Genomic DNA, 144179 nt, shown 5'->3' on the forward strand with positions numbered 1-144179 from the left:
GTGGGTCAGTATTTGTCACCACGGAGGCTAAGGCTGAGCTAAGACTGCGACTTCAAGAGAGGAGAATAGCTGGTGGGCTGGCTCCACCTGTGGTCCCACTCGGACTGGATACTCAGCTGGGGTTTTGGACTGGGGAATTACTACTAACCCTGCAGGCTGCCTTGCACCACCTTACACATAGCCTTTGGCAGCTTGACAAAGCAGTCTGTGGATGCATCCCTGCTGGTTGCCATAGAGAAAGGAGTGGCAGAAAATGAAACATGCAGATCATCCAATAATGACCAGGCTCCTGAGGGGGCCCTGGACCATGATCATCCCAGCACCATGCATGGTAGCCAAAAGGTGGAAGCAGCCCAAGTGTCTATCCATAGATGAATGGATGATGAAAATGTGGTATATGCATGCAATAGAATATTACTCAATCTTAAAAAAAAAAAAGAAAAACTTGCCATTTGCAACAACATGGATAAACCTGGAGCACAGTATGCCAAGTAAAATAAGCCAGTCACAGAAGGACAAATATTGCATAATTCTCCTTCAATGAGGTAGCTAAAATAGTCAAACTCATAAGAGCAGAGAGTACAATAGTAGCTGCCAGGGGTTAGGGGTTGGGGTGGGGGAAATTGGGAGCCATTGTTCAGTGTGAATACAGTCTCAGTTATGCTGAAAGGATGAGTTACAGAGATCTGCTCTACAACATAGTACCTATAGTTAACAATATGGTATTTTATTAATAAGGTAGCTCTCATGTTATGTTCTTAACACACACACGGAGACACAGGAACCTTTGTGACATGTTGGATATGTCTATTACCTTGAGTGTGGTGATGGAATCTTGGGTGTCTGCATATGTCTAAGTCATAAAATTGTACGCATGAAATATGTGCAGTTCTCTGTATAGCAATTACACCTCAATAAAGCTGTTAAAAAAAAGGAGGCTAGCTGATCAAATCAATGTGGAAGTGAGAAAGACATGGGAACTTCCACGGCTAATTGCATATTCATGAGTGCCCCTTAACTACAATCTGGGTAGATGTGGATGAGACTGTAACAACAGTAAAAAGATGTGCTGTTTCCCAGGGCTGCCCAGTTGATCATAAAGCTTTGCTGCTGAGAGTTGGAAGAAATAAAAGATGTATCCTATGTAGAATACTGGAAATTGTACACAAAATTTTCTAAAAGAAAAGATGGCATTCGACAGAGAAACCACAAAATGTCTTAACATTCAAAAATGATCAAGGAGATTTTTCATCTCTGAAAAGACATGATTTAACTTTCCCTAATTGACAGTGAACTTTCTTCTCCAAACTTAATAACAAATAAAAGGATTATAATGCAAAAAATATTTTACCAAATAGCTCTAGTTGTATTATTGTTGAAGATATCTATTTCATTCTGTTTAACTTGATCTCTAAATTTGATGTAGTTTACTTCTGTCAGGAAGATTCTGTATCTTCTAAGCACATCTTCCATATCCTTTTATATAAAAATGGACATGATTTGCTATAAAGAGAAGCCCAAAGCCACATGCAGATGTTGCCATCCCAAAGATATTTATGTGACAGGCATGAGTTCTAGAGAAAGGCACGCACCTCAAGCTCAGGTGACTTGCCTGGAGTCATCCTGCTTTTTCTAGGACTGGCAGAAATAGAGCCCATCCTGTTCAGTCCTCCCTGTGTGAATCCTCTACTCTCCTTCAGTATGACTCACAGGCTCTGGGAACACATCCCGAATTGCAGTATTGGGGCCTGGGTAGCTGCAAAATTCCGTGGCTCAAGAATGAATTGCAACTAATGAGGAAAGGTGTCAACACAGCTGGGAAAGGGGTGAACTGAGGACAGACAAAACAGGCAAAAACATCCTCTTGCCTGAAAAATGAAGCACAAGAAAATCAGGGGAAGTAATGTTTGATTGCATCCATTGCTCGGAGAGAAAACAGCAAAACAATTTAATTTTGATTTCTTCTGGAGTCTTCTAACTAGGCATTTCCAGAGAAAAATAAATTGCTGATAAAAGTCACGGGGCCTTGGGTAAATCCGGAAAGCAAGAAGTCTGGGGAAGATGTGATTACTCTGACAGCAGAGATGAGAGATTTCAAAGTCCCCTGTGCGTCCAGGTTGACTAATTACTGATTTTGGATGGAGGTAGTTTGATTTGTTATATTTAGAGGATATTTGGAAACCATGAGAATTTTAATAAGATACCTCATGCACGTGCAGTATTGCTGTGGTCCAATCACTTTGAAATTGTTTGGACGTATTTCGAAGAGACAACGAAGGAAAAACTAGACGTTAATTTCTAAATATGTGAAATACTGTCTTTAGAACAGTGATTCTCAGACTTTAGTCATCCAGGCATCATTTTCCTGATTTTTGCCAAATCCCAGAACCTGCTTGCTCTCAGCCATTTAATATTTTCTTAAAATTGTCTCATTTTACATTTTTACTTTAAAACAAACTTTGTATCAGTCACATAAATGCCCTAAACAGAAAGTAAAGGTAAAAATAAGTACAATGGAAAATGTAACCTTATTTAATGTGTGTGAAATACTGGTGTAGCAGAAAGCTCTGAGCCTGTTCTTGGTTAAGAAGAACTTTGTTAAAACCAAAGACAGTGTAGCAAATGTTAGAGAATCTGACAGCTACCAAGGTTCTAAACTGAGCCTTGGTCTTCTTGGTTTTATCAGAAGGATTGTAAGGGAATTGGAAAAGGAGCCACAGCTTCTCTCTTACTGTCTGAATCAACATTCACTGTTGCTATGGACTAGCAGCGTTTCCTACTCTACCCTACACTTTAGAAAACATTGCTTTAGAACTGAGAAGACATTTGCCTTGTTGCTCCAGAAAAAAACAGGGGAGAACCAATGGATGGACACTCGAAAAGGCACACAAGAAAAGGCACACTAGAGGTGAGCCTGAGTAAGCCATTCCTGGAGCAGCAGTAACCACTGAGAGGAAGAGGCAGCCTCAGAAAGTCATGAGTGGGTGGGGTAGGGGATGGGGAGATGTTGGTCAAAGGGTACGAAGTTCCAGTCGGACAGGATGAAAAATGTTCTGGAAATCTATCCTATGGCATGGTGACCAGAGTTAATAATAATGTATTGTGTTCTTGAAAATTGCCAGGAAAGGGCCAGGCATGGTGGCTCACGCCTGTAATCCCAGTCCCTTGGGAAGCTGAGGCGGGCAGATTACTTGAGCTAAGGAGTTTGAGACCAGCCTGGCCAACGTGGTGAAACCTCATCTCATCTAAAAATACAAAAAATTAGCCAGGCATGGTGCTCATGCCTGTAGTTCCAGCTACTCAGGAGGCTGAGGCAGGAGAATTGCTTGAACCCGGGAGGTGGAGGTTGCAGTAAGCCAAGGCCAGACCACTGCACTCCAGCCTGGGCAACAGAGTGAGACTAGGTCTCAAAAAACAAAAAAATTGCTAAGAGAGCAGCTCTTAAATGTTCTCACAACAACAATAACAAATGGTAAGTATACGAGGTGATGGATATGTTAATTAACCTGACTTTGCCATTTCACAATGTATAACTATATTGAAACATCACATTGCCCACTTCATCAACAACACCTTAATTAAACATTTTATCAAAATGAAACAAAATAATGAGAGTCCAAAATAGGCAAATCCATGGATCCTGAAAGTAGATGAATACTGGTTGTCAGGGGCTGGTGGGGAAGGAGGAGTGACTGCTATTGAGAATAAGGTTTCTCCTTGGGGCTGATGGAATGTTCTGGAACAGGAAAGCAGTCGTGATTGCATGACCTCCCTATGACTGTACTAAAAAATCACTGAATTGTATACATTAAATTGGTGAGTTTTAAGGCATGTGGATTATATCTCAATTAAAAAGTAACAAGAGCTCTGTACTAAGATATTTGTGCTACTCTGTCAGAAAGAGTCAGAGTGGTGACTTCTCCTTTGCCTTCTGAGTGAAGATTCCAGACATAACACATCTACCAGGGACTACAGAATTCTTAAGTTGGCCTCTTTATCAAGCTGTGCATCATTAACCAGTTCTTCATATTCTTTTCTTTCGTAACACCACACTCTTCTGCTTCTTTGCCTGAGAAACTTTCCCCAATGAGCTTTTTCCCAGTGTAGTCCAGTGATTAAGAGCACACGCTCAGACTTTTCTCTTCAAATCCTGGCTATGCGACTTCCTACCTGTGTGGCCTCACATAGTACCTAAGCTGCCTTAGCTTCTTCCCCTGGAAAATGGGGATAAAGAATAATAACTCACTCAGAGGCTTTGCAGAGAAGTGATGACATGACATGTGGCTTTGTTGGAACTGTGCTCACCTCTAGCACTCACACAATTAGGGATCATTATTACTGGGGTTTCTGTTCAACCTCCTGAATTCCTTTATTAACTCTCCTTTCTTCTCATTCACTTGTTTTCCATAAGTAGACTTCTTTATTCCAAAAAACTGTATTGCTTCTCAGATTGGCTTATGAATCAGTGTCTCTAGATCCTTCCTTACTCCTGAATCCCCTTATGTTTCCAAACCTCTACTGGTTATGTATTTCCCATACGGTATCTCAAATTCAACCCATAAGAAATAAAATTTATTGTCTGTTTTGATGATCCCCATCTGTTCTTTTCTGCCTTTTTAGAGCTAATGTGTATTAAGCAGAATACCAGCCCCTGGTATTCATAAGTGATACTAGAGATGTGACACTTCATGAATTATTGCATTTCATCTTCCCCATTCTATCTGCTATTATTTTTCTTATTTTATATCTAAGAAGTGGAGGATCAGAGAGGTTAGTTAATAACTTGCCCAAGAACAATCAGGTGGGAAAAGGTGGTTCTAGGATTTGAATTCAGGTTCATCCAGTTCAAAAGCTCATTTTCCTTATGACTCTACCACACTATCTTCCAGCCCTTGGTGACTTGCAGAATTTTTGACTCAGTCTCCCAAATTAAATACATCAGCTTTCTTTGATTTCCCCACTTTCTCAGCACTACATTCTATCTATCACCAACCTGTCAATTCTACCTTGGAAAATATTCTTTAAGTCTCTTCCTTCCTCCCTATTTCCTGCCTCTTCCTTAGGATACTGGTTGATTTTAATTGCCTCGGAGCTCCCATCCAATCCTCAATTGTGCTATTGCAAAGATAACTTGAAAATTCCAAATCTGATTGCATCATCACCCTGCTTAAGAGCGATCAAAAATATTCTTGATTGATTAGATAAAACCCCAAATCCTCAACGGCACAAAAGGTTCTTCAAATAACTATGGTTAATCTTTCTGGCCTCACCCCCCACATCCCTGCTCTTTCTCCTCTCCTCGTCCTGCTTATACATTCTTACTATTGTGGAAAACTAGAATCACTCAATTGAAGTAATCCTTTGATCATATTAAGAATTGTTTCTTCATTTAACAAGCACTTATTGTATTTTTAAAAGTAATCTAGTATTACATGCACACACACACACACAGGAATATATGGAAAAATTGGTAGAATCATCATGGTATTGTGCCAATGTCCATTTCCTGGTTTTGATAATGTGCTATAGTTGTATAAGTAGTTATGAGTGGGCAAAGCTGGATGAAGCATATACTGACCCTCTCTGTACTATTTTTTGTAACATTTTATAAATCAAAGTTATTGAAAATTTTAAAAAATGCTATGTGTGTTTTCTATCTAGGAAGCAGATTAAGAAAAATCATAGCCATATAATTGCTACACATTATATGAATACATTATTGCATTATACGAGTCCTCTAGCTTGCTCTTTGGGCCTGCTAGAGGGACATAATGGATTTCTCCTTGAAAAGGAGAACAAAGCCCTTCCTGGCAGCAGAACAGAGTCTGCACTTTTAAATCAGATAGACCTAAGTTGAATTCCAACTCTGCTGGTTATTTATTTATTTATTTATTTATTTATTTATTTATTTATTTATTTTTTGAGACAGTCTCGCTCTGTCACCCAGCCTGGAGTGCAGTGGCACGATCTCTGCTCACTGCATGCTCCGCCTCCGGGGTTCAAGCCATTCTCCTGCCTCAGCTTCCCAAGGAGCTGGGATTACAGGTGCCTGCCACCACGCCCGGCTAATTTTTTGTATTTTTAGTAGAGACAGGGTTTCACCATGTTAGCCAGGATGGTCTCGATCTTCTGACCTCGTGATCCACCCGCCTTGGCCTCCCAAAGTGCTGGGATTACAGGCGTGAGCCACTGTGCCCAGCCCCAACTCTGCTGTTTATAAGCTAAATTGACTTGGGTGAATCTTTAACCCTGAACTTCAGTTTTATCATAATTATAATAAATATGATAATATGACTTACTTCCTATGAGTTTGGGGGATATTTAAACAAGATAATGTATGTAAGCAAGCTAATATATTTTTAAAAGACAAAATGTGAAGTGCTCAGCACGTAGTAAGCACCCTTGACTTCTCTTTTCCTCTCACAGCCACCTAGGCAAATCTTGTTGCCTCTACCTGTAAAATGAATCTGGAATCCTACTTCTCATCACTTCTTAAAGGGTTTCTAGCTTCTGTTCCGAATACCTGACATCTAATCTGAACCCAGCAGCTGGAATAATCCTTTCAACATGTAAATCGAAACAAGTTATTCCTCAGCTCAGAATCCTCCAGTGGTTTGCCATCCTCTCAGAGTATGAAAGCAAAGCCTTTGAAATGACCCCACAGCTCTCCTTGTCCCTTCTCACTTGCATTCCTGACACACCTTTCAGTCTTTGCCCTACTATCTCCCCTCACTCACTCAGCCCAGTGCAGGCTCCGAAACTAGAACCTGTACACCAGCATTTCACTTGCCTGGATTGTTCCTCCCCCAGATATCTACAGAGCTGTTTTGCTTTTGCTTTTAAGCCAATGCTCAAAAGTCTTTCTCAATAAGGCCTTCTGTAACCATTTTATTTGCATTTGCAATCTCCATCACTTCCCCCATTCTTGTTTCCCATACCACTCACCAATTATTAACATGCTACATAATTTATTTATTGTCTGTCTCCCCCTACAGAAATGCAAGTTCCACGAGAGCAAGCCATTTTGTCCGTTTTATTCACCACTATGTCCACTGTGTAGAATAATGCCTGACACGTCGTTGGCCCTCAGTAAAATCTTCCAAATGAATGCATAAATGAATTACAGCAGAGTGAGTGACATAAGAAAAGCCACAGATGTGTGGAAGAGCAGGATCCATTCAGGAAACTGAAAGATCAGTGTGATCTGTGTCAATTGCATGTATGGGAAAGGAAAGGAAAACGATGGAGTTGAAGACAAGACCAGCCACACAGACCTTTGACAAGTGCCACTGCACAGGGCTTCTTGCTCACAAGGGTCTTTTTCTTGGTTTAACAGTTTTTCTTGGTTGACACTTGAAATTCTTAAGCATTTTTGAACAGGGGGCCCTGTATTTTATTCTGCACTGGGCCTGAAAATTATGCAGCCAGTTTGGGTTGGAAAAGTAGGAAATATTCAAAAAGACCTTGTATGCTGTGTTAAGGAATGACAAGGCCACATTTAATACCTTGGGAAGGTGAGCCTCGCAGCAGTTTGGAAGAATGGGGAAGCTGGGAGTATCTCCCCAGTTCATCTCTGCCTAGCCATCCCACTCCTCCTTTAAGACCCACTCAGAGCCGGGCGTGGTGGCTCACACCTGTAATCCAAGCACTTTGGGAGGCTGAGGCAGGTGGATCATGAGGTCAGGAGATCGAGACCATCCTGGCCCACATGGTGAAACCCCGTCTCTACTAAAAATACAAAAATTAGCTGGGTCAGGTGGCATTTGCCTGTAATCCTGGCTAAACGGGAGGCTGAGGTAGGAGAATTGCTTGAACCAGGGAGTCAGAGATTGCAGTGAGCCTAGATTACGCCACTGCATTCCAGCCTGGTGACAGAGCGAGACTATGTTTAAAAAAAAAAAAAACAAAAAAAAAAACCCACTAAAATGTTGTCTCCCTCTGAAGCCCTCCCAGCCACCTCTAGGTACAGCTAACACTGCCTCCCCTGGATAAACCTCTGACATTGTCTCCACATACTACTCTTAAATCTCTTATGCTATTTCAGGCATTATACTAAAATTATTTGCAAATGTATTTATTTGCCTGTTTTAAACCAGGAATTTCTCAAAGTAATGTCTTACTTAGCTTGGAAGAGTGTTGTGTTTAGTGCAGTAGCTGGCACATAGCACAGACTCAGTGAGTTTGATGAGTGAATGAATACATGAAAGAATGACTGTTAAATGAGTATATAACATATCAAAGTGGACTTGCAAACCCACTTTTATTTCAGGCCCGTTTGTTGATGAAGTGACATGTATTAGTCCGTTTTCAGGCTGATGATAAAGACATACCCAAGACTGGGCAATGTACAAAAGAAAGGAGTTTAATGGACTTACAGTTCCACCTGACCAGGAAAGCCTCACAGTCCTGGCAGAAGGCAAGGAGGATCAAATCACGTCCTACATGGATGGCAGCAGGGAAAGAGAGAGCTCGTGCAGGGAAACTTCCCCTTATAGAATCATCAGGTCTCATGAGACTTCTTCACTATCACGAAAACAGCACGGGACCTGCCCCCATGATTCAATTACCTCCCACCAGGCCCCTCCCACAACACGTGGGAATTCAAGATGAGATTTGGGTGGGGACACAGCCAAACCATATCATGACACATGCTCAAATTTCCCCCATTGTTGATAGGAGGAGGAGAAAGAGAAAGAAGAGGCAGCAGGGACTCACTCAATCTTCTCATTTGCCTTCGTCCACCTTCACCTCCCCCTATCCCTTCCCGGCAGACATCAGGGTCTTCTATAGGCCATTCCTTTATTTCCTTACCTCTCACTCTCTCTTCTTTGTACTCGTGGTTCTCTTCTGCTACCTTCACTCCACTAACAGTCACCCCCAGGCCAATGAATCTGTTGAACACTCAGTCCTCATCCTATTTACCTTTCTAGCATGATTTGCCATTGCTAAGAACTCCCACCTTTTATACCACTATTATCCTAGGAATTTCATTACACAGCACTCTCTTGGTTTTCCACTCACCTCTGTGAATGCTTCCTTCCTAATCTCTTTGCAGGTTAGTCCTGTCCTATTCACTTATTCAATGTTTGAGTTCACAACATTCCACTTTAGGCTCTCTCTTTTGAAAACTGTATACTCTCTTCCTAATCCATCTCATCCACTGCAAGGCCTCAATGACTACCTATACTGATATGACTTCCAGATGTATAACTTTAACTCAGATTCCTCCTCTGAGCTCCAAATTACAAATACCAACACCATCTTGACATTGTCTCTTGGATGTCCCAAAGAAACTTAAACTCATTGTGTTCCAAACCATGCATGCTATCTTCTCTCACCAAGCATGTCTACTCACTAGGCAACTCACACTCCAGACATTTTCATCTCCTCAGCACAGAATGTTCTTGCCTTTCCCCTTTGCCCAGCAAAACCCCCCTCACTGTCTAGCACTCATCTCCATTGCCAGTTCCACAGGGAAACTTTTCTTAAGTTTCCAAATGAGTCAAATTCCCCATTATGTCATATAACTTTTTTCATGGCACCTACCACAATCATTATGTCATGTTTCTGCAATTATTTAACAAAGAGCTGAACCCCAGCGCCTGTTCCAGTAAACCAGAAGGCCCAAAAAGACAGGGGTTACATTGTTTATTTCATCTTTATATCACCTGACCTACTGCAGTACCTGGAAAATAGTAAGTGCCCAATAAATATCTGTTGTTTCCATTCTAGTAATAAAAATAATTATAACTACAACTTACTGAGCACCAGACATTGAACTATGACTGATAGTCATTGTCCCATTTCATCTTTAAAATATGCTTTGAGAATCAACGTACAGAAATCAGTAGTCAATTCTGTATCCTAATAACTTTGTGTACACTGACGACATTCAAGCTGAGAGCCAAATCAAGAATGCAATCCCATTTACAATAGCCACAAAAAATAATATACCTGGGAATACCTCTAACCAAGGACATAAAAGATCTCTACAAGAAGAACCACAAAGAACTGCTTAAATAAATTATAAGTGACAGGGCCAGGCATGGTGGCTCACCCCTGTAATCCAAGCATGTTGGGAGGCTGAGGCGGGCAGATCATGAGGTCAGGAGATCGAGACCATCCTGGCTAACATGGTGAAAATCCGTCTCTACTACAAATACAGAAAAATTAGGCAGGCATGGTGGCGGGCACCTGCAGTCCCAGCTACTTGGGAGGCTGAGGCAGGAGAATAGTGTGAACCCAGGAGGCAGAGAGCTGAGATTGCACCACCGCACTCCAGCCTGGGTGACAGAGCGAGACTCTGTCTCAAAAAAAAAAAAAAAAAAATTACAAGTGACACAAATAAATGGAAAAGTATTTCATGCTCATGGATTGGAAGAATCAGTATCACAAAAATGTCCATATTGCCTAAAGCAATCTACAAATTCAAACTACTCCTATCAAACTATCCCTATTCCTATCAAACTATCAATATTATTTTTCAATTTAAATTTAACTTGGTACCAAAAAAGAGTTTGAATAGCCAAAGCAATTCTAAGCAAAAAGAACAATGCCAGAGGCATCATATTACCCAACTTCAAACTATACTATAAGGCAATAGTAACCAAAACAGCATGGTACTGATACAAAAACAAATACATAAACCAGTGGAATGGAATAGAGAACCTAGAAATAAAGCTTCACTCATAGAGCCACCTAATTTTCGACAAAGTTGACAAAAAATAAGCGATGGGGAAAGGACTCTCTATTCAATAAATGGTGCTGGGATAGCTATATGCAGAAGAATAAAACAACCTCTACCTTTCTCCATATATAAAAACTCAAGAAGGATTAAAGATTTAAATGTAAGACCTCCCTTAAACTAGCAGAATCCTAGAAGAAAACCTAGGCAACACCATTCTGGACATCAGCCTTGGAAAATAATTTATAACTAAGTCCTCAAAAGCAATTTCAACAAAAACAAAAATTGACAAATAGAACTTAATTAAACTAAAGAGCTTCTGCACAACAAAGGAAACTATCAACAGAGTAAACAGACAACCTACAGAATTGTAGAAATATTCATGAACTATGAATCTAACAGAGGTCTAATATCTAGAATCTATTAGGAATTTAAACAATTTAATAAGCGAAAACCAAATAACCCCATTTAAAATGGGCAAAGGATATGAGCAGATACTTCTCAAAAGAAGACATACATGCAGCAACAAACATGTGAAATAATTTTCATCATCACTAATCATCATAGAAATGCAAATAAAAAGCATAATGAGACACTATCTCACACCAGTCAGAATGGCTATTATTTAAAAATAAAAAAACAGCAGATGTTGGTGACGCTTCAGAGAAAAGGGAATGTTTACACACTGTTAGTGGGAATGTAAATTAATTCAACCACTGTGGAAAGCACTTTGGAAATTCCTCAAAGACTTTAGAACCACCATTTCACTAGCAATCCCATTACTTGGTATATATCCAAGAGGAAACAAATCATTATACCAAAATGACACACACACTCACATTTTCATGGCAGCCCTGTTCACAATAACAAAGACAAAGAATCAACCTAGGTTCCCATCAACATGGAATTGAATGAAGAAAATGGTACATATACGCCATGTAATACTACACAGCCATTAAAAATAATGAAATCAGGTCCTTTGCAGCAACATGGCTGAAGCTAGAAGCCATTATCTTAAGCAAATTAACACAGGAAGAGAAAACCAAATACCCCATGTTCTCACTTATAAGTGGGAGCTAAACATCAGATATTCATGAATATAAAGATGGCAACAGTAGACACCGGGGCTACTAGATGGGGGAGAGAGAGAAGGGGGCAAGGGTTGAACAACTAACTATGGGTACTATGCTTAGTAACTGGGTGATGGGATCGTTCATAACCCAAACCTCAGCATCAGATAATATACCCAGGTAACAAACCTGCACATGTACCTTCTGATTCTAAAATAAAAGTTGAAAAAGAAAAATAAATTTTAAAATAGATGCTTTGAGTTCCCATCACTGTGTTTATATAGATGTATATACACGTACTTACTTGTATGAATATTGTTATTACACAATATGTATATATCTAATATATATTATATTTCAAATTATATGTATACACACACACATATATAACATATATATATATATATATGGCTTTAAAAACGAAGAAATTTAAACTCAGCAAAGTTAAGTACTATCCAAGTGTACTCATACTAGGACTTGAACCCTGACTCCAGTACATTTTTTCCAGTATAGGTCTTCTAAATCTGACTCTCCAGTATCCTTTCTCCACCCATATTCCTTATAGAAAAGATACTGTGGAAATGTGCAAATATTTTCCCAGCATTATCAACTTAATAATTTACACATTTACATTAGACTATTTTGCATGACATAGACACATATGTGTTTTGATCACACATGTAGTATAGAGAGAATTTTAAAAATGTGGCCCATCTCTCCATCAAAATGACTGTCATCTCTGGAACTGACATTGGTCAAGGACCACAGGGTTACCACTGCCCACTTGGAGATAAAATTTTACTATGGAAAAGAAGACTCAAAACTCACCATTTCCATTGCAATGGTCTGTGTCCAACCTCTTGATCCCCTCCAAACAGTTGTCCTCACTTGGAGAAGAGTCGACGTCACAAAAGATACTTCCATGCAGCCAAGATTTGGAGGTACTGAGGTTGAAGAGAGAAGAAAAGGGATGACGGATTCTCTTTTTCTTTCTAAATATCCTAGAGAGAAATGAAAGCATGGTGAACAATTAATAATAGTTACCTTTAGTTCAAAAGTGTGATTTCCACAACCCAAGTCTCAAAATTCTACTGTGTGCCAGGTCCTTGGCTCAATGTCAAGAGAACTGAGATAAAAGACAAAACTTTGTGTGTAAGAAGTTCACAATGTATTATGGGAGAAAGAAAAAAAATAATGCACATATAGGTAATGCTTTCCTACAGTTTATTCTGTGCCAGGCATCTTTCTTAGTGCTTTACATAGATTAACTCACATTATCTTCAGTACAACTCTGTGAAACAGATACTGTTATTATCCCATTTTTCTGATCAGGAAACTTAGGCACAAATAGGTTAAGTCACTTGGTTGAGGTCATGTAGCTAGTAAGGGACATAGTTGGGATGCAAACCCAGAGAGTCTGCCTCCATGGTCTTTGCTTTTGATCGCTATGCTATATAGGAGATACGTGCTCTGAAAGGATTACCTAGAGGCTGCTCTGAGGGCACCAGGAGTGGCAGTGCTAATTGATAATCAAGGGAGTTTTTCTGGGAGAAATGAGCTGTAAGCTGCATGAGATGATCTGACCTGTTCATCGAGGAACGAGTAGGTGTGATTAGGTCATGCCAAGAAATGAAACTGGACAGGTAAAAGGAAGGCAGGTAATGATGGACTTCCCATATGATACAAGGGAGTTGGAATTTAGTGTTGGAACAAAGGGAGACCTCTAAAGCATGGCTACAGGGAACACAGTAGTGATGACATAATTCGGTTTGCATTTCCAAAATTGTCAGTAACAGAGGGTGGCTCAGAGGTGCAAGATTGAGGGCAGAGGGGCTGATCGAAGTGCACAGGGGAGTCACTGTTGCATATCTTCCTGTGATGTGTCAAGCCCTGTGCTGAGCACAGGGTGCTCACTATACTGGTGAAAAGTAGTGAGGGCCTGAACCAAAGCTAGGTAATGCAAGGTCGAGTGGGACAGCTTTCCCATCACATGCAAGGAGGGCATGGAACAGTTTTCCCATCACAAAATTCTGCTCTTCAGCTACAGCTGCTACCAGAAGATGCATTTTGAATTGTGCTTTCCCTTGGTGGTTAGGATGAATTACAACAAGCCTTGTGCATTCTTTATCCTGATGGTTCTCAACCAGGTTGATTTTTGGCTGCAGGGAACATCTGGTAGGTTTCGGAGACATTTTGTTAATGTTACACCAGGGAAGGAGTGCTCCTGGCAGATGGTGAGAAGAGGCTAGAGATGTCATTAAACATCCTACAGTGCACAGGGCAGTTGCCCACAACAAATAATTATCTGGTGCAAAATGTGAATAGTGCTACTGTTGAGAAAATCTACTTTATTTGAACTCTCTCTGTCATTGGTTCCAGGAATGGCAAGTTGAGAAAAATGGTAGAGTTCATGACAATGGAACACATTCTTGTGAAAATGAATGAAATTTGAAAGATTCTTGTAGGTTCTAAGATGAGATCATTTAAATGGAATAAACAGCAATTAGAAATTTTTATTCATTTATTCTTACATTCATTAATTCACTAAACAAAACTTTATTGAGTACCTATTATGGGATGGGCACTCATCAAATATGAGAACAAAAAGTATGGATGAAACATCTTTAACATCAAGAATATCTATATAATGTGGGCTAGAGTTAAAAGTGGTGTTGCAAAACTGATTCTTGAAAGTCAGACCATCTGAGCTGGAATCCTATTTCCACCTAATAGCCCTGTGAGCTTGAGAAAATTACTTAATCTCTCTGAACTTATGTTTCACCTTTGTGAAATGGGAATGGCAGTAATAAAATCTATGTCATAAGATTCCAGAGCAGGAGCTGGGAATCAAATGGTAGTATATATACAAACCAGTTGAGATAGTCCCTAGCACACAGAAAGCAATCAATACTTTATTATATTTTTAGTAATAAACATTGGCAGTTATGCAAGGCGAAATGAGAAGAAAGAAAATGGAGTAAAACTTCCCTGAAGGGGGGTGCCTAACTAATGTAAGGAAACCACCTTGCAGTGGCCTGGCCTGGAGAATGTACTGGAAGGTGGCTAATGCAGGAGGCATCAGAATGCTAAGGTAATCATTGCAGAAATCTAAACAGGAGGTGATGGTGGCCTGAATGAAGAAAATAGCTATGGGAACAAAGACAAGAGGAACAATTCAAAATAATTTTAGGAAGTAGATTCATTTGGTCTTCATGTTTGTCATGGAAACAATAAACTTCTTACCAAATACACCTTACCTGGACACACAACTGAACTACATCTTCTGCTCCTTTGCCATTAGGTGTGGTCATGAGTCTAAGGTCTCCCCAGTGGAATGTGAGCAGAAGTGATCTGTGTCATTTATGGCTTGGAGCCTTGGGGAAAGTAGGTGTTCCTTCAACTCACATTCTTTCTACACTTGTACCAGTTGGTTCCAGGCAATTCCACCATGCCACAGCCTCTATAAGGCTTGCATGGTTAGCAGATGCATATGATGAAAGAAATCTGGGTCTCCAAGTCTCTGCTTCAAGTTGGGTCACCAGTTAAGCTAGAACACTCATGCTGGACAATTACATGAGCAAGAAATAAAATCTGGGCCCAGCGCAGTGGCTTACACCTGTAATCCCAGCACTTTGGGAGTTGGAGGTGGGCAGATCATAAGGTCAGGAGATCGAGACTATCCTGGCCAACATGATGAAACCCTGTCTCTACAAAAAATACAAAAATTATCTGGGCATGGTGGTGGGTGCCTGTAATCCCAGCTACTTGGGAGGCTGAGGCAGAAGAATCGCTTGAACCAGGGAGTCGGAGGTTGCAGTGAGCCGAGATCATGCCACTGTACTCCAGCCTGGCAACAGAGCAAGACTCCATCTCAAAAAAAAAAAAAAAAAAAGACATAAAAAAAGAAGTAAAATCTGCTTTCATTTGAAACATTACATATTTAGATCTATGGTTACTACCTACAACATCTTATCCTTACCACCTGACTAAACGGGATGTATCAATAAAAATGTCAAGTCTAGAGAGACTCACAGCAGAGGATAAATGGTGCTTCTTTTCATTGAAATAGAAATCATGTGAGAAACATTTTAAAAGAAAGGTGACCTAATCTATGTTGGACACACTGGGTTTCAGATGCCTCCCTCCCTCATCAACAAGGGTAGATTGTATTTCCCTGACCCTTATTCCAACTTGCCCATATAAGTTGAATTGACCAGTGAGATGGTAGCAGAATGATGCACACAGAGGCTTGAAATGTACCTGCTCTTGGGGTATGTCCCCTTGCATTTGTGTAATTGCAATGGAAAGAACATTTTTCTGTAGTCAAATGATCTCAAGGGAATGACCTATATGATGCACACTGATTCCAACTGAAGCCAACCTCAACCTTGTTCAGACTAAACCAACCTACTGCAACTAACTTCCAACATACGTTTTATATCATTGTTTTATATCATTAAGATTTGACAGTTATTTGTTACACAGCCTTATTGTGTCAATAGCTGACTGATTCAGTCAGCATATGGGTGGTTTTGAAGCAAAAGAAAATGAGTGTGATTATCCAAATGTACCTATCCAAAGTGAACTCATCCATCTTCTTTCCTCAAACATGCCCGTCCTTTCTTTCTGATCTTGATAAATGGTCCTACCATACATCTAGTTGACAGAACCAGAGTCCTAAGATTCATGCAAGTGTTCTTCCTTTGCTGGACCTCCCACATCTTTGGATGACCAAGATTCCACCCCTTTACCATTCTTTTTATCTATCTCCCCACCCTTATTCTTTCATCATTGCTACCACAACTTGCTTTTAATCCATAGATACCTTGCCTTCATTTTTCCCATTGTACTCACTCTCTACTGACATAGTCACACACATCCAACCACCCATCCTTTCCATAGCAGTCATTATTATCTTTCTAAGAATACATCTGATAATTTATTAATGACCCCTCTTCATCTATAGAGTACTGCTGAAACTCCTTAGCCTGAAACTTAACCCCTTTCATCCAGCCCCTGCTCCTGTGATCAGTCTTCTTTCTTACAAAACACCCCTTCCCACCCTAAGCTTATTCCTACCAAACTATTTGCTATTCTCCAAGTTTTACCAGGGTCTCTCAGAATGCCACGCCTGTGCCATCTTTCCAGAAGTCCTCTTTCCTATTTTTATTTTAACTAACATCCTACATTTTTCAAGACTTAAATCAGCCATCACCACCTCTAGTGAGCTTATTTTTACCAATTCCCCAAGTAAAATGTATCTCCTTTCTTTTATCCCTTCACTGCACCCTGACAGGTTTCTATCCTTGCACCCGTATTACTTCATCGCTCTCATTTGTTTTCATGTTGGCTATGCCCATTCCCTCTTACCCTTTGTATTTCCACAGTCTGGAACAATAGTGGGATCCTTATAAAAGATAGTTGGGTGAATAAATGAATGAGAGAACAATTAATGGATGGATTGGACTTCAGATTTCTTTCTGTAATATGCTCTACTTACCTAACTAAGTTCTCTTTGTAGATAACACTGGTCTGTGTTGGGTTCAGAGTTATGTTGCCATCTTTGTCGCACAGGAAGCTGTCTTCGGTCCAAATATAGTAGCCATTGGTGAGGAGTCTGGGACTTCGGCGACAGATATAGTGGGAGCCTGTCAGGGGATCTATGGAGCTGCATTCAAAAGAATGGCCACCATCCAGGGAATCACAGGTAAAACTAAGAAGGAAAAGGGAAAGCCCTTTAAATATCTATTCAGTACATCCAGTCCCACATCAACCATGTCTCATCACTGTGAAGGAAAATAACATCTTTGCATCCATGACTGTCAATTACTTCTGCAACCATTAGGAATGTCACTCTTAACCTTCTGGGCTTCATCTCCTCACCTGTGACAGCATTGAACTACAGATCCTTTAGTGCTTCTTTCTGTTTTAAACCTTGGTAAAAACATGATGGCTAATCACTTTCCTCACCATACGATGAACCTACGTTTGATGTTAGTCTATTATTTTTTTTGGATGGGATGTCGGAAGCTCAAAATCCCCTCTTCTCCCTTATTTTGAATACCCCTCCAGTTGCCAGATCTTTAATCTTGTCACTGTAATAGAGACATTATAAGTATGTAGCCACCGGAAACATATGAGGTACAGGGTGAACATGCAGTCAAAAGGATCATTTTTGACCTGTGCAAATTTCCCTCCAGGTTGGCTGCACGAATGGGCACACGGTTACCTTCCCTGATTTGGTATCCAGGGAAGCCTCATAATTCCTTGAGCAAACCTATATGTGTCTTAGTTTTAAAAACCAATCACATTGAGATGGGATTGGTGGTGTGTGCCTATAGTCCCAGCTACTCGGAAGGCTAAGGCAGGAGGATCCCTTTAGCCCAGGAAATTTGAAGCTGCAGTATGCTATTCATGCCTGTGAATAGCCACTGCACTCCAGCCTGGGCACCATACCAAAGACCCTGTATCTAAAGGAAGGAGGAAAAGAGAGAGAAAGAAAGAGGGAGAGAAAGAAGGGAAGAAAGGAAGAAACGAATAAGGGAAGGAAGGGAGGAAGGAAGGAAGGAAGGAAGGAAGGAAGGAAGGAAGGAAGGAAGGAAGGAAGGAAGGAATCACATGGCCCTATAATTGACAGGCAACCAAATTATTATGAAAATGTTTCATAAATGTAAAATTTCTTGAGATGAGGTTTGGTGGAAGCCTGGTGACAATAGTAATAGAGCCATATTGGATAAAAGAGTATGTTATGTGTTATTTCTTCAAAACTGCTTAGTTTTTCCCCCTCTCTTCTCCCATAAAAATTATTTTTCTTTGTCCTAAACCTCAATTAATCTCACTGTGATTTTTGTGTATGTATGTCCGCCTCAGTAATTATTTTATACATTACTGGAGGGCAGATATTGTGAGCCTAAAAAATGTTCAGTATGTAAATAAACTCAATGCCAGTTACTGAATGAAATCACCTGACAGGCTATGGAAATCTGGTAAAACCTATGAAAATATATACTGTCTGAATGTATCTGAGTTCTTGGGGTGGTTTTGTGTCAATCGATTAACAGCACTGATAGTACAATAGCTCTCATGTGCTCTTACCTTGATGCTTTCAATAATTTTTACATATTATGTATTCCACTTAATTGCATAAATTGGGGCCATATGCTTCCAGAAAATTACAGATTCTAAGAATCAGAAGGAGTTTTGATGGTCATGTCTGCAGCCCCACCAAATTTCCCATCTGCCGTATTTCTGACAAACATTGTGCCTCTCTGCGTGCACATCTTCAGTAACAAGGACCCCACACTTACTAAGCACCCCCACAACCCTTCACTGAACAAATACGGGCTGTAGCATAGTAGACAAGACAGGGGATTTGAAGTCAATCCCCCTCTAAGCCCATAATTCCAACTCTGTCATTGCTTAGGTGAGTAACCTTAATCCAGTCACTTAGCCTCTTAGACTCTTTCCTTATATGAAAAACAAGAAAAAAAATCTTTCTTATCAGGTTATCTTAATAATTACATAACAAAATAAATGGTCTGTGCTTAGCACCTAGTATGGGCTTAATAAATGTTCACTTCCTCCCTTCTTTTCTTTCCCTTCCTTTTCCATTCCCTCTATCTCCCATTTGAGATCTATTCAGCTATTTAAAGAGAGTTTTCATGTCCTCCCTGGGTCCTTGCTTCTCCATATTAAAAGTCCTCCAGTTCATTTAAGTCATCTTTATATGACATGATGTAGTTTTGATCCCTTAGCTATTATAGTTTGATGACTTTTCTCTGAGTATTCTCCACTTTTTAGAGTTCCTCTTAAATATCATGCCAACCGTAGAACCTAGCCCTTTAGGTGTGTCTGCCCAAGAGATATAAGGACTATCACCTCCCTCATTATAGAATCCATGTCTTTAGCAATGAAGCTTAAGTCACATTAGCTTGATTCTTTTTTTTCCCCCTCCAGTTACCAACATATTATCACACTATTAAATAGACTATCAAGTCTACGGCCACACCACCCTGAATGCACCTGATCTCATCTAAATAAACTATCAATTTCTAGTCTTTTTCCTGTATATTTAGAGGTACCTTTCCTCTCTTAGACTTTGGGACCAATTTTATATTACAAAATCAGTATGTAATTCAGACTTTGCAGATAGAGCTAGGTTCATATCCTTGGTTTCAATCCTGGCTCTACCTCTTGCTAATTATTCTCTCCAAGGCTTAGTATTTTTTTTTTTTTTTTTTAACAAATGTGAATCTGTGCAGTAGAGATTGCCCAAAATAAACTTCATAGATTTCTGTAAATATTTAATGTCATAATTTAATGGAGGTTGTTAATGTCTATGCTTTCCATTGCCTAAGGGTGGTAAGCTAAATATGTTGCCTACTATTTGAATGACTATTCATTTTGTGCTGTTAGAATTTTGAGGGATTCTCATTATTTTCACAATACTTTTAATATATTTACATGATGTCATACAAATATGTTATCCCTGGAATCTATATGTTCTCAATCCAAATCATTGATAAAAATATTGAATAGTATGGGTAGAAATCTGAGACTTTGGAAACATCAAAAGGGACTATTTCCAGACATGCACTTTAACAGAACATTTTGGTTCTTGTTATCCCTATTAATAAATACGAAAATGGAGGCTCCAGTAGGTTAAGTGCATTGTTCAATAACTCAGGGCTTACAAGTGGGAGAGGCAAGGTAAAAATCTAGATCTTTTTTCTCCTATTCCAGTGCTCTTTCTTCTACAGCCTTTTGCCTCTGTGAAAATTAATGGGGCAACTATATGGTGCTGGACACTTAGGAGGTTTCAGAGTTCTGGACCTGTATTTCTGTCTGCACTCCAATTTCCAAGGTTTCAACATTCAACAGTTATCAACTGCAGCCTCCCTAATCCCCCGGCATCTTTCCTTTATAATGCCCCTACCTTTACCTATCCTCTCTTGATTGTAAACAAAATGAAGACACTCTTCCAACACCTGGATTATAGTTTAAAAAAAGGACCCTTCTGAACAATACCAAACCTTTAGAGCAGATAACAAAATTATCTCTAGATCTTGACTCTTGCTTCATTCTGCTCCAATAAACTTAGTAGCTGATTTGTTTTTAGCAGGTCCTTTCCAATTGGTTTCTACAGTCCAATCCCACAGCAAAGCCCAGCAACGTGCCTAACTGCCCAAAGACAAAGCCTTTTCTTTTCTTGTGAGGTTACTGACTAGGCCTTAGAAGAACCTAAATCGTACCTCCTAGGATAGGACAAAGACTGGTTGGTGAAAGGACAAGTATCATTAGGACCATTAAAAAATGTTAGATAATTACACACTGATAGATTACAAAATGTCTCTCATCCTTCTACACATCTGCCTCATGCTCTACTGAATTTCTGATATTTTTACATTTAAAAGCTTATATACAATGAATATAAGTACTCAGTCTAGTAATAAAATACTATTTCAAATTAATGTGAGTTATTGAACATTTAGCATGACCTGGCCCCCTACTTTTTGCCCTTTATCTACTCTTCACAAACCTCTAAAAGCTAAGTATCATGATTATCTTCATCATATAGCAGGAAAAAATGATTTACAAAAGCAGCAAATTACTTGGATATTTTACATAGCTAGTAAGTGGCAGAGCTATGGTATGAACCCTAGTCTATCTGACTCTAAACCATGGATCCTTTCCACATATGCCTCTGTTCACATTGATTCATTTGGTAGCATCAGGAGGCCTACAATTTACAAGAAGGAGCCGGTCCTAAAATGAATGTATGATCTCTTTATGCTCTAGGCACATTTCACCATGCTAGGGGAAACGTCAGCTGATGTCTGTATAAGGAATAAGAGACACTCAGTGAGTCATTGAAAAAAGAAAGAAAAAAGACTCCCTTGTAGTACTTCAACAAAATGGTAGACTGCCCATGTTTTGGTAGAGCATAAAATTCAGCCATTGGTATAGAATTTTGTTGCTTTTATAAAATAAGGTAGGAAAGCATATTTAAAAAGACATCAGTTTGAGAAAAAGTAACCATTCATCAGTATTCAATAGTTTCACCACTCACCAGAGAAACAATTCACAACTGCCTATATGTTGACACTAATATACATGATATGTGATTATAATATATATATTCATTATTCTATTAGGCAAGTTTTCATTTAGTATGTACATGGCACTGAAAATAAATAGCCTTTCAAAACTAGATGATAGCTAAAATAATAATTTCAAACCAATAATACAACAAAGTAAGACATACAGGAATAATAATAATTATTATTATTACTATTTTGAGATGGAGTCTCGCTCTGTCACCCAGGCTGGAGTGCAGTGGTGCAGTCTTGGCTCACTGCAACCTCTGCCTCCCCGGTTCAAGCGATTCTCCCACCCCAGCCTCTGGAGTAGCTGGTATTACAGGCACACGAACACCAGGCTAATTTTTGTATTTTTAGTGGAGACAAGGTTTCACCATGTTTTATCCAGGCTGGTCTCAAATCCTGACCTCAAGTGATCCACCCACCTCGGCCTCCCAAAGTACTGGGATTACAGGCATGAGCCACCATGCCCAGAGAAGAATGATTTTTTTTTTTTTTTAAGACAAGTCTTGCTCTATCGCCCAGGCTGGAGTGCAGTGGCACGATCTCGGCTCACTGCAAACTCTGCCTCCTGGGTTCACGTCATTCTAACACCTCAGCCTTCCGAATAGCTGGGCGCCTGCCACCATGCTGTGCTGATTTTAATTTAATTTAATTTAATTTAATTTGTATTTTTAGTAGGGACGGGGTTTTACTGTGTTAGCCAGGATGGTCTCGATCTCCTGACCTTGTGATCTTTCCGCCTAGGCCTCCCAAAGTGCTGGAATTACAGGCGTGAGCCACCACGCCTGGCCAGAATTCTTATTTCTTAAAAGAAGCTCCATAACATACCTTGGGAAAATGCACGTGGGAGACAGTTCTCCAGCACATTCTCTTTCCAACCTGGAAGAACCTGCATAAACAAATGAGAGAGAAGTAGAATGTATCATAACTGATCAACAGTTACATATGTTGATACATGTATCAATATGTAAAATTGCAAACAGTGGAGGCATGTAAGACGATGGGAATAGCTGACGTCCCAGCTTCAGCTGGAAGACTCCAATTAGTACAGACACCCTTATCACCAGGACTCTGCTGGAAGCAAGATAAACTAGAGGCTTCTATCTTCTGTTCCCGCTCCCACATAACTCTCTAGAAGTTCCAGGCACCGTGGCTCACGCCTGTAAGCCCAGCACTTTGGGAGGCCGAGGAGGGCAGATCACGAGGTCAGGAGATTGAGACCATCCTGGCTAACACGGTGAAACCCCGTCTCTACTAAAACACACAAAAAATTAGCCGGGTGTGGTGGCGGGCGCCTGTAGTCCCAGCTACTTGGGAGGCTGAGGCAGGAGAATGGCGTAAACCCAGGAGGCAGAGCTTGCAGTGAGCTGAGATCCGGCCACTGCATTCCAGGCTGGGCGACAGAGCGAGACTCTGTCTCAAAGAAAAAAAAAGAAAAAAAAACGTTCCTTAGTGCAGGATGAGGCAATAATAAATCATTAGCATCAAACTGAGCTCATGAAAGGATGGGAAAAAAAGTCTTGTGTGAAGCAGGAGAAAACCCAAATCAGTTACCCAATGTGTTGGCTATTGAAGCTACTCAGTAAACTGAAGAATTCTATCATTGTTCTAGACTCTCTCTCTTTAGTGCATATTAAGACACTTCTACTGTAAAATAATGAGCAGAAGACATTAGTGGGGAAGAAATAAGGTTTTGTTTTGTTTTATATAAAATTTTCCAATGTATAAAGACTGTGAGTATTCTTAATTATAGAAACATCATCCATTCGTTCATTCCAGTTTAACCAAAGGCATGGCAACAGACTTTACTTGGGGAAAGTTGGAGTTGATTAATATTCTAAACTCTAAAGCAGAATTTTATCGTGTGCAGAGATGGTGTCAATAGTCCTAACAGACAAGCTTAGTGAAATTTGATTCCATTACGGACAATTAGTATCTAGGACAAAGAAAGGAATTTAGACTTTCAGATTGGGCTGGTTGATTTGTAAGGAGAAAACTGTGGGTGTGTGAGGGAGAGTTAGAAGTGAGGTTTTGGGAGAAAATAACAAGAGGAAGGAAGAAACTTGAAACTACTACCGTTTTAACAGCGCCCTTATTTTCTGCAAGTAGCTATCAAAATCATTCAGCATTTTTTATACACAAACAGTTTTGCATCTTAATAGTAGCTGATAAACAATCTCCTTTCACATTTATGCACAGGCATCTAAAAAAAACGTTTTTTTTTTTTTTTTTCCTACTAGAAGGAAAAATACCACATTTCTTTCAAGGAAAAAAATGAAGTCAAAATCATTGCCAAAGTGAACACTGGCATTTAAGAAGCACAAGCTACTGACAGATGGTTAATGGTCTGAGTATCAGCAAAATCAAAGCAAGGAAATTGCTAAAAGGAGTCTAATCGTTCAAAAGATAATTGCGTATCACAGTTCTTCTACATTTACTTGCTACTGGTGTTGACATCAGTTGAGATATTCGGTACATCTTGGGAAGGCCGCTTGCTCAAACTTCACAGATTCTCTGCAAAAGACGTTAAAAAAAGGTGGACTATATATTAAAAATAGAAAAATTATGCCAAAACAGATGGCAACTACTAATTGCACTAGTCAGATTTGTTTATTGAAATAATACAGAGATACAGAATTGAAGGTAGGAGACCAGATTGAAGACACAACTTCTCTAAAGTTGTGTCTGCCTCTATGACTTTGAACATTTTCCATTTCCTCACTCAGTGCATCTCAATAACCTTTTTCTGTAAATAAGAACCACACTTTATTTGGAAAATCTAGACTTAAAAAGGTTGATTTGTAATTCAAAGACAATAATGGAAGTGAGGTATGTGATTAAGAAATATTAATAAAATGACTGGTTCTAACAGTAATTTAGCCCCCAAAACAAACTTACTTGTATTTTAATCATCTGACACAAATCAACTTCATTATCAAGTTTCAAACGGTGCTTGGAGATTGGTGTCTGTCTTTTGCCCAACAATTTGAACCATTGGCAGGTAGTCACAGAGAGTGTTTTTTAATAGCTTTTATCAGCCTGGACATTCCTAAACAGCATAAGTAACATTGCACTAAAGTTAGCATACCACTGGGAAGATTTTAGAACTCAGTTCCCATGAAGACATAATTTAATTTCTCAATTACAAATTAAAAACATATCAAAGAATGCAAATTATGCAAACTTTGATCATTTACAGTTCATCAAATAGAACCAACTTCTGTTGACTATGAAACTTTGTATATAGTATCACTATCCTAATCACTTTATAAGGTAGAACTAAATTCTTTTCTGATTCACCACCCATGGCCACATTTTGTAATGTGAGAACTAGTAATGGATTGTTTTTGTAGCTGTAATACAATCAATCAAACCAGGCTAATTCTATAGCTTCAAGTTGAATATTTCAATAAATATATACAAACTCTATTAGGAAACTATAAACCTGGTTTATAGAGACCTTCAAAGATGTCAGGAGAACTTTCTGGCCTTCCTTGGAAGATCTCTAAATCAAAGCACACATTTACAAATTTCATTTGTTTGGGATATAAAATAATCCCAATGTAATGTAATATATTAGTATGTCACTTGTTCTTTTCATTTTTGATCAATATTGTATGGATATGCCCAGCCCAAATTACCTTATTTTAGTGTTCCCCAAGTATTAAGCTTAATTTTAAGCCTGTAAATCCTGCAGCAGAAAGCAAGGTCTTATTGCTCTATCTTACAAGTGCTTAGAGGAATCTACAGGCAGTACACTGACATTCAATAGAAAATTAGTAACAGTAGAAAAAAAAACCCTTCAGTTATAGATCTAAAACTTTTCAAGAAACAGAATCTGCCAGTTTCATCAAAGCAACACATCTATTCCGAAAAATAATGTGTGCATACGTGTTCCTTCCAAAGGAGTTCCCAGCCTCTTCTTCCAATTGACAAAGGACAAAATTATTACTGAAATACGAAGCTTCCTGTGGTTGACAGTGGAAAATTTGAGGACTGAGCAGTTCCTCAGCTGAAAAAAAGTCTGAATGTCAACAGGTGCAAAAGTCTTTTAATAAAGGGAATCCCACCCTACCTTCTTCTCACAGATGCCCACACACATTGCCGTGCACAGGTGTTTGCAGAGAAGTTTTGTCTTCAGCAGCCTCTTCTTCTCTGGTCTGTTTCCTGGTATAAATGAGCGTATAGTTCTTGGGAAAGTCAGTCTTACAACCTCTCTTGTTTTCTTTTGAAAACAGCCTGCGTAACCAGAGACAAAGAAGCAGAATGAGGTCACACTTCCTGTTGGGTTCACATCAGTGGCATTCACACTGAGGAGTGTGGTGAAGATTTCACAGAGTTTCCTGGGCCAGCAGCAGGGAATGTGCAGCCCGTGTGTCAGGCCAGCTGGTTACAACCTGGTCACTGGAGGGGTGGTTTGCTGAGCTAACTTGTCACCTTTCGCTGCAAGAACATGAGAAAGACTTTCAGTCTCACTTCTTGCTCATCATCTGGCCACATTCAGTTATCAGCAGTGCAGAGTAGTGATCTTTGTCCAAATCACTTAAATGTATTGAGGATAATGCACTGATGCTATTAAATTCAGAATACTACTAAATAGCAAGAGCTTGATCTTATGAAAATTTCTGTAGAGGCAGTAAATTTATCTAATGAAGGTTGGACTTTACAAAAAAACTGTATAGATGGCATTTTACATTTACATTATAGTAGAGCTCAAAGACTTGATGATGTTTGTGGGTTCATACACATCTGTACTATTGTAAGTGATAAAAGAAATGTACATTCAAATATACATTCCAGCAACATTGAGGTACTACTGCATAGTGGAAAGAGTGTGGGTTTGGGGTCACATAGAGATTCAACCTGTCTACCACCTTAGCTGTGTGACCTCAGATTTGTGACTTACCCCTCTGAGTTGCAGTTTTCTCAATTATAAGCATAAAAATATACATGTCACATGATAGCTTGAAGAATTCAATGAAATAAAAGAAATGAGAAATAATTGAGTCCTCAGCAGAGATATGCAAGACGTATTCGTTATTTGTTTTCTGCAAATCAAGTTCTCTTCTGAGGCACCAGTTGGTCAGGTTGGCAGAAAAGTTAATCTCATCCTTTCTTATGGTTCCCTTTCCCCCTGAGGTTCTGCCACATGGCAGGATCTTCTGTAGAACATGTTCTAGGCAGAGGAAGCTGTCAGGAGGAGGACCCATCTAATTTCAAAGTTCTCTGTCTCTGGAACTTCATGTCTAATCTCCATCCCTTGAGTGTGGACTGAGGCTGCTGACGTGCTCCTTGTAAATAGAGTAAGGCAAAGGTGCTGGGTTTCCACTACCATGATGAGGCTTCTGTCTTGTTGGACTCTATTACTTTCTTGGCTTGCCCGCTTCGATGAAGCAAGATGCCATGGTGGAGAAGCCCATGTAGCAAGGAATCAAGAGTTGTCTCAAAAGCCAGTAAGGGTCTGATGCTCCATCCAACAGCCAGGAATCCAGCCAAGAACCAAGTGTGTGAGCTTGGAAGTGGATCCTTCTCCAGGTGAGCCTCAGGCTGAGGTCAGCACCATCTAATGCTTGATTGGAACTGAGAAAGACCCAGAAGCAGACAACCCAGGCTAGCCCTGCCCAGATCTGTGGCCCACACAAACTGGGAGGTGACAAATGGTGTTTCAAGCCACCACGTTTTGAGGTAATTTGTTACACAGCAATGGCTAGCAGATGTATAGTCCTAACACAGGTCACTTTCTGAGCTGCCTGTCATTGCTGACTCTCTGCTGCTTTAGTGACTCCTGTAGAATATAGTCACATTTACTCAAGGCTACTTCTGGTCACATCTGCCCAGATTTACCAGACAGCTACTCTGCTCTACAGCTGTCTGGTGTTCTCTTTATTGGAATTCACAGTTCTCTTCTTCTTCTCCTTTTCCTGTTTCTCTTATCCCTCATCCTCCCGCTTCCAGCCTTGATTTATCTCTTCTAGATGAGGGAGGAAAATCTTTCTGACTTATTCGAGACCGTCTGCTCTTCCTGTGCCCACAAATCCACTTCTCCAAAGAGTTCACATCAGAAAGACTTTGGTCTACATTTTTTTTTAAAGATCTGGCAAATATTAGAACCTTATTATTAATGATCATAATAATTGCTAACTTTAAGGAGTGCTTACTATGTACCAGGCACTGCTCTAAGGCCTTTCCACATATCAATACATTAATTGTTATATCAATTCCATGGGAGACGCTCTATTATTATTCTCATTTTACAGAAGAGCAAACTGAGTTTAGAGAGTTGCCCAAATTCACATAGCCAGTACGTGATAAGTAAGTAGAGCTAGGATTCAAACCCTGGTGAGATGGCTCCTGAGTTTGCATTCTTAACCTGTAAGTGATAATGATCATAGCCAACGTGTGTCAGCATTTCCTACAAACCAGACACTGCACTAAACACTGTACATATGTAATCTTGTCTCAACCTCACACAGCCCTAGAAAATAAGTGCAATTATTATTCACATGCAGGACAGAGGTTTATAGAGTTTGCATAAATCTTTCAAAATTGCCAAGGGCCAGAACTAAATTCCAACCCTATGGCTTCCCTCTCAATCATCTCTCTTGAGGCCCACTCATCTTGTTGTTTCTCAAACACTAGACATGGGTCTACGTTAAGATCTTTGAGGTTAGCGTTCCCTCACCCTAAGGGTCATAGGGCTTTCTTCCTCCCCTCCCTCAGCTCTTTGCTCCACTGCCTTGCTTCTAATTAAGTTGCCCTCCACACCACTCCCTAGTCTCTTCCTGTTTTATTCTTCTCCTTAGCACTTTTTACCAAGGAATATGTCACTCAATTCATTCCTTGTAATAAGAAACATACTCCTCAGCCAGAACATAAGCCTTAAAAGAGCAAAGAACATTGCCATTTTTCTTCATTTTAATAGCCCAAGTATCAAGAATAGTGCTTCCCATATAGTAGGTTATCAATTAATGTTTGTAGAAGTAACAAATAAATTAATTACATCCAGGTAGACTTGCCTCCAGAACTTTTATTCTGTATGTTATAAATCAATGTTTCTAAAAGCATGTTCCACAGAATATTCAATCCTCCACTATTAATGGAGGTGATGCGTGTGGATGGGGAAAAGATTAGTGGTAAATTTAGGTACTACAACAAGTCCTAGAAAACATAGGTCTCTGTAATGGAGGTCACTATAGAAACTTTAAATGATATTCGGACTTGCTACTATACACAGGAAACATGGTCTCACCATCTGTCAAAATTATTTGCCTTGAGAATGCTTTAGTCACATAACATCTCCCAAGACCCAGGTTCCAGAGCTGTATATTGCAAACTTTCATGTGCTACAAATCACAGAGGATCTTACAGAAGTAAGGGAATTGGAGATAGTGTTTCGTATCAGCTCCCAGGTAAAGTCAAAACTGTTAGTCCGTAAGATACTCTTTGACAGGCAGGATGCTAAAGAACTCATGTTACAAAATGCTGACATCAACTGACAAACTTGACAAATTTGATTTTAGCATACCACAAGCAATGAACAAACATGCCTGCATGCTTGCTTAAATCTCGTGTACTCATGATCTCTCTTCCTACCCAAGCCTCATCCTGCTCTGGAACTCTGTGTCCTATTAGATGACAACATCTTCCACCCAATCACTCATGCCAGAAAACTGGGAGAAATCGTGACTCCTCTCCATGTAGCTTTTGAATACGGACTTGAAATTGTGACTCCTCTTCATGTAGCTCTTAGACTTATCATCTAAGTCTCCATCTCCACTATCTGTTCTGGGGTTCCAGTGACATCAAATCAGTATGCATAAGCCATATAATAATAGCTATCAATAAGGTACATTACATAATGAAAAATATGAACCGGGAAATGTATGTGTGTGTGTGTGTGTGTGTGTGTGTGTGTGTGTATTGTACCTGTTGCCTGGACTTCTGTGCCAACATGCCAAGGTCACTTGGCCTCTCTCCAATACATTCCCCAAGCCATGGCCAGAGTGACTTTTCCAATAGAATATCTGATCATGTCACTCCCCTGATTAAATCCATCAATGTCTGCTCCTCTCTCCTGTCAAGTTCTAAATCCTCTTCATGGCCTGCCAGGCCTGGTAGGGTCTGGTGCCGACTATTTTTCAACCTTACTGTTCCCTCAACAGGCCCCATCTGTCTTTTTAGAATTCAACTGTACTGGCTTCCTTTCAGCTTCCCTAGCTTTGCTCCATCTCAGGCCCTTGGAATGTGCTATTTTCTTCACCTCCCATCTCTTTCTGAAAGAGCTTTTTCTTTGAGCAGCCTCTCTGACCCTCCCAGACTAGGTTATGGATCCCATAGTTGTCTGCACATTCCTTTCAGAGGATGCACCACAGTTGCAATTAATAAGCAAAGTTTCTGTCCATGTTGGTTCCTTCTGCTACACTGTGAGTTCTCAGAAAGTAAGGAGAATGCTTTTCTAGTTTGCTATCACAGTTTCTATGATTAGCATAGTAGGCACTTAATAATATGTGAATAAGATTTTTTATCATCTAAGTCTGGCTGGGTTCTCTGCCACACATAACACAGAAGGGCCAGAAGGAGAGATATGGGCCAAAGCCTGGACAGGCTAATAATCTGGAAGGAGTTGGAAGCTAGCAATTCTTATCATAATAGTTATGCCATAGTAAAAATCAACTCCCAAGTCTTAGTGGCATACAGCAGTAAGCTTTTATTTTCCCACTTGATGGCTTTGTAATATGTTAACTTGGCTAACTGAAACTACATTTCCCAGAATTCCCTTTTTGTATGCTCCTGGTTAAGATAGGCCCTAAAAGCAACTCGTGCAAGATTTGGAAGATGAAAGTGGAGCTGAAACTGTGTGTATTTTTGGAAGGTCCCCGCAAGTTAGACTTTGCAACAGCTCATGCACGTTTTCACAGACCTGCTGGCTTGATGCATGGACTCGGCCCAAAGCTCCAGTTCCTGGAGATCAATTGCTTCCATTTCACAAGTCCTGGTAGAGGAGAGGGTGTGGCTCTACAGAAAGAATACCAGCTTCTGTTTAGAGCATACCCGGCAATGAGGGTGGAGTCTCAGAGACAGGAAAAGGCCTATATGGCTTTTGGTGATAGACAGATGCGTGTTCCAGATGGTTCTTTGTGGATTCCAGTTTTCCCAGCTCTCCTCTGCTTCCTGTCCATCTTTTGATACTGACCAACTGTCTTGTGATTTCAGGCTCAGCACCCCACCTAAGAAACAGCCAAACTGAGCTCGCTTACCAGTGTCCATAATTGTACAAGGTTCAATCTCTATTTTACACAATTGCAATTCTGCATCATTCCTAGTAGTTCTGCTTCTCTACTCAAATCTAACACATCTTCTTCTTATTATTATTATTATTACAATTGTTATTATTATCTTTTGAGTCAGAGTCTTACTCTGTCACCCAGGCTGGAGTACAGTGGCACAATCTCGGCTCACTGCAGCCTTCGCATCCTAGATTCAAGCGATTCTCCTGCCTCAGCCTCCCGAGTAGCTGGGATTACAAGCACCCATCACCAGCTAATTTTTGTATCTTTTAGTACAGACGGGGTTTCACCATGTTGGCCAGGCTGGTCTCTAACTCCTGACCTCAGGTGATCCACCTGCCTCAGCCTCCCAAAATGCTGGGATTACGGACATAGGCCACTGTGCCTTGCCGAATCTAACACATTTTGACCTGTGTTAACTGCAAGTTGGCTGAAGCTTTGCTCCTTGTGCCATCATTCCTGGAGGCAGTACCTCTTGTGAGGGACTTCCCTTTCTTGCGGCAGAGGGAAGAGAACAGGAGAGCTGTCAGAAACACATAATGGCTTTTAAAGCTTTTCAGAGCTGACATCTGAAAGTTCTACCCATATTTCCTTGGTCAAAGCATATTGCATGGTCAAGTTCAATGCCATCAGGATAGGGAAGTACACACCTCCAGGGGGAAGCACTGTAAGTCATAGGGCAATGGGTAGATGTATATAGCAGAAGCACATGGGGGGCGGGGGGTGGGGTGGAAAGGAAGAACTGGGAATTGTTGTAGAATTTACTATAGCCCTCCATGTTGGTCACGCATATTTACATTCCTCCTTTTTACTTTAAAAAAAAAAAAAAAAAAACTGTATTCAGCTAGGCACGGTGGCTCATGCCTATAATCCCAGCATTTTGGGAGGCCGAGGTAGGTGGATCACTTAAGCTCAGGAGTTCAAGACCAGCTTGGGCAACATGAAGAAACCTTGTCCCTACAAAAAAAAAATAGCCAGGTGTGATGGCTTAAGCCTGTGGTCCCAACTACTCAGGAGGCTGAGGCAGTAGGATCATTTGAGCAAGGGAGGCGGAGGTGGCAGTGAGCCAAGATCGTGTACCCTAGTCTGGGCAATAGAGAGAGACTCTGTCTCAAAAGAAAAAAAAAAAAAAAAAAAAAAAGAAAAGGAGATGCTGTTTTCACTTCATCTTTCCAGAGAACACGCCAAAATCTTATTTAATCATGACAACAGACTTCCAGTCCAGAATCTCATAATAATCTCTACATTGATGTGGTTTCTCTTGATACAAAGACTTCTAAAACATCTTAGCCTATATGTCCAACATTCAATACCAGAACAGAGATGGAATAACTTCCACCAAAACTTATCCTATTTAGCAAGAGAGTAACGGAGCTATTCTGAAATGGAATGATCAGTTGTTACAAAAGCCTTGTACACTGTGAATAGGGAATGTTCCTTGATACAGCTCTGATTCTGTTCCTCAGGGGTAGTAGCTCAGGCAATTGGGGCTCTTGTTTCTACCCTCTGGAAAGTAAAAGTATTCCTTTTCCATTACTCTCCTTGGCCACCTCTGAAGATTAGAGAATATGCCTTTCTTGGGGGCTGAGCAACTTTCTCAGCTTACTTTCTGCTTGTAGAAATTAGCAAACAGAAAGGTAACTTTGAAACCTTTAGTTGTCATAATCTCATTGATACCAAGCTGCTACCTCTGTGATTGTACATTCTATTAAGAACATATCGACAACTTTTCATGCATTTGATTCCAGTCAGCTTCTTGTGTCAATATTCATGCTTATAACTGTTTTGAGACATACCTACCTCTTTTTTATTTTATTTTATTTTATTTATTTATTTATTTTTTTAAGATGGAGTCTTGCTCTGTTGCCAGGCTGGAGTGCATGGGCACGATCTCAGCTCACTGCAACCTCTGCCTCCCGGGTTCAAGCAATTCCCCTGCCTCAACCTCCCAAGTAGCTGGGAAGGTGTGCACCACCACGCCCAGCTAATGTTTTGTATTTTAGTAGAGATAGTGTTTCACACCATGTTGGGCAGGATAGTCTCAATCTCCTGACCTCATGATCCACCTGCTTGGCCTGCCAAAGTGCTGGGATTACAGGTGTCAGCCACCACACCCGATCCAGCTCTTTGTTTTTAACTGCTAGAACTTTGAGCTTATTGGACAACCTGTTGCTTAGGCATCTGTCCTGTGTCGGGTGAATAATTCATGGGCACGTCTTTGAAGAACTTTCAAACTATTTGGCTTTATGAGAAAAAGATTATGTTGGTGGTATGAGTTGTGATGAGATTGTGAGATCACAGTGCCATTAAGGAATTATGTTACCTACAGGTAATATGGGGGTAGGGATGGGGATTATATATATGAGTATTTAGAGAATATGAGAATAATTAAATTACAAGTGATGTACTAAGAAAGAACATAGAAATCAGAAAAGTGGCAAACCAGGCTAAATTTGCATTTTCTAAAACTGACTCACCTCAATTCCGTTGTAATAACACTGGAATAGTTCATGTCCAAATAATGATAGAACAATGAGATTTCTGAGGTTTTGTCCTGCTTTTTAGAATCTACAATTTCTACATCGTTAAATTCATTGTAGTACTTTCATTTTAGATGATAAGTACTTTAGATTTGATTTTCTTATAATTGATGTTCTCAAATTTCCTTTGGTCACAAATATTTACATTCCTCCCTTTTACTTTAAAAAATGTTGTGTTTGGCAGGGTGCGGTGGCTCATGCCTGTAACCCCAGCACTTTGGGAGGCTGAGACAGGCAGATGATTTGCTGCTAATGTGTCTTTTTAGAATTTATAGAATATTTCCTGCAACCAGAATTCTGTCTCTCAAAAATGCTATAGGTATATCCCTACTGTTTGCTCAGGGTTCATTTTCAATTGCAGCAATTTCTTTCTTTCTTTTTTCTTTCTTTCTTTTTTTTTTTTTTTGAGAGAGAGAGACAGAGATAGGGAGAGACAGATTATGAAATGAGGGTGCAGAGGAGCCACATTAAGAGAGACTGATTAGCTAGTGGAAATTTTTCAATAAAGTCTTAATAAGAGCTTACATTCTGGGCAGCAAGAACAGTGTCTTATTCATCTTTGTAATTTCCAGCAGCAAACACAGGGCTTGACACAGCACGTCCTCAGCAAATGTGTGTTTTCACGGAATCATAGTAAAACTGGGACTATTCTTAGAGATTACGATAATTAGTATATGGGTCCCTGAAAATGATGAGAAAGGAACATTAGGAAGCACCTGCCAATTGTATATTGATTATAATCTGCAAAACATAATTTCTAATTTAATCTTCATTACAACTCTGCAAAGTAGGTTTAAATTTTTAATTTACATGTGAGGAAGAGCAAATCAGAGAAGTATCTAGCCCCCAAACAAACTGGTAATGTGTCAGGTCTAACATACAATTCTTGGCTTCATTCCAGATCCCTGGATCTTATACAGTTTATTATTTTAAGTTGTTATTTTAAAAACAATAGCAAAAAGCAAGTTAATGGATTGACTTCCTTCAAATCTACAGTCTCCTATTGTCTTGAAGACATCATAGTTATAAAAAAAATAGGAGAGAAAAGAAAGAAAACTAAAGGGTGTTTCTCCTCATCCTGGTGAAACTGGCTCAGTAGAATGTTTTGCAAAATACAAAAGAGGAAGTAATCCGATACTCAACCACAAGGGTGTGTTGCCTCAACACTTTTACTAAGGCAAACCACGAGCTATGCAATGCTTGCGCTGATAAATTATCTGCCCCTTCCCTGCTCACTCTCCCTCCTGCAGAAGGGGAATTATTTCATTTGAATGTCCACAATTACCTTGGAGATATTGTCATTGTTTTCTGGTCCTGGCCAGGAGGCCAGACATTTAGACAAATTCTGAGTGACCAGTTAGAGCCCAAATGCTGACCCTGTGCATTCTTCCGCACTAACACTTACAGTGTATCCAAGTTATCTGTTAGCATGTTTGTCTACATTTCTACATTGTTAAATTGTTAAATGTCTTAACAATGATCAGGAATTAAGCTTATCCCTTATGCTCCCTGAAACTAGTGCTGTGTGCTTGGCACATCACAGATGTTCAATACGTGTATGTGGAAAAGAAATGGAAGTAGAATATTTTCATTTGTCAGTCCTTGAATTGAAACTATAAAGCATTAATAATTATAAAGTCTGCATAGAACTCTTATTTGGAGCTTACTTATCCTTCAAAGCATATTTTGAATGTCTCTTCTTTTATGCTGTCTTTCTTGATTTGTCGAGTCAGAATGACCATATTCTAATAGTATCTTTATTTCAAACTGATTTATATTTAGCTTCATATTGTGTTTAGTTGTTTCTGTATCCATGTCTGCATCATGACAAGTCACCTCTGAGTGGGTATCTAGTTTTATTTTTCTTCCTGTTCCCTTACTCTACATCCCCCAGTCTCTAGCATTAGGAGAGAATTCAAAAAGTTTGTTGAGTGCTATGAACTGAATGTGTGTGTTTCCCTCTCCCCCAAATTAATATTGAAGCCCTAATCCCCAATGCGATGGTACTTGGAAGCGGGCCTTTGGTAAGTAACTATGTAATGAAGGTTGAGCCTTCATGAATGAGAGTAGTCCCTTAGAAGAAACATTAGAGAGATGATTTCTGTCTGTCATGTGAGGACACAGTGAGAAGGCAGCCAAGTGCAAACCAGGAAGAATCCCAGGCACCAAATCAATTGGCATCTTGATCTTGGACTTCCCAGCCTCTAGAACTGTTAGCAATAGATTTCTGTTGCTTAAGCTACCCAGTCTATGGTATTTTTTAAATAGCAGCACAAACTAAGACATTAAGTGATTAAACAAATACATTAATGACGAATGAATGGATGTAAATAAATGAATATTGCATGCATGCATGTATGCTGTCTGCCATTTTTCAGGATGCCACTTAATTGCTGCTAGCTCTGTTCTCAACGAAAAGAATGATCACTAACAGAGTAAAAATATTCACTATTTGGTGACTATTAATTTGTGTAGTTGCTGTGTTCTGTTGCTCAGCCTCTCCTACCCCAGTTTTAACAATCTGCAGAAATAGGGATTGGACATTGTAGAGACTATCTCTAAAATCAAACACCTACAGAATTAGGAATGTGAGTGTTAGGTCAATCTCTCACTAGATTTGGCTCTCATTTGGCTTGGTTTTCTAACTTTGCAAGCCAGGAAGAGAATTCTCAGCTTTGTTGAATGGCTGTAAATTGTGATTTGGAGTTACAGTTATGTTTAATATTAGTTATTTTGTTGTCCAAATTACAATCTCTTTCTTTTAAGCAACAGCACTCAAATTTTGCATTAAAGAACCCACTCATTCCAATCGCTTAGTCCGTGAGGTTTAGACCAGTCTTCACCCTTTCCTGCCTGATTAGGAATAGGAATCCAGTTTAAGCCAAATCAGTACAAGTCATCCCCATGGCCACCATGCTTGGTTCAGGTTTAGGCACCTAACTTTATTTAGGCCAGTGAGAGAAAGAATTCTAGGATTTGTTTTTATGGTCACCAGGATGCTGTGATATCTTAAGCTATTGGGGATCCCCAGAATCAAGCCAAACCTTAGGAAGTGGTGTGAAAGATGTTATAATTTTTCACTAAATCAAACTGATGTAGAAGGCAGATTTATCCCTTATCTTCTATTAATTTCCCAAACTGAAAAATTCCCTTTATGCTTATACCTGTTTTCATAAAATTTTCTGTTACATGCTACAAAAAGAATCCTCACACACTGCGGGTCTGAATTTTTCATGTACGTATAATTGTTTTGGGTAGCTTACTGAAAATGCAGATTTCCAGTCCCCAAACCTAAGATATAAATCAGGGCCCAGGAACTTTCATTTTATCAAACAGCGTTGCATTTTAACAGACCATCTTGTTAAAACGGGGTCCCTGAGCTGTATGCACATCTCTATAATGCAGATAATTGGCAGACTAAAGCTTGAGAAATACAGATATAGTTAATGCAAGAGACACTAGTAAACAACGATAAAAATCAGGGGTGGTGCAAAGTATCACATAGCAGTGGGAAGCAGAGATCATCCTTTGTCCTAAATCGGAAATGTGAAAATCCTTTGAGGTATCACGAGAGGATTCCATATTCAATGTACTTGTACTAATAAAATCTTCACTAATTTCTCATGATTATTTCTTCGTGCTTTATGTGTCATGACCAGATATCTCAGTTTGTCTGGAACTGTCTGGGTCCACCTGTCATTCTGGTGTAATTATTAATAGCACTTCCTTCCATTCTCAAAAGTGTTCAGGGTTGGATGATAAATTTTATGTTCACTCTCTTGCTTCATGGTAATCTGCACACACACAAAAGAGTTATTTGCCTCTCTTGCTGCATTTGCTGAAATAGATATACATATTTTTTCTATTTTATGACCCTTAGTAGCAGAGACTTTGATATCTTAGAATCATTACTGCCAAGCCTAAAAGTTTTAAAAATCTCAGAAATCCATGTGGCTCTGAGTAACGTGTAAACTGAGTAACACATAAACTTGCATATATACATATACATATCAAAGTAATATATATTACTTGAATATTATGTACTTTGTACATAAATTAATAAATATGTATTATTTACTTTAATAACATTATGTTTCTTTATTTATACGTGTATATAAATATGTTTAAAGTAATCTGGAACACCCTGTCATCCTTGGAGTTGGCTCATTCTAAGAAAGTGGAATATAAACTTATGAATCACAGTGAGGAATACATTAGAGAGGTGAAAAAAATGCTGTGGGAACATTGGGAGAGATGACATCTCTGCCAGTTCATACATGGCCTAGAGCTCCTATTGCCAGGGATTAATTCTGGAATAACTATAACTTCTGTTCAGTTGATAAAGGGATATGGTGACAGAAAAGATAAGTGAGCTCTTTGGCAGGTGAGGAAAATTATGTCAGTGCTATTTTCAAAGATTTTTATGCACCTGGAACGAAGAGATTTGACGGAGGTTATCTATCACAGCCGTTTAAGTTTCTGCTAAACTAACCTAAAAGAAAAGAAAACAAAACAAAACAAAAAAAACCTTGAATTGCTTTGATTTTCTTTAATAATGCTAATTATAAATATTAAGTAAACATACAAAAAGTAACTTTCTTGTGTTTTATTTGTAATCAAGAAGTATCTGGTATTTAGTGGTAACTTTTTTTCTACTTTAAAATAGGTAAACATTTGTTAAATATTCCAGGAGACATTATGGTTCCATATTCATATTTTTAATGTTGGAGGAATTTAGTTCAGTGATTTCTGCCTAACAACTGTTGTTTCAAGATAATTTGCCCACTGCTTGTTTGGTTCTGCTCAAACACAGCTGTAAGTTCTTTCTTTCTATATTTGGAGATGGAGTGACTGATGGCTGGGCATCAACCATCTGGATGAGGGTGTGTTGGGTGGAAGAGAGGAGAAGGGACAGAGCAATGTATAGCTTCACTACATGGCCGGGAAGTCAGTACTAGAATTTTGTATATCCTGTATGCCTACTCTGATCCTGACCTTTGACTCTGTGTGGTTAAAAGAGGAAATGACATCCTACATGAAATTTTTGTCAGTTTTATCAGGCTTGAGATAAGTCTAAAAGACTCCCTTTTAGAGTCAGTATTATGTTCACACCCTCTCCACTTTCTGAAATTAAATTCATAAATAACATAACCAAGCTATATATATATACTTAAAAACCAATATGACAATGATAATATAAAAAACTAATTTTATGAAAATAATTCATAAGAAATCATATATATATTTCAATACATAACGTTCAGCCTTGTCTCACAGAGATATATAATGAAGTAGTGACATGCTTGTATCTAAATTTAGATTTTCCTAAATGTAACAGCCATGCAACCAGACTGACATAGGTGCGTTCTATCAGTGCCTCAAATACTATGAATAATTAGCCATTGGTGGCATGATATTTTAAAATGAGATAGACTCCTGGTAATGTTCAGAAAAAAAGGTCAGTGTTCCCTTACGCTACATAGTTGCTTCTTTCCTGGAAATTTTTAATGTATATTAAAACCTTTCAAAAATACTTACATGTGAAAACTTATATGTGAAATGCAGTTTTAGGTACAGACAATTATAAACAGATTTTTCACCTACATGAATGTCTGGAAGAACATCCAGAAGTCATGCATGACCTGGGGCAATTCTTCAAGGTATGGAACTGCACTGTAAATTTCAGGATGCCTAGTAGCCCTGGTTCCTTCCCACAAAATAGTAGCAGCGCCCGACCCCAATTCTGAGACAACTAAAATACCTTCCTCCATTTCCAAAGTGCCCCCTAGGGGATGGTATTAACTCCACACAGGATTACTAAGCCTATTCAATCCACTGAAACCAGGAATCATTTATATAAGACCTCATTTTAATTTGTTTCTTTCAAGTGTCATTATTGGAAGACTCATCGTCAAGTTCCAATTAAAATGGAACAATCATCTTTTCAGGGTGGATTCTCAAATAGTTGGGAGAATGGACAGAATCTGTGTTATTCTTTATGTATGTATTTTATTTAAATTGCAAACAACCTCAAATTTTTAGTGGTGTATAATAATAGATATTTATTAGTTCTCACTTACTAGCTTGTGATTCAGCAGGGGTTCTGCCAGAGTTCAGAAAGATTTAACTCTAGGCTGACCATTAGAAACTTGAATACTGGTACTGCCACAGATGCAGAAGAAAAGTTTCCTTATTTTGAACATCATTAGCAACAAAGTCATCGGTAAGAGAGTTTTACTTGAGACTAGAACTTTAGCTGCAAGGGAGACTGGAAACATAAGTTTCTGATATTTTCATCTTATTTAGTGGGAGGTTGATTCTGCATCCAAGATACATAAGGTTGGATGTATCATTTAGTTTGGGTAGGATTATGCTGTGTAACAAACAATCCAGTCCCCAAATCTCCATAACTTAAAATAATAAATATTTATTTTTTCCTTATACAACACAGTAGTTGTAGATTATCAGTGAGGCCTTGGTTCATCATAATCTGTCTAGAAGCTGGTAGACAGTTTTAGACAGATGGTAGAGCAGCTATCATCTCAAACACTGCTTTACACTGTGCCAGAGACAGAAAGTTTGGTGAGCCGGCGTTAAAAATTACCAACTGGTCATGACAACTCTCACTTGTAATTACATTTTATCAGCCAAAGCAAATCAAATAGCCATGCATAATTCTAAGGAGGGTAGAAAGTATAATCCTGTCATGTCCTAAGGAAGATGCTACAAGTATTTGGTGTTCTGAACTAACGACAACCATGATGAGAAATTTCTCAAACATGGAAAGAGAGTTGAGATGCCGGGCAACCAAATAACAAGACAACAAATATCCACTAGAGACTGTCTTATTTATACCTTTTCTATGTATCACCATGCTCAGTCTAGCTCAGTAGCTATTAGTGATATAGTAGGTGCTAAATGATTGTTTGTTGAATAAAAAAAAATGATTGTTTAATTTACCAAATCTTACTATAACTGAAGTTTAAAGAGAGTTACTTTGCTATTTTAACTCCACACTGTGAAGCAAGATAAATATAAGTGTCATTTGTATGCAATGTTGCACTTGAAAGCCAGAGTGGTACAGTGGAAAGCAAGAGAAAAAACATGTTTCATCTCAGTATTATTTTCAATGTGTTCACTTATTGGTTTCTCCCCACAGCGGGGATACTGTCTCCTATGCTTAGTAGAGTTTGGGAGGGTAGGTATTCAATAAAAGCAGTTCTGCCATCATTAGCTGTGTGGTCCTGGGGAAGTGATATCAATGTAGCCATAGGTTAAGGTTATTCAGCTGTGCCTCAGCGCGAGCGCACAGGCACACACACATCTTAGTAATACGCGTCTTTGTATTGTAAAGATCTCCAAGACTGGAAAGCAATACAATTGTAATACAGTTGTACAATTGTGATTGTCAGGTGACATATTTACAGCCTAGTGTCTATCACAAAGTATCCATTCAAGGGAGGTTTATTGATTTTGTAGCAGTAACCATACTCTGTTCTTGATGTGGAATGGGGTGGATATCTAAGAAAGCATGCAGTGCATTTGAAAAAGTTTGCCAAGGGTCCTGGGTAGAGGGGTTTGCGGGACGTGGTTCCCAACGAATCAAGAATAACAAGCAATGCCCTTCGTCCTCAAATCTCAAAGGTCAAACACTTCACAACTACCAATAGGTACCAAGAGCTCGCGTTCTTTCCTCCACTTACCACAGCCCCGCCCGCTAGCGGTCCATCAACTACCGCAAAGCCCCGCCTCCCACGGCGGCCCGCCAATCTGCTGCCCGGTCCGGGCCCAACCCTCGCGAGTCACGTGACAAGGCCAGGCCCGCTTCCGGCACGTCGCGGGCGGCTGACGTCGCCGGGGCCCGGCGTCGCGTCAGGGCTGGCCGGCGGCGGAGGCGGTGGCGGCGGCGATGGCAGCGGACCCTGAGCGAGCTTGAGGGCTCGGACCCAGCTCCCTCCCGCGAAACCTTGGGCCGATCCGGCGCTGCGGCCCCAGCTCGCTCCGCTCCTGCTCCCTCCCCGGCCGCTGCCTGGGCGGAGGCAGAGGGAGAGGCCCGGGCTGGCCGCCCTGCTCGTACCCCAGCTCGGCCCCGGACGGCCCGGCTGCTGTGCAGAGAGGAGGCCGAGTCGGTAAGAGGCGGCGGCGGCTGAGCCGGGAGGCCGCCTGGCCACCGCCGGGCCGCCCGGGACGCCCCCATTCTGGTGTCTCTCTCTCCGGCCCGCTCCCCTCCCGCCTCCCTCCCCGTAACTCGCGGGCCCTATTGTCTGGGCGCCGCCGCTCCCCCTTCCCCTCCCTTCCTTACCCCCCTGCCGAGGGCCGGATGGCTGTCAAACCTGGAGGCTTCTCCAGCTCCCTGCCAGCCCGGTCTCAGCCTTTCCTGCCTGTCTCTTGCCACCCCCTCTCTGGCCTCACCTCCTCACCTTTTTTGGCCTGGCGGTCATTCTCTGACCATTGCTTTACGTTATCCGTCTCTATGTCTTCTTGCTCATTTCTTCTTCTCTCTCACTTGTCATCTCTGAAAACTTCCACTGTCCTATTTCTTGCCATTCTTTGCTCCTTTCCTTTCTGTTTTTACTCCTCTCCGTGCTCTCTGCCTTCTTTTTGCTTCAAGTTTTACTCCCAGTAGACTGTCTTACTTTATAAAAGTTCCTTAATTCAAGTCCCTCTTCATCCTTCCCTCTTCAAACCTAAGACAAAGGAAAATCTTGTTTTTTTCTGGTACTTTACCCCTAAGTGTCAATGGGGGATTATACTTATTCAATCCATCGCTTAATTATGGGCTGTAAGTTTGATCCTAGAAGATGTTAGTGTACCTTTACTACCTCTTACTGAATTCTTCCTGTGACAGCAGAAAAGGTTGATTCGATTTCTACACATTTAAGTAACTGCCTTACATGTTGCACACTGACAAGACCTCTGTTAGAAATATTCATACATTTGTTCTTTTGCACCACCTACACCCTGGGCAAGCTCCCTGTTAACTTTTTAATGCTTTAATATGTGCTTATGCCATAGCAGGCGGATACCCACTCTCCCCCTCCAACCATGAGTATTTAAGTTCGCATATTTTCATGGCCTGTATTGATGCTATTTTTTCCCTTATCTATCAGGCTCTTTCCAAGAGAAAAGAGGGAGCAGTTGAAATTTTATATTTGCTGTTCTGTTTTGTCTATTTTGAATTGTGACAAAACCATGATAAAAAATGACAAGTGTGTGTGTTTCTTTTTTCGTTTTAAACTCTAGGGAACATAGTCATTAGTGATTTCTAATATTGAAGGACATTTTAGGGATCTCTCCTTGCCCCTGATAACAATCAATTTACATTTCTAATTATGAGTTATATGTTTTGATTAGGTTATCTCAAAATTTATTCATATTCCTCATATACCCATTAGTGAAAGAGAGGCCATCTCAAATGTGCTCTGTGGCCAGTGTGGCCCAAAATATAGTACTTTGCATGTGAACGACCTAGGGATACATAGGTACTCCTTTGCAGTTTTTGTTCTAGCATTACAACCACTTTTATTATCAATGTGGACACTGTCTATATTGAAATATAGTAGAAATACTCAGAGTTAACAAAAGCATGTTATTATTGCTTGTTGAATGTGAAGTATAAGAAAGCAGTCTCTTTTGTAGCACTATATGTTAAATTAAAATTATTGAATTATGTGCTGCCAAGGTGGGAGATCATGAGTAATGAAAAATCCTAATCCCAAGAGGAATTAGTGGTATCTTTACTGGCAGAGGATTGTGCCTACTGTTTCCTCCATCTTTGTGTGCTGTAGGGCCTTATCTAGTGTTTTGTATTATGAGGCACTCAACAAATATTTGTTGAAATTAAAAAATTGATTTTGTTCTCAAGAATTTCAGTAGTCGTATTCCAGAACATTCAGCTGTCTTAATTTTTCAAAGGCAGGAAAGCATTTTCAGCTGTCCCCGTGGAGAATTTTCTTGGGTATCTTCAAGCTAAAATATAAAGCATTTTTAGCTATTAACAATTTTTCACAGTCTATTTATTCATTCTTTTTAGATAGTTATGTTTTCTTTGTTCTTTTTCTTAAGTCATTATCAAGATTGCCTGCAGATTGCACAGAACTTTATGTAGAGATGTTGGTAATACTCCTTCAAATTTCTTAACAATTTGGCAAGTATTTTATATTCCCATGTATTGTTTTAGAAATTCTGTTTAAATTTAATTTTACCTGTTCCCTTATACTCTACTTCCTATGCATTTTCTGCATCGGAATCTAACTTTTTTCTTTCTCTTGAGGTAGTGAAAAGAGAATACTGAAGAATAGGATCTCAAGATGAGTAAAAAGCCCCCAAATCGCCCTGGAATCACTTTTGAGATTGGTGCTCGTTTGGAGGCACTGGACTACTTACAAAAATGGTATGGAAAATATAGAACTTTCATCTAAATATCACAATATCTGTAGCCTTACATATGTTAATTAAGACAGTAAATTCCATTGATGGTAGCAGAAACATCAGTGTATTGACATTTTGATTACACATATACGTTGTTTTTTAGTTTTCCTACTCTTTAGGCTTTTTCGGTTTAGCATTTAAAAACTATGTTTAGTCAACTGACTAAATTATTTAGTACAATCATTTTTGGTGTTTGAGAAATGAAAATAATTGTCTAGAGTGTGAGGTTCATGTAGACCTCATATATACCTCACATGAGCTATATTGGTGGAAGTAGAGAGAGGAGTAATCCAGAGAACCAACTTCTCAAGTTTTGGATACATTTTGATTTAAATCGGTATTTTTGGTATGTCAGTGGTAGTCTTTCAAACTACAGAGTATATTAATGGTTAGCATAGCATTTTTTCGTAGTGAACACTTTCAAAAATGTCTCCACTATTTGGTATCTCACCTAAAACCAAAATCACACTTAACCTCCTATTTTCCCTGGAGGGCTGTAACCTAAAGGCAGGTTGTTGCTGTCTCCAGTGCACAATAGGCTGTCCTTTCAGAACTATGTGTCTCCCCCTGTTCTGGCCATCGTGGTAAGTGGTAAATGTAAACACCTCCCAACATAGCCTTTATACAGTGGTTAGGAAAAATTAATGAATTGGTGTAAAACTACCATCTGGAAAGGACAGAAGGAGAAGCTACACGCAGGGGTCCCTGGGCCAGAGTAGGAATGAGGAGGGTTCTCCTTTCTCCTAAGGAGCGTGTTCCTCATTTGGGTTAAGTGGCCCCTCATTCTGCTGTCTTGGCAGATGTCTTTTTGTTGCCATTCGCAGGCTCCTAACCTGAGAGGGGCATTAGAGGAGTTCCGCTTCTGGGAGGAATGCTGCCTTTGTTCCTCTTTGCGAGCTCTGGTTTATCTGGTCTTGGAGTTTCCCAGACTTTTTGATATTTTCTCTCATTTAAAACCATAGTGGGCATTTTGTAGATTTACTTTTGATTGATTTGTATTAAGTCAACTTCCTGAGTTGGCGATGGCAGGCAGAGAAATCTTGTTTAGTCATGATATTTGACTACATGTATAGACCAGACTAGAGTTTCTCTCTCTTACCATCTGGCATTAGAGCTTGGCACATATCTCTGACCCCAGCGTAATGACCTATTGTTTTGAGCTCCGCTTTAGGACAGTTTGAAGCTACAATTTGAGATAGGGAGGTTAATTGATACTATCTCTAGGTGAAGAATGTACATGGTAGTTCTCAGGAGGGGTTTGGGAAGCACCTGGGAAACGAGGCAGTAGCATCTCTCCTACTAGTGACGATCAAAATGTCTCCAGACATTGCCACATGACAACTGGAATGAGGGTGGGTGGCGGTAAAAATGATTGAGAAACTCAACATTAGAACATACAACAAACAATGCTAGTTGAGGCAGCACTTGGCTATCTTGGTTCTCATTTGACCAAGACAAGCTTTTTACTCCAAAGGCATACTACTGAATCTCTGTGTGATACAAGGGTATAAGAAATAATACTTGTTACTTCTTTGATGTTACTCTTAAGTGATTTGTTTATTTTTTAAGTTACGGGCTTTGTGACTTAGTTAATTCATATTAATATATTAGGCTTCCCAACTAACAGTGTTGCAGTTGAACTAGCTTCCAGTTTTGGAGAAACACATAGTTTATTCTGTCAGTAATGTTCAGGGTTATTAATATAACTTTGATATTAGTGAGAAATTTTCTTTTGGTAGTAAAATGTTTCCTTACTTAGGAGCTGTTAAATTTATGATCCAGTAGTTTAAAAGACTACAAAAAAGAACTTTTGAAACCATGCTTGAATGTACTTTTAGAGTATTCTGTGCTTTTAGAATACTTGGAATTTCAGAGAACAAATGAAAGTTGTATCTTCTTGCCACAAAATTCATATGTGCTTATTTGAGTAGTGCCATGCAAATGTACTCACTGATGGCGTTTAGATTTAATTTTAATAACCCTGGTAATAATAGTTCTCTTTAATGGAAATAAGTGTTCGCCTGAATAATCACATATCACTGAAACTTGTTACCAGCTTTGTTTTTATAAGCTGATTTATATAAAGATTTTGGCATTCTGTTTCAGGTGGCTCCTTAATTAGAAAAGGATTAAGAATATTATATGTATGTGTTCTAGGTAATTTACAAAAATATTTTTCTTATTGTTATTTTGCTTATTAATGTCAGTAGTTTCAAGAACTAGTTAGGCTTAGCTGCCCCTTAAATTTAGTATTAGGTGGTGTGCTATTGGACGAACTATTTAATTACTAAGATGTATTGAATTTTATATGGGACACAAAAGTTCTATGAGATTAGTGCTCTTAACAGATCTTATTTATAAATGGGATAATAAACAATTCTTCATATTATTACATTTATAAATGACCATTTTACATTTCATGGAAATTCTATAAATTTTTGCATTAATATTAAGTACAATTATAGGATTATTTGATTGACGAGAAACTGACATTCTTGTGAGAAGCAAAATATTATAGTTAATCATTGAAAATATACCGAAATTCTTTTCTCTTCTCCCACTCTTCTCTCTTTCCCTTCTTTCATATTCTATTTTTTGCATCCATATTGAATGCTTAGTCTTCCAAATTTATTCAATTCTTTTTGAAAAGTATTGAGTCATCTTTGAGATAAATGTAGTTTGAACTATTATAGGCATTGGATAGGGAGGAGCAGGAATGTAAATCTTGCTTACTGTCTCTATACTCAAAACATTTACAATAAGCAGTATATTACTGAGAAACTAACTTATCGCATGTTGATAAATTACCTTTTGAAGAGAAGTGCAAAAGGAAAGTGGTGCAAGTGAAGAACCTAAAATGCCTATTAAAGGCTTTTCTTGCTTTTTTTTTTTTGAGACAGTGTCTTACTCTGTCACCCAGGCTGGAGTGCAGTGGCATGATCTTGGCTCACTACAACCTCTACCTCCTGGGCTCAAGCTATCCCCTCACCTCAGCCTCTTGAGTAACTGGAACTACAGGCGTGCACCACAAGTCTGGGCTAATTAATTGCCCAGGCTGGTGTGAAATTCCTGGCCTCAAATGATCCTCCCACCTCAGCCTCCCAAAGTGCACTCCTGGCTGGTTTCTCATATATAAAAAAGGAAAATAGTTTCTGGTATGTGTCTAGACATAAAAGGATAAATTCTAAATTTAGTAGGTGGAAATAATCTGAAGTTAAGCTCTCACTTTTAGCTTTGGTGTAGATTTGATTTAACAGGAAGACTCAATCTGTGTTTCCAGGAAAAGTATGTTATTATTGCTTGAACAAACTGTATCACATAATTCTTAAAGATCAGAAAGACAACATTGTACCTTTTTAAGTAGTGATTTATTTATTTTTATTTTATTTTATTTTATTTATTTTTTTGAGATAGAGTCTCGCTCTTTCGCCAGTCTGGAATTCAGTGGCGCGATCTCGGCTCACTGCAACCTCTGCTCGCTGCAACCTCCACCTCCCAGGTTCAAGCGATTCCCCTGCCTCAGCCTCCCGAGTAGCTGGGACTACAGGCGCGCACCACCATGCCCAACTAATTTTTTTTTGTATTTTTAGTAGAGATGGGGTTTTACCATGTTGACCAGGATGATCTCCATCTCTTTACCTTGTGATCTGCCTACCTCAGCCTCCCAAAGTGCTGGGATTACAGGCATGTGCCACCATGCTGGGCCTTAAGTGGTGATTTATTTTTATTTTCAGAGTAACTTTACAGCTACATAAGAACACTCATTGGTGGTTTATTTATCAGTACTAATGAATGCAGGCCCTGAGAAGCCATCAAGAGGTCACTCATCTTAGTCCCAGTATTTGCTTTTTGATAATTGGATCTCTCCTACACCCACCAAACATAACTCCTGAGTGGTGTGAGCTGTTTTAATTGTTTAAAATATTATAGCTTTACAATATTTTAAAAACATTTTAACTTTTTCAGTCATCTGCATAAAGACTTTGACATGCTAATGTTTACAGCTATAACAGTCAACTATTTTTTATCTTATTTTCATCATGTTTTTCACAACAAACTCTGTGCATCCAAACCTTGATATTCGGTTTTATAATTTCTGGGAGGTAGTAACATCATAAGAATAAAAATGAGTATAGGTGTGTTGATACAGAAGTATATTTGGGGAAGGAGAAAGTTGAGAGTTGAAGTTATATTGGAGACACTGTAAGCGGGTTGTTTAAATTTAGACTGTTACTTATTAATCCTATAAATATGGGTAAGTCCTTTAACTTGGTTTTCTTAGCAGTAAAATGGAAGCAACGTTACTGGCTTTTATTTAGAGATTGGTTTTTAAGGTTCAAATAAAATTATATATTACTTTAAATTCTACAGATTGTTACATAATCGTAAAGCATTGAGGTAAATGCCAGGGGAGAGGGAGAATAGAAAAGTAAATCTTTGGGGATCTGAAGAGTTAAGTGATTGAGTTTTTAAATGTAGCTTTAGTTGACAGGAGAGTGACTTGGAACCATAGAAGGCAAAACATGTCATTGCAACAAGCTGATGACGTTTTTTTCTTTTTCCTTTTTTTTTTTTTTGAGACAGGGTCTTACTGTCGCCCAGGCTGCAGTGCTGTCATGAGATCATGGCTTGCCGCAGCCTGCAGCCTTTACCTCCTGAGGCTCAAGCCATCCTCCTGCTTCAGACTCCCAAGTAGTTGGGATTACAGGCATATGCCATAGTAACCTGCTGATTTTCTTTTTCTTTCTTTTTTTTTTTTTTTGTAGAGAAAGGTGTCTCTCTATGTTGACCAGGCTGGTCTCGAACTCATGGGCTCAAGCAGTTCTTCCATCTGTCTTGTCCTTCCAAAGTTGTAGACAGTCTTTTTGCAGTGATAATAAAATCCTCATGTTTCCACAGTTTTATAAAGTTTGCTTGCAAATATTAAAGTATCTAATCATTCTGAATATTGTTTAGTAAGAAAAGTGATAAAATCACACTGGTATTGACTACTGATTTAACTCCTGTTTTCTGATTGAAATTAAAATAGTTATTCTACAGTAAGCGATTGTTACGAAAACACAAGAGATTAAATAACATGCTCTGGTGTTAATCTTAAAATAAATTTGAAATGTAGAGTCAATTTAAAACATTCAGATGAGTTATGCTCCTGGGACTCTTTTGGAATATTTCTATTTAATTCTCTTCTAAATCTAAAGAAAAGGAAATATGAAAGATTAAAAATTGTGGAGATAACTCCAAGTATCAGAGTTTAATAGAACAGTATAAATTTGAATTGGCAAATGCTGTTTTCACACATTTGGAGTTTTTTGAACTGTGTGGAACATTTGCAAATGTGAGTTTTTAAGATGTTCGTGAACAGAATTTTAATAGTATAGGAGAATTAAGGAAATTTGCATTATAGCAAGTACAAATACTTGTTAATTTAAATAAAAGTACACATTTTCTGAATAAAAAGTTACTTTTTTTCTAATTAGATTTAACTGTTCAAAGGAAAACACTACTAGACAAAGTTGTGTCATCTATATTTAAAGTAGGAGAATGGTCCTAAAATGTAACACGTAGATCAAATACAGTATTGTAGGAACACTAGGTGAATACTTCAAAAATAGAGGTTCTTTTGCTAATATAAAATGCATGCAATTTTTGTCTTTTTGTAATTTGGGATTCTTTCCATTTGTCTATACATGGAAAGTAATGATTATTTTGAGTCATTACCTTTGAAAACCAATGCCAGCCATAGACTCAGAAAAAACATGCAGTTGTATGTATACACCAAAATAAATGAATTATATACTGTGGTCATAAGTTCATAGAAAACTTACACATGCCCTCCAGCTTAAGGACTCTTCTTGCAGACAATTCAATTGAAATCTGTAAGTTTTGTTTAAAAAGTCTGAGATAATTTACATTTAGTCACAAATTTTGAATCTTAAGATTAAAGTGAATCATCCAGTTTAATTATCAAGCAGGTCTGTACCAGTACACAAACATTTTACTTCTATTTTAAAATTTCCACAAAAGAAAGCCCCATAAATTCCTCTGAACAATGCTAAATATAAGAAAGCTTCCCTGTACCCCTCCACAAATGTGAAAAGCATGATTAGAAATAGGGATAGAGAAGACATATTTATTTGAACACACACCTGGTTTCAGATAGTTCCTGCTCTAGTGTTCTTTTTTTTATGTTAATTCATTGTTTATAGAACTTTTTCTGATTTATAAGCTTCTTCTGCTTATCCTAGTTTTTTTGAAAAACAAAAGTGTTGGAAAAAATAATAAACTGGGAGTCATAAAATATGGGTTTTAAGTGCTATTTTGCCATGAGCTAGTGATTTTGGAGAGGTATTTCTCTGCTTTAATGACCTTAAAATGAAAGTCTTACATTTTAGATGATCTTTCAGGTGCCATTGAATTCCAAACTCAATTTCTTTTTATTGATTTTCACCTATTCAGGAATGACAGATTTTTTTTTTTTTTTAATCACACTTTTAGATGGGTAAATAACACAAACTTGAGGCAGAGGTAAGACAGTCAAAAAGTCATAGGTAGTTCAAAACTGCTTGCCAGCAGTTTTGAACTACCTATGGAGAGGAGAAAATGAGAAAAATGTAGAAAACTGAACATAATTTGGAAAAAAAATGTAGAGGTTTGAGCTATTTGGGGTATAACTATATTGGGCATGAAACCTTTTGGCTCCCAATATAGTGATCTCTCCACTACAACCCATTGTCTCACATAGATTTCCTAAAGCTTTGAGCCCCAGTTAACTCAATGGGCTCAGTGTTCATGGACCACCGTAGTTTCTGACCGATTGTAGTGGTAAGTGTATGTCTGGCATCTAGAAGGGCCCTGAAAGTCCGGCAAGCCTATGTCACTGTTTTTCATTGGAATTAGAGGGCTTGAGCAAGGTAGGTACATTTCAAGTTTATCCGTCCTAGAGAGCTTTCCTCCCAAGTTTACTTTAGAATCAAACCTCCAACCTGATGATTTCTTAGCCTCCTTCATACATTTATAATGAGGGTAAAGTCCAGGAATCGCAGGCTTACTATGCTGTGCTTTATGTGTGTGTGATCATATAGTGGTAAGGGTTGGAACAAGAGAAAAGACCATTTTATTTGCTTTTCTGACATTTGGTTGAAGTCCAGCCATCACATATCACACACATCCAGCTCCCTATTTGTTACATCATTCCTGCCGAATGTATGTGTTATAAGATTTCACCCTGTCACGTCACATTAGATAATGGTTTAGTTTTTAGTTGGGGGCTGATTAAAGCCACTAGCTGGGAAACAGTTTATCTTTTGTGGTAGTTAACTCTACTAAAAAGAATGTTTTGCAATTCTAGTTTTGCTGAGTAGACAGAAATGGCATCTGCAGATGCTTATGTTTTTAATTTTGGTTTTAAGTGATTTAGGCTGAGGGAGAAAGTACTAGTTTTAATTTTAAGTTTTGAATATCAGTAGTACAATTTTTAAAAGAAATTAACGGAGTATTGAAAAGGCAGCTTAGTTCTGCTGTTCTTCATTAAGGTCCCAGTTTTTTAGTATTTTTACTGTAACTGTGTATTTTAAAGAAGTGTTGACCACTCCCTATCATTTCTTGCTACAGATCATTAGTCAGCACATAAGAATATACTTCTTATTAAATTAGAAATTGGTATGCAACTATTATGTTATTTCAGTAATTATAATTACCTCAACTTTGAGAGGATTGTTGCAGTAAAGTTGAAGGAAGAATATAGATATTTACTTAATATTCAGAATATCTTGAAAGTCTGTTTTCTTATTGCCAAAAAAGTTACCATCAATTAGAAATAAACGTATTTCTGGTACATCATGATTAGCGAGGGTACTGAAGTATAAACTACTTATATGAAATGGTGTATCTACAAGGCCTTAACATAGTAACTTACTCATAAAAGGTACCCAACAAAGTTTATTGAATTTTGTTGGGTTTAAAAAAGGATGAATGAACACAAAAGTTTTGGGATATCTTGAAATAACCTAGTTATCATTGCAGAAAATTATGGCAAATGCATTGTGACTTTTGGATTGAAAACTAAACATAAGATTTTATTTGTTAACCTAGTTTAGCAAATTTATTTCAATTTATTTTTAGAGTCACTTTTTGTTTTCCTTTGTTCTGTAACGTATCACATCCTAGATTTTTTAAAATTTATGAGTTTCAAACGTGATGAAAGTTAAGCTACTTTGTTTACTCCAATTATTTAATTTTAATAATGTGATGTTTCATACTGAGTCATAGTTGAGATGTAGTACCCTTTTGTTTTGAGAAATTTTAATAAAATAGAAGAGCGTTTTATCTTTGCTTAGTAATTTTATGCATGGAGGATACTTATTTTGTACAATTATTTTCCATACTCTTTGGTCTAACAAAACCAACTTTAGGCATGTTGCTTGTATATGAGAGATTAAAATTAAAATTTTAAGAAAAAATAAATAGATAAAATACCTTGATTTTTATATTGTTTTATCTGTTTTTAATTGGTAAGCACCCCCTATATTGAAGCACTGCCATAAATGTAATAAGAACTGAAAATCATCAATTGCAAGATGCAGAATCTGTAATGATTGAATGCATAGTCTTCATGGACAGGAATACCTCAGTTCAAGGATCCACCTGTTTTAACATGAGCAAGTTAATGAATCTTTCAGAGCCTCCATGACCTCCCTTTAAAAACTGGTAACAGTATTAGTACTTCATTTAAAGGGTTCTTTGAGGATTTAAGCAAAGTAATGCATGTTATATGCCGCATGGTAGGCACTTAAACATTAGTTTTAATCATAACAGTAACATGAACATTCATTATTTTAAGAAGGTGTAGTCAAATGCAGGAGGAATCAATGTAAATTCATCAGACTTTAATCAGTAGGCATATAAACAAATATAACTATCTGTAGTAAAGTGTTTTTAAAGTGCTAAATGTTAAGAAATACAACTGGGTGATTGCAACCTGCTAGATTTTGAGTTTCGCTAGCACAATTAAGTAACAATAGTTGTAACTTGAAAAAACTGTATGAAGTGCATAAACTTTGAGTCCAATACTCATGACAGAAAGATCATGTTTTAGTGGAGTAGGAAAGAAATTCTCTGTGGTCTAATGGATGCTTGTCGTGGGAGAAGGTAGTGAGTACAAAGGATATGGTACAGGTGTTTTGATTTGGTTAGAACTGACAATGTGAGTGAATATAGGCATGGCAGGATTCAGGTGTGCTGGGTGGGGGTTGGGAGGAGAGAGGAACAGGAACTTAAATACAGTGATCTGAAGTGAAACATTAATTTGCAAAGTACTGTCACAAGGTTCTAAAAGAGAAGACATAGCTAATTCTGTTCTTCTCTTTGTTGTAAAAGTTGTGGACAAGTAGGAAGCAGGGTGAACTGTCAGCTCATGCCGTATGTGTATTATGGGGATCAATAGGTATGAAAAGACCTGAGAAATAATATGATGAGGTTCTTACACTTCAGTGTTGGAGAAGATACGATTTTGACCTATAAGCTGTCATCTGAATGATTTGAAATTTTAGACTATTTTGTATTAACATTGCATTGTGGAATATTGAGTTTGAATTAATCAAGAGAGTCTTGTTTTCAGTTTATTGTTTTTAAAATATGAAACAAATGAACATGCAGTATCTGAAAGTGCTGAATTTAAAATACTGTAATTGTACTAGGTGATATCATTGCTGCAGTTATAATCAATGGGTGAATGAGAAAATATTTTTGAAAATTATAAAGCTTAATGTAAATTTAAAGTGCTTTCAGGAAACTAAAAATTTTAAAGGGTAACTAGGATACAAGAATATTTTGTTTGCTTTGGGTTACATTCTGTGTTAATTTTTGTTATTTGGCAAATAATCCTCTTACTAATAATTAGATGTAAGACAGCTCTTACCCTTCTATTTTCTAGTTCTTCTAATATTTTAGTCATTTTTTATGACTACCATAGTTATAGATGAAGTTCTTACTCACAAAACTATTTTGAATTATTAATCCTAAATCCCTAGGATTCTGCTAATATTTTAGGTATATTTAAGTCATATTTTAGGTGTATTTCATACATACTATCCTTTAAAACATAAAGAAGTACTTTGTCAAAGAGAGCATCCTTGTTCAGATACTCTTGTATGCTGGCATGTCTTTATTATACTGCTATCATTATGTTGAATTGTGTTAACTACTTGATTCTTTTTCTTTGTTGAATAAATGAAATGAATGAGGAACTGTCAATTTCTAAATTTACATGAATTAGACATACTATTGGCTTATCCATATAAACAAGAAAATGACTACTTAAAATGCATAATTGGAATAACTTATTGAGGCAGTTTATAAAAAGATGTTGCCATTTTGATTGATATGGTGCTTATTCAAATGATTAGTTAAATCCTAAATCTTTTCGTGAATTCTCATGGTCTTTAGGGCATTTGACAGCATATTCTGGCCCTGCTCGGTGGATTGCAACCTGTCGTTGAGGTAGTTATCAACTCTATTTTGACTTAAGTTCAGGAGATTCTAGGTTGTATCAGTTAATTTCCCTTGTCATTTTCTCATGGTTGACTTTTTTTTTTTATCAATACAGATAAAAATCTAGATATATATTTCAAATTAGAGGATAAATCAGAATGAATTCCTTAAATGCAAATGATGTTTAGTTGTATTAATGTTCCTACGTTGAATGCAAAGAATTTTTTAAAATTAATCCATCAGATTATATTTCTGGCATAGCTGCATGCCCACCATTGCTTCCCTCTTTTATCCTAGGATAATGAAGCTCTGACAGTTTGAGTTAATAAATGATCTTGCCTTCCAAAAGTTTCTGGTTTTGTAAATGTGGACCACTTTGAAAATCTAATTAACTTGGGAATTCTCACCTCAAAAGAATACCCATACACATCTACACCAAGCACATAACATTTTGCAGACAGCCTCAGGGAATTCAGTCTCCTGATCTAGTGGGTGAGTCCAGACCTGCCCCTGTAAAACAGTTAACAATGTGAGCCAGAATAAGAATTCACTGGTAATAATTCCCATTTTAGGTTTCTGTAAAATATGCGAAAATAAGTTTTAAGCAAAACATATTTATGTTTTGATAACACTTAAGAGTTGATACAATGGGGAACTGATACTGTATGTTTACAGTATAGCTAACCTCTTTGGTCAGTTTCTGTTCTTACGAGATTATGGTGTCAGCCCAGAATCTGTAGATACTGCCACTCTCTGAAGAGTCTTGTACAAGTGGGAGTCATAGTGTTAAAATGACAACATATCAGATAATGCAATAAAATGCTATAGGAGTTTAGAGAAGGTGAAAAACATTTTATTCTTGGTGATGGCTTTGCTCTACTCTAGTTATGGCTGCAGTTTGACCTTGCCATTAGAGGACAGTAATTCAAAAGGGTCCCACACTAATTCAGAAAGGGTCTCAAGAAATCAGTTGAGATTAGAATTGAGTATGTGAAAATTCTGTTAAATTCAGCAAGAATCATTTTAAAGTCTTCTCTATTTTGGAATGCTCTTCATTTCCATTAAGCCAAATAAACAAGAGAGTCCATTTTAGAGTGAATTATTTTTCTTGTTAAGTTTTCTGAGGGTAAACTCTTTCCTGGGATTCAAGTATACAAGACATGTGAGAGAGCAAGGTAGACTCAGCAGTGGAGGTGATTATTTTCTGCACAAGTAGATAACATTTAAACAATGCATGAATTTTTAAGTGGAATCAGGAAGGTACATAGCAGAAATTGTATGGTATATTGCAGTAATATACAAAGGCTAAGAGAGCTCTATGTAGAATTTTGGCACTGAGAAATCCTACTTTTAGTGAAGTTGCCTTCTCTCCGTCTCTTTCGGTTGAACCCTTGAGAGATGCCAGCTATGGTTGTTTCTTTTCTCTTTCTCTCTAATCATTGTTACCGATGTCTTATCTCTGACTCTTTAAACTCTGAAACTTCAGTCTTCCACTTCTTGAATCTTTTCCCAAATTACTCATAAATGTCTGGGATCAGGCCTGATCACTATTCTTTAATTTAATAGCTTTCTGTGATTCAACCTTTAAAAAAATGACGAAACAAAAACATTAACACTACATCTTCCAAATTCAATTAGAAAAATCTTATGTTTAATTCAGTCAATTAGAATAAAACATAAATAGTGCATCAAAATAATATTGTTGTAGTTCAGTATACAGAGGCATTTGTGAATACATTTGTGTTCAACAGGATTTTTCCTTCACTGTATGTATCAAAACATTATTACCATGAGCCATCTGCTAGAAATAACTTCACTGTGCAAAGCTATATGTTAAATTACTATTTAACGCATTTTACATGTGTTACAAAGATCTTGATGTTAGGATTTTTTTCCTCTGAGATGTAACTGGCAACCAAATTAAGTACAAACTTTAAGTCACTCCCTGTTATCTGTAGAGTGAATGGTTGCTTCATTAGTTTGCTATTTCGTAGCCCTTCAAGTTCCAACCCTGCTAATAAGTCCCATCTGATGTCTTACTATTCTCCTTTACCTGCTTTACTACTTACCATGTAGTCTAGCCAAAAGGACTATTACTCTTTCCTTTAAGTGCTCCTCCAATCTCTGAACATGAGGTCTTTGAGGACAAATAACCATATCCTCCTTCTCTTGAAATCCTCTATGGCTGCTTGCCCAGCTCAGAGTTGTGTGATGGTTTTAAGTTAGTGAACACTGAGTAAATGAATTATACTCTGTGTATACACTTTGTTTGTGCTCATTAGGTCTATATTCTAGATGTCCCCTAGCAAGTCTAACATAAACAACGTCTCCCAAGAACCATCAGTAAATTACAGATTTTCTATGGACTATTAAAGCATCTTGTATGCAGTTTTTGTATACACTTACCAATTTTACTACGTGTGATATAATCACTTAGATGGGCCTTATTGCATTTCTCCTTTTGGCATAGAGTACAGACTTTTGTTCCACTTAGTCTTGGTTTTTAATACTGGCTGCACCATGTGTATTCTTGGACAGGTCTTCATCTGTTAAATGTACACTATATTTTCTATACTTTTGATGATTACCAAGATCAAATGAGAAAACATATAGAAAGAACAGTTGATACTCAATAAGTATCAAAACACAGAGCCTGACATACCTGACATACCTGTGATAGTAAATACTCTGATTCTTCTCTCTTTCTCCTAATCTGACCCTAAGCTAAACCCTTCAGTGATAGGAGTTATTTCCATTTTTTTTTTTTGAGACGGAGTTTCACTATCGTTGCCCAGTGCAATGGCATGATCTTGACTCACTGCAACCTCTGCCTCCTGAGTTCAAGCGATTCTCCTGCCTCAGCCTCCTGAATAGCTGGGATTACAGGCATGCGCCACCATGCCTGGATAATTTTGTATTTTTAATAGAGACTGGGTTTCTCCATGTTGGTCATGCTGGTCTCGAACTCCTGACCTCAGGTGATCCATCCGCCTCAGCCTCCCAAAGTGCTGAGATTACAGGCGTGAGCCACTGTGCCTGGCCGAGTTGTTTCCTTTTTATGTACCAACAGTGCCTAGCAAGTGCCTTAGTCTTATTGGATGTTCAAATAAATGTTTAATAAATGAACAGAAATTTGGACATTTTTGATAATGGTAATATTTCTAACACCTTTAAGATTCAAAATTTGACTAGTGAACATGATAAAAATTAAAATAGAGAAGAATCTTGGGTATCTGTGTTACTTATTTAATTCTTGGCCTTCATCCCAAGTGTGCGTATCAATTTCTAGATATTTATGTAGAGAGTACAGCATGCTATGACTTATCCTAAAGAAGATCCCCAAAACATAATTTTCATTTTGGTTGTTGCATCAGGCATCTCAGCCAGAATAATTTAAAATATTTTAGAAAAACCATAAGTCACTTTAAAATGCAATCCAGATTTAAATTATTTGAGCTCACTTAGATGCTGATTCTTTACTAAATTAAGTCATGTTGTGAAAATAAAGATGTGTTTAACTCTGTTACTGTGGGCTATTCTCACTTTGAGAAGTGTTTCAAATATATAGAGTTGTATACATTTAGAATATGAAGGAACCTAAAGAATAAATTCCTTTTTTTTATTCAAAATGTAAATGATAAGACAAATTAAGCACATGAAATTAGAGGTGTTTATGTTTTGAGAGAAACTTAACAATTTTTATAATTGATAGAATATCTTTTTATAGTACTTTAGTGGCTAGTGAATGTTGAAAAAATAAAGAACAACCTTGTTCTAGGTTTTTCTTAATGTTATTGACAATTTTTGTGTTTTAAAAACCAGGGCAACAAAAACAAAACCAGAGCAACACTGCAAAAGACAAGTATTACAGCATTGATTCTAAGTGGGTGGGGTAGGCATGTCCATCTCAGGAAGTATGTTAATCTCCTAAGTTTTCTTGTTTTTATGCCTTTCTTTTTACTCCCCGCAAAAGACTAAGATCTAGCAAGGCTATAATTGGGTCAACTGCCTTCTTTGTTCTGAAGAAATGAGCAAATTGCCTTTCTTTAAAGCTGCTTCTTACTCCTGCAAACATTCCCTGAATAGCAGTTTTGTGTCCTGTCATGGTGCTAGGTGCTGGGGACTACAAAAGTAAACATGACTCATTTATCTCCAGAAGCTCACAGACCAGAGTAGCGTTTTTAACCTCATCTTTCTTAGCTATTTGCTATCTCAAGAAATGTTAATACATTTTCATGATAAAAGGGGTTACATATTTTCTTGAATCTAGTAACACTGAATGCCTTATCTCCATCTCGTTGACTGCACCAAGAAATCTTTCAATAAAGAATGCAACCTAACTTTTTTTAATCCAGTAATTCCCTAGCTTATTTGACAAGACCCTTTTTTTTTTTGGTGCCACACACATATCAGTGTTCCAAAAGATATAAATGTTCTGCAGCACCCAGTTTGAGTGAGAACCTGTGCAGAGATGATGTACAGCTATAATGAGATGAGTGCTGTCAGAGCAGCAGGACCCCCAGGAGTTAGAGAAGTCTTCACACAAGCAGTTCTGTGTTTGACCAAGTCTGCAGTGATTTGTATACAAAGGAAGGAAAGGGTGGTTTAGGGTTCTGCAGAAAGAGTAGAATGGAGAATAGCACAAATGTGTGAATGCTTGACACAGAGCCACGTATGTTTGAGGAAAATCCAAGAACTCAATATCATTAGATCAAAGTGGGGTTGAATGTCAAAGATGGAAGAAGCTCTACCAGAGGATGATCCCTGAAATGTCTAAAAAACTCTGAATAGCAAGATTAAGCTATAAATTAGGTAGTAATCAGTTCCTACATTTCAAAGTTATATAAAGTCCATTGTACTTTATATTTAAAGCTAGTTTTCCACAGGGAAAACAAAGATTCTGAATTTAGCAAAAACTAGCAAGAATATGGGATAAACTGTATGGTTGAATCATCCACTGTGTGCTGCTATTGAGTTCTGAATGTTATTTAATCATGCTTTAAAAAAAATTGAGTCATCTGTTAACATTTTAATACAGTACATCAAGAATGACGAAGCAACTTTCCTTGTAAAAAGTTTTAACGAATTCCTATTTTGGAATTACGGAATTATCACACATCAAGACAGAACAATGAAATATTTTATATTTTTAAATTTAAGATTTTTACTGAGCCTTACCATCATTGTTGCGCTTTATAAAATATTGATAAATACAGAAAAATAAGAAAGTGAGCTTATGCCATATAAAGACAGTGTACATGCTGATATATTTTTTGCTAGACAAAATTTACATATTTATATTTATGCTAAGTAGAGTGCTTTTTTTTACATTTTCCCCACATTGTAAATTCTTTGTAAACACCACATTCAGTGACTACATAATATTTCATTCAGTGTATATATCATTGTTTGCTTAGCTCTAGACAATCTTCAGTTTTTCCAATCATATATTTAGACGGTTTCTACTTTATTTGTTATTACAAATAATGTTTTCTGTATATAATTCCAGAATTGGAATTGTTGGGTCAGAAAGTAGGAATATGTTTAAGGTTCTTGATGTATGCTACCACATTACTTCACAAAACAGTGCAGTCATTTATATTTCTACTGGGAGTGTATCAAGGAATTTATTCAGACCTTGAGGACAATCATTTATAAAGACAAGCAGACTTTTTTGATTAGTTTTAAAATATGGACGTATTTATTGTTTTGTTCATGGTTTTGATGGTAAGCAATGTTCAGCTAAATCTTCTATGTATAATACTTTGTACAAATATAAAGATTTTCTCTTGATATGAAGCATTTTGATTTTTGAGGTATCCATCACGAATTGAAAAAATTGACTATGAGGAGGGCAAGATGTTGGTCCATTTTGAGCGCTGGAGTCATCGTTACGATGAGTGGATTTACTGGGATAGCAATAGATTGCGACCCCTTGAGAGACCGGCACTAAGAAAAGAAGGGCTAAAAGATGAGGAAGATTTCTTTGTAAGTAGCAGATTTTTTTCTGTTTGCTGGTTTTGCCAGCTATGTAATGACATATTTTAAAAGGATTCTGTTAAATTATACAAAAGCCTGTTTTTGTTAAGGAAATGCTTATTTAATATACATGGAATTGATCTTAAAAGTTGTTTAAAATAGGATTTTAAAGCTGGAGAAGAAGTTCTGGCTCGTTGGACAGACTGTCGCTATTACCCTGCCAAGATTGAAGCAATTAACAAAGAAGGTATGTGTTTGAAATGATCTGAGACTTAAAATTAGATTAATAGTAAAATTTCACTATATTTTAAATTTTAATTAGTGTGTGTTATATAATAATTATGTATAACTTTTCTATTTTCTGTAAGTATTCTTTTTTGGGAGCATTTAATTTGTTATGTGTGTCTAGAATAAAATGCTACATGGTGTGCTACCTAAGTAGTGTTTAAATTAGTAGACAAAAATAGTTGGTTAAAATTTTTCAACTTTCAGATCATAGGCTTATATCATATGCATTTTATTTCTACTTCCCTGTTTCTAGTTTGTGACCAAGTTCTATTTATGAGCATCTACCCAAGAGTGTGAGGAAAGGTTAAAGATTTAGGGGAATTCAAATCAGTTCAATTCACAAGTGAAATACATAGGATATTTTCTGAGGGAAGAGTGTGGAATTTTTACCAATTTGAGGATTTCCTTTATTGTGTCTCTCCCTGCTGTCCTATCATTAATTTCTACAGATAATTGAGTTAATTTTCTAGTAGTTTTTTTGTGGATATTTGTTAGAATATTAGATACTGAGCCTAAGTTGCTTAAGTAATCAAAAATGTTGAAAGTAACACAGAAGTTAGGCTTATTAGTGTTGCAGAAGACTGGGAAATCTGTTGGACAGATCATTAATTTAGAACAATTCATATGCTGAATTATTTGGAAAGTTGTAAGAATTAATAATTAAATTATTATTGAAAATATACCTGAATATTTTGTTTTTTAAATTTCTCATTTAAAAAAGTTATGGAATACTTGCACATGTTTTTTAAATTCAGTAATACATTAATTTTCTACTAAAGTTATTTCTTAAACTTGACCACTTACACTAGTCCTCCCTATCCACAGGGGTTACATTCTAAGACCCCCAGTGGGTACTTGAAACTTCGGAAACTACTGAACCCTATATATACTGTGTTTTTTCCTATACTGTACATGTATGTGAATGATAAAGTTTAATTTATAAATTAGGCACAGTAAGAAGTTAACAATAATAATGGAATAATCAAACAATATATTGTAATAAAAGTTATATGAATGTGGTCTCTCTCTTTCTTCCTTCCTCTCTCTCTCACTCTCTCTTGTCTCTTTCTCATGAAATACCTTACTGTGCTATACTCACTCCTTTTCAGACCGCGGTTGACTGCAACTGTGGAAAGCGAAATCGTGGATAAGGGGGATTTCTGTATTCATTGTTATTACTAAAGAAACAAACATTGAGTGACAGCTTCTTGGCAAGAAGGGCATTTAATCTAAGTAAGGGGACATTTCCTTTAAACTGAGTCTTAAAAGACAACTAAGTTAGCTAAAGAAGTGATCAAAAGGCTTTTCTGGTGGAATAAATATGTGGAAAATAACAGAAGTGGGAGAGGAATGCCATGTCATTTTAAGGAACTGCAGGTTGCTTAGAATGAAAGATTTGTTTAAAGGTGATAGAATAGCTGGAGTACAAGTTGGAGGGAAAGGCAAAGATTGATATGTGAAGTGTCATGTAACCTTGCTAAAGAATTAGAATTTTATTTGGAGGTGATGGGAGCCATGGAAGAGTTTTTTTAAGCTGAGGATTTAATCTAACAACAAACTTGAGAGAAAATAGGAGGTAAGAGAAGACAGAAGAGGAAAACAGAGATATATTAAGGAATGTTAGGTGTGAAAAAATAAAAATCATAGTAGTCTAGCTAGAAATCATGATACAACTTTATAAAGACCTGAATCCAATGTATTGTTTTAATGAATTGAAATCATGAATATGGCTATGATTTTCTTACCACTGGTTACCCTACAGAAAGAGTTGAGAGACGTCTTAGTTGTTAGGTGTGCAGGCTGTTTCTTCTTTTCTAGTGGGGCCGGTATTTCCCTGTGCACTTACACTTCTGTGGAGCTGTGTTATAGAGCTTACATTCCCAGGTCTTATTCACGTTGGCTCTTGAGTGTCTAGTCCAGAGCCCAGCACATAGTAGACAGTCAGTAACAATTTGTGGAAGTAAAGGAAGAAGTCAAATCTCTTCTGTTGGGTAATAGGATGTACCCAAAACGAAGTAAAATTACACGGTCATTGCCTTCTACATTAATTCATAACAGTTTCTTTTAAGAGCTTTGGGACCTTTGTTCCATGCTTCAAGTTCCCTGTGTGTGTGCAGATGCAAGTACACACATATCACACACACTCAGAACAAAACCACCCTCATTCTTTATTCTATCCCTTTCATCTACAGGCATTTAATATAGAAAATTCAGCTTACCTTAGTGGAAGAGTGATGATACTGATTGTGATCCCTGCCATTTCAAGAGTAGTTTCAGTGAACACATACTGAAATATTGGCAGATACTATTTGTTTTCTGAAAGCTATTAATTCTGTGATTTCTGTATGTCCCAAGTGGTGGATAGTCCTGCCCCCTCCCCACCTTGACAAAAATCAGAAGAGCAAAAGAAGCCGTCCACTCAATGTAAGAGCAAACCAAAATGAACAATTGTGAACATTTAGGCATTTGTAATACAGCATATAGAAGCAAAGAAAAGGGGCCAGTCAGGGTGTACTGGAGTACTGGGGAAGTTTCCATCTTGGGAATGGTGCTTGAAGAGTGGAGTGGAGTTTAGATAGACATAAGGAAAGGAGAAAGGCATCACAACAGAGGAAATAGCATGAGCAAAGGCAGAGAGGTATTGATGCTCAGACGGCCTGGTGTACAAGCTAAGTTTTTCTGGAATGCTGTGTTGAAGAAGGAAGACAGAAAGTTGCAGGAAAGATGGGAGTGCAAGGTGTACGCAGAGTTTGGCATTCTCAAAATATTTCTAGTGTCTTTACATACATCCTTACTATTCACCTGATCAATTGTTTGTATAACTTGAATTTAGATCTTTATATCTGTGAAATTCAACATTATGCTAATTATAGAAAGGTATAAAATCAAATGGTGTTATTCAAAGTACGCCCCACAAAAATCTTTGCACATATGTATTATTGGCTTTGGTGCCAACCCCAAGGACATTAGTAATGATCGTCACATTTCTTGTTTATAATTCTTTTATAAAGAGCAAGTATCTATTTACTTAAAGTGGGATTCTGCCTTAATTGGGGAAATGGTAGAAGAACATTTATCTAGGAAATGACAGAAAAACATTTGAATTTCCTTAAGTAGGCATTATACATAATTTATGTATCTTCTGATAGGACTGGTTTATATTGACTTGAAAGCACGGGGTCTGTAACAAAAAGTGAATATGCTTCATAATAGACAAACAATCTTGAGGCCTTCAAATAGGATGAGTTTGTAGGAAAGACATGGTTGACTAGATGAGATTGGAAATACTAATTATGGCCATGCTGCCTGCCACTTAGGTGAATGCCATTGGGTATAGCATTTAGCCTTCCTCTAGAGTTCAGTGTTCTGAGCTACTTTGTGAAGACTTTTATCTAGTTGATTTGTAAAATATTTTCTAGCTTTAAAATCTAGAACTATAATTCTTATTTTCCAGTTTGTTGTTATTGCCCAAGGAATAATCCTTTCCAGGGTAAATGATCTTTTTTGCATATCAGCTCCTTCTCTGTATTACTTCTTTTGAAAGAAACATTCAAAGAGCAAATGGTAATGCCTATGGAAATATATATTTTTGTAAGTAATGATTTTACTTTTGTCAGCTATGTTATGAGTCTAAACATTTAAATTATTGTAAAATTATAAAATTTCTTAGTAAAAATCAGAATTACATGGAACTAACTTATCAAGACTTAATTTGTGTACTTGTTAGGGGAAACAGGAGTTCAGAGTTGTTTTTAGAGGGAGGGAGAAAGTAAACTTAAACTTGATGGAGTCCTTAACAGGAGTGTTTGTAGTTTTTGCATTCCTAAGCATTTATCTATACAGGTCACTACTTGTTAGATTTCAAGTGTTGCTGTAAACTTGAATTATATTTTCTAATGATTCTGACTTGCTCCTGTTTCAGGAACATTTACAGTTCAGTTTTATGATGGAGTAATTCGTTGTTTAAAAAGAATGCACATTAAAGCCATGCCCGAGGATGCTAAGGGGCAGGTAAGAGTGTTCAGTATTCCTAGCTACCCAAAGGGACATCTTCTTGCACGGTGACTGTTCAAAATATATTTATACTTTTTTTTTTTTTAATGAACTAATTGTAGGGTTATGTGCTGATAGCCCCAAATAGCAGCAAGAAAAGGAAGTTTAGACTGTAAAATAAATTACACATTTGATTTTTGCTTCTTTGGTTTAGACCTGCTAAAGTTATAGGTCACTAGTTTCTGTTCCAGGTGAAATCCCAGCATCCACTAAGCTGGTGTTGTCCTATCGACCCAGCTGGATCGTGTAACCAGTCTATGGGAAGTGAGGTAAGTGCCTTTTTTTTTTGAATTTCGTTTTGTTTTTTCTGGTATATAATGTCATTTAGAAAGTTAAAATTTTTTAATATAAAATTTTACATTGAGTTCTTACCTTCTTCTTTCCTTCTACAAATCATAGTCATTCATCTTCCTTTAAAAGGCGCTTACCTGACACTCTGTAGGCTGTTTCAGATAGGGCTCTCTGAGCATATGATGGAAGCAGTGTATTGTATGCTTTGTCACTGCTCAAAGCAAGAATGGACGGTAAGCATTGGAAGGAGAATCTTGGGTGGAGGTAAAACCACAATTTCATTTGTTGGCTATGTTTTCTGAAATACTGGAAAGAAAGGTGCCATTAGAAATTTAAAATATTTTCTTTTATATTCTGCTGTTATTTGGGATTTTCAGCACCTGGACCTACAATTAATTTTAAGAAATTGAAAGTAGTCTGTAAAAATGTCTAATGTGGAAATATGCTACATATTTGTTCCATACCATGCAGTGTAAACTGTCATTCTGAAATGTATTGAAATTACCTGGTCAGCTTCAGTAAAGTATAAACATTTAGTGCTTTAGAAATGTATAACTACCACATTAAAAAAATTCATGAAGAAATAAGTGTGATTGTTTTAAATTGCCTGGTTTTCAAAAATTTAGTTATGAAATGATTAGCAAGCAGATTTCCTCTAATTAACATGTAAATGCAATTTAAAATAAAAATGCTTTTGATCAGGAAGCGGCTTTGTGTCTTCCCACGTGTGTGTATAAATAAAGTGTTCTTTTAAGCATTCAGTGGTGTGATTTCTTGGTTATTACATAGATTGATTAAAATGTTGGGAACATTGTTTAGTATATACCTGGTTAAACAAAAGTCTCATTTTTTTTTTTTTTTGCTTTAAAACAATTATTTTGTTATTCTGGTTGATCAGATATGTTCATGAATTGACATTAATATTATTGCCTTAAAACTTTGTTTTTTCAAAGTGAGACACTGAGCCAGTTTGGTTTGTGGTAAAATTACAGGTTGTAAAAATTAAATTTATTGGATGTTATGGATGTTTGTTTTTAATAAGTAGTGATTCTTTAGTCACACTGTGATGCATTGTAACATTAAGATCAGTGCCAAGATATAAAACAACTGAAATAATATTTGGGTAGTAGTATATTTCTTTTAATTTTTCATTTTTTCTTTAGAATTCTTAATTACAGCAATGTTAACAATATTTGTAGAATTGTGTTTCATAAATGACTCTCATTTTATGAGTTACTTTTTCCCAACAAGCTTTTGACTTGCCTTCATCAAGGAAATATGCCAAATCAGGTGTTATTTGGGCAAAGCTAAGGGCGGGGCGGGGCAGGGGGGGCGGCTATCTTGCGTAATATAGCCGCAAGATTTTGAGGACTTTGAGAATTTCTCTATAAAGATAATTTTTAAATTAAGCTAGCGAAGAATAGTGCATCAAATTAATGCACTGTGGAAATGCTCTTCCTGAACCTGTCTAAAATGTGACATTAATAACACTTTGGCATATTCAAACCTCCAGATTAATTAATATTCTTAAGCCTAAATAAGTCTTAATTCTGTTGTCTTTGACTTTGAACCAGTTGGTTAATACTGGATAAACTTCTGCTTGCATTAAGAGGTTAGCTTGAGCACCTTAAAGAGCTTTTAATATTATAGTGGGTGCAGTGTGAGCTGTAGTCCTTCTAATACTTTCTTTGTAGACATTTTTCTCACTGGGAAAGAAGGTAGACATGTTAACAGCCCAAAATAAGATCCCCTCTTTTTCTCCCTACCTACATTTTTTTCTTCTTCCACATAATTTTGTGTGGCATGGTAGTGTTGATACATAAATAACTATGAAACCGACATATAGGAGGGTGATTGATTCCTTCATCTTATGAGATACCTCCTTGTTCCTTCTAGTTTTCTACTCTAATAAGAGCAGTAGTGATTACAGGGTGAGAGATTGAGCCATTACAGTTTTAATTTGGAAGCTTGTAACAGAAGTACTTGCCTTTTCTCTCATTTCTTCTTCCTGAGGGTGTGCCGATACAAAAGTTATGTTGTAACTCACTGGTGTTAATGGTTGGCTCATAGGTCCTTTGCTATTAATATTTACAAAACATTTTTTGTGTGCATTCTTTCATTGGATTCTCATAGAACCTTTGACATAGGTATGGCTAATATTTCTGTTTCACATTTGAAGAATTCAGAACTTAGAGAATTGAGTGACTGACTGACTTAAAATTTTGCTTATTCTGTGCAAAGTGATTCCTTTAACCCAGAGTTTCTGATTTCAAAGACTGCCCTTTTTAGTGCAGTATTCTATTATGTTATCTACAAAAAGCTTGAAAACATCATTATTAGTTATAGTTCATGGAAAGATCACACTTCAGTTATTTTTAACAATGAGGCTTTTCTATAGAAGGAATAAATTCAGTGTTTGATAGCAAAGTAGAATGACTATAGTTAATAAAAATGTACTATATTTGGGTGATGGACACCCTAAATACACTAAATTGATCACTACTAAGTATATACATGTAACAAAATTTCACATGTATCCCATAAATTTATATAAATAAGCATAAAAGTAAACACAAAATAGAACTCATCGTAAAAATAAAAGCGCAAAACAATGAGAGAATTCTTTAATCACACAGCTACAGTGATTCCCATGCAAGTCGTATGATTAAAAAGCATTTAAAAAGCATTTAGATTTTAAAAGGTGCAGTATGAGTCTCTTTTTAGTTTTTTCTTTATTGGAGGTAGAAAACAACTTGGGATGGAAATTACTTCTGACATTTTCCAGCAACTCTGACAACTTAACATTTTCCCCACAATGTGGAACGAGAATTAAATGCTCTACTCTTAATAGGTCTGCAAACATATGATCTCTGGCATATAATACTTTCCTTTTGGTTGTCTGATTATACTTACTCTTGTTTCTCTGTTTCTCTTCCCACTTTGTTGATTGTTCTCTCACAATCCTTTTTTTTTTTCATTGATGATGCTTTCTTTTCTTACTGCTTAAATGTTAGTCTCAAAGCTCAACTTAGCCATACTGCTTTTAGCTATCCATATTGCTCCTTTAACCTTTCATCGCTCTTTCACTTTCCTGTACACTTTCACTCCTGGCCTTTGTTTAATGTTTTTCCTTTTGCTTGGAGTAACCTTTTCTCCTTTTCCACTACCCCTTTCCCTGGGAAATTCCTGCTTACCTTTAGGGTTCAGCTCATCTATCATTTTCCCTGAAGCTTTGCATTAGTCTTTCTCTTCAGTCGAAATCAGTCTTTTCTTTTCTGTTCTATAGTATGTTGTTTATTTCTCTAGTATGTCTCCTGTCACGGCTTACAGCTAATTATATTTACCCGTGAATTACTTATGAAGAGGACCAGTCTTTTATCAGTTGTGGTCTCCTGAATGCTTAGCCTAGTACCTGGCGTATTGGACAGGGTGTTCAGTAGAAAATTGATGATTGAATGTGTTAAGTGCAATCACATGATGTTTTCACTTAATTTCAGTCACGAGAGAAAGAGTTAGAATACAGATTTTTTTTTTTAATGGCTTATTTTCACCATATATTTTCAAGGCAATGTTAATCTACATTGTTCATTGCTTAATTTTATTAACCTATTTTGCTTATATTTGTTAATGTAAACCATGAATTAAATTCATTTGATGTGAAATTTTTAGTTGCTTGGACTAGGGATCAAAAGTATTTTGAGTAAATCTGAACTGGTAGTCTATTTGACAAAGCTTAGTGGTCTCAGCAGATTCACTTTGTAGAGATATTTGTATTTATTTTAAAATATTTGTCTTAAAAACATTTTGATTGTGAAAATTAAAATGTTAGGACCACTTTATACTTCCTTAAACCTTTTTTTTTTAATAATAAACAGTTTTAGTTAAAAATACAATAGTAAAATGTATTTAGCAACAAACTAACACAGGAAAAATAAATATTTGCACCTCAGAGGAACGATACTAAACAGAGACCTAGGATGTTGTATGGGGAGATAAATTAATATGGAGTTTTGACAGTTAATGCTTTACCTTGGTCGATGGAGCTCTTTTCTTCTTCATCAGTATGATTAAGCTGTTGTGATAAATTGCTATCTGAACTTCAGTAGCTTTAGAAAATAATAAAAATCATACCTTTCTTGATTTCTATGAGATTGACTATAATTTGAATGGTACATTCATCCTAATAAGGAATACCAATTTGGTAGGTGGGAATACACTATTTTTAATCTTTGTAGAATTGGAAGATAGCATTTTTCCCTTCTTTTATGGTCCTTTGTATTATGGGAAAGAGATGGAATGCAACATTTGAGCCCTAAAATACTAAGGTAGCATGTCATGTAGTATTCCGTATCTGCCATAGGTTTCCTCTGCTATTTTAGATTTTAATTCCTGTGAAAATATGTCCATGGAATACCTGTTATTGAATGTGCTTCCTATTTTTATGAGAGGTTGTACAATCTAACTCATTTGATTATTAAATTTGATAACCTACCATGTTGAGCTATCATGTAAATATTGTTATCTCTATATTTATGTTTGGTTACATGTGAAAATAGCTTTGAAAATGTGACACATTTTTATTAGTGTAATTACATTTTAATTAATTTTTAATACTTCACATGTTTTGTGTTTTTCCTTTGGAGGATTGGATAGCTTTAGTCAAAGCAGCTGCTGCAGCTGCAGCCAAGAACAAAACAGGGAGTAAACCTCGAACCAGCGCTAACAGCAATAAAGATAAGGATAAAGATGAGAGAAAGTGGTTTAAAGTACCTTCAAAGAAGGAAGAAACTTCAACTTGTATAGCCACACCAGACGTAGAGAAGAAGGAAGATCTGCCTACATCTAGTGAAACATTTGGTACAAAATACATTCTTACGTTAATTCCTTATTACACTGGTAAACTCATGTAGTAAAGTCAAATCCCTTGGCCCCTTTGATTTTGAATGTATAATTAAATTTTTAACCTTTTTTCCCTAGCATAATATGATGGCTAACTTTTCTAGCATTTTACAGATAGACCTGAAAATTAATAGTCTAGTTTGGGTTACTGGATACTGGATGCGCTCAGTATTCTTGAATAGAAATAGGTTGAGATTTTGATTTGTAACTTCTTGATAGCAGGTTTTTGTTTGAAATTTTTTCTTTTGTGTTTTTTCTTCAACCTTTTATATGCTTCTATATATGCTTCATATGTAATACGGAAAAAGCAGTAAGTCATTTTCTTCCTGCTTTGACAATAACTGCTTTAGTTGTCTTTTATTTCTAACATACTAGTCTGGAGGGATTTGTGTTTTTCAAAGGTCTATATCAAGTAGTAGATTTAAAAATCTAATGTGAAAAACATTTTTACTATTTTGCTATTAAAAAATCATGTGTTTTAATTTTGGATTCTAGATAAACTCTCATATATGTGTTCTATTAAAAGTAGGACTTCATGTAGAGAACGTTCCAAAGATGGTCTTTCCACAGCCAGAGAGCACATTATCAAACAAGAGGAAAAATAATCAAGGCAACTCATTTCAGGCAAAGAGAGCTCGACTTAACAAGATTACTGGTAAACTACAATGATTTTTTTTTGGGGGGTGGGAAATGGAAGGTTTAATTTTAGAGTAATTTGTTTTTAATGAAGTCAAATGGTTTTGGTTTAGTGTCATGGACCTGTTAATAACATAGACAGTTACTTTCTGGTTCTTCAAAGTCAGCGTCTTTCAACACTGTCAGCGTTTTCTGTTGTAAAATGTGAAAAATAGCACGTATCTTCTACCTACCTCACAGGGATGTTGTGAGGGTTGATAAGGACGAATGCTACAAAGCTCAGTCATTTTTAAATTACATTGGTGGTAGTAGTTTCTAGAAGAATTATTTTGTCAACTTATGGTGACACAATTTCTGAGGTTTTAAATGTTTTTATACATTCATATACTTGACCAGTCTTACTTAAGGATGGTGCCATATATAGTTGGAAAGATGACTGACTTACATTTACTTCCTGAATCTGTTAATTTCTGAATTTCTGATGTGAAAGTATTTCTGTAAGTTTGTTGTTGTTTTTTTAATTTCTACTCTTCAGGTTGATCACTAGCATCTGGGCTTATTTCCGTATGATTTCTTGTAGTTTAGTTTAGGAAATAGCCGTGCTAGGCTGTTAGAAAACGCTGAAAATTCTAGCCTGGTTAGTGTTCATGGAAGAGGGGATTGAAGGATTAGAATTGGGGCCAGTCATACTACATCCTGCTGTTTTGATGGTCTATTCAGCCTAGTGATTCTAGTCTTCAAAAGAAATTGTGAACATATTTACCTTTTCTGAGTATATGTTAACAGGGGAATTTAAATACTTTCATGATTTAGTCATATGTTCTTATCATGAGGACAGAACCTTTTTTATTGCCTTTGGCCTAATTAAGCTGTATAAACCTTTGCTGGCTTCAACTTGAAGAAGCTTGCTTTCATGGTCAGATTTAGGAATAAATGTAAACTGAACATTTTGACCATTTTCTGAAGAAAGGAAGCTAACTGAAAGGTGACTCTGGAGCTGAGGGTTGTTTAGAACCACTGTTTTATTTATATTGTTCATCTAAGTGATTATAATTGTTTTCAGCAGGTGAGAATATTTAGTCTCTTGCCATTTGTATATATTATTTTCATGCCTGTCTCTGATAAAGGACATATTTGGCCCCTCTCCTCCCCAGGAGAGGAAATATTTTAAATCAATTAACCTGTTACACCTTTTCCTTGTAAACTATTAACCTTGGAGAAAGCCAAATGTTCTCTAAGTGATTGTTCTTACGGCATGAGACTTCAGTTTTATCTTAAAATATGGAACCCAGTGCTATGTGCTGGGCAGAAGTGGAATAGTATTTCTAACTCCTGTGATACAAAGATTGAAACAGCACTATTGGAGGAGTCAAGATCAAAGAAGACGGAGGTGACGCTGACATGATACAACTGCCAGCTTTCCAGCATCATGTTTTTTTTTCCTTCAATTTGCATAACCTGCTTTTAATAGTTTCAGTCAATACACTCTTACATATGCCTTATTGGGAGATTCAAGCTCAACGTTTAAAGAAGTAAAAAAACAAAAAAACTGCAACAGAAAAACTCAGCTGAGCCCACAATGATGCATTATTTCTCTATGGCCTTGAAAAGACAGTAGTGGGGAAAGAAAGTACCATTTTACCATGTGCCTCAAGTCTGTAATACTGGTTGCTTAGTAACACCCTTCCCTTCCACAGAGGGATTTTCTCTTCACTTTCCCTCGGGGGTCTCAAATGAATAAGTTATAGTTTGACAGCAGCAGCAAAGCATAAGATTTTACGAATGTGAAGCCATTACTATCTTTTTATTTACTCAGAAAATTTAAGTGTGTGATAATCTTTTTAATAGTTCATCTTTCTGCGTCTATTTCTGATTTCATGTTGCAACTATGTCATGCAAAAAGACCATAGATATTGTAAGATTGTCTTCAATAGTTGAAATTCAGGCTTGCCTTTTTACAGTAAATTTCATTTATAGTTTATAAAGATAAAAGATAAATGAGAACTAATATAGTAATTTTGTTATGGCATTATGGTATATTTTAAATTTATCAAGTTCATCTGTATGTGTCTTTTTGTCCTTTACTACTGAGAGGATTGGGGCTGGGATCATGGCAGCCTGCTCTGATGTATTTCTCTCCACTATATTTTGTTATTTTTGAAAAGAGTTCTAGCTTATATAGGTGGACCAGCTATTGGATAACTTTAATTCATATGTTTATCATTCTTTCTATTCACTTTGCCACATACACAGCATGTGATGATTTTAAACCCCATTTCTATATAGAGAATGTTAAAAGGATGGCGTTTTTCAAAGATTCCAAATAGGTAGACGTTGAAAATATAATGGCACAGTATATGGAATATGTATATATGTATACATATATACATATATATTTCCATATATACACATATACATATTTTCCATATATACACATATACATATTTCATATATGTGCATATATACATATTCCATATACTGTGCAATATACACACACACACACACAACCTCCTGATTCATATTTTTCATTATGTAATGTACCTTATTGATAGCTATTATTTTTTGGCTTATGCATACTGATTTGAAATAAACAATTTTACTTAGAAAATTAGTAGTCCATACTTTTGGGACAAAGTTGCAAACAAATTGAATTTGAGTAGACTAAACTGCAGATTATCGAGGGAGCAAAGGAGAAAAACATCAGCAGTTGGTGCATGGTCTCTTTCTAATAGGCTCTAAGAGTTTCTGGAATTTCAGCTAGCTAAGGTGTGTTTTTGTAACTTAAGGAATTTAAAAAGTTTTAAAAATCCTGAAATTTGAATTGACTAGCAGTATGTTATTGATAATAATATCAAGAATATTTGATTCTTAGTTCCAGCAAGAAGATTGTGTTTTGAAATACCTGGATGAAAAGTAGACCAAGAATTTAACCACTTTGCTCTTTCTTTGTTTCCCTTTCCCATTCCAGGGAGCTCTGGGCTCTGTTCTACTTATTCCTATTGGCAGGAAAAGACCAGCTGTGTATTTTTTATAGCTAATATAGAATATTGGAAAGTTGTAACTTTGTTGGTGGGTGGAACTGATGACTGTTTGAGATTCTTCTTTTACCTAAGTTTAAATAATTTATTGAAGGAGCATAATGCATTCTTACTGGGCAATTTTATCCCACAGGTATATTCTTCTAGAAGAGGGCCTGTTAGTAATACATTGATAATTAATGGGTACTTGCTGATAATTTCCTTTCAGTTAATTCTTCTCATTTTCTGTGGATAGTGCATTTTTTCCTGGAATATTAGCAGGTTAAGATAACAGATTTTGGACTGCCTCTTAAGGCAGAAGGAGTCAGAGTTGTCTCTTCAAGTACCTATTTTATTATTTGTTCCATTTTGTTGTTTATATTTAATAACTCTTTTGTAAGTTGGTGTGAATATAAAGCGTGAAAAACCTTTATTAATCATATTTGGGCTTTTAAATTCTCTAGATAACCAAGTATGCATTTTAAAATCTGATTTTAAGTAGTTTTTCTTAAATCTCATTACTTTTTATGAACACATTACAACACTTTATTTTTCCTTCTCAAACCATTAATGGAAAGGGATTTTAATAAACTGGGTCTGTAATATCCTAATGTAAATCTGTATGTTATGGGTGAATTATTTTGTTTCTTTTATTACTTGTGGTACCTTATTTTCAGTTTTTTAGTTTGTGATCTGTTTCATCTATTGAGTATTAAAAACTATTTCTACCACCTATATGAAAGGAAAGTAAAAGATATAATTCTATAAAATATTAAATAGGAAAATTTGTCCTGTTTGAATAGTCCTTAGAAAAAGAACTCTACTCAGTTTCCTCCAAAAGAACAACTTGATTTTCTAATTATTTTTATTTTAATAGTTTGTTGGGCCTTAAGTATATTAGCTAGAGAATAAAAACCTAATGAATGTGACTTTAAATGTTAAATAAATATTCAGTATGTTCAGAATATAATTAGGATTGAAGCTGTTTTTGTAAAATTGTTTATATACAGTTGATGTGGTATGAGACTATAACAAACTATGTAGTTTTTTGGTTTTTGCTTTTTTTTTTTTTTTTTTTAAATCTCAAACTGGTACAAATACCAGGGTTTTGTTGTTGTTGTTTTCTACTTATTTTAAAATATAGATATGGGATCTTGCTATATTGCCCAAGCTGGTCTCAAATTCCTGGGCTCAAGCAACCCACTCAGCTCGGCCTCCCAATGTGTTAAGATTACAGGCATGAGCCACTGCGCCAGACCTTAAATACCAGTTTTAATACTAATCATAGATGTATCAAAATCATTGTCTTACACTCAGCCTTTTTTATTTTAAAGTACATTCTGAGTACTAGGTACCTTTTGCCTAATTTAGAATTTGCTCGAGTACTACTTTAAGAATATAATTTTATGATTTATTTATTTATTTATTTATTTATTTAGAGACAGAGTATCACGCTGTCCCCCAGGATAAAGTGCAGTGGTGCCATCTCGGCTCACTGCAGCCTTCACCTCCCAGGTTCAAGTGATTCCCATGCCTCAGCCTCCCATACTGGGATTACAGGCGTGTACCACCACACCCAGCTAATTTTTGTATTTTTAGTAGAGACGGGGTTTCACCGTGTTGGCTAGGCTGGTCTCAAACTCCTGACCTCAGGTGATCCTCCCATCTCAGCCTCCCAAAGTGCTGGGATTACAGGCGTGAGGCACCGTGCTGGGCCCAAGAATATAATTTTAGTATGTGAATTCCTACCTTGATCACTTAACTTCTTTAGGGTAGCTATCTGATAAAGTCAAGACATGTTGCCTCATGGATACCTCTACATCATACTGTGTTTGAGGGGGCACCATTTTTCTCCTGTTAAATATGTTGTGGACAGCTTCTGTAATGTATGTAGTATAATTGCTGTAGTCAGTTTACTATTAAGTTGTCAGTTGTTAAACATGCTTCCTTTGGAGCAAAGTTTTTGTGTGGCCAACTTTGAAATGACACAAAAAATGATTTTTGGTGACCTTTCATGAGCAGCGTGGCCATAAACAAAAACAAATACTTGTTCTAGGCTTATAAACTGGGCTTCATTGAAGGTAACTGACAACTTTGAAATGACACAGAAATGAATATTGGTGACTTTTTATGAGCAGGGTGGCCTTAAACAAGGCTTATAAACTAGACTTCATTGAAGGTACCTGACAGGCTTAGCAAAGAATTTTAACCAAGTAAATGCCTATATTTTATTAGAACAGAGTTTTAATGTCTTGGGATTCAAATTAGTAATACAGTTATATATTACAATAAAATATTCTGTCTTTTTTTCGGGGGGAGGTGACAGAGTCTCACTCTGTCACCTAGGGTGGAGTGCAGTGGCGGGATCTCCGCTCACTGCAACTTCTGCCTCCTGGGTTTAAGTGATTCTCCTGCCTCAGCCTCCTGAGTAACTTGGATTACAGGCGCCTGCCACCAAGCTGGCTAATTTTTGTATTTTTAGTAGAGACGGGGTTTCACCATGTTGGCCAGCCTGGTCTTGAACTCCTGATCTCAAGTGATCTGCCTGCCTCGGCCTCCCAAAGTGCTGGAATTACAGGCGTAAGCCACCGTGTTTGGCCTATTCTGTCTTTTACATTTGAGAATTAGTGACATACATAGAAGAAAACTGGAACTTCTAAAAATTTTTGTCATTTATAGACAAAATGACAAAATAAACTATAATGTTAAGTTCAGATGTTCTAGGAAGGACCCACACTTTTTTTCCCTTAATATAAAATAGATCCATCTGTGTTTAAACTCTTATAAGAAGATGAGGTACAACTGGGCACACATAAAGCTTAGATTAAAAGGATCTGAATGAACTTAAGAATTGGTAGCTTTTTTAGCTACTAAAACAACAGAAAATCTTATTTTATGTTCTAGATGTTTGGAAGGATTTCTTCTTATTCTGTTTTTATAGTTGTATAGACAAAACCTGTATTATAAGTATTAGCAACCTGAGCAACCTTTATCTGGACATGAAGACATAGAATTTTAACTTTTTACAGAATAAATGTATGTGTGCAAGTGTGTGTTTTTGGTGATTTCATTGAGTAATATTAAAACCCACACAACTGTGTAAGCAACTCTTAAGTTCTGATTCAGTCCCTTGGCTTATTATTAAGCATATTTGTATTTTCGGAAGGAAAACATTTGAGACTACTTCCTATATATTACAAAGTATAGGAAATTTCAACTGCTAAGATTTTTGAAAAGTTAATTAGGGTGTAAATCAGTATTCTTTCTAATAAACAATTTCTGTACAATTTTTCTCAAGGTTTGTTGGCATCCAAAGCTGTTGGGGTGGATGGTGCTGAAAAAAAGGAAGACTGCAATGAAACAGCTCCAATGCTGGAGCAGGTATGAAATGGTAGCATTTGATTTTTTTCAGGGTTCCCACTGGAATGATCACGGAGCTCTAGTATCTACATAATTGAAATTCCCCTTTTGATCAGATATGGGAATAGGAAGCTAATTAATTGATGATATATTTTTAACTCTGCCTTCTCCAAGGTATACAGATAACTACAGACTTCATTAGTGTTTGATTTCATAGACTGGCATTAAAGCCTTTGTCTCCAAAATTTGAAGGCCTGGAGACAGGCATCCCAGGGTATAAGCTTCCAGCTGGATCACCTTTAACTAGCTTACAAAAAGACCCTTACACAAATACTTTCCATTTGTGAGTTAAAACAGGGTTTTTTGACATCTAATAAAACTTCTTTTGTAAGAAGTTTCTTTTATATTGTAACAATTGGTGTTAGACTGACTATGTGTTTTATGAATTGATCAATGAGCCATACATTTTTGCTAGGATGTATATTTTAATAACTACAAAAAAAGAGAGTTTAAAAAACTATTAAGGGTCTGTCTTTAAACCACCTAATAGAGGAATTTAAAAGTGAAGGTTGCAGTTGCTAGATTTTGCCTTGGCTACCTTCAGATTCCCACAATACTTGTACATAATGAACTGTGCATGCTTTTACATTCTCTAAGGGCTTAACTTCTTAGGCACTGTAAGACTATAAGAACGCAGTAATAGCCATAACTGGATTTCCTTGGTTCTCCTGTTTTAAAATCTGAGCCTTAATGTAGTTTTAATATATCCTTTTTGTATTACTTTTCTTTATTAGTAGCCTAATAAAGAAGTCTTTAAAATGAGTATCTTTTGCTCTCCTCTAGATGCGTTTTAAAAGCTATTCCAAATTTAATTGATATTGTATTGAGTTTTTCAGGGTTATTTTAGGCCTGATTTGATAACAATGCGTTGTTTTGGTGCCTCCATTAATGTTGTATTAAATCAATGGGTCTTTTAAATTGATTAATATGTCATTGAATCATACCTTCTGATTTTCTGTGATCATCAAACGGTTAAGTCTTTGCCGTTATTGTCAATATATCAACCAAATTTTAAATAACTTTTTTTTACTGTGTATTACTATATTCAATGTCCCAGATATAACAATATTTTGTATTTTCACCACTGTTTATGGTATTCTCAGAATGCGATAAATCAGGGACTTGGGTAATAAAATGTTTCTGGAAAATTCATTACAATGTCAATCTTTGATTATGCACAATCCTGCTGAGGTGAATGTGATTGTGAAAAGTACTTATTAAATGTGGAAGTTAGTGTAGAGGGTAGTACCTATCTTAGAGAAAAGTACAGAAAACCACGTTTTGAAATTGAATTTAAAAAAGAAAGAAAGGAAAATGGTGTAACTCGGCTGTTTCAATTTTCATAATTAAAAAATTTTGAGAGTCCTTGCCAGTTTTGTAACAAAGAGACCAACAATCATTAATGAAAACCTTGTAAATTATTTTAGATTTTAAGGAACACCATGCCATTCCCTCATTTTCTATTTGTCATTCAGGTTGACTTCAATGTGAAAATGTTTTGTAACCAAACACTTATTTTTATCCTATGTGTTAGCCTCGCTTCATAGTTAAAAAGCCGAGTTATAAAGCTTTTAATTATATCTCAATTGGTATCAGCAATAGACCTAAAGGAGAGGTATTGATTGTTACTAACCTCTGTTTCCTAATGAGTTAAAGTAATGTCACTCATGACATCGATTGATAACAGGCCTGTAGTCAAAACTTACTGTGCTAATGGACTTATTTATATTTTTAAAAAATTCAAACTCTGTGGTCTTGAACCCCAATTCTCAGCTTATTAATTATAGATTATTTAATTGTATTAGGGATATTTCATGTTATATTTACTTTTGGATAAAACTTGCATTAGATGCATAATAACTCAGTAAGTTTTAAAAACAATGTTAATTTTTCCTTGTTTAGAAGTTAAGCACCTTATCAAGATATTAAGTTTTAAAATCTTGTTTTATAACTTTGTAACTTGAGAGTAATGGATGCTGTAGTGATGTCTTTCACATATGTGAAGATGAACAATAAAATTGTTTATTTACAAGTAATGGCTCTAATTACTTTTCTGGCAACACCTTTTATGATAAGGTTAGGAATACTATCCATTTGTGAAGTACCTTTTCAAATAATTAATCTGCACTTATACACATTTGTAATGAGTAAATCCAATCATAGAAATGATGACAACTGAATGAATGGGACACTTGACACCAGGCCTTTTATATGGTATGTCCAACATGCTGTCTGTAGAGCATTCGAGGTGCCCTACTTAATACCAAATATGCACTTTTCTTCCCCAGTACAATTTGACTTGTGTCTCAGTGGGAACAGAATTATTTATTTATTTAGTCCCCAGAAAATGATCTTTCATACTCCAGAGAACTGCAGACAGTAGACCTGATACTTATTCTCCACAAGATACGGAAGTAAAAAGATTTCTTGGGGACAAGCACGTTGTTTATGGTGCTAGCAATTTGACTGTTTATAAAGGCCTATGGTAGAATCGATTTTCAAAAAATGCATATTATATATTTTGCTCTCAGATAAGTGTATCAGAAAGAGATAGAGGTATTGCAGCACCATAGATTGCAAATTCATCCAATGTAGCTATTTTCTCTTGTTTTGAAAAATGGACACATTCACACATATTTTAACATATGTAGGAAATTTTACAGCCAAATGATTAAAAATATTCTTTTATGAAAGAACTGACAAAGTTCTAATTTTTTTTTAAAAGTATCAGTTGGCAGGAAGAAGGTAAAAACTCTCATCTAAGAATGCGACGTATTTTGTTTTTAAATCCAATGTTTTTAACTTACACTTTATCTCTTTGGTTTTTTTTGTTGTTGTTGCTTGTTTTGTATTGTTTTTTAGTCTTTTAACTCCATATTGCTGGTGGCTCTGATTTCATGATGCATTGTGCTTATGAAACTCAAGCTTTCAGCGCTAAAATGAGTTAAAGATAATGTTTTGTTAATTTGGTCATTGTTTTCCTGTTCAGATCTTTCTTTAAAGGGAAACTGTCTACTTAGACCTTCACATTCAACTTAATGAAAGAAATGATTTTATAAGAAAACATCTAAAGTCAAAAGCTTAAATTAAGTATTCCTCTAATCCTTTAAAACATGAAGATGCTGTTTATTTTTCGAATTATTGTCATTGGCAGTTATGGTTCCTAAAGGGGTATATTTCTATTTAATACTGAAAATATTTGTCCAGTAAGATAACATTTTATATTCTGAAAATATTACAAATAATATATTTAAAAAATGAATTTAGACTGAAAGTTGGCAGCATCCCTTTAAAGACAGCCTATTCAACTTTTAGTTAATAATTTGTGGGGTTCTTTTTGGTTTTTCATTTGTAATAGAAATGTTATATGTTGCTTAACAATGTTTCTGGATACTAAAGTTGCTTAACAGTCAAAATAGAATACAAGAACAAAAATGAAGAAGCCAAAATAAAAATATCAATTTTTTATTATTTATTCAGGCGATTTCACCTAAACCTCAAAGTCAGAAAAAAAATGAAGCTGACATTAGCAGTTCTGCCAACACTCAGAAACCTGCACTGTTATCCTCAACTTTGTCTTCAGGGAAGGCTCGCAGCAAGAAATGCAAACATGAATCTGGAGATTCTTCTGGGTGTATAAAACCCCCTAAATCACCACTTTCCCCAGAATTAATACAAGTCGAGGATTTGACGCTTGTATCTCAGCTTTCTTCTTCAGTGATAAATAAAACTAGTGAGCACAGATTTTTAAAAAATAGTTATTTGTCCTATAAGATACATTAAAAACAGTTTGATTGTAGTTATATTGTATTTTTATGAAGTTGCTTTTTAAAAACTCAAGTGGATATGATAGGGAGGGCTTGAAACTATTCCAGGGGCAAAAACCATAGACATTTCTTACTGATTTATTGCTTAGAGACTACTGCTGGTTGAGAATCCTTATCATTTAATAACACAGATTCCACTGTAGTTTGACTCTCCTCAACTAATAATCCGAGCATACTGAGAGGCCTGATTCATTACAAAAAAAAAAGAAAGTTATAAAAAGACCCAGCATAGCTATTTTTACTTAAGACTATTCCTGTAGAGTTTTTTTGTCCCCACTTGTCTGTAACTTCCCTCTGCAATACATTTTATTCATTCTTACAATATTTGTAGTCTAGACTTCAGTTTAATCTTTTTAATGAAAGGAAAATGCCTCCGTGATTATATTTTTTAACGATTTTACTGTTTCAGTACTACTAATTTTTCAAGAATTAACGCAGTCTTTCTCAAAATCACCTTTCAAATGGGTATATCTATCTATCTCCCTATATATCTATATATATAAAAAATACAAGATTTGTGTTGACCCTGAGTTTCTCATATTAGTTTAGTATTCTAAGTTGGAGACACGAATAACAGTTATTTGAAGTCAGTAGGTAAATGATGCTTTTTTTTGTTCTTGATGCGACAAATGAAATACATGATCAGTTGAGTGAATATGACACATTTCCTCATGAACTATTCCATATTGTGTCTTCCAGAATAATCAAAGATGTTGGCATTCAGAAGACTTTTATCAGACATATTAACCTCTTTTCCTTCAGTTGCCATATTTTCTACTGAATCATTTTTTCATTTTGATCTGGTTTTGCTTTTTTGTTTTGTTCTTTGTAATAGGTGGAAAGAATGGGAACATAATTCAGTTGTTGTCCTAATAAGCTTCATTTTATTATGACATCATGAAATAGTGTCAGTAGTCACTAGAATGTCATATGACATTAACAAACATTTTATTTTGGAAATTGTATCTTGGTATTATAACCACAATATGGCAGTTAAATTTTATTCTTTTATATTTTTTAGTTATCAACATGTCTTTTTCGTTTTCATTGTAAAATTACTCTTAAATACCCAAACATCAGTCTCTTTAGACAGTTTCTTATTTCCTCTTTCTAAATTAACATGAATATATTGGCATATGTAATCTTGCCTATTCTAGTCAAATATGTTTATATGCCATGTAGAGAGACGATATCTAAAAGTGTAAAAGACATTTCCAAATATTTATATTATATTACTAGAAGATGCCTAAATTACTTACCAAGTTTTTTAAAAAACCCAAGTACACAATGTCGTAATCTTAAATATCCTCATTATTTGCTCACAATAAGTACACAAAGTTGTTTTTGTTCAATTTTTTTTTAATGAATCAGGCCCAGACATGTTTATAAAACTCCATTTGGGGGGATGATGATGGAATAAAATTATTTACATTAGTGTAAAGTAAATCACTAGCTCTATAATGTTATATCATCTGTGTCCCTGCCTTTTTTTCCCTTAGAGTTTCTAGATTTGCAATGTAGCAAAAGGAATATATATATATATATTTTTCCTTATCTTTTGCTGTAAAGAGACTATTTTCCCGAAGGAAAAATGGCAATTTACACAACGATCTGCAATTAGAGAAATTAACTGTAGTCTGTCAGTTGGAGCTACTTGAAATTAATGTTCCATTTTATTTTCTTTTAGTTCTAGTAGAGTAGATTTTAGAATTTTTGATTGACTCATTTTGAATGAGGTCACAATTTTCGCCTTTGATTACCTTTGAAACATGCCATTCCTTGTGGATATCTTATAACAACATCAGAGGGAAGAATATGAATCATTTTTTCCCATTTATCTCCTTAAATGTTATAAGATGCTCCTGGTATGTATCTGCTTCGTGAACATTGAAGATCTTTTTCTAGGTCCTCCACAGCCTGTGAATCCCCCTAGACCTTTCAAGCATAGTGAGCGGAGAAGAAGATCTCAGCGTTTAGCCACCTTACCCATGCCTGATGATTCTGTAGAAAAGGTTTCTTCTCCCTCTCCAGCCACTGATGGGAAAGTATTCTCCATCAGTTCTCAAAATCAGCAAGAATCTTCAGTACCAGAGGGTAATGTATATTGATTTCCTATAGAACCAAACATAAAAGAAGATAAAGAAAAAACTAAGAGATAAAGATTATTAAACTATTAAGACATTTCTGTTCTTATATCTTCTGGAGTTATAAGCACTTCACTTATTCTACAAATATTTATTGAGTGCCTTCTTTGTGCCAGGCACTGTTTAAATTATGTAACACTTTAATTCACAGTGATAGTAACCGAGCCATTTTATCTGTGTTAATATTATATTACACTCTTTATTTTGTGTAGTGCCTGATGTTGCACATTTGCCACTTGAGAAGCTGGGACCCTGTCTCCCTCTTGACTTAAGTCGTGGTTCAGAAGTTACAGCACCAGTAGCCTCAGATTCCTCTTACCATAATGAATGTCCCAGGGCAGAAAAAGAGGATACACAGATGCTTCCAAATTCTTCTTCCAAAGCTATAGCTGATGGAAGAGGAGCTCCAGCAGCAGCAGGTAAAAGAAAAAAAAATAAAGGCTCTTATAAGTAGATAAGTAATTAGGCTTGCAGTTATTAGGTATCAACATTTTGAGGTTTAACTATATTATTTTGATTCCTATATAATTCCTTTTCATAAATACTTTAACATTTATAGGAGAGTTTCTTCTCTGTTTTAAAGGTCTTTTGTGTGATCTTGTTACAATCATATTCCCTGGACATACGTACTTCTTACCTTGTTACTTGATCTATTTCCTTCTCCCTGCTTCTTCTTTGTATATCCTTATTTCTACTAAATATAAATTATTAGAGCCAAGTATAATTACAGGAATTCTTACTTTTGAAGCCAGGAAGTACTTAATGAGATCAGTACTTCAGTTTAAGGATTTTAACAGAATTTAATATTTAAGAAACACTGAACTATATGCCTGTGTCTTTAATATAATTCCGCATTTTGGGACAGATTCCTCCAAATTGAATCAAATTTGCTATAAAGTTATTTGAGGAGTGCAATATGTGAAATCAGCCATCTTTAAAAACACATTTTTTGCATGATTTTGTGATATTTATTGTAGTTCGAAAGCATTTGGATGTGTATTTTACCAAGCTGATATTTTAAGTCTAACAGTATATCAATTCATGTTTCCCTTATGTGGGTGCATTGTTTTATTTAGAAGTTTTTAAAAATTATAACCTGATCCAGAATACACATAATAAAAAAAGGCCAATACTATCTTACAGATGCACTTGTGGTAAATCACTATTTGGAAATAGATGTTTGAAAGAAGTCTGAATTTAGTTTGTTGTGAGTTGAAGAAAAACATAAAGCAGTTTGTTGATGCGTTACCAAGGGTGTTGGTGATCATTGTGTTTACAGGCGTCTTCCCTGAAACCACTTTATCCATTTTATGGATGAAGCATAAAATGAAACTTACTCTTTTCTGGTGATGGGATGTGTTGAAATAAAATGATTGAAGTAACTTAAGAAACATATACTTATTTTTATTACTGTTTATATAAAGGTCGAAGTTACTTTGTACATGATAATTCTTTATCATGTTTAAAAAAATAAAATACCCAAGTCTGAATATTTGTAGATTTTGAAACATTTCCTGTAGTTTCTCAAATCAGATCTATTGTCTTTTGACTCTTGGTCTTTCCTTAATTAATTTTTCTTTTCCACTTTTCCACAACATTTCCGAGTTATCATTGACCCATTGAGATACTTTTTTGATAAAGGTCTTATTCAGTTCTTTAATGATCTGGCATTTGTTACTGTACTAAATATATGAAAAATATGTTAAAGTTATAAGGTTGTATATCCATTGGGAAAATTATTTTCACATGTACATGTGAAATTACATTTTTCTTTAAAAGTATTCTGATACTAGTAACAATATTGAAATATAGATCAATATAAGTAACTGTGTAATAACTAAGAGTCTTACATTAACAGATTATATATCCTAAAATATCAAAATATCAATGTAGTGATTGTGCATGAAAGTCCTTGACTTAGATGATTTTGCTTCTAACCAGATTATTAACTTCCTCTTTTCAGAATTTCTAGCATATTTGTGGCACTATGGCTGACTACCTTAGAGGAAGGCATACGAATATTCTTTCCCTTTTTAAATATTAGCAGTAACTATTGGAAAAGTAAAATAAGTAAGATCGTTTTCTGGGAAAAAAGGTAGAGAGGAGGTTAGCTATAATTTGAATTTGTGGAAGAGTAAGGATTTTCTGGGTGTGATAAGCTTAATAGTACGGTAGCTGTCAACTGATTGCTTATAGCAAGGAAATGCATAGTTTTAATTGTTAATTACTGCAGGTTTATTAGAGGGTTGAACGCAGTATTTGAATAGAGGGAGGTGAAATTCTAATTTGTTTCTGTGACCTCTTAATTTTTAGTTTTTGAGGAAAGTAGTAGAATTTAGGTCATGTTCTAACTGAACACCTTTTGATTACAATCTTGTGCCCCTGTCCCACTTGCATTGAAATTCTCAGTGATCTCTATGTTTTTCTCCTTAACCTTTTTGTTATTTACCCTCTCTTGACCATTTTGCTGTATTTGTTATGCTTCTGTCTGCTCCCCAAGTCCTCCTAGATTTAGAGTCAGAGTGCCAGGTTTTTATGTTTTTATTTCTTTGATACATATATACATATATGCACACACACATACATACACACACGTATGTTTGGTTGGTATCCATATTAATTATAAAAGAAAATTTTGTTACTGTTGAATTTTAAAACTGGTAATTGAAAACATGCTTTACAGTTTGTCAGAGACATTTTCTGAGTTATTTTTGTCAAATTGAAACTCTTGGGGAGTTTAGAATGATGAGGGTGTTAGTTGCTAACTGTGAAATTGTTCGACATGGTTAGGTTTTTACTTTTGGGGGAGCAAGATAAATTCACACTGCTGAGTTTAGCAGTTGATGCTAAAGGATTGATGAGATTTGCAAATAGTCCAATTATTATATGCAACTGTTCTTAATTGTTTTCCAGTAGAGATAATGAACTTGCAATACTCTCTATGTTCTTCTAGTGGGGTGGATGCCCACATGACTAGCCACTGTTAAGAATGCTATTGCTGCCTACATTACCAAACAAGTAATTGGTATCTTTGTAAAAATTGATGCCTTTGTTTTTATTTTACTATCAGGATTCTTTCTCACAGAGCCAGCCAATTTTAGATAAGGATACAGCCTCAGGAAATCTTAATTCTGTTAGTATCTGGGAGGATACAGTAAATCAAGTTTTTTGAAAAATGGTCAAGTTTTTTGAAAAATAAACTCTTGGTTCAGGTTCTCACAGGCACCTTGGGCCAACGGTTGTCTGTTGCCCCTTATCACACAATTCTCTTTAGGTAGGAAACACAGTGTGAACAGATATGGAGTCTGCCTTCCAGAAACTTAGAGTCTAGAAGGGACACAAAGCAAGTAACTGAAATACAAATATTTAAAGCATGATATAAGTGCCTGAAGAGGTGTAAAGTACTCTTTGGTGTAAAGGAAGAAAAGTATGCCCCAAGAGGCCTCTGGTAGAGCCTCTTAAAAACCCTGTAGAGACAAACCATCTGCCTTCTCTTCTTGCTTCCTTGAAACTCAGTTTTTCATCTATATGATGAGATGATAGTAGATGATGTCTGTGGTCACTTTTGGCTCTACAATCTTGATGTTTTACTTAACATTAATTAGGCATTTGATAGTCTATGTTTATTCAAAAAAAAGATTATGATATATGATAGGGTTATTTTCAGCTTAAAAATGTCAATTTAAGATAGCTTTAGAGATGATAACTTTTATTGTTTGTACCACTGTGAAGACAAAATTGGCATTAGTAGGTTGTATGAATATAATTTTGAGCCATTTTAGTTACTCTTGTATTAAAAGAAATACCTTTAGTAACACATCTTCATTTTTTTATTTTTATTTTTTAGCAAATTAGTAAATAAATATCAAGGAGCATTTACCGGTTTTATTGCAGCATGTCTTAGTTAGCATGGATAGGAATGTTGGCTTGACGTGGCCATGCAGAGTGTACCTTTATGTAACGTCAGGATGTCCATGAGCAGGTCCCCTCAGTTTTCGGGTAACATTCGATGAAATGCATTAGGCTTTGCTTCAGTGTCATTCGAAGTCATCTTAGTTTTTGAATGAAATGTAGATATAAGTAAATACATGTGTGTAGGTTTATCATCATAGCTAAGATAGTTGGACTCTTCTTAGTGAATCTTCTATAGAGTGTTCATGAATTATATTATGGATTGGTTAATATAATACATTTTATCACCAGTGAAAAACAGAAGTAGGTCTTGGGGTTGGTCTAAGTTAGTATGGCAAAATAGCATATTGTCAGTTCTACCTAATCTGCCTGTGGCGGGTTTTGAAATGGCCTTCATTTTTATTCCAACATCTCATGTCAACTTTACATTTACTATTTAAAAGTCTTTTTGTTTTAAATTGTTTTTCAATTTATTTTCCAGATTTGTTCAAAACAAAACTACAACTGGAGACTCTGTTGCCTCCACCCTCATACCAAATGTTCATGGCTTCTACAGAGCCTGGGGTTTCCATGGAGAGTCTCAGGGATTGCCTCTCTTTTTAGCCACAAGAATCTGTAATGATTAGCATACCAGAAGAGGCTTGAGAAATCACTCTACATTACTAGTTTTTGAGTTGTATGCAAGCAGGCATGGTTCAGAGATCTGCCTCTCTGACTTTAACTAGAGTAGCTCCATTTGCGTTTTGGTTTTTGTTGTTGCGTTTTGCATTCAGCTGCCAGATAATATATATATTTTTAAATCTATCTATCTATCTATATATTTTTAAATGTTCTGTTGCTAAAATTTAGTTTAAAAATTACCATTCTACAAACTAATGTTCTGATACTTTGGTCACCAAATTCTAGCACGTGGTAAAATAAGGACAAGATAGTGAACTTCTTGTAAAACTAAACTTATTTTTCTTGTTGACTTCTGGAATGGTCTGTTTTGTTTTCCTATTTGTGTGTAAGTATTTTTTAAAATCCTACTGTTGCATATACGAATATTTATTTTAATATCCTTACTTGAGTAAAACATTGACAACCCTTTATGAGTCCCCCAGTTTTACTTTTGAAATTTTGTCATTTATGAAATCGAATGGTTTGGGAACCACTAGAACATGTAAAAACTAAATCTAGAACTCACTCTCTGGACCCCACTCTGGGATTGGCTGCATCTCTTCTGCTGTGTTAGCCTCTGTGTTTCTGGTGCGGTGGTTCATAACTGCTGTATTTGTCTGTCAAGTACCTAAGGGGTGCACACATTCCAGTCAGTAAAAGTAGCCTAGTAAGACAGTTCCTTTAATCTCACTCCCTGTCCCCACTCCAGGAGATTCTAAACATCATTGCTCCACCTTTTCCCTAGAGATCCAGTGCTCCAGAGATGTAAGAACCTAAGAGGCAATGATCACTGTTAGCAATATATCTATATCTGCACTACCACTGAGGATTTGGAAAGCACATTCCTCATGGTTTGCATTGTAAATGCTTTATTGTTTTCAAGGAAATTGCATAAAATTTATAAAGTTCTAATAGTGCAACAAGTAGTAAACAGAAGTGATGCATTTGTTCAGCAGTCTTGCTAATAAGAAAATTTAATTGTATTTCTCTTTGCTGTGATGTCCCTTTCATTTTTTTCTGTCATAACAAATGGAGATTATTGGTGTTCTTATTTAGGTTTAAACTTGCTAGAGCCTTATTGGCACTTGATTTGAGTGGTATTTTTATATTTTTGTTATGTTTAAATGATAGAAAATATTTGAAGTAAGGTGAATGAAATACCAGCTTTTTTGATACTGTTGTAGAATGATCTTAAAAAATTAAACTGGTAAATGGTGACATTAAAGCATAATTTATAGACTAAAATTGTATTTTAAATGTACTGTAGTATTTTTCTTAGATTAACACTAGCCACAAATAGATATTAGCATTGGGAATGGTTGAATATGAATTGATTAAATGTACCTGTGTCAGCTGCACAGTAATTAAAAGGGCAATATTGGTTTAAAAATGAATTTTAGACTATTAATACCTATGTTTTATTGGAATATTTATTGAGATTGAATATTTTAATGTATAAGTATGTCTTTGTATTTTACATTTATATATAGAACAAAAGTGGTTTGCAGAACAGTTTTATTTTGACTATTATCATTACCTAACAGTGCATTCATGATGTAGTTCAAAGGTACAAGTTTGTTTTAGGCACAAGAGCTTAAATATTAGTTTTAAAAATGTATACAGATTGTTGAAAACCAGTATACTTTAATATGGAGTTTAATATTACATTTTGATAATCCAGATAGCATTCATATCATAACTGTCACAGAAGTAGAAATGATGCCTGGAACAATTACTCAGATGAATTTCAGTATCTTTTGGATTGCCAAAGGGCTATGGTGCTAGAGTAGACCTTTACTGATGGCCTAGTACAGTTAACTTTGTCTTTATGGTTAGACTCATATTTATGCTATTTCTGGAAATAGTGTAGTCTCAAATTATTACCCTACCACAAAAGAGAAAATGAAAAAAATTACATATTTACCTATCTTTGGACTAGACATCTTACATATTTTGACTCACATAATCCTTATAACTGCATGAGGTATATAGACTTATTCCTGTTTGACAGATAAGGAAACGGAAGCACAGAGGCATTAAATGATATTCTCAAGGCCGCAGAGCTAGTAAGTGGTGGAACCAGAAGTTGAACCTAAGTAGTTTGAATAACAAAAATCACATTTAATTTATTGTTTTGGTTGTTTTTTAAGGTAAGAAATCTCACTGCTTTGTTACCAGTTCAGGCAGTAAAACATGTAGACCATTAAAAGAGAAAGAGTCTTACATAGAGAGTTTTATGAGCAATTGTAATGTAAAATATTGTTCCATACTTTTAAGTTTTTCAGATTAAACTTACATATTTTTCCCCTAACCCACAGGAATATCGAAAACTGAAAAAAAAGTGAAATTGGAAGAAAAAAGCTCAACAGCATTTGGTATGAACAGAAAGTAATCTTTAAGCAAAAGACTATAAAGCTTGACAGAGAGGGAGGACATAGTCTGCCCCTTACTCTTTACCAGTTAATGCTTCCTTAGGTGTAAGTGATCATCTGTTTTAGTTCTTACTAGTATTAGTCAGCTCCAGATACGTGACTTATTAAACACATATCTTGTTTTATATGTAACTTTTTTATCAAGAGAGTCTCTTGCTTTCTCTGAAGGAACTTTGGTGTTTATGATCATCCCTAGTCAAAATTATGGCTATTCAAAAATAGACCTTGATTTAATATTGTTGAGACTTTAGAGAATGGATAGATTAAAATAGTAATTTTTTCACACTTTCTTCTTCATTATACTTTATAAAAATGTTATTGAGTTTTCTGCTATATTTTCTATTTTCTGTGCTGTAATGACTGAACGTCACAAAATAATGGATGATAGTCTTAAATATTCTGTAGATTAGTTAACTGGAGCTTGAATCACTGAAAGTTGGTCAAATATGTTTGATAAATTATAGGCTAAACCATTGTGAGTTGGAGCAATAGCTAGTAGGATATGTGTGATAATTTAATTTGAAATGTAGGATACTGCTCTAATATTTATTTTTTTAAGTACATATGATTAGGGAAAAGAATGCTTTACAATTTTGGAAAAATTAGTTTAATAAAATACATTTTTTTCCTCATGTTCTTAGCCTTCATTGTTAAACACACAGAGAATGTAAATAAAGACTGGAGGAGTTGTTTATAAATTGGTTTAATTATTTTTTAAAGCTTATCCAAAGCAAAAAGTCCATCAGGTTTTTTTTTTTTTTTAATCTCCTAATTTATTCTCTCATTAAATTATATGTGGAAATGCTGAGTCTCTTCATTCAGGTCCTTTGTAAATTATGGAGTTTAACTACTTACCACATCAGAAAATTGAGAATATTACTCATTGAAAGGTTTTAACTACTGTCTGTGTTAACTTTAAGGTATCAGGAGTTGGGATTTCTCAGCACTGCTAATGAAGATCCCCCTTATAGTCCAATAAGCTTATCAGGACTTCCAGAGTCATGACATGAACAGTTTAATTGAACCCATCCACTCTGGGCAGGTGACTGGAATAGCTGATTAAAACATAAATGCTGCTTTTAGGTTAACCACAAAGGAACAACTCAGGATCAGTCGTGATTGCTGAAGTATTCACTTTTTATCTTTTAGGTAAGAGAAAAGAAAAGGATAAGGAAAGAAGAGAGAAGAGAGACAAAGATCACTACAAACCAAAACAGAAGAAGAAGAAAAAAAAGAAAAAGAAATCTAAGCAGCATGGTAAGTACACTGAGATGGTTATTCCCATTTTTTAAAAAATTCGAAGTTTCCTTTGATTCCCCTTTTCTTTTACAAAATGGAGTCATGACAAGATCCCCGTGTTGAGAACTGGAAAGTTCCTGTAGCTTTTTTTGACCTGAAATTTCAAAAATACACTACTCTGTTTCAGTCTGGCCTATACATTAATTGTTGCAACTGATTAGACACTTTTCCTTCCAGCATTATAGTAGACTTGATGCCCTGACCAAGCACCCTTTAGCATGCTCAAGTAATTATTCTCAGTCTAGAATTGTAGAGTTCCTTAAATTAGCTTTCAAGAATGAGAGTGAAATAGATATTTTTAGAAGAATTTGAGAAACCAACAGAATTTGGTATCAGCAAAGGCCATGTGAAGATGGAGCAGAAATCAGAGGGATGCAGCCCCAAGCCAAGGAGTCAGAGGAACCAGAAGTTGCAAGAGGCAAGGAAAGGTTTGGCCCAGGGGCTTCCAGGGGGAGCACTTCCCTGTCAAGCCCTGATTTTGGACTTCCAGCCTTCAGAACTTTGAGAAAATACATTTCTGTTGTTTCAAGCCACTAAATTTATGGTACTTTCTTATGGCACCCCGAGGAACGAACACAACTCTAAATGTGTTTTAAATGATTTAAATAACTTTGCTATCAAAATCAGGAGAGAATAATATGGGAAAGCACAGCCACAAACTCTTCTTATAGATATAGATCCAAAATCCGTAAATAAATGTTACGAAATTAAATCTAACAATGTGTTAAAAGGATATGACCACAGAGAATTGATATGCAAAATTGTATCAGAAAATTAGATGAAACTCAGTTGTTAAAACATAGTGAAGTCTGTTTCATACATGCTGTATTGGCACAACTGACCAAGTAGATAATAACAGATGTTGCTAAGGAAATGAAGGCAACTACACAACTACTGTGGGAAGCAGATGGGGACCAGGGAGTAAGGTGACGATGTGTGTTCCATGTGGCCTAAAAACCCCTGAGGAAACTCACACAGTGCATCAAACATGAGAGTGTTCACAGCAGCACTGGGAGCAGCCCAGCTCTCCATCAAAAGTCATGCATTCCTTCAGTGGAGTAAATGAATGAATTACAGCTACAGAATCTCAGGAACCCAATGGTAAGCTAAAAACCAAGTAACTGAAGAAAACATAATGTTTCACTTATGTAAAGATAAAAAAGTTATAAAACTATGTTTTTAAGAGATTCAACTGTATATGGGAAAAGCAGAAAGAAAAACCAGAGAATGATGAACAAAAATTCAGGATAGTGGTTACCTGTAAGGTGGGGAAGGGGCGTTATCAGTTCAAACTGGAAAATGATGCAAAGGGACCTTCAAAAATAATGATACTCCCTTAAACTGCATGATTAGTACCTAAGTGTTTTGTGCTATTGATATTCTTTGTGTCATACCCATTTTTTGTATTTATGAGACATTTAATAAAACCAGTGTTAAAGAATACAAATCCAACTGGGCAGTTTTGTGGTTGGTAATCATTGTTAGTAAATTCTTAGATTTTAACTCTCTCCATAGTCCAAAAAACATTTAATTTTCCCACAGAATGTGAAGTTTTCACATTCTCAAATTCTAAAGCTGCCAGAGTAAATTGGAAGGTACGGGATCAAAATGGGGTTCATAAGCTTGAAACCGCTTTCCAGAGAGTCTTGAACATTTCCGGGCACTTCTATGTGTGCCTTGCTCCTCACTCCTTTCCCTTCTGCCCACCCCTCCATCACCTCTTCATATATAACTGTGGAATTCAAACTAGAAGTGATGTAGAGGTAGGAAATTCCAGAGTTTAGTAAACAAAAACTATTTACTGTGAACTCATTTGATGACGGAATACCCTCCTGTAAGCAGTATATCACAATACAGAAATGAGAAGCTCAGGCTGCAAATAAAACTTCCAGATGAACTCCCCCCTGACCAAAGGCTCTGAGGGGATTTGCCTAGCTTAGGGGTTCCAGTGGAGAGCTGCATTGTCAGTGCAGGAATGGCCAGCTATTTCAAGTCATCTTATGGCACAGCAATAAACGGTGGTCTGTTCTAATATTTAGTAGCAGATACAGAATATTATATACAAAATACCTGTGAAAGTGGAGAAAAAGATAACAGGGGCTGACACAAAACAAAATAAGGGGGCCACGCTTGGCAGCACAATGAGGGCTAGAGCTTAGGAGAAGGCAGGAAATTGTAACCTGAGAGAAGGAAGAGCAATTAGGATGAATAGAAGAAAAATGACCAAAAAAACTTGCACCTTAGAATTGTGACCAGCCCTTAACTATGGTAACCCTTTACAAAGAGCGTTAAAACATACTTTAAATGGTATATATTTTTATTTTTTAATGAAAAAGAAAACCTTATATATTTGTTTACATTTTAAAATGAGGCTTACAGATGAAAATCTTAACTTTGTAAATAGAGTCCTGGTAAGATGCACAGAAACATTGCTATTTATAAACAGCAGGTGTTGAGTTTGGTCATCACTGTCATCTTTGTAATTAATTATTGCATTTGAGGAGAATTTATTCTGAGCTATTTACTTTATCTTAGAAATGGCATTTTTCCCCAGATGGTTAAATTAGAAGAGTGGGCTTTAAGCAGGAAATACAGGATATTAAGTAACTTTGAAATTTTAAAGACATCTTAATGTTAAAGAGTTGACATTATTACTGTATGAGGCTTCTAGTATGTTTTTTAGTCTATAGTTAGCACCATGAGGGAGTTTCAAAATTATTTCTTCTATTTACCACTCAACATTATTTTATATATCCTGCTGGTACCTTATGTACCCCAAACTAAGCATTTTATAAATATTAGTACTTCATTTAATCCTCATATTAACCCTTTACAGTAGGATCTGTTATGTTCATTTTACCAACAGTTAGAGTGAGAAAGAGAGGTCTCCAGCTCTCATAGCTAGCAAGTGGTGAAAAGCAGATTCATTTCAAATCCAAGCAGTCTGACTTACACGTGTGAATTTTTAACTTTAACCACCATGCTATGTTATTAATACCTGAAATACTGTTTATCAAACTATGTATTCTTCTCTTCAGCAAGTTTTTGCTTGTTGTTGGCATACTAAGTTCTTGTCCTTATCTGTTATTTTAATGCAGTTATGCTAAATAATAATTTAGATTAGTTGTTTTATTATTTTATGAGGTAGTAGGTTAAGATGTGTTTATTAACAGAATTGGTTTACAAGACATAATACTAACATTGTGTTTAATTCGTGTGTATGAGAAGTCACCATGTTGGAATTTAAGAGTGACATCTTTGCCAGTTTTTAGCTTTCTACTTTGAGCAAATCACTTCATCTGTCTTTCATCTGTCTGTAAATATAAGGATACTGAAGGCATACAGAGATTGAAAAGAAATAGTTAGAAGTGAAAAGAGACTTGAAAGCATTGCATAGTAAAAAAGATTCCTTCAAGGAGTTTGTAAGTCATTGAAGTATATTGTAAGAGAGATGAGCGTACATAAATCTCTACCAGGAAAGTCTGATATTTGTGGCAAGAGTGGTCCAAGATAAACATTTGAGCTAGAAAAGATGACACATCAAGGAAGGGGCTTTATGTAGGAGACTACTTCTGATCTAATCCTTGAAGCATAACAGACTTTTATTCATAATAGCCAGAGGGAATTGGAGTGGGGAATACAGACAGGGTGTGGAATGCCAAGTTTTATTCATTTGTTAATGAAACCTATTAAATATCAGCCATGTTTTATTTTAGCACAAAATTGAGATTTCTTTCATTATTTTTACAGTCAGATTCTGTTTCTACTTTTACTTTTGCTGAAAGGGCAACATAGAATGGAGCTGATAAGAAGGCAGCCTTGCAAGTTTAGTATAGGGATTCAAATCCTGCCCATAACACTATAACTAAGTGACCTTTGGCAGGTTATTTAAATTCTCTATATCCCAATTTCTTTTCTTCTAAAATAAATGGTAATTGTTGTTTTACTGCGTAGATTTATTATTCAAATTAAATAAAGTAATCATTGTAAAGTACTTGATAAAGTACCTAGCATTTAATAAATGCCCTTTCCATGTCTGGGCCTAAGTAATATGGTGTTGGGCAAACTGCGGTTACGGTGAGGCCACTGGAGTCGGAATGGCATAGTGCTGCCCAAAGACTGCTATAATCTGACAGCATCAGCCTTATCTGGGAGTGTTTCATTCCCAGTGTACTGGAGATGAGGCCTAGGAGTCTGGGTTTTAACAAGCTTGCCAGCTTGTACACACTTTAAATGTTCAAATATACCGATATCACTTGTTTGTTAAGAGTGCAGCTTCCATAGTCAGGCTGCCTGGGTTTGAATGTTGGCTTTGCCATTGGTAGTTTGTATATTCTTGGGCAATTTACTTAATCTGTCCTGCCTCAGTTCTTTACTAGCAGTCCTACTTCCCTCATTAGATGCTTGTGAGGATTAAAAGAGTTAATACACATAAATAACTGAAAATTGTGTTTGGCACATGGAGAGCCCTCAATCAGTGTTGGTTATTCTGTGGTATTTATGATGACGAGTGTAAGTTTCCCATTGCTGCTGTCGCAAATTACTGCACATCAGTGGTTTCAAAAAATATGTATTCATTATCTTAAGATTCTGGAGGTCAGAAGTCCAAAATGGATCTCTCTGGGTTAAAACCAAGGTATCAGCAGGGCTCCATTTTTCTCTGGAGGCTCTCAGGGACAGTCTGTTTTCTTGCCTCTTCTAGCTTCCAGAGGCTTCTGCATTTCATGGCCCTTGTCCTGCTCCCATCTTCAGAGTCAGCAGTGGTCCAGCCTTTCTCATAGTGTTCACTCTCACATTGTCTCTTCTGCCTCCATCTTTTCACTTTTAAGGACACTTGCCATTACATTGGGCCCACCCTATAATCCAAGGTATTCTCCCTGTTACAAGGTCAGCCGATTAGCAACCTTAATTCCACTTTTCCACAGAGCTTAGCCCATTTAAAGGTTCTAGAGTTGAGGACATAGACGTTTTTGGCAGACTATTCTGCCTCCCACAACTGCCAACTTCAAATGGATACTTAGTACAGACCAGTACTTATCTTATAAGCTCATTTTTCCACTCTCTGTCTTTCCTTTTTACCGCTCATTTCCACCTCTCATTTCCACCTCTCATGTATTCCCTAACCTGCCTCACTTGACATCATTTTCCTCACAGAGTTGAGGAGACAGACATCATCAGATGGGAACTTGCTCGTACTCTGTCCACCACATCTGCATGCTTACATGAAAATATTCATCTTCTTTGTCTCTATTAGTGGAGGGAATGTCTGCTTTTTTCTTCTTATTCTGGCATTTCTCACCACTGCCATTCCCCTTTCCCACATCTTAAGGTTCATGTAGATGATGTGTAAGATTTCCCATCTTACAGAGCCCTCCTCTAAATTTCTGTTTCTTCTCTGGTTTCTCCACCTCGCATTTCCTCTTCAGCCCCATCTCAGACCCACTTTCGTTGCCTAGTTGCTCAAGCAAAAACCTGGGAATCAATCATGATAATGCCATCTTAGTTCTTGGCCTCTAGTCTATAATAGCACTCCATCTTCCTTGAAAACTTCTCCTTAGTTGCCATCACCTAAGTACCGAGCCACCAGCATTTCTTGTCTGGACTACTGCTGTAGCCTCTGAACCGTCCCCCCACTTCTATGTGTGCCTTCCTGCACTCCATTCTCCATTCCACAGCTAGAGTGATCCTCCAGAAATGGAACTGTCACATCTTGCTGCTTCTCCACACAAGCATTGAATGACTTTTTATTGCATTAAGGTAAAACTTTTTTTAAAAAGCTAGTCTGGCTCCTGTCACTCTAGCTTTGTTTCCCCCTTATTCACTGTGTTCCAGCCAGTCTTACAGCTTGCCCAATGTGGCATGCACTCTTCAGCTTCAGAGCCTTCCCACATGCCTGGAATCACACCCCCACCTCCTTTTTTCCTTCCCTCACTATACCCTCAACTCTTCAGTAGGCTGCATGTGGCCTTTCCCCTTGCAAACATCTGTGGGACTCATTCCAAAACTGAGAAAAACAGAATTTTTACAGAGTTCTTCCAGGACTAGTTAATTACCTTGAGAGATTTTTTACTTGAAAAATGTATTGATCAGATTATCTCTATATAATTGGTGTGCCAGGCATCAGGAGAACCTCTTTACGAATTGTGAGGACGAAAAAGGTTAATTTCCATCTTGCATATCTTTTTTTTCTTCAACTGTTATTAGGTTGGTGCAAAAGTACCTCAATTACTTTTGCACCAACCGAATAAGTTCTGGGATGCATGTGCAGGATGTGCGCGTTTGTTTTACAGGTAAACATGTGCCATGGTGGTTTGCTGCACAGATCAAGCCATCACCTGGGTGTTAAGCCAAGCATGCATTAGCTATTCTTGCTGATTCTCCTCCAACTTCCCACAGGCCCAGTGTGTGTTGTTCTTCCCCATGTGACCATGTGTTGTCATCTTGCATATTTTACTGCAGACATAGTTGTGATTATAATGGAGAGAAAATGTAGAAATAATCCTTTTTCACCTCTGTACTACTTCACAAAAGTTTACCGGTACCGGTTAGAACCTGGTGCCCCCTACTATGTATGTATTGTGTGGGGTATATTTGTTTCCCAATTGTTCTTGCTAAACCCAGTTCATCAAATAGATATGTAGCTTTTCATGGATGAGAAGTGAAAGTAGTAGCATGATTATTTGATGTATCCTGAAACATGACTTTCGTTATTTTTATAGTGACCTTAATTATCTGACACTTTATTAATATTTCTTTCTGTATCTTATGTTACAGACTATTCAGACTATGAAGACAGTTCCCTCGAATTTTTGGAAAGGTGCTCTTCTCCACTAACTCGATCTTCTGGGAGTTCTCTGGCTCCACGAAGCATGTTTACGGAGAAAACTACAACCTATCAGTACCCAAGGGCAATTCTGTCCGTTGATCTTAGTGGTGAAAGTATGTGTAACCATGTGATGATTAAAACAAGACTTACAATTCCTAAATGTGTAACTGAGAATAAAACATACTCTGTTAAGGGCACATGATTTAAAAAGTTGTTAGCTAAACTAATACGAAAGTCTTGATGGGAGAAATTTGAGCTACTTTTTAATTTATATAAAGTTAAATTGGCTTTATACTTATTGGTGGAAAAGAGAATCATAAGGAAAATATTACTAGTGTATATACTTCTGTAGGCTTTTGTACATATATTTTTATGTTCTTTACTATCAACTTACAGAGTAGGTATTATTCACATTTGATATATAGACAAGCCGAAACTTACAGGATAACTTTTCGGCTTAGGTAGTGTTAGAATTAAGACTCTAACCAAGGTCTGTCTTAACTCCATAGATAATGCTTTTTTTAAATAAATATTTATGGTAATCTTAAAAGTATACTTTGAATTCCTGGTCAGATACATCTGTAACCAAAGTCCTGGGATGTAGTCAGACAAGTGATTTAAATACAGGCAGGAGCTAAGTGCTGTTAGGTAGTCAGAAGGCCACGTCAGCAGTGAAGGGAGCACTGGAGTTCAAATCTGTTAGACTTTCCTGCAGGTCCAGTCATGACAGTGGAAAGTGTTGAAGATTCTTACCTTGCTTCCAATATTGTAAGCAATAGGAAGAGAGATCCCATCTCTAGACATTGAGGGCTGTGGCGTAAGAGTAGAGCTCTAATAGCGACCAGAGTCAGAGTGAGGAATAAGGGACGGGGCCTTCAGCCTAAGTACAACTTAGGATCCTTATGAGTGTGCTCACTTCCTCCCTTATTCTTTCTTCTGACTGCCCTTGATGGTGGATACTAGGTTAAATGTTTTCTTTTGCAGTGTTTGCTTCCAGGTCTAAGTCCTCCGTGGCTCATTATGGAGAAAGCATTTTCTTTCCTTTATAGCACATGACACTTGTGAGATTTTATTTTTAAAAGCTTGAGGTATGGGAGGGGATTAAAAAGAAGTTACCACCACTCTTTTCCAGCAAATACAAGTCTGCTTTTTCCCATGGTTAAGTGGTTCTTCACCCCAGATGGACCTTACAGTCATTGCTATGGTGCTTTAAACTATATTGATCATGGATCCTACCATGAGGCACAATTGAATGAGATTTCTGGAAGGATCCTGGCAAGATACAACTTCTAGGTGATTCTGTGGAGAAGCAGAGGTTGATAGTCACATTAAGAACACCTTTACTGTGAATCATCAAGATCTGAAGATTATCTCTTGCTATAAAGAGATGGAGAATAGGGGTTATATCTAGGCTAGCTGTGGTGCTGAAACGAGAACCCTTGAAAGAGCATGAAAAGAGCCATAGATGTGTACTCTCTGTTCTTCTTAATCTCTGCCCTGCCCTTATGATCAAGTACGGAATCAGGAGAAAGAAAAGGAATGTTAGTAAGGTCATAGGTCAGAAGTTCTCAAATGTTAGCATGTGTCAGAACTGCCCAGAGAAGGTGTTAAAACACATTTCTGGGCCTCACCCTCAGAATTTCTGATTTCCAACAAGTTCCCAGGTGGTGATAATGTTGCTGATCGGGGAACCATACTTGCAAAATGCTGTCTCAGGAAATAGCAATGACAGTTTAAGGGGTACTTGTTGGAAGGCAACAGCTGTTCTTGTGGCCCCTCAATTGGAGCCATGGTCTAGGTGGCTATTTAAGTGTAAGGGGGAACTTTTATTTGCTTCTTATATAACTTGGAGCTCTATCATCCATTTTACTCAACTTCCAAAACTCAGCTAAGCATATGTTTAGTGCTTGGGAGTTATTCAAACTAGATTTTCTGGAGAATATGATAAATTTGCTTGCTAACACCATAAAACCTGGTAATCTTTGCCATGCAAGTGTATGTGAGATACAGTAATTCATTTTAATGGTATAATTTCAAATTAATTTTTTTTTTAATTTATTTTATGTAGATTTTTTTTGAGGCAGGGTCTTGCTCTGTTGCCTAGGCTGAAATACTGTGGTGTGATCGTAGTTCATTGCAGCCTCAAACTCCTTGGCTCAAGCAATCCTCTGGCCTCAGCCTCCTGAGTAGCTAGGACCACCAGCACAGGTCATCATGCCTAGCAAATTATTTTTGCTTTTGTAGAAATGAGGTCTTGCTTTGTTGTCCAGGCTGGTCTCAGACTCCTAACTTAAAATGATCATCTCACCACGGCCTCCCAAAGTGCTGGGATTGCAGGGGTGAGCCACTGTGCCCGGCCCATTTAATACTGTTTATATGCTATGATAGTGTTTGAAACGGTTTTATCCACATTCTAATGAACTTGTACTTGAGAAAGTCCAAAAGAAAATTTGGATTAAAGCCAGCAACATTATGGATGGGTGAAAGTTTCCTCCTTAGGTTCTTTTAAAACAAGTTACACTGTTCATATTAGATTTTCCGTATCTAGTTGATTTACTAGCTCCATGAATATTTTCAGATATTTCTCTATTATCTATTTCTGCTGACCTTTCTTCCATATGTCCCTGTGACTTCAAAGAGAAGAAAACTGTCTTTTTCTATAAAACATTAATCAATAACAAAACATTCAAAAACATTGAAACAAGAAAAAAGTAAACAAGATTAGAAGCTGATAGAGGAAACACTAAGTCACGTGAATATGTAAAGTATAAATAGCATGAATTTTTAAAGTTCAAATCTGTTCAACTTCAGTCCGATCTGATTAAGTCTGAAAAGAAGATGTTCTCTCTCTGACTCTCTCCTTAGTTCTTCTACAGACATTCTGGAGTGGCTATATTATATATCAGGCCTCATTCTAATCACTGGGGATGTAGAATTCAACATTGCAAAGTTCTTCCTGTTATGGATCCTGATATTCTAGTGAGAGGAGACAGATGATAAGCAGGTGAAGGGATGACTCAGAATGTGGCTGGGGGGTAGGGTGTGAGGTAGGAAGGTGCTCTGCTGATTAGCCTCTGTCAGGAGCTCACACAGCACTATATGATGTTCTGTGTCTCATGATGACTCAGTTTTCCTAACATTTCTCCATCCACACTACTGCAAAAATTTTAGTGCTCCATCATTTATTTTCCTTTGTTATAAATAAAGATTCCCCCATGTCTGTCTCAATTTCCATTTCCTCAGTAGCCTGAGCAAAATGGTAGGCTTTGGCGTTGACAGTATTATACACACACGCCTAAAATCTGGCATGTAAATTGAGTTGTGTGTAGTAGTCATCCATATAGTGTAGTTTCTAGAATATGCTTAATTTAAAAGAATATTTTTACCAAAGCAAAATTAATACATTTTAAAAATCCCTTGGGGAACTCACGGTTCTGGTTTTAAGAAATACTGGTAAAGTGATTAAGAACACAGGCTTGAGAATCAGGCATTCCTGGTATTCAGTTGGTTTTCCTGCTCAATGGCTGCGTTTCCCAAGCAAGTTATATGTCCTGTGTTTAAAGTGCTAATACAGCACTGTGTGCTTACTAAGTGCTGTAGTAGTTGATGCTACTGATACTGTCAATAATGGTATTGTTGATTTTAGACCCCAGGCAAGCTCCTTTACCTCTCTGAAGTTGTTTATAGTACGAATAATAAAACCCGTCCTCTTTACAATCCAGGGTTTTTTTTTTTTTTAGTGATTTTTCAAAAAGCACTTTATTAATCAAAAAAATAAGAAAAAAAATAGAATGAAGAATCAGTGGTGTGCTAGAGCCAACTTGTGCTGGGTAATGGGGGCTTACTACACATACCTGTCCCCAGATCCATGGACAGAGGTGTCACACTGATAGTATGAAATCACAAGGGGACAACCCAGGGTTTTTATGAGGGTCAGAAGGGATAATGTTTGTGAAAGTATATGGAAACTATGCAAATTTAAATTATTGACATCAGTCTTAGCCATAAATTCTGTAAGCATGAAGTCTAAAAGATACTTTGAGTTACTTATAATAGTGTATACTGTAAGATGTAAAGCAGTCATATACGTAAGCTTCAAAAATCTTTTCTTTCCATGTCCCGAGACAAGTACAGTACAGTATTCTCATTTGTTTGCCCCCCCTTTTAAAATGTTTAATAGCTTATGATCACTTCTCGTAGCTCCTTTCTTTATGAAAAATAACATGAAGATAGAAAAGTTGCACTGAGTTACTTTTTATATATATTCTAGACTTATCAGATGTAGACTTCCTAGATGATTCTTCAACGGAGAGTTTGCTTCTGAGTGGGGATGAATACAATCAGGACTTTGATTCAACCAATTTTGAGGAATCTCAGGATGAGGATGATGCTCTTAATGAAATTGTGCGATGTATTTGTGAGATGGATGAGGAGAATGGCTTCATGATCCAGGTAATTGGTTAACCTCTCTTCCCTATATATAATAATGAGTTAGTTGTTTCAGGTGCTCAGCAAATGCATCATGGTGTTTTATTTCTTTACTAACTGTACAGCTGAAGACTTTTCTAACTTATGATTATGTGGAAAATACCCACAGTAATGATTAGGAGATTTCCTCATTAAGTAAAGTAGACAATGTTCTTATTTTAGCAGCTCTCTTTGTTTTCTAGGGTACGTAGTTCAGTGCCTTCAGGCTGAAACTCTTTAGAATGATTAGGGTGGTAAGCCCTAATGGGGCTTACACAAATGGGCAGGCTACATCAACCTTTCTCTTTCTCATCTGCATTCATGTAATTATTATTATAATTAATAATTTAGAGTCATCCTTCACTTGTCAGTGATTAAAAGATAAAAATTTCCAGTATTCTTAAAAAAGGAAAAATTTTGTTGCAGGAGTTAACAACTTCTTCTTGTAGGAGAGATATATTTAAGATAAAAGGAAAGCACAACCCAAATTTTGTGATGCCAGAAGATTTGGAGATGTTAGTTGAGAGCATGAAGAAAGAGTAATCTTTTTTTTCCTCCCATTTTTCAGTGGTTTTCTGGAGGGAATTACAAATTTATAGCTTCACAACACAAGCAGTACTTTAAGAGATCATTGCTATAGACACTGGTACAAACTTGCTTTTATTTTCCTCTAATTTCCACATTTTAGCAAACTATTTTAAGAGTATTATGATGTAATTGCCTAAATATCAGTGGGCATTAAATTAGAGAAATTATGACTTTTTTATGATTTAAGTACTTGATCAAAGCATATTCTAATAGGTGCAACAAAAGAAAGTTCTTGAAGTAGTTGACCATTTCAAAGATAAAATTCATCTTAAGTCATGACTTGATTTTGTTATGTCGAATAAGAATGGAACTGATAGCGGCAGTAGGAAGCCAAGCCAGCCAATTCAAAGAAAAGGCATGTATCCGTATTCCTAGTTTATTCCTAGTGAGAATCGGATGACCGTAATACTCCTCTGTTTTCTGCAGTGTGAAGAGTGCTTGTGCTGGCAACACAGCGTGTGCATGGGGCTGCTGGAGGAGAGCATTCCAGAGCAGTACATCTGCTATATCTGCCGGGACCCACCGGGTAAGGCTTTCTGCGCCGTGCTGATTGCCAGGATGCCTCCATGTCTCCTCCAGGATTCCAGAGTGTATCAGCTGTGTTCACCACCACTATAGCAAGTTCTCACATGATGTCATTGATAGGTTGTTGGAAACTATGGCTCCAAATGAAACAGCATGCTATATGCCATAGGAACTTAACTTGTATGTATCAATTAGCTTATAGTACAATTCATTTCATTATTCAGTGTGTCAGTTTCCAAGAACCTATTGATTACACTTAGTGAGGACTCACTGTACTTCTTGGTCAAGTAGACTGAACTTCCATATTAACATTTTAAAATATTTTTTCACTGTTACACTTTTATTTTCCACATTGATTACTTAGACAAATACATTAGCATATATTTATCAACACAATTACTATCTTACTGGAAGAGAAGAGGTGTAACTTCTTCCTGGAGAAGAATTAGCCTCTGTCTGTTCCTCTGAATCCATTTCTAGCTAGGCTTATTTGTGGCAATCGGAGGAGATCTGCATTCTGAACTTGCACGCTACTGACCTGGCAGTTCTGCATGTTTGACTCATCGTAGAGCAGGTGAGGTCTTAGAACACTACCTGGGATGCCTTTATTGTACTGATGAGGCCGACTGAGATGAAATCTGTGCCTTTTGACTCTCAATCCACCATGCTGTCTACTTGGTGCCTTCTATGCTAGAGGATCTTCAGATAGCATATTCTGTGTGTTAAATTTAACTTCAACCTCCCGGCAGGAAATAACTAGGTTTTCTCAAATAATAGGCATGTGGTGAATTGGTCCCGTGACTATTGGGAAAAAAGAAAAAAGTCAAAGTAAGTCACAAAAAAGTCACAGTAAGAAGCAAGAGAATTAATTATTCACAACCATATGAATGTAGACATTTGTTTATTCATTCACCAACATTTATAGTGTTCATTATTCATTGTATTTATTCAATAACAAATGTAGACATTTGTTACTTATTCAGAAGCATTTATTGGATGGCTTCTATTTGCCACTGTGGTGAGATGATTGATTTAAACCATGCCTTCAACCAGCTAGTAGTATAGTATGGGACACAGGCACATAAACACCTCATTGTAATAGGATCTAATTTGTATTAGCATGGAGGATGTGGAATTTCATAGGATTCTGTGAAATCACACACATGGGAGAAGGGTTCCGATTCACTCATCTAGAACTCTATGGTTCATCCAATTCAAAACAAAGGTTAGTGAAAGAAATAACCCCTGTCTAGTTTTTATCCAGCCCTGTGAGCCTTTTTAGAGGATAAATGATGAGTACAAAAATTGAAAGCAGTGCACTCAGGGTTCCCTTTGCAAGTGTCATCTGCCACTGACCATGTCCTTAATGGTGTTTCCTCTCCTGGATGGGCAGGACCTCTAAAGGTGTGAGGAGCTCTTCCTGCACCAGTTCCTCAGAACGCTGTTTTATTCTTTTTGAATCTGCTCCTAGTGCTAGAGCTTGCCTTGCTTAATGAGCAACGTTAGTAGGGTAGCAGTTGAAGAAAAATCTGAATAAGTACAATCCTTTGTGATTTAATGTCAACTTCATCTGCAGGTCAGAGGTGGAGTGCAAAATACCGCTATGATAAGGAGTGGTTGAATAATGGGAGAATGTGCGGGTTATCATTTTTCAAAGAAAATTATTCTCATCTCAATGCCAAAAAAATAGTTTCTACGCATCACCTGCTTGCTGATGTCTATGGTGTTACAGAAGTGCTACACGGGCTACAGCTAAAGATTGGAATACTAAAGTAAGTGAAAGGTGGCAAAGGGAGAGTCACACTTCCGTGGACGTTTTAATTCAAACCAACACTGTCGGCCTTTTGATGGTCCAGAGTAACAGTTTGGAGGAGAGAACAGGTGTTTGAATAAAGTTTCATTTTTAAAAATAAGGAAAGATTAACAACCTTTTGGATGCGTTGGTGCTTCCTGCCTGTTCTCCTAGAATGTGTAAGTGTGGTTAAAGGTATATATAGCATCTAGTATTTCAACACATTTTAGCTCCTGTCCCACTGTTTTGTGTGCTTACCATATGTGCAAAATTAAGTGTAGTTGCTGTGGTGAACCCTATACATTGTGTCCTCCTTCAGGAATGCTATCAAGATGAAATAGATTCTAAGCAGGGTATTTTTTTTTTTTATAAAGATTGATTTAAAGGGGATGAAGGGAGCCTAAAAACCGAATCCACTTCTCTGCTGTGCACCAAATATGTTAGTAATCCCGTACAATTTTCTCTTAAAACAAGTCTGAGTCTCCCTAAAGAACGTATCAGAATATTCTTGAAGTCCTTATTTCCAGTCCTTCCTAATGCCTTACTGGAATTCTTCTTTAAAAGAAAAAGCAAACAAAAACCCACATTTTAAGTAAAAACAGGATGATTCACTGGTTCTTCACAAGATTTTCTTCATTTGGATGCACTTGCCTTGGCCAGAAACTTGCCCCATCCTCCCCTTCCCTTCTCATCCTTGTGTCTTTCACATCCTATCCATTGCAATTTGTGAACATTGTTCAGTCCATTCCTCTCTCCCTTCTCAACGATACTGTCTCAGCCAGGCTGTTACATTTCACATGAACGATTGCCATGCTTGTCCATTCTCTGTGGCTCCAGCCTTGTACTCTATCAGCTCTTTCTTTGTACTGCTGCCAGTGTAAGCTTAGGAAAAGATATTTATCAGCTTGTCTTTCTTCAACTTAATGTACTAGAGCATCTTCCTGTAGCCCAATGAATGGAGTCCTTCCATGACACATACTTTGTCTACCATTTTGTTGCCACATATTCCCTGTGCTTTTTCCCCCAAATGTCCCAGCTATCCCAAACCATAATCCCCAAATGAAGCAAGCTTTTCCATTGCTCTAGGCCTTTACTCACACCCAGGATAAGCTTCTACCACTAGTGCTCCTAGCAGATGCCTTTCATAATTACCTGTCCAACTAGAGTTGACCATGTTCTTCTTGGCAAACTCCACGCATACTGGTGTCAGGTACTTTGGTATACTTAATTTTTTAATGCCCATCTCCCCTTACTAAGTCGTGGGATCCTTTAAAATAGGGCTTGTGTCCTATTTATCATTTTGTCTCCAATTGATACTGTAGGGTAAGTACCTAGTAACTATTTGTTGAATAAAATTTGCTTCTTTTTATCATAAGCCTGAATATGAATTTGTTTTTTAAAAGGCCATGTAAATGCTAAGACTTAAGGGAGGGAATAATTTATTAGGTCTTTTTTTAAAACCTGATTTCCTTCTTGGTGTCAGTATGAGTTTCTCTGCATTCATAATTTTGCCAAGGATTTTAATTGGACCCTTTCTGTTTCATACACTTATAGGCCCTCTTTATGTTAATATTTTAAATAATAATATCTGTTATTATATACGATTTATTGAAAGTCCTACATGTCATGTGCTTTCATGTGATATTTCATTTAATCCTTATAATAAGCGACCTCATTTCATTGTTGGGTAGTGAAAGACAGAGATTTTATAACTTGTGTAGGCTTCTTTATGGCACAGCAGAATTCAGCCCCTTGGACTATTGGACTACAGTGCCAGCTTTTCGTCTACTATGCCTTTTACTGATTGAGTGTTTTAGTATTTTCTGAATGTTAAATTACTAGGGATTCAAATGATAAAATTTATTATTTCAGAAACAATACTTGAGTATTATTGGAAGAGAACTAATTTAACTCAGTATGTATCAAATTTGGAAATTATTAATATGCAAACATTATTGAGCCTTTTGAAAGGTTTATATATCCCGAATGTCCTTTCACTTCAGCTCTGATGATTGGATTCGTGTTTTACTTACTGCAGAATTAACTGTACAATATCATGCTTACATGTTCAGTGAGGGCAAGATAAATGGACATTATCAAAGATTGTTGATGGGGTTGTAATTAGTATAATCCCTTTTGAGGTCACTTGGGTAGTACCTATCAAAATAAATGTGCGTGTTATCCAGCAATTTCATATCTAGAAATTTATCCGACTGAAATATTCTGACTTGTGCGCAAAGATACACACAGGTACACAAACATATAACAGTAGGGAATTGGTTGACTCAACTGGTACATTTGTAACTGTTCAACCCTAGAGTAAAAGTAAGGGAAATCTATCTGTATGACATGATATGGCAAGATACCCATAGCTTGTTATGTACAAAAAGGCAGATTATATGTGTCCTGGTTGTGTCAAAAGAAGATGTGTATACTTATCCATTTAAGAACTGATTTTAGGTATACAGAAAAAGTCTGGAAGATTGTATCTCAGTTATTTATGTTTGCCATGGGAGAAGAAATTTTTACTTTCTGTGCATTTATATTTAGGATTTTTGTCGTCAGGAATTATCACTTTTTGACTGAATAAAAGTTTTTAAAATATGCTTACATTAAAGTTTTTCAAATTTTACAATGAAAAATCAGTAGAAAAAGAAATGCATGTATCAAATGATGTGAACTATCAACACAATTAAATTTGTTATTGCTTTTCTGAGTATTATTTCTTTAATTGAGAAATTCAAATTTTGGATGAAATCCTGGAGGGAGTTAACTTAAAGAATACCTTTGCTTTTGTCTTGAGTCCTAGATCTCCTCCTAACCTAGTTCTGAAATAGATTATTGTATTCGCCTTAATAGATATATCTTTTTTCTCTCTCTGAACTGCTGTTTTTCCAACTTTGTTTTAAGGAATAAACGTCATCCTGACCTTCATCTCTGGGCTTGTTCTGGGAAGCGAAAAGACCAAGATCAAATAATAGCTGGGGTAGAGAAAAAAGTAGCACAAGATACAGTTAATCGAGAAGAAAAGAAATATGTACAGAACCATAAAGAACCACCTCGTTTGCCCCTAAAAATGGAAGGAACTTATATAACAAGTGAGCACAGCTATCAAAAGCCACAGAGTTTTGGTCAGGACTGTAAATCTCTCGCAGACCCTGGGAGCTCAGATGATGATGATGTTAGTAGTTTGGAAGAAGAACAAGAATTCCACGTGAGAAATAAAAACCGTTTACAGTACTCAGCAAAACAACACGGAATGCCTGAAAAGGTAAAATGGGTTCATTTTTTTTTTTGCTTGGAAACTATGATAGAACAACAAAGGAAAATTTTATAAAATAAGACATACTGAATTCCCAGATTTTACTTGTATTTCCAAGTTCCCCAGTACCTTGTTAAAGTAAGGAGGTTTTTTTGTTTTCTCTACAGGAAAACACTGGCCATTTGAACATTTGATTATCTCCTAATTCAGAATTGTAATAATTCAATAAACTGTTACTCTAACAAAAGTTTCAATTGTATAAATACATTTAGATGCTTCTAAAAAATGAACCACATTGTATTCAAAATGAAAACGTCTGTGTGTAAGACTGTGAAAGTACATATGGGTATAATGATTTGTCATCCTCTTTATGTGAGTTGGATAAAAGGTGGCACTCTAATTGTCTTTTTAAAAATTTTTAGCATATTTGTCAATGGATCCCACTATTCAGTAAGCTGAATTCTGACAGATCTCTGTGCGTTAGACATCTATAAACTTATTTCCTGTTCACTGGGATTATCTTAGAAATGTACCTTTATTTTTTACTGATTTTCAATTAATGAGGCCACTTTAAAATTAGTTTATTTTATTTTATTTTTCTGCATTCCTCAACAAGTAATTACTGTAAATAAGTACTTAACTGAATTGGAACGTTTGTATTTCATACCATAAAGTTTGTGGTAAGTTATTTTGTTAATGTTAAATGAGTTATCTCTGGCAAATCTAAATGCACATTGTGTGTCCGTGTGTGTGCGTGTATGTGAAGCAGTTTGTACTTTTGAAACTGGTAAAAGGTGTTTGCCTTTCCCTCCCCTCATTGATTTACTGTACTATAACAGTAAAGTCCAGTCTATAGTTAATTAGATTTTATACTGGTGTTTGGAAACACTCTTGATTTCTTTTCATCATTGCTTTCCCCTCTTATGTCCACTTACATCACCAGTTGAGATTCATTGAGGAAGAGGCCAGTCTAAATTAGTCAGGAATTCTAATTACAGAATAGAATTAGTGACTTCTTTTATGTAGCGCATTTTATTGAAGCCTTCTTGCCTGTGTAGCACCATGCTAGGCATGGTGGAGGGAGGTGGTGGGTGCATCTGTTCTTAAGAACCCCCACCTGGAATTTGGTTATGTAGCAGTACTTCTTTAAAGATACCCCAGGAGTCAGATTGGATCTCACTAACTGTTACCAGTGATGAGGTGTTTCATGTATCCTTACCTCCATGACTGCATTTCATCCCGTTCTTTGTGTTTATTTTCCAATGGTCCTTTGGAGAAGAATCCAGCTGAAGGGAATACAGTATTTGTTTATAATGATAAAAAGGGTACTGAAGACCCAGGAGACTCACATCTTCAGTGGCAGCTCAATCTCCTTACACACATAGAAAATGTGCAGAATGAAGTTACCAGCAGGATGGACCTAATCGAAAAAGAAGTCGATGGTAATTTAAGAAAAAACTAAAATACAGTTACTATAGTGTATTTATTGTTACTATGAAGAAGTTACTTAAAATTCTTAAATGATGGGATGAAAACTACAGATACTCTCCATACTGATGGGGCTTTATTACTCCCTTTGTATTGGATTTAACACAGGATCTTTTACGCTTAAAACAATATGACTGGGTATGATCTTAGGTTGGTTTTATTTTTTAAGATGTGTATTTATTAAATATTGTCTATCTGCCAGGCTCCAGATAGATCACTTATGGAATAAATTTATTAGTTTCGTTGAAGTAAGTTTTCTTTGGAAGTCAACATAAGGAATTTAAGCATGTTTGAAATGTGAAAACATTTTGAAAATTTTTTACTTTGGTTAGCACTTGTTAAATTAACAAAAACTTCTACAAAGTTAAGTAGGTAAACCTTAAGTGGTTTTCTTTTATATTTTAAAATCATATCATCACACAGGAGGCCTGAAAACTGGGCAAGAAAGATACTATCACTATTTTATAGTTGCAAAACTAGAGTAACTTAGATTACTTGATTCTCAGTCCGTGTTATTCTTAATGCTTTCTGACTCCTGTTTCTTCCTAACGTCTTAGACGATATTCTGCACCCCAACTCTACTTTTTTAAATTTGGCATAAGCACGTGATATCTCTCCTCTACACTAAGTTAGAGCTCCTACTCCTTTTTTTCCCCCTTGAGAAAAGAAGAGAGGAAATGGAAACCCATTTTAGAAGCCTCTTCCATGTGGGTATAAGCTAACTATAGATTTAATGTAATGTTTTGAGTCAGTTTTTGAAGAAAAGAAAATGCATCTTGACACTATTTAATATTGTTAGCATAGATTTCCAAAGGAAACATTAATAAAAACTATAGAATATAATCAATTGCATTCTGCCTAGAATTTTAATATGCTTACGTGTCTTTTAAAAAGTAGTGTTAAAATAGTGGAACTGAAAAGAACACTGAGAAATTGCTACTTCCTTTTCTTTGTTAAAAAGAACTTCTGGATTAAAAAATATGATTAGGTATGTTTTGTTTAGAGATGACGAGTCTAAATTAATAGAAAGCTTGAGCAGACATAGGAAACTGTTGTATCTTATTCCGCAAGTAAAAGGAGACCTTCAAAATGAAGTTAGTATATGTATATGTTTATGTGTGTATGTATTTTTCCCCTTATATATAAACATATAATTCCTATAAAGGGGAAAATTATTTTAAATGACATAAAAATTGCCAAGAGCGACTAGAACTCTGTAGGGTGGGATGACAGGACACTAACCTCTTAGAAATGTCTCGAGTATGTTGGCCTTTTAAAGACAGAGAAGTGAATCCTTAACTCCATCACAGCTCCAACTTTCTAATTGTTTCATTTTCTGACTGTTCTTCCAGTTGCGGTTTAAATTTGTTTATTTTCTTCTCTCTTTTAGTTCTGGAAAGCTGGCTTGATTTCACAGGGGAGTTGGAGCCACCAGATCCTCTTACAAGATTGCCCCAACTTAAACGCCACATAAAGCAGCTCCTAATTGACATGGGCAAAGTACAGCAGATAGCAACTCTTTGCTCTGTATGACAACAGTGAACACTTAATGAAAGAATGTGGCTTTCTTCAGTCAAATCATTTTTATTATCCACATGACAGCTAAGTGGATAATTTAAAAGCTTAGTAATGTCTGGTCATTCACTGATTTGTGATGTCAATAGGATGGCACCTTGGAAAGAAAAATGAAGAACAACTTTATCAAGGAAGCTAGTATTTAAAAACAAATTCATGAGCAAGCTGCAAATGAGAATGTGTTATATGCCAAGGAACAATGAAGTAGAATATAATGTATACTAAGGGATTTCAAGTTGGCAGAATTTTTGAGTAGTTGCTTACATGAAGCTCAAGATACCTGTAGAAAGAAATATGGTATATTTATATAGTTTTTAATAGAAAGATCTACATTTATAAACCAGCACTTGGCCAAAAACAAAATTGTAAAGGAAATTTAAATTCTGGAGAATTCTACAGGGTTGCTCCAAGAACTGTCTTCTCAGCAGTTGATCCAGCTGTACGGAAATTTAGGGTATTTAAACTTACAGGATCATGAGCTGTTTCTTGGGCGATGAATGTTCTTGATCAGAAAACTGACAGTAGAAGTCTCACTTCTGGGGAAAACAGTTGTGGAATTCTTACTTCATTATGAATGTATTTAAAAAACAAACACCAAATAATTGGAATATATTGCAGGCATTAAGCTCATTAAAAACAAACTGGCTTGCAGAAGGGTCCGATGTGCCAAGTGATCATGATTCTGCTGGAAAGAGGATTTTAAATATTGTGGGAGTTCTCCCACCCTAAGTCTTATATAATGCCACCAGTCCATCCAAAAGCTATGTATCACCTATACTATATATATCATATATATAGTTGAATGGCAGTATTCAGGCTCAACATACAGTTTGATCCTGAGTATGCTTGGTGTTTGCCTTCAGAAAAAAAAAAATTGTAAATAACCTCAGCTGGGATGAGGAGTGACAGAAGTATCAAAATAATTTGTGACTGTGGATTTTTTTAACTGCTAGTAGTGGAATACTGGAAAAGCTTCATTTCTGAAGATGAATTTTATTTTTAAAAAATACATGCACACTCAAAACTTTTAGCTTTGATCACAAATGGACAAATTTCTGAAACCAAAAGCAACTAAGTTGCTGTGTTATGCTCTTGCTGGATTTTGAGCCTAGGTCCTACTGTCTGCCAGTACTCATGTGAGTTGTATGCGCCCCCAGTGCTACATACGCAGGTATGCGTAAGTGTGTATGCTTGTTTTAAACAAACACTCAACGTACATATGTACATAATCTACACATATTTATATCACATATCTAGTTTTATTACTATAGACTATACGAATTGGTGGTTAACATGAAATGTTACCTTTTAACAGACTGTTTTTAAAAATTAAAAATGTATGTATAGGTTTTGAAATTTTTTTAAAAGGGGATAAAGACTGTTAAGAGGAGGCTATTTGATGACATATAACACTTGAATATTTTATGCCTCATTCTGTTTATCAGTTCTCGCAATCTGTATAAATGCATTTTAGAACTGATAGACAGTAAACTTGAATTTATCTTTGATAAGAATACATGCCACTGTACATTCAGATATTATTTAAATTTGCAAACACATTGTTCTATATGTAAGGGTACTGTATGTAAAACTCTTTATTAAAACTATTCCACATATCCTAAAATTTCAGCTTGCCTTTTTGCGGCCTTATATTTTGATGTAAAGATTAAAAGAATGTGCAAAACAGTCAGAAATTTTTTGCCTTTTGAGATTCTCCAACTTGACAAATGTGCCAAAGATCAACAGACGGAAAATATAGTCCTGTGTATTTACTTGTCATACTTTAACTTTGTGGAAGATCTTACTGATAAATGAAAAGCTTTAGCAGAGGTGGTTTTGTGGGGTAATTGCTTAAATTTGCATATCAAAGTAAAAAAGTAGTGCCTGTATTCCATGTGTGGAGGAAATTTACTAATGTCTGTGTTTTATGATTAATACTATTATTTTTCCTTTGCGTTCTGAAATAATGGCTCTAATATTTTCCCTGTCATGCCTTCATTCTAGACATTGAATTTATATCTTCTTTTTTTCAGATACGGAGCAAATAGCATCCTTAACCTATGAATAATGGTGTTGCCTAGATTCTTGTCACACACACAGAAGACCCTTTGTACCTAGTAACATTCATCCTCTCGATTCCTGGTGAATACGGTTAAATTTGTGCACATTTGTTCTTGTTTCTAAAAATGAGATCAGTTTATTTGTTATCCATCAAATTGAAAATTCCATTATTAGATTACTGCAGTTTTTGCTCTGCTTATATGTATATGAACTGGAAATCTGAATTTTTAAATTTAGATCTTTAAATCAAATTATTTTTATGCATATTTTCATTTAATATAGAGTATATCAATCGATTGAAGTCTTTCACGACTAGTAGGCTGAGCCTTTTCTTCTTTAAGAGAGTGAATTAGTTTCTGAGAAGTCAATCCATTGTGAAAAGTTTCAGATGAGATTATTTTCTGTCCTTTTAGTCTTTTTAAGTATCACTATATGTATTTAAATAGAAGCAATAAACTAGAGAGAGTGTTTCTTCAAATGACAATGTTTTATTTGCCACCCAGGCAGAACAGAATGAGCATTGGTAGAGAAGGCTCCTTCTTGGTATGTTACTGATGTACTTCCTCATACTTGTTTGTGGTTCTACTGACTTATTTCCAAACTTAAGAGTAATGTACTTTGAAAACGACTTGGTTATTCTTTAAATTTCAGGTAAAACCCCTTTTCCTAACACTCATTTCCACTGTCTTACTTCCTCTCAGATGTTCGTATTTCACATGTTCAAAATGAAGCATACTATTTCCCCTCCAATAAACGAAGTATCCTGCCAACTTCACTGTCTCCGTTAATAACGTTACCCTAAGAGTCCAGACTTCAGACACTGAGTCCTCCCTCATATCCATATCATTAAAACGGATAATGTTGTCTTCTTCTCAATCCTACTGAAAGTCTAACATTTTTTATAAAATAATGTCATGAAGATATTACTACTGGCCTCTGAAACTGTAACTTTGCCTTTATTCTAATTCATCAAAATTGTCACTGCCAGACTGTTCCATGCATTGTATGTTACCTGCAGTATCTAATTTGTTCATAAAATAAGGTAAAATGGTCATTTTCTAGACGAGGCTGAGGGTTAGAGACATTTAGAAACTTATCTTGGATAAGACATAAGGGGGCGGGTTCAGGATTCAAATCCTGTGCTATTCAAGTTCATAGTCTCTTTCCAGCATATGTGCTTCAACTATTATTGTCATTTCAGTTTTCTGCTCTGGAATGTCTAGTGACTCCCTCTTTCAAACCATATCAGGTCTTTGTAATCTGGATCTTTTGCAATTTACATAATCCTCAAAGTTATTTAAATGTGACCTCACTGTTCAATGGACTACACTTGTTTTCCTTTATTACCTTCATATTGTTTTCCTCTTCTGGAAAATTCTCAACTGTTTGTTGTCCCTCTGTAAACCCAGAGAATCCTTCAAACTTCAGTTCTCTTCCTATAAGAAGTAATCCATTGCTGAAAGCCTTTCATGGTATCCTGCATTGTAGCAAGCTATGGAGGAACTACATCAATGATTAATAATATAGTGGAACAGGCATGAACTTTGCAGTCTCTTGAACTCAAATTTTCACTCTGGCAATTTACTAGCAGTGTGATCTTTTGGAACTTTACTGTCCTTATCTGTAAAATGGGAATAATGCCCAGCTTAGAGCCTTGTTTTGAGAATTAAGTAAAGCAAATAAAGTACCTAGAAGCTGTTACTAAATAAATAGAAATGTCATTAGACGTTAGGGTTGTCCATGTGCCAGCTATTAAGCTTAGAGGCTGGGAATGGATATGGGATTAATAAGATCACAGTCTATAGACTAATGGAAACATAAATATTTTTCAACAGGAGAGTACAAGGAGACAAAAGAAAGATAATTAGAGTTGTAGGTGGAGGGGTTTTTGGGAAATGGGTGATGCATGTTAATTAAAACAGTGGTCTTCTCATGTCTTTTGACTGCGAGTGGCCTCTCTAAAGAAATTTTGAAAAATTGCATTTCACTCCTGATACCTACTGTCTTTGGGTACTCCTGAAAGTAGAGCAAGAGATAAGACTTGATTGTACTTAGTTTATTCAGGAAATGATCCAAGGAAGTTGAAATGAGGGAGAAACAAAGGTGTGGGAGGGGAGGGAAAAGGCTAATATGAATATGCATAATTGAAGACACTGCCATGAGCAATGGGGCTTTGATTCTTCCACTTGAAGTTGTTTATAAATTTAAACTATTGCAAAGGATGATTTCCGATTTGCAAATATTGACATATTCAAATAAGCCAGTTACATTATTTTTAAATGTATACCATAGAATCAGAATACAGTTTTGTTTCTTACCAACATCTGTTTTTAAAATACATGAGCAATCTTCTTTAACATTTAGAGATTCTGCATGTTTATATTCTCCCTTCTGCCTTTCCATTTTACTTACCAAGAGAATATTATTTTCTATAATTATAGGTCTTTATCACCCTCTCATACTTTTGTCCACAAAAAATGGTTTGCTGCAATTTTAAAAAGCATCAAAATACACACTGCAAGCACTAATATCACTGAATAAATAGAAAAATTTACAATTGTGGTTGGCCATTGCACCCCTCCTAAGTTAGCGCTAATTGATAGAACAAGTAGACAAAGTCAAAATGTATTAATAGAAGACTTAAGCTAAAATCACCCAAAATGACTTAAAATGGACATTTATGGAAATTCTGTCCAACAACACAAGAACATACATTTTCTTTTTGAGTGTACATGGAACACTAAAGATGATAGACTGTATGCTAGGCCATAAAACAACTTGTCTCAATAAAGGTAAATATAACACAGTCTCAATAAATGTAAAGTAATTGAAATCATGCACAATATGCTCTCTGACCACAAATGAATTAAATTGGAAATCAATACCAGGAAGATAGTCTGGAAAAGTTCCCAAATGTTAGGGAATTAAACAGTGTACTTCTAAATAACCCATGAGCCCAAGAAAAAATACAAGTAAAATTAGAAAATATTTTAAATAGAATGAAAATGAAAACAACATGCCAAAATTTGTGGGATACACCTCAATCAATGTTAGAAATTATAGCTTTTGCTTACATTTATGAACATACAAAATCACTGACAGAGATTTCACCTTAAGAAACCAGAAGATAAAGAGCAAATTAAAGCCAAATAAGCATAATAGCAAGGAAATAATGATAGTGCTGGAACCAATGCAATACTAAATGAAAAAAATACAGAAATAGAAAGCTGGTTCTTTGAACAGAACAAAAATTGATACTGTCTTGGAGGTTGATAAGTAATTAGAATGGAGGAGGGGGACATTAGTGTGGATCCAACGGTTTTTTAAAACACAGTGAATACATTTCCATAAATTTGAGGCTTAGCTGAAATGGAAAAATCCCTCAAACTACACAAATTACCAAAAAAAAAAAAAAAAAAAAAAAAAAGTTGAATTTATAATTAAAAATTTAGGCTGAGAACAGGGACTCATGCCTGTAATCTCAGCAATTTGGGAGGCCAAAGCAGAAGGATTACTTGAGCCCAGGGGTTCCAGACCAGCCTGGGTGACATAATAACACCCTGTGTCTACAAATAAAAATAATAAAACAATTGCTAGGTGTAGTGGCACCTGCCTGTAGTCCCAGCTACTCAAGAGGCTGAGGTGGGAGGATCGCTTTGAGCCCAGGTTGAGGCTGCAGTGAGTGGTGATTGTACCATTGCACTCCAGCCTGGGTGACAGAGCAAGGCCCTCTTTCAAAACAACAGAAAAAACCTTCAGGCCTAAATGTGAATTCTATTATAACATTTAAGGAAGATGTAATCTCAGTTTTATGTAAACACTGGCAGAAAGTACAAAAAAAATTTATCTTATGTCTTGAGATGAACTTTGGCCTCTTGCCAAAACCAGGAAAAAAAAGGTATCAGAAGATCAATACATATTCCTCCTGAATATAGATACAAAATCCTCAGCAAAATATTAGCAAACCAAACCCAGCGATATAAAGGATAATATATCAAGATCAGGTTGAGTATTTTCCTAGGAATATGAAGTTGCTTTAATATTCAAAAATCAATGTAATAAAACGTCAATAAAAGAACACAAACTGTGGCCAGGCGCAGTGGCTCACGCCTGTAATCCCAGCACTTTGGGAGGCTGAGGCAGGCAGATCACAAGGTCGGGAGATAGAGACCATCCTGGCTAACATGGTGAAACCCCACCTCTACTAAAAATACAAAAAAATTAGCCGGGCATGGTAGTGAGCACCTGTAGTCCCAGCTACTCGGGAGGGTGAGGCAGGAGAATGGCATGAACCTGGGAGGCGGAGCTTGCAGTGAGCCGAGATTGCCACTGCACTCCAGCCTGGGTGACAGAGCGATACTGCCTCAAAAAAGAAAAAGAAAAAAGAATACAAACTACATGTTAATAAAAGAAAGTATTTCACACATTTCAACATCCATTCATGGTTTAAAACGATCAGAAAACAGATTAGAAAGGAATTTGTTTATTTTATTTTTAGATTTTTAAATTTTCAACAAATTGAACATTTACAGCATTGTTACAACTGAGAACATTGACAACACGGGGATTTTCAACAGTACATTTAGCAAGGATTTTTTTCAGAAGAAAACAAAATGTCAGTACATTTTGTATTCCATTGCATTGCTCTGTGGAAAATTAGCTGGCATCTTCAATGTTACAATCACAGGTATTTTTTCCCATTTAGTATTAAGCTATTTAAAAAAAATTTAAATGCCAATGTACATTTATAATATTAGATAAAAGTTTCTTTTCCATTAGCTCTCTGTTCTTTATTCCTTGAAAAAATACAAAATTAAGAATATGTTTTCTCATATTCCTCACGTGAACATAATTTATCAGGCCTCTTTTGAAGCAGGAGTTAATGCCAAACACAGTTTGCAAATTCAGGTTCCTAATTATGTCCCGTGAGCACATTAAATTTGGAAAGGAATCTATAATTTATAACTATACAAAGGGCATATACCAAGAAACTTAATCTAACATCATAGTGGCAAAAGAATATGTTCCTCCCTAAGATGAGGGGCAAAGCAAGAGTGTCTACTACCACGACTTCTATCCAGCATTGTATTGGAGGTCCTGCCAGGGTAAGATGGAACTGGGCAATAAAGAAAACAAAAGAACAGTAAACCAATTGGAAAGGAAGAAGAAACATTTTTAGTTGATGTGTTTTGTACCGAGAAACGTCTATACAATCTACCAAAATGCTACCAGAACTAATATTTCTGTGCATTAGCAATAAGCAATTGGAAATAAATGCTATTTTCAGCAGTATCAAAATATAAATAGGGATAAATTTTTAAAACTGTTTAAGGTATATGCAGAAAACTACAAAAACAATGCTGAGAATAATTAAAGATGACATAAATAGAAAGATAAACCAGGATAATGGATTGGAAGACTCCGTGTTGCTGAAATGTCAGTTCTCCCAAAATTGATCTGTAAATAAAATGCAATCCTACTTAAAATCCCAAAAGACTTTTTGAAATAGATATCAAGCTTATTCTAAAATGTATATGAAAATGCAAAGGACCTAGAATAGCCAAAGAAATTTCAAGAAGAACAAAGTTGGAGATAATCCAATTTCTAATTTTGAGGCTGATTATAAAGCTACAATCTTCAAGACAGTATAGACGTGGCATAAAGATAGAGATGTAGATCCACAGTATAAAAACAGAGAATCCAGATATAGACCTAAAAATCTTGGTCAATTGAATGAGAGTTTCACTTGCTCCATATCCTTGCCAGCATTTGGTAGTGTTAGTGTTTAAGGTTTTAGCTGTTTAAGTGTGCAGTGCTATCCTACATTTTTTTTTGTTTTTTTGTTTGTTTGTTTTTTTTTTTTTTTGGTTTTTTTTGAGACAGTCTCACTCTATCCCCCAGGCTGGAGTGCAGTGGTGTGATCTCGGCTCACTGCAAGCTCCACCTCCCCGGTTCAAGTGATTCTCGTGCCTCAGCCTCCTGAGTAGCTGTAATTACAGGCATGAGCCACCACACACGGCTAATTTTTGTATTTTTAGTAGAGACGGGGTTTCACTATGTTGGCCAGGCTGGTCCTGAACTCCTGACCTCAGGTCATCCACCTGCCTAAGCCTCCCAAAGTGCTGGGATTTCAGGCATGAGCCACGGCACCTGGCTTATCTCACTGTTTTAATTTGCATGTCAATATCCAATTGCTCCATTTGTTGAAAAGATTATCTTTTTTCCCTTTGAATTACCTAGGTGCCTTTCTTGAGAGAAAAGTAACCATAATTATGTTAGTTTATTTCTGCACCCTATATTCTTTGTCCACTTATATATGTCTATCCTTATGCCACCATGAGACTGTCTTAATTACTATAGCTTTGTAGTAAGGTTTGGAATTAGGTAGCATAATTCTAATTATGTTGTTCCATAAAATGTGTTTGCTAATTCTAGATTTTACTTTTGCACTTCCATAAACATTTTAGGATCAGCTTGTCAACTTCTTTTAAAACCTGCTGGAATTTTGACAGGAATTGCACTGAATCTAGAGATCAATTGCTGTCTCAACAATATTGAATCTTCTGATTCATGAACATCGTATATTTCTACATTTGTGTAGAATTTACGTATTTGTTTCTCAGCAGTTTTCTTGTAGTTTTGAGTGTTCAGATTTTGCACTTATTTTGTTAAATTTATTTCTAAGTATTTTTTCTTGATTATATTTTAAATGGAACTGTTTTCTTCATTTTTACATGTTTTACTACTAGAACAGGTAAATATAATTGAGTTTTTAAAATCTTATATCTGCTGAAATCACTCATTAGTCCTAGAATTTTTGTATATTCTCTAAGATTTTCTGTATAAATTATGTTTTCTATGAATAGAGACACATTTATTTATTCTTTATTAATGTGTATGTCTTTATTTCTCATTGCATTATTGCACAGGCAAGAACATTCAGTCCAATATGAATAAAAGAGGTGAGAGTGGACATTCTTGCCTCATTCCCTTGGGAGAAAACATGCAGTCTTTCACTATTAAACATGATGTTGTCTTTAAATTTTTAGTACATGCCTTTTATCAGATTGAAGTTACCTTTTTTTCTGGTTTGTTAAGAGTTTTTTTATGGTTATTATTAGTGGGTGTTGGATTTTGACAGTGTGTTTTTCTGCTTCTGTTGACATGGTCGTATAACTTTTGTATTTTTTAATATAGTGTAGTACATGAATTCTTTCAGAGGTTGACCCAACTTTGAATTCCCAGAATAGACCCTACTTTGTCATGATATAAAATACATTTTATATATTGCTGGATTTGACTTGCTATTATGTTGATAAGGATTTTTGTATTTGTATTCATACGGGAATATTGTTCTGTAGTTTTATTTTCTTGTAAGATTTTTGTGTGGCTTTGATATCAGGGTAATACTGGCTCTATTAAATTAATTGGAAAGGGTTCCTTTTTTTTCCTAGAATTTCTGAAGACTTAAGTTAGTATAATTTCTTTCTTAAATGTGTAGTAGAATTCACCAGTGTAACCACTGGGATTGGCCTTCACATTTGGAGAAGATTTTGAATCACTGATTACTGATAAAATAAAAATATTTTATCAATATAGATATTCAGATATTTCATTTCTTTTTTGAGCTCATTTTAGAAGTGTGCATCTTTCTAGGAATGTGTACATTTCATCTAATTGTCTAATGTGAATTTTTGTAATTGTCCCTTAAAATGATTTTAATTTATGGTTAGTCTGTAGTCATGTCTCTTATTTTTGATTTTATAATTGGCTGCTTTTCTCTCCCTCCCTCTCTCCCTCTCTCCCGCCTTCCTTCCTTCCTTTCTCTTCTTCCCCTCACCCCAAATCCTCAGTCTACCTAGAAGTTTGTCAATTTTGTTAGCCTTTTCGAGAAACTGTTGCTTTTAGTTTTTCTGTTGTGTTTTGATTTATGTTTTATTCATTTCTGCTCTGATCTTTTGAATTTCCTTTCTTTCTTCCCTTTTTTTTCCCTCCTTTAGCTTCTTGAGGTAAAAACTATGATTACTGATTTTAGATCTTTCTTCTTTTGAATCTAGGCATTTAAAGCTGTAAATTTCCCTCTAGGCACTGACTTAATTGCATATCATACTTTTTTGGCATGTTTTACTTTCTATTTTCATTCAGTTAGAGAGATTTTCTAATTTCTGTTGTGATTTCTTATTGACCATGGATTATTTAGAAATGTTGTTTAATTTCCTAGTACATGGGGATTTCTCAGATTTCCTTCTGTTGATTATTTCTAATTTTATCCCATTATTGTTGGAGAATATTCTTATATAATTTTAGTCCTCTCAATTTATTAAGTCTTGTTTTATGCCTAGCATATTAAATGTGCACTTGAAAAGAATGTGTATTGTGCTATTGTTATGTGAAATGTTCTATATGTATCAGTTACATCAAGTTGGTTAAGAGTTTAGCTCAGGTCTACTATATCTTCACTGATTTCTCTCTAGTTGGTATATCAACTATTAAGAAAGAGATATTGAAATTACCAACTAAAACGGTTGAATTGTCTATTTGTCTTTTCAATTGAATCAATTTTACATTGTGCTTTTGGGTCTCTGTTGTTGTAGTTTGTGTTTGTGTGTATTTATAATTTTTTATATCCTGGCGTGTTAACCTTTTCATTATTATTAAATATGTCTTTTTGTTTCTAGTTATACTCCTTGTCTTAAAATCTGTTCTGTCTGATATTGATGTACCCAAGAGCAGTGAAAACATGTCTACATAAAAACTTATTTACAAATGTTCATAGCAGTATTATTTTATAATGGCCAAAAAGCAGAAACAACACAAATATGCACCAGCTGATAAATGGATCAATAAAATGTAGTGTATCTACATTATGGAATATTATTCAGCAATAAAAACAAATGAATTACTGATACATGCTACAACACATCTACAACATAGATGAACATTGGAAACCTCATACTAAGTGAAGGAAGCCAGTCACAAAAGACCACATATTGTGTGATTCAATTTATATGAATTTTCCAAAATAGAAAAATCTACAGGACAGAAACTGGATTGATTAGACTAGGGCTGTGGGGGAAAATGGAAGATGATAGCTAAAGGGTGGGGGATTCTTTTGAGGATAACATTCTAAAATTTATAGTGATGGAGGTAAAGTTATTTAAATGTACCAAAAGCTGTTGAATTATACACTTTAAATAGGCAAATTGTATGGTATGTGAGTTATCTCACCAAAGTCTTTTAAAAAATTTTTTTAAAGAACACATACACATCAAATTTGTTGACTATGATGAAACCAAGGAGATGTTACAGCCAAATAAAATGTTAAATCCTGGATTGGACCCTGGAACAGAAAGAGGAACATTAGTGCAATAATTCATGAAATTCTATTACAGTATTCAGTTTAGTTAATAGTATTGTTCTGATGTGATGTTAACGTTAGGTGAAACTGATTAACGGGTATATGGGAACTTTGTACTACTACTGCAACTTTGGGTAAGTCTAATTATTTCAAAATAAAAAGTTAAAAAACTATATGAGACAAGAGGGAAAATGCGACCTATGGATTGTAGTTCAGAATGCACCAATAATGGTTCATTGTAATAAATGCACCACTGATATAAAATGTGAACAGTAGGGAGAACTGCATGGGGAAGGAGGGTATATGAGAACTCTGTACTCTCTGCTCAATTTTCTGTAAATCAGAAACTGTAAAGTCTACTAATTTTAAAAAATTAGAAACTTCAAATTTCTATTTCTGAAAAAGGAATATGAAAGGATAATTTTAATATGCCATATTTTGAGAAAGAAAAAAAATCAGTGAAATTATTACAAACCCACAGGCAATTTAAAGTTCATCCTTGCAACACACTGTCTCTAGGAATCAGGCTGGCTCAGGAAATCAAGGAGGAAATGCAGTCATGAGAAAAATATGTTTCTTTCTTACAATCAACACAGAAGCCTTGAAAGAATGAAAACAAAATTAAGGAAGATAGAAGAGAGTGTTGCTTTGAAGAAAGCGTGCAATCTGTGAAGGCAGACTGGTCAGATTTAAATATAAAATAGGGCTTTGAAGGCCAGGGTAGGTTGATACAAGTGGGAAGTGGAGATGCACAGGGAATTCAATTGATCTAAAAGTAGACACTAGAGAAAGCAGAAACATCTTAATTTTTACAAATCAAAACAACCTTGGAAAGATTGGACCACACTGCACTCTGAGATCTTGGAAGATCTTGGCTCTTCTGTTGGATTTATTCAAGGAGAAAACTAGGATCAATCAACAGTTGAGAAGTTCCATCTTAAAACCACAAATAGAGAGCTCAGTAAGTGGGAACCATCCCATGACGAATGGGCTACTATATGGGATGCTTACAGAAAACCTAGACAGATGTAAGAAGATTGGACCAAACACACAGAGTATTCAAAGTAGTTGTAGTGAGTTTCAAGGTGAGCAGCCATCTTCATGCAGTGGTGGAGATACAGACACTACTTATGCCCCAAGGAAACATGCCTGAAAAATTTACAGAATGATGGATTTAAAGTGAGGCACACTAATATGAGAGCCATTGAAGGGGCCAGGCAAAACAAGATAGTGTACATGTCTGAACTGTTGGTCACATGGCAGAATGTCTTGACAGAGACACTTGAGGAAGTGGCAGTGGACAAGATAGTTCTGAATGACTAATGCTTTGGGCAGTCCCAGAGTATATTGATTTTATTTCCTCAGATCTGAGAGAAACAAGTGGACAAAATCTAGTGGCATATGTTTAAAAATATTTCTACAAAGAACAGAACAAAAAGAAGGGCTCAAATCCAGCAAACCATCCCAGCCCAAAATGAATCAGCGAAGAAAGGAGAGTGACTTAAGCCAGTTAACCTATTAGAAAACAGGCTGGGCCTTTCAGAAAGCAAAGGGGAGAACCATAGTGGAAAACAAAATGTCAGTGTCATATTTCTCTACAGCAGAAAACAATGTAGCAAAACAACTACTACTCAAGACACAGAACAGTTGAAAATAAAGAAAAGCAGTGTTTTCGGGAGCATCAGGCTTCTAATCATTACCAGTCCCATAGAGTGACAGCCTTCAAAAACCTCCATAAGCTAAAAATGATATTTCCACTGAAAAAAATTGGGGGACAAGGAGGAAACATTCCCAAGGGTAAGATTTCAGAGAGTTGCAAAATTCCAGGGCATCAGCCAGTGTGAGACAGTGTTGTGCATGGCTGCTCACAAGAGCCAGTAGAAGAAGTGTGGCCAGATACATCCACCTTCAATGCTGCACATTAGGCTCAAAGGAGAAATAAAAACTGAGAGGTTTCAAGTATGTTCAATATAAGGCGATGCATCTTAAATAAGACTAGCATCTGGGGCTACCACCATTGAAACATTCTCATTTTTTCAAGAAAAATGATATCAAGTGTTTATTGTATGCCAGGTACTACTATGCATCTTATATTTATTACTTCATTTATAATTACATCATCCTATGAAGTTGGGCACGAATAGCATTTTATATTTATTACTTCATTTATAATTACATTATCCTATGAAGTTGGGCACTAATAGCATTACAACTTTATGGATGAGGAAATTGGGGCACAGAGAGATTAAATAGTTTGTCCAAGGTCATATAGTTAGTCCTCTTGGTAGAGTGTCATGGAGACCAGAACCACTCTGATGAATGCAGGGCGACTCTGATGGATGGTCTTTTCCTCTCCAAGTGTTAACCATTCTTTCTTTAATGGTAGAGACCCCTGGACTTAGGCAGAGTATGGAGGGAGGCATTTTGGGAAACTCGGGAGTGCTTCTGCCTCTTTCCTGATTTTCAGTCTATGAGAATAATTCTTCCCTAAATGCTCTTGGCTTCTTGTTTCATCCCTTTTCCATAGATGTTGATAGTTACCTGGTTAATGAGTAACTTTTCCTTTTCCTAATGTAAACATTTTTACTATAAACTTTTGCTATGAATTTCTCTTTCAGTACTGCTTTAGCTGTGTTCAACAAATTTTGTTATGTTGTATTTACATTTTAATGCAGTTCAGTGTATTTTAAAATATCCTTTGAGGCTTCCTCTTTGATCCATGGCCTCCCAAAGTGCTGGGATTACAGGCATGAGGCATGCTGGTCCTCTCTGTTTTCCATTTAAGCACCCAGGGGATACTTAAAGTATGCTAAGTTTCTGAGATTGGAAAATTTCCTGTTGTCTTTCCCTTATTTATTTCTACTTTGATTCCGTTTGTTAACAGAACACATTCTGTATGATTTCAATTCTTTTAATTTTGTCAACATTTATTTTATGGCTCAGGATATGGTCTATCTTGGTTTATGTTCCATGGATGCTTGAAAAGAACATGTATTCTTCTCTGTTGGATGGTGTATTCTATAAATGTTGATTAGATGCTACTGGTTGATGGTGTTGAGTTCTTTTGTATCCTTGCTGATTTTCAGTCTAGTTGTTCTATCAGTTGTTGAGGGAGAGGTGTTAAAGTCTCCAGTTACAATTGATTTGTCTATTTCTCCTTTCAGTTCTATCAGTTTTTGCCTCACCTATTTTGCAGCTCTGTTGTTTAATGCATACACATTAGGATTGCTATCTTTTCTTGGAGGATTAATCCTTAGGTCATTACATAATATTCCTTATTTGCTAATTTTTTATTTGTCTGATATTAGTAAAGCCACTCCTTTCTTTTGATTAATATTTGCATGGTACATCATTTTTCATTCCTTACTTTCAACCACCTATGTTATTATAGTTGAAGTGAACTTTTTGTAGACAGTACATTGGTAAGTCATATTTTATTAAACACTCTGCCAACCTCTGTCTTTTAATATTGTACTAATTTTAACCATATTGTAATAATTGATATTTTGGGGCTTAAATCTGCCATTTAAATTTAAATTTAATTTTATTTTTGAGACAGAATCTCGCTCTGTCACCCAGGCTGGAGTGCAATGGCGTGATCTCAGCTCACTGCAACCTCTACCTCCTAGGTTCAAGTGATTCTTCTGGTTCAGCCGCCCAAGTAGCTGGGACTTCAGGTATGCACCACCCTGCCCATTTTTGTATTTTTAGTAGAGATGGTGTTTCACCATGTTAGCCGGGCTGGTCTTAAACTCCTGACCTCAGGAGATCTGCCTGCCTCGGCCTCCCAAAGTGCTGGGATTACAGGCATGAGCCATGCTGGTTCTCTCTGTTTTCCATTTCTCTATTTTCTTTTTTCTCCCTTTCTGTGAGTTACTTAACATTTTTTTTTTTTTTTAGAATTCTATTTTGATTTATCTTTGACATTTTTTGAGTGTATCTCTTTGTACAGCTTTTTCAGTGACTGCTCTAAGCATTACATTATACGTATATAACATATAATGTACTGATATTGGCATCTTTCCCAGTTTGAGTGAAGTATAGAAAGCTTACCCCCTTTTTCATATTTTTACCCGCCATCATTTATAATATAATTATCTTAAATATTACCTCTCTGTTTAGTTAAAACCACATCAGACAGTGTTGTTATTTTTGTTTCAATCATCAAAGATAAGTTAGAAAACTCAGGAAGAGAAGAAAGAACTATCACATCTACCCATTTCTTTTCCATTTTATTGTTCCTTTTTCTTTACTAATGTTTCAAGATTTCTTTTTTTGTCATTTTCATTCTGTTTTGAAACTTGCTTTAGCCATTCTTTTAGGGAAGATCTTTTGGTGACAAATAGTTTTCCTTCACCTGAGAATCTCTTGATTCTTGTCCTCATTCTTAAAAAAAATATAGTTTCACTGGATATGGAATTCTGGACTGACAATTCCTTTCTTTCAGCACTTGAAAAGTGTCGTACCATAACCTTCTGCCCTCCATTATTTTTCATGAGAAATCTGCTATTATTCAAATTGTTTTTCCTCTGTAGGAAAGATGTTTCTATCTTGCTACTCTCACAAGTTATTTTTGTCTTTAATTTTCAGATATTTGACTTTGATATGTTTTGGTATTGGTTTCTTTGAGTTCATACTCTGGTGTTTACTCAGTTTCCTAAATCTGTAGTTTTATGGCTTTTGCCAAATTTGGAAAAATTTTCAGCCATTATTTTTTTCAAATTTTCAGTTCCACCTTTTTTTTTTCTTTCTTGCATTCTGATAACATGAATGTTAGATCTTTTGTTATAGTTCTGTAGGTCACTGAGGTTCTTTTTATATTCTCTTCTCTCTGTTTTTCAAATTGGGTTATTTTTATTGTTCTGTCAAGTTCCTGGGTTTTTTTCTCTGTTTGTTCCATTTTGTTGTTAGGCCACGTATATCGAGTGTTTTGTTTTGGTTATTTTCTTTTTTAGTTCTAAAATTTCCATATGGTTATTCTTTATATCTTCTATTTCTTTACCAAGAAATTCTATTTTTTTCACCTGCTTCGAATACATTTATAATTGCTCACTAAAGCATTTTTATGATTGTTTTAAAATCCGTATCAAATAATTCTGATATCTGTGTCACCAGATGCTGGCATATATTGATAGTCTTTTCTCACTGAAGTTGAGATTTTCCTAGTTCTTGGTACAATTAATGATTTTTGATCAAAACTTGAACAATTTGGGTGTTAAGGAACTCTGGATCTCATTTTAGAAGAACTCTTATGACATCACTGCATTGGGAAACAGGAGATGCCACTTCATTACTGCCAGGTGGGGCTGGAAGTCCAAGTTGTTACTCCATTGACACCTGGAAGCTGTTGTGCTTTTCTGTACTGCTGGGCAGGGATGGCAATTCAGTCTCTTCTCTCTGCTGATGTCACCCCGCCTGGGAGGGTCAGGGTTGCCTCATTACTGCTCATCACGTGGCCTTTCATGGACACCACTTGGAGATGGCCTTGTTACTGCTGGACAATTATGAAGGTCCCGATTCTTCACTAGGTCTCTTCTGACACCACCTAAGTGGCAAGGGGGAGAGTGACACCTTATTACCACTGGATGAGAGCAGAAGTTCAGGCTCCCTACAAGGTCTCCACTGATACAGCAGAAAGAGGAGGCTCATTCCTGCCCAGCAGGGTAAAAGTCACAGCTCCACACTCTGCCTCCTCTGACAAACCCAGTTAGGGGGATTGGGGAACCTCCTTACAGATTGACACGGGTGGAAATCTGGGCTCCTCACTTGACCTTGGCTGGCTTGGTGGGGTTAGAGACAAATTTTCTGAGATATTTGATATAGTAAAGAGGTTGTTATCTGAAAGTTTTCTGTCTTACCAGTCTGTCACCCTTTCCTGGAACTTTGGCTCAAGAGGCTTTTCTGGGGGCTTGTTTTGTCTGTGCTCACTGGCATTTCTGAATGTCCAGCTTCTCCAACATCTCATCTGAGACACAGGAGGCCAAAAAAAGTCCAGGAAACTCCTACCATATATCTCGTCCCTCTGGTCCTGAAGTTGATAGCCAGCCTTTCTTCTCTCTACCTTTCAGTGCCTTCTTATGTTTATTTTATATATAATATTCATGGTTGTAGCTATACTTAGTACGAGGTATAGGGAAAAGTGTATTTTTCACTCCGTCTTTCTGGGGTGAGAAACCAAGAACCAGAAATGTTTATTATTGCCATAGAAACCTAGGAGAAGAAGGGTTGTGGTTTTGTGTCCCTGGGTATGTGGGGGATGGGGAGAAGCCATCCGTAAGTGGTAGCAGGGATCCAGCAATATAGTGGCAGGCTGGACTAAAGGAGAGATGACTGGGAAGCAATTCCCTGTGGTGCATGACAGCTGATAGATGGATGTCAAAAACAGTGGTGCCTGATGATACATTTGAAGCCATTTCCTCCCCTATATTCCTCTTACTCTCCATCTCCCCCTAAATCTTCAGTAAGCACCTATTAAATGAAGCACCTTAGTATTAAAGAATGATGGAGATGAAAGAGGTTATGCAGTTGTATTTTGGGCCAAGGAGACTGGGAGAGTTGGCAGGGCCAGCAATGAAGAGTCTGCCAGAGTGATGGAGGTCTGAGCAAGGAGCAAGCTGGTGAAGAAAGATTAGGACATTGCCATGTAGAGTCGTTGTGGAAGCCTGTATGTTCTCAGAGCTCAGTGGAGAAGAGGTAAAAGCAGGGACCAGTAGCTGAGTCATTATGAGAAAGAGGTTTCAGGGTGGTGGAAATGACACATTGGCTCGATTCTCTTGAAGCTTGCTGCTTTGTTGCTTGAGTGGAGAGAAGCACCTCTGCTTTTGCGTATGGAGGGAAGCTCTTTGCATGGATTTTGAAGGCAGCCTGTGCATTTCGGAGTACTGAGTGCTCCCCCACAGGCTCCTAACGCCTTGCTGCTTCTCCAGGTGGGGTCTGATATGGAGTCAGCTCACAGGCCTGCCATTCCTCTCTCGTAGTACTCTTCATTCCAGTGATATCTTGGCCTGCTTCATGAACCCTGAGACCAGAGTTCCTAAAGCACCAAACCCAGTGAAGCAGAGACACCTCTGGCACGGTTCTGTGGGTTGCTTCTCAGGGACGAGGCCAGCAAGAATGATTCAGCACAGAGGCCAACCTGTGCAAGCTTTATGCATGCATTTTAGGGCAATTGGAAGCGTGGTGAGTGAGGTTTGTGGTAAATCTTTAACCGCATTCTATTTTTTCTAAGATTTATCTGCTTTAGAGCATGTAGAAATGGAGAAATGACCATGGACTGCACAATGCTGTGCTTATTATATTGCTGTAGAGAGAAGGATGCTGCCGGCTCTCCATAGCCTGGGGTGAACTTGGCCTATGTAATGGGGCAGCAGGGCCTCAGGCAGGTAAGTTCTTCCTCTTGTATCGCCTTTTCCAGTAAATGTCAATACACTCCCCAGCTCACCTTTGCCTAACATCTAGGTCTTAATCCAAGTTGTCCTCCCACTCCCCAAGGTGAATTAATCTCCCTGCCATGGCACCTCCTGAGCATCTGTTGGCTGAGTCTCCATCTCCATCAACACATCACACCTTGTGATGTGCTGTTTCATATCACAGAATGGAAACTGTTTTGATTCACCAGGATCCAAACACTCTTTTTGTAGAATCTACAAAGTGACATGGATGGTCATGTTTTAGAGGACTGTCCCTGCAGCTGGTGGGGAAACCCTGGTGAGGGGCAGTACAGCAGGCTATTCTGGCTGGCTGATTCTGAGCTGAGGGGATGTGATGGAGGCAGGAAGAGTGAGGATGCAGAGGAGGGGAGGACCCAAGAAGTAGAAATGAGCAGCAGCCTGGTAGGACCTAGAGGCTGATAAGACTTGAGGGGAGAGGCTTAGGATGGGGCTTGGATTTGCTATCACAGAGACAGCCAATGGTGTGATGTCAGGAGAAAGGTTGAGGAGTTCAGATTGGGATGTGTTGAATTTGAAATATCTGTAGGGTGTCCAGGCAGAGTGGACCTAAGCTCAAAAAAGTCTGGCTGGAGACTGAGCTAGAGAGAGATACGGGAGCTCCAGGCACGTATGGTCCCTAGGAAGGATGGGCAGAGCACCGGTTCTCACCTGTTTTTAATCCCACACCCTGACACTTAAAATAACTGTTTTGTTTTACTTTCTCTAGTTTGTATCATGAACCCAACAATGATGACAGTAGCTGTTATGGAGTGAATTGTGTCCTCCTGCAAATCCATATTCTGAAGTCCTAAAACCAGGATCTCAGAATGTGACTGCATTTAGAGGTAGGATCTTTAAAGAGGTAATTAAATGCATAATGAGGTCGCAAGGGTGGGCTCTAATCCAATATGACTGGTGTCCTTAAAGGAAATAAATATTAGGACACCAACAGACACACAGGGAAGACAAAGTGAGGACACAGGGAGGAGATGGCCATCTGCAAGCCCAGGAGAGGAGCCTTCAAAGAAACCAACACTGCTGACACCTTGATCTTGGACTTCCAGCCTTCAGAACTATGAGAAAATACATTTCTGTTACTTAAGCCACCCAGTCTTTGATACTTTGTGATGACACCCATAGCAGACTAGTACAGTAGCTAACACTGGATACTTAATATGTGTCAAATGCTGTTTTAAGCACTTTGCATATCTTAACACATTTAATATTCATAACCCTATTTGTGGAAGGTAGTACCATCTACGGCACGGCAGCTATATCAGCCCCTTTATTTCCCCCAAGGTTTGGAGTCTCTTCCACTCTCCAGCTTGTCATCCTGCCCTTCACTCTTCCCGGGACCATGTCCTCCAGATTCTCCCAGGTCCCTCCATCTCTCCTCAGGTGCCAGGCTCAGCAACCTGCCCTCATTACCTGCCAGTTCCTGATCCTATCTGTCACTAGCTCCTTACCCGGCTGGGTAAGTATTCTTCTGAATACTTGCTGTTCCCTGGCATGATGCTTTTGCAAAATAAGAAAATCAATAATAATAATAATAACTACTTGCGTCTAGTGAGCATGTGCTCTTCATATCTATTTATTCTCTTACAAATACCTTAACAAACAGGGACATATTATTATTATTCTCCTTTTAACTTTGCTTTCTAGAGAAGGAGGCTGGGGCTCAGGGAGATAAGGTGAGTTTTCCCAGGTCTCACAGGAACAGGACTGAAGGAAGGAAGCCTTGTTTGCCAGGAGAAACCGAACTTACATACAGGGTTTCTGTGGAATACACAGTTCCTGCTTTCTTTTTGTTGACAAAGTCTGAGGTCCTAGGAAAGAGAGGAGAAGAATAGAAATACCAATATGAGTGCGTGCGTGTAGTTTGCTTCCCTCACTAAAGTTTTCAGTCTATATTCATGAGGGCATGATTTTACCTGTTTTGTTCTCTGCCATATCCTCATTGTCTAGATTAGGTGCCTGCTACTGTGGAGCTCTAAAATGTTGTTAGAGAAAGAATAGAAGAAAGAAAAGAAGGAAGAAAGAAAAGAAAGGAGGAAGGAAGGAAAGAAGGAAGGAAGGAAGAAAGAAAGGAAAGAAGGATAGAAGGGAGAAGGGAAGGAAAGAAGGAAGGAAGGAAAGAAGGAAGGAAGGAAGGAAGAAAGAAAGGCAACAAAGGAAGGAAAGAGAAGGAGAAAGGGTTGGGGGTGGGGAGGAAAGAACAAAGGATTGCTTTTCCCTTACTATGGGCTTGAGCCTGTTGCCTCCAAGGATACAGAGCTTTGGTCTTTACCCATAAAGAAGGATTTTGAAGTTACCCCACCCAGTTCTGTTCCCCCACAGTTTAGACAAGATCCTCATGCTCCACTGGCCACACGAGTGCCCTCAGAAGGATCAGACACAGGTGGAGGGAGCTCCTTGTGACCAGCAGAGAAAACAGGATGGGGCACTGCCTCACTGAGGACCTGTGGGTGGGAAGGAAAGTGCCAACGGCAGCTCTATAAAAGCTCCCTGGCCAGGGGACCTAGGGCAAGCAGTGGTTTCTCCTCCTTCCCCCTGGGAAGGGCCAGGAAAATGGCCCTGGTCCTGGAGATCTTCAGCCTGCTGGCCTCTGTGTGCTGGGTGTCAGCCAATATCTTTGGTAAGTTCTGAGGCCATGGAGCCTGACATGGGGAGGGAGCTCCAGTGTCAGCCAGGCTCTGCCTTGGGCCTTTGAACAGATGCAGTCGAATTTAATCTTCACAGATGCCCACATGTCAGTAATTTGTTTTTTTTTTTTTTTTTTTTTTCAGATAAGGAGGCAGATCTAGAGAGAGGCAAACTGAATTACTTGAGGTCACAGAGCTAGTGATTGATGGAGCAGAGATGGGAAATGTGGTTGATCTTCCTAATTCAATTCTAGGTCACCGTCGCCCCACCATTTTGGCAAACTTTTGGCATTGACCTTGGGTTTTTATCCCCTTAGCTATTCCAAAGTCTATGTCATCCATAAGAGATATTTAAGAAGCCATAGAAAAAGAAATCTACTTGTGGAGTGAAATAGCCCTAAGTTCTGTCCTTGGCTCAGACCCGTGTGACTTGGGGCAAAGTGCCAAGCTTCTGTTTTTTTTTTTTTTTATTTAAAAAGTAAACAAATAACACATACCTCATGATGTGGTTGTGATTTCTGGGTAGAATCCTATGTGTTACAAGAGTTCTCAATGGAGAATACGTCATGTACGTTATTAATTAATTTGTATTTCAATGTGTATCTGGAAGGTGCTACATCTGCAGGGCATGGCTTGATAGATTCAAGAACTTCCTTATGGCTCTCTAACTTACTCCAAATAGCCTCACGGGAATTGTGGCGGAGTGGGGGTGGGCGGGGAATGTGTAGTCCCAGCGTTGATTTTGGAATCCTTCACTTGCCAGCTACGTGACTTTGGGCAGACGACTTACACTGCCTGAGAGTTGGTGCCTCATGAGTGACAAGGATATATTGCCTGTCACCTCTTAGGGGAATGTTGCACATTAAATGAGTTAATGTCATACTGGAAAAAAGTGTGCTTAGCTGCCAAATTTTAAGATAGGCTGTCATAGGTAATGATGATAATCCTGGAAAAGCATCTGTGCTTACGAGAGCCCATCTCTCCTGGCAGCCCAGTCCACACTCTTCTCTGATGAACCACTTTTCTTTTCCTAGAGTACCAGGTGGATGCCCAGCCCCTTCGTCCCTGTGAGCTGCAGAGGGAAAGGGCCTTTCTGAAGCAAGCAGACTACGTGCCCCAGTGCGCAGAGGATGGCAGCTTCCAGTAAGGCTTTTGTCAGCAGCAGCTTATGTCAGTAAGGCTTGGACCTCTCAAGGTCCAAGATGCCATAAACAGCATCTCGTGCCTTCCCCTGTCTTCCCAAGCTCTGCCCTACAACTCCTTTGTGCTTGTGAGGCTTGGTCACTGTCATTTGGAGGTGCCCGCCTTTCAGTTCCCCAAGCTGATCGACACTGGACAATCTGACTACGTGAACCCCAATCCATGCTTCATCCTCCCACTGCCCTCCCTTCTCTTCCTAACATCACTTTTTCTGTGATGGCTTGAATAAACGACGTGTGTGGGGGTGGGGCAGAGTTGAGGGGGTTGTCAAATGATCTGTGCTTTGGGACCTCTCCCTCCTCCAAGTATCCTCTTGAGAAGCTGAGGTGGTGGAAGCAGAGGCGGCCTTGATTTCCCAGTCCTTAGCTGCCGCCGACACTGCCTGGGCCAGCTCTCTAGGCTGCCTCTGGGCTTCTGGGCCGCTGTCTCCTCATTGAGCTGCTCTCTGAAAGGGGTTTCTCCAGCTGTCCTAATGCAGACTTGGGGCCTGAGACCCTCTCTGTGGTGAGTGTGGTAATAATCTAGACAATTCTTCCCTGTGGAATAGACAGGAATCCTTTGCACTGTGCAGGCAATTGAAATTTCCCTGTGCTATTCCAGTCATGTTGAATCAGGGGAACTCCATCTATATGACTGCATTCTGGGAAACATCTGTGAAACATCCCTCCCTGTCGCTATCTTATGTACACTCTTAATGTGCCTAACCTCCCACCAGTGTACAGAGACGCTTAGATCTCTGGGAATTCTAGAACAGCAAGGAAGGAGTTAAGGAGGAAGTCTCACTTTCCCCAGCCTTATTTATGTTCCCATTCCTAAGTCTCTTGTTCCAGGCTCTTGCAGTTTCAAACCTGCCTCTCTTCAGGAGGCTTTGCATACGCTGTTCCCTTTACCTGGAATATCTTTTACCTTCTTATACCTTCTTATACCTCTGACCATCCTGCAGGTCTCAGTTCAGTCATGATTTCTGAGGAGTCAACTCTATGACCTGGCCTGACCCCACTCATGTGCTTCCCACTATACCCTGCCGGCCCCTGACCCCACTAACATCCCACCCCCAAGTCCCCACTCCCTATCCATACAGTGTGGGCACTGCCTTTACCCTCTGCAGCCTCATAATGACTGAGGACACTTGGTGGATGTGGCTGAAGCCCTGCGCTCCAGAGTGGATCACTTGCTTCCGGGCTGGCAGGCTGGACAGGTGGTGAATGAATGGCTGGGGCAGGAGCCAGAGCAGGTGTTAGCCAGGCAGGAAAAGTGGGGCTTTTCCATTCCCAGGTCAGCCACCCTTCTCCACTCCACTCTCTCCCTAATTTATACGAACCAAAACTTGGAAGAATTGAAACGAAGAAGAAAAGTAGCCTCGGTGGGAGCCGGCGTGTGGCTTTGAGGGCCCATCCCAGAGTCACCTGGTCTGTGTCTCCTCCTCAGGACTGTCCAGTGCCAGAACGACGGCCGCTCCTGCTGGTGTGTGGGTGCCGATGGCAGCGAAGTGCTGGGCAGCAGGCAGCCAGGCCGGCCTGTGGCTTGTAAGTGGGAATGGGGGACGTCCCTTGGAGGGACCCTGCTAGGACAACTCACTTCCAGGAATGAGCACTGGGTTTGGGCGGGTGACTGAGCAGGTCCTCCCTCTGGGCTGCTGGCTTCTCCTCTGTGAATAAGAATCATTCCTTGCAAGCCATGGAGGGCCCTCTTTCCTGCAGGGCCACTGTGAAAGTCCAGTCATTTGTTCAACAAGTATCTACCCATTTCCTCCCATGAGCCAGGCACTGTGCCTGGTGCTGAGAAAACAATGGTGAACAGATATCAACGTCTCCTGAAATCAGAAAGTCACCAGAAAAATACGAAGTGCCTTCTCACCTGTAGTGTGAAGTGTTTCTAAAATTTAAGACTTGGGTCAAAGCTATCCAGTTAAGATAACTATTGTAGTGAGTAATCAAAGAAACACAGACCCCATTTAAAGAATGTCATAACCCTAAAACAACAGCTAACTTAAGGCAGCCACCTCAAAATGAGGAAATTGAACCTAAAACCAAAACTATCCTTTGATGGATTAAAAGCTCTGTTTGGGGCACTGGTTTTATGCATCTAGTGTGGCTGTCATGGGAGCATGCTGACCCCATACTCTCCTGCTGTGTGAGCTTGGCTGAGTCAGGCATCCTCACTGAGCTATGGGTCCTCACCTGTAACATGAATATAGCATCTGCCTTGTATGATGTTGTGAGGATTTAGAACACATGTAAACACTAGGCACATAGTAGGTATTCAATGGGGGGTGATCATTGCTAATGTCTTAGTCCATTTGTGTTGCTATAAAGAAATGCCTAAGGCTAGATAATTTATAAAGAAAAGAGGTGTGTTTGGCTCACAGCTCTGCAGGCTGTGCAGAAGCATGCCACTAGCCTCTGCTGCTGGTGAGGACCTCAGGCTGCTTCCACTCATGGTGGAAGGGGAAGAGGAACCATCTGTGCAGAGAGCACGTGATGAGAGAAAGCTAGAGAGACAGAGGGTGGAGGTGCCAGGCTCTTTTTAACATTCAGCTCTTATGGACACTAATAGAGCTGGAACGCACTCACTCCAAGGGGAGGCATTCATCTATTCGTAAGGGATCCACCTCCAGCACTCAAACACCTACCACATTGGTGATCAGATTTCAATATGAGATTTGGAGGGGACAAATGCTGAAACCATAGCAGTTAATGTCACTAACCTTCACTCAGAGTGGTAAAGCAGCTTCCCCAGGGTTACACAGCGAGCCCGGGGAGAAAAGTGGACTCAGAAAAGCTCTGCTAATACGAGGCCTGCACTTGATCCCATCTCCCCTCCACAGTACTGTGCTCTGGGATACCTGACTGATTGATGTGGCACCAGCGAGATCTGCCCTTCCCTAACTCAGTCCACAGGATACTGGCTAGGCCTGTTCTGTGGCTGCCACCCCATCACTGGGTGTCCTTGGATGTGTCATTACCCTCTCAGCTGTGTTGCTCTGGGGAGGAAGCATGAGTTTTCCTGGGCTCAGTCCCCTGGAAATTTCCCCACAGTCCTATCTAACACCGCTCCTTGTACCCACAGGTCTGTCATTTTGTCAGCTACAGAAACAGCAGATCTTGCTGAGTGGCTACGTTAACAGCACAGACACCTCCTACCTCCCTCAGTGTCAGGATTCAGGGGACTACATGCCTGTCCAGTGTGACGTGCAGCAGGTCCAGTGCTGGTGTGTGGATGCAGAGGGGATGGAGGTGTACGGGACCCGCCAGCTGGGGAGGCCAAAGCGATGTGAGTTTCACTGAGCGCCTGCACCCCTAGAGCTGGGGAGGGGCTGAAGCTTTCCTCACTGAGATCCAAAGTGTTTAGGGTTTCCTGCCGAAATGGGCAGAGAACCAGGTCCTCAGTAGGGAAAATAAAAGCTTCAAAGGGAAGATTTTATTATTCTCATATATCCATATGGTAGACAAGCCATATTTGCTGGCTGATCATTAGAAACATAAACAAGATTTCACTGAACGTTGTGAGTCTCCTGTTGCAGACCCGAGTCACTACGTGGGTCTCTAACTGTCACGTGTATAGTGCAAGCACAGCCATGTACTGCATACGGGTGTTCTGGTCACCAGTGGACCACATACATGACGGTGGCCCCATAAGATTATAATAGAGCTGAAAAATTCCTATTGCCTAGTGATGTAATGACGATATTGACCCTGAGCAAGCTTAGGCTAATGTGTGTGTGTATCTGTTAGTTTTTAACAAAAAAAGTTTAAAAGTAAAACAAAAATTTAAAATAGGAAAAAATTTATAGAAGAAGGATATAAGGAAAGAAAATATTTTTGTACAGCTGTACCTTGTGTTCCTGTTTTAAACTAAGTGTTATAAAGGAGTCAAAAGCTTTAAAAAATTAAAAAATTTATAAAGCAAAAATGTTGCAGTACGCTAAGGTTAACTTATTATTGAAGAGAGAGAAAAATTATGAACTTAGTGTAGCCTGAGTGCACAGGGTTGATAAAGTCTACAGTAGTGAACAGGAATGTCCTCAGCTTTCACATTCACTCACTGACTCACCCAGAGCAACTGCCAGTCCTGCAAGCTCCGTTCATGCTAAGTACCCCATACAGGTGTACTATTCTTTATCTTTTATACTGTATTTGTACTGTACCGTTTCTGTGCTTAGGGATGTCTAGATACACAAATACCATTGTCTTACAATTGCCTACAGTATTCATTACAATAACATGCTGTACAGGTTTGTAGCCTAGGAGCACTAGGCTAGACCATACAGCCCAGGTGTGCCGTAGGCAAGCCATCCAGGTCTGCAGAAGTACACTCTATGATGTTTACACAATGATGAAACTGCCGAACGATGCATTTCTCAGAGCTCGTCCCCATTGCTAAGGGACACATGACTGTATATGCTGCTCAACTGCAGAAACATGTGTCTACTCATACATAAGATTTTTTTTTTTTTTTTTTATGAAATGTTTAGGTCCAAGGAGCTGTGAAATAAGAAATCGTCGTCTTCTCCACGGGGTGGGAGACAAGTCACCACCCCAGTGTTCGGCAGAAGGAGAGTTTATGCCTGTCCAGTGCAAATTTGTCAACACCACAGACATGATGGTTTTTGATCTGGTCCACAGCTACAACAGGTAAGGGGAGCCGGGGTGTGCCTGTCACTGGGCCATCACCTGCCGAAGCCCACACCTTGAGCTGGGGGCCTCCATGTGTCATACGTGCAGCATGATAAGGAATTAAGAGCCACCTCATTCTCATGAGCTGTGCTGGGCATGTAAAGTGCCACGGTGTTTTTTAACAAGGCAAACTGGCAATTGGTATTTAATGAAAAATAGATGTGGCTTCTGGCCAATGAAATGTAAAACATCAGAATGTGAAGACATATGGGCTAGGGTGCCTACTGCATCATTTTTCATTGTGGCAGGAAACTGGGAATAAAGTGATCATCAAAAGGTGGCTGGCTGAATAAATGTGAATCTGCCATAAATATATATGTAGCCATTAAAAAGACTGCATTAGAGCTGCTAGAACATTTGACCTGGAGAGGAGGCCACAGTATATTATGATAATACAATACAAGATACAAAGCACAGAAAATATAATATGCTTTAATTTTTAAAGGACAAATAAGCAAAAAGATTCTTTATACATGCTTATATGACTGTATTACTATGCAGGTCTCTGCACAAGACTATGTGAGTACAGAGTACGAGGAAGGAGCATACAGTACGTGGTCATCCCGGGCTGCTTTAGGGCCAGGGCTGCTCTGTAGAAGAGTAGGCAGAAGGCTGGCGCAGTGGCTCACATCTGTAAATCCAGAACTTTGGGAGGCCGAGGTGGGCGGATCATGAGGTCAGGGGTTCAAGACCAGCCTGGCCGATATGGTGAAACACCATCTCTACTAAAACGAATGCAAAAATTAGCCGGATGTGGTGGTGTGCACCTATAGTCCCAGCTACTCGGGAGGCTGAGGCAGGAGAATCACTTGAACCCGGGAGGCAGAGGTTGCAGTGAGTCAAGATTGTGCCACTGCACTCTAGCTTGGGTGACAGAATAAGACTCTGTCTCAAAAGAAAAAAATAAAATAAAATAAAACATAAATAAATAAAGAGGAGGCAGAAAGGGGATCTGCAGAAAAGGAAAAAAGGCAACATTCCCAAAAGCATGGATATCATTATATTTGTGAATTTTTGTAAACTGTGTGTGTATGTGCACTTATGAATAACTTTAAAAATGTAAATAATGATATAAACAGAGAGAGGATTATGGATCTTGATCCAAATAGCCAGGGTAGCTTCTGGTCATCCACGGTGGCCACTTGTTTATTGTAAAGGGTTCATGCAGACTTCAGATGTAATTGAACCATTTGGAGTAAAAAGAAAAATGAATACTAGTCTGCAAAGACTGATATGAATTCTCTTGGAGAACTTGAGCCTCTCTGTGGCTGGCTTCCAAAACAACCAGTTTCTTTCCCTGTGTGAAGGAGGAAATTCTCATGGGCTGTGCCAGGAGGAATCTCAGACTAGCAGCCTGTGTGCCGAACTGTCCCTTAGGCAGACTTTGTTTGAACTGCATCATATCTTAAAAACTGGAAACTTTTATTAGGTTTCACCACATGAAATTTCCATTTTTGTAGGTTAAAAAGTAGTTGAACATGAGCAGTTTCATATGTTCAACCTAAAACACACAATTCTAAATTCCTGATTTTAAAGAACAAGGGTGGAAGCTGCATGCACGCACTCGCTGATGGCATCAAGACACTGGCTTTGCTGCTCTTTTTACACCAAGGACATGCCCTTCTGTGCTCCAGGTCCCTCTGTGCTCTGTTGCTACACCCCTGCCTACCTCATCCATTTATATGACCTGCCTGGTCCTGTCTTCTGCCTTTGTCACTGCTTAGCACAGTGACCTGGCCGCTTACTCTCTTAGAGCCTCAGTGTTCCCATCCATCAAATGGAGGACAACGCCCTGCTCATTACATCATAGTGAAGATTTGATGAGGTCTTACCTATGAAACCATGGGTGCGAATTTACAAAGTTGTAATTTTTTTTTACTTCCGTAGGGAATTCTCATGCATCAGCCAGCTTCAGCAAACATAGGTTAGATTTTTCCCCTCCAGACCTGGCCTGCCTGCAAGCATGTATAAATCTCAAACAGTCAGTTTTACTGAATGCTCATTGCTGCAAACCAACGTATTCTCAGTTCAAGATCATCTGACTGCTTACTACATATAGGGAATTTTATATCCTTTAACCTACCTTAATACTTACAGAAATAATTAGATAATTATAGTCCCTACTATACAAATGATTATTGAAACACAGAGGTAAAGGAACTCACGCTAATAAGCTTAGGTGCTAGAACTGTCTGGCTCCTTTTAGTATCCCACATAATGTAACTCATCTCTGTTCCCCCAGTACATGGCATAGAGCCTTGCATGCAGCAGGTCTGGAATCTGTGCTTAAGGAATTGGTGAATGATCCGAGACCCTGGTGGGTGCCACATTGTAGTTGAGGCACAATTCACAGCTATTTCCACAAGAGGGCAGTCGAGTTAAATGCAAAAGTTCAGAACTAAGCAGCCTTTGTTTAAAAGAAACACAAAAATTTACTCCTGAAATGGGATCTTTTTCATTTTGTAAGCAAGCATGTCTCTGAGCAAATTCTGGTATTGAAAGGTCATGGGAAGGGTTGGGTGGTTGGTTACTGGAAGCCTAGCTGTAATCAGGGATTTTCCGACACTTAAGTAGACCTGGGCAGTCGCTGGCCCAGTGACTCCTCTGGGCACAGTGGAAGGAGCCTCGGAGGCCATATAGAGGGCCTAAGCTTAGCAACTCAGGTTTCCAGGTAAAATACGAGATGGCAAGTTATGTTTGAATTTCAGACAGCAGAGTAGTTTTTTTTTTTCAATGTAAGTATGTTTCAATATTGCAGCAAGCATTTGAAGCCTAGGATTGGGGAAGGGTATATCATAATCACCATCGGACTTGGATTTCTGAAAGAATGGAATGGTGAGGGGAGAGCAGAGTGCGTCCAAGGAGGCAATCCTCCGAGTTTGGAGGCTACTGCACTAGTCCAGGCAAGAAACAATGTTGACATGGAGCAAGTGTCGGAGAGGACAGCCGAGAGATGGGGTGAGACTGGAGGAATATTTACCAGATGGAATCCACAGAATTTGATGAAGGAATTGATATGGAGGTGAGGGTCGGGGGGAGTAAAGAATGACTCCTAAGTCTGGTTTCTGGATGGATTCTTGAGGATAAATTTGAAAAGGAAAAGCCACAAGCTTTGTTTTGGGATATTGAATCTAAGGGGATTTTTTGGGAAAATTCAAATGGAGAAGTGACAGAAGGCAATCACTTCCCTGGGGCTACCAGAAGGCTGGAATCCTGTGGGCAGCTCGTTCACTGACCTGTTGCTGTGAGTTATTTTTGTGCTGGGTGATGGTTTGCACTTGAATTTGTCAATGGTGTTTGCCCATCTGAAGTAGGTCCTTTTGCCCTTCAAGAAGGGCACTGCTTACAATATCTGTTTGGCTGGAAAATTTTAAATAACCATGTTGTAATGGGGAGCAAGCTTCACTGGTCCTTCTGACTCATGCCCCATCTTTCATATTGCACTAGTCCAACCATTAACTGTGGACACACATTCTGACCAAGCAGATTATAAGTAAAGGCCTTAAGAGCCTTTAAGCACGGCTAATGCCGTTATCAAAGCCTTAATGATCTGAGTTAATTGGCTTCTTTATTAACCCTGTCCTTAATGACTAAACACACTCAAACTTCTTAGCAACCAGTCTAACTTCAAATGCCTTAGCCACCCATGCTACCCAGATTGCCCAGTGGGAAGATAGGACCAGATATGTCTTAATATATAGTAAAGGGGCATTGTAACCAGAACGTGGAAGGTACTGTATGGAGAAATCTTCTCTATGGAACCACCAGATCACCCTCACTACAGACACCTGCGGTGGTTGGCTATGCATCAGGTGCTCTGCTAGGCTACGGTCCCCTCTTATTTTATTTTATTTATTTATTTTTTTAAGACAGTCTCACTTTGTCACCCAGGCTGGACTGTAGTGGTTTTTAGTAGAGATGGGGTTCACTATGTTGGTCAGGCTGGTCTTGAACTCCTGACCTCAAGTGATCCACCCATCTCAGCCTCCCAAAGTGCTGGGATTACAGGCATGAGCCACCGCACCCGGTACGGCCTCTTCTTTTAAGGAGCACCCTCCCTAGTGCAGGAGAGAATGAAATGCACGGCTCATTTGTGAGTCAGTGTTTAGATTTCTAAATAACTGCCTGTGGGAGACGTTAGAGAATCTGACTGAGCCCAGAGGCAGGAATCATACTCTGAAAATGAACAAGACCAGATGCCCAGTGGAGACCAGAATTTCGCATTCCTCTGAGCCTTGGTTGTAATTTCTCTGTCTAGGCTGGCCATAATCTGAGCATAAACTCAGAAATGCCACCCCTTGCCTCTCCGCTAGCATTTGCTTTCTTGAGGATTCTTCTATGGCTACCTGAGATTTTGCTTTTTATTCAACGAAAGGCAAACATCCTTTTCCACTAGATCATGGGCACAGAGAAAATTCGGAAGATCCTGAGCTTGAACTCATTGGTGGTTGCAGGGCAGGGCTTCTGAAAGACTGTGCTTTGTTGGAGTGGTAGTCCAAACTATATATTATTTTTTAAGCTTTAAATATTGTGTAGATTTTATCTTCCTCCTTTCTTCTGATATGCTCAAAACAGGATAAAAATGGAAATTAGAGGGAATCATGAGGAAGGCAAAATTAAAGTAGAAAATCAGAACAAGGCAAGGCAAAGATTGGCCCACATCACTCATTCTACAAAGTCATAACAAACGTGAGGGGCTGCATATTTGACTCTGAGCTCCCTGTAACCAAAGAAAAGAAAAAATAGCCTAAGTTACTTGGTTTCTACCAGATAAAAATAAGAATTTCGCAGGGATCACAATGTTTTCTTCTATTAATGATGGAGGGAGC

The 144179-nt window shown here is 37.3% G+C and overlaps 3 protein-coding genes across 19 annotated transcripts in view; 2 read left to right on the plus strand and 1 right to left on the minus strand.

Moving 5' to 3' along the window:
* Positions 1–26164, minus strand: part of TMEM71 (transmembrane protein 71) — a 48417-nt gene extending 22253 nt beyond the window's left edge. For 2 of the 3 annotated variants that reach the window (XM_023223710.2, XM_023223725.3), the window contains exons 1-5: positions 25933–26164; positions 24296–24371; positions 22686–22746; positions 17255–17467; positions 12583–12755 (exon numbers count right to left, since the gene is read on the minus strand). In XM_023223710.2, the coding sequence (XP_023079478.1) occupies positions 12583–12755; positions 17255–17467; positions 22686–22746; positions 24296–24335 (487 nt within the window). In that variant the 5' untranslated portion in view covers positions 24336–24371; positions 25933–26164. Of the gene's footprint in view, positions 1–12582; positions 12756–17254; positions 17468–22685; positions 22747–24295; positions 24372–24755; positions 24907–25932 lie in introns of all 3 variants that reach the window. The other variant, XM_023223718.3, reaches the window with a different exon arrangement.
* Positions 26165–41501: 15337 nt separating this feature from the next.
* Positions 41502–115745, plus strand: PHF20L1 (PHD finger protein 20 like 1). 15 transcript variants are annotated; one of them, XR_004229062.1, is made up of 22 exons: positions 41502–41813; positions 43962–44077; positions 60420–60591; positions 60745–60829; positions 64793–64881; positions 65103–65192; positions 69858–70071; positions 70640–70768; positions 77065–77147; positions 80667–80919; positions 82919–83107; positions 83370–83576; positions 90048–90104; positions 91311–91418; positions 98235–98399; positions 102557–102738; positions 103768–103867; positions 105443–105638; positions 108569–108929; positions 110197–110362; positions 111799–113154; positions 114017–114814. XR_004229062.1 is itself a non-coding variant. In XM_031935906.1 (21 exons), the coding sequence occupies exons 2-21, from the start codon at positions 43995–43997 to the stop codon at positions 111939–111941; spliced, it is 3072 nt and encodes a 1023-aa protein (XP_031791766.1). In that variant the 5' UTR covers positions 41502–41813; positions 43962–43994; the 3' UTR covers positions 111942–115745. The 15 variants fall into 15 exon arrangements, 14 of the variants coding, with proteins under 14 accessions (XP_031791766.1, XP_031791768.1, XP_031791769.1 ...); XM_031935906.1 differs by having other exon boundaries at positions 111799–115745; XM_031935908.1 differs by having other exon boundaries at positions 110200–110362; positions 111799–115745.
* Positions 115746–133400: 17655 nt separating this feature from the next.
* The window catches only part of TG (thyroglobulin), a 272355-nt gene continuing 261576 nt past the window's right edge, over positions 133401–144179 (plus strand). The window contains exons 1-5 of the mRNA XM_023223651.2: positions 133401–133467; positions 134509–134617; positions 136103–136200; positions 137744–137947; positions 139149–139308. Coding sequence (XP_023079419.2) covers positions 133401–133467; positions 134509–134617; positions 136103–136200; positions 137744–137947; positions 139149–139308 — 638 coding nt within the window. The remainder of the gene's footprint in view (positions 133468–134508; positions 134618–136102; positions 136201–137743; positions 137948–139148; positions 139309–144179) is intronic.

This window comes from Piliocolobus tephrosceles, chromosome 7 (assembly GCF_002776525.5).
Source record: "Piliocolobus tephrosceles isolate RC106 chromosome 7, ASM277652v3, whole genome shotgun sequence".
Lineage (NCBI taxonomy): Eukaryota > Metazoa > Chordata > Mammalia > Primates > Cercopithecidae > Piliocolobus > Piliocolobus tephrosceles.

Coding starts and splice junctions, on each gene's coding strand:
- PHF20L1 (XM_031935906.1), top strand. CDS start 43,995: ATGAGTAAAAAGCCCCCAAATCGCCCTGGAATCACTTTTGAGATTGGT. Junction 60,830..64,792: donor TGAAGCAATTAACAAAGAAG/GTATGTGTTTGA, acceptor CTCCTGTTTCAG/GAACATTTACAGTTCAGTTT. Junction 70,072..70,639: donor TACATCTAGTGAAACATTTG/GTACAAAATACA, acceptor TTCTATTAAAAG/TAGGACTTCATGTAGAGAAC.